General features: G+C 48.2%; 22 protein-coding genes across 22 annotated transcripts; 11 read left to right on the forward strand and 11 right to left on the reverse strand.

Moving 5' to 3' along the window:
• Positions 1-2652: 2652 nt before the first annotated feature.
• N7489_004894 (BTB/POZ domain-containing protein) lies at positions 2653-3398 on the forward strand (the record flags this gene model as incomplete). The annotated part of the gene is made up of 2 exons (XM_056710646.1): positions 2653-2814; positions 2871-3398. The coding sequence occupies 2 exons, from the start codon at positions 2653-2655 to the stop codon at positions 3396-3398; spliced, it is 690 nt and encodes a 229-aa protein (XP_056569067.1).
• A 1790-nt stretch (positions 3399-5188) lies between these two features.
• On the reverse strand, positions 5189-11224 carry N7489_004895 (uncharacterized protein; the record flags this gene model as incomplete). The annotated part of the gene is made up of 6 exons (XM_056710647.1): positions 5189-5311; positions 5393-6568; positions 6685-6793; positions 7124-8253; positions 8301-9138; positions 9189-11224. The coding sequence occupies 6 exons, from the start codon at positions 11222-11224 to the stop codon at positions 5189-5191; spliced, it is 5412 nt and encodes a 1803-aa protein (XP_056569068.1).
• Positions 11225-12398: 1174 nt separating this feature from the next.
• On the reverse strand, positions 12399-12675 carry N7489_004896 (Aminoglycoside phosphotransferase; the record flags this gene model as incomplete). Its single annotated transcript, XM_056710648.1, has 2 exons — positions 12399-12449; positions 12523-12675. 2 exons carry the CDS (start codon positions 12673-12675, stop codon positions 12399-12401), a joined length of 204 nt encoding a protein of 67 aa, XP_056569069.1.
• A 1721-nt stretch (positions 12676-14396) lies between these two features.
• Positions 14397-14689, reverse strand: N7489_004897 (uncharacterized protein; the record flags this gene model as incomplete). Its single annotated transcript, XM_056710649.1, has 2 exons — positions 14397-14604; positions 14652-14689. 2 exons carry the CDS (start codon positions 14687-14689, stop codon positions 14397-14399), a joined length of 246 nt encoding a protein of 81 aa, XP_056569070.1.
• Positions 14690-15114: 425 nt separating this feature from the next.
• N7489_004898 (uncharacterized protein) lies at positions 15115-16100 on the reverse strand (the record flags this gene model as incomplete). The annotated part of the gene is made up of 3 exons (XM_056710650.1): positions 15115-15698; positions 15784-15952; positions 16002-16100. The coding sequence occupies 3 exons, from the start codon at positions 16098-16100 to the stop codon at positions 15115-15117; spliced, it is 852 nt and encodes a 283-aa protein (XP_056569071.1).
• Positions 16101-17670: 1570 nt separating this feature from the next.
• On the forward strand, positions 17671-17970 carry N7489_004899 (uncharacterized protein; the record flags this gene model as incomplete). Its single annotated transcript, XM_056710651.1, has 2 exons — positions 17671-17701; positions 17786-17970. The coding sequence occupies 2 exons, from the start codon at positions 17671-17673 to the stop codon at positions 17968-17970; spliced, it is 216 nt and encodes a 71-aa protein (XP_056569072.1).
• Positions 17971-19258: 1288 nt separating this feature from the next.
• N7489_004900 (uncharacterized protein) lies at positions 19259-20176 on the reverse strand (the record flags this gene model as incomplete). Its single annotated transcript, XM_056710652.1, has 1 exon — positions 19259-20176. One exon carries the CDS (start codon positions 20174-20176, stop codon positions 19259-19261), a length of 918 nt encoding a protein of 305 aa, XP_056569073.1.
• Positions 20177-23524: 3348 nt separating this feature from the next.
• Positions 23525-23761, forward strand: N7489_004901 (uncharacterized protein; the record flags this gene model as incomplete). Its single annotated transcript, XM_056710653.1, has 1 exon — positions 23525-23761. The coding sequence occupies one exon, from the start codon at positions 23525-23527 to the stop codon at positions 23759-23761; it is 237 nt and encodes a 78-aa protein (XP_056569074.1).
• A 3320-nt stretch (positions 23762-27081) lies between these two features.
• On the reverse strand, positions 27082-28934 carry N7489_004902 (uncharacterized protein; the record flags this gene model as incomplete). The annotated part of the gene is given in 4 exon segments (XM_056710654.1): positions 27082-27434; positions 27445-27754; positions 27811-28501; positions 28555-28934. Coding segments are annotated over 4 exon segments (1734 nt in total), but the record flags the coding sequence as incomplete, so codon positions are not given.
• A 14029-nt stretch (positions 28935-42963) lies between these two features.
• On the forward strand, positions 42964-44104 carry N7489_004903 (uncharacterized protein; the record flags this gene model as incomplete). Its single annotated transcript, XM_056710655.1, has 2 exons — positions 42964-43736; positions 43789-44104. The coding sequence occupies 2 exons, from the start codon at positions 42964-42966 to the stop codon at positions 44102-44104; spliced, it is 1089 nt and encodes a 362-aa protein (XP_056569076.1).
• Positions 44105-50926: 6822 nt separating this feature from the next.
• Positions 50927-51637, forward strand: N7489_004904 (uncharacterized protein; the record flags this gene model as incomplete). Its single annotated transcript, XM_056710656.1, has 1 exon — positions 50927-51637. The coding sequence occupies one exon, from the start codon at positions 50927-50929 to the stop codon at positions 51635-51637; it is 711 nt and encodes a 236-aa protein (XP_056569077.1).
• An 11769-nt stretch (positions 51638-63406) lies between these two features.
• On the reverse strand, positions 63407-65599 carry N7489_004905 (uncharacterized protein; the record flags this gene model as incomplete). Its single annotated transcript, XM_056710657.1, has 8 exons — positions 63407-63555; positions 63595-63890; positions 63943-63977; positions 64037-64047; positions 64115-64183; positions 64234-64447; positions 64859-65368; positions 65426-65599. The coding sequence occupies 8 exons, from the start codon at positions 65597-65599 to the stop codon at positions 63407-63409; spliced, it is 1458 nt and encodes a 485-aa protein (XP_056569078.1).
• A 9690-nt stretch (positions 65600-75289) lies between these two features.
• On the reverse strand, positions 75290-76608 carry pyr8 (acetyltransferase pyr8; the record flags this gene model as incomplete). The annotated part of the gene is given in 4 exon segments (XM_056710658.1): positions 75290-75809; positions 75879-75996; positions 76007-76059; positions 76085-76608. Coding segments are annotated over 4 exon segments (1215 nt in total), but the record flags the coding sequence as incomplete, so codon positions are not given.
• A 2483-nt stretch (positions 76609-79091) lies between these two features.
• On the forward strand, positions 79092-80769 carry N7489_004907 (uncharacterized protein; the record flags this gene model as incomplete). The annotated part of the gene is made up of 4 exons (XM_056710659.1): positions 79092-79251; positions 79281-79403; positions 79437-80080; positions 80350-80769. The coding sequence occupies 4 exons, from the start codon at positions 79092-79094 to the stop codon at positions 80767-80769; spliced, it is 1347 nt and encodes a 448-aa protein (XP_056569080.1).
• A 31-nt stretch (positions 80770-80800) lies between these two features.
• Positions 80801-81675, forward strand: N7489_004908 (uncharacterized protein; the record flags this gene model as incomplete). Its single annotated transcript, XM_056710660.1, has 2 exons — positions 80801-80849; positions 80879-81675. The coding sequence occupies 2 exons, from the start codon at positions 80801-80803 to the stop codon at positions 81673-81675; spliced, it is 846 nt and encodes a 281-aa protein (XP_056569081.1).
• Positions 81676-90131: 8456 nt separating this feature from the next.
• N7489_004909 (uncharacterized protein) lies at positions 90132-90853 on the forward strand (the record flags this gene model as incomplete). The annotated part of the gene is made up of 3 exons (XM_056710661.1): positions 90132-90343; positions 90410-90552; positions 90612-90853. 3 exons carry the CDS (start codon positions 90132-90134, stop codon positions 90851-90853), a joined length of 597 nt encoding a protein of 198 aa, XP_056569082.1.
• A 3356-nt stretch (positions 90854-94209) lies between these two features.
• On the forward strand, positions 94210-95592 carry N7489_004910 (heat shock factor family protein; the record flags this gene model as incomplete). The annotated part of the gene is made up of 3 exons (XM_056710662.1): positions 94210-94735; positions 94797-95193; positions 95253-95592. 3 exons carry the CDS (start codon positions 94210-94212, stop codon positions 95590-95592), a joined length of 1263 nt encoding a protein of 420 aa, XP_056569083.1.
• Positions 95593-96861: 1269 nt separating this feature from the next.
• On the reverse strand, positions 96862-99096 carry N7489_004911 (uncharacterized protein; the record flags this gene model as incomplete). Its single annotated transcript, XM_056710663.1, has 1 exon — positions 96862-99096. One exon carries the CDS (start codon positions 99094-99096, stop codon positions 96862-96864), a length of 2235 nt encoding a protein of 744 aa, XP_056569084.1.
• Positions 99097-102263: 3167 nt separating this feature from the next.
• N7489_004912 (exonuclease/endonuclease/phosphatase family protein) lies at positions 102264-104307 on the reverse strand (the record flags this gene model as incomplete). The annotated part of the gene is made up of 2 exons (XM_056710664.1): positions 102264-102410; positions 102913-104307. The coding sequence occupies 2 exons, from the start codon at positions 104305-104307 to the stop codon at positions 102264-102266; spliced, it is 1542 nt and encodes a 513-aa protein (XP_056569085.1).
• Positions 104308-104339: 32 nt separating this feature from the next.
• N7489_004913 (uncharacterized protein) lies at positions 104340-107535 on the reverse strand (the record flags this gene model as incomplete). Its single annotated transcript, XM_056710665.1, has 3 exons — positions 104340-104571; positions 104644-107030; positions 107098-107535. The coding sequence occupies 3 exons, from the start codon at positions 107533-107535 to the stop codon at positions 104340-104342; spliced, it is 3057 nt and encodes a 1018-aa protein (XP_056569086.1).
• Positions 107536-108427: 892 nt separating this feature from the next.
• N7489_004914 (uncharacterized protein) lies at positions 108428-109051 on the forward strand (the record flags this gene model as incomplete). Its single annotated transcript, XM_056710666.1, has 1 exon — positions 108428-109051. The coding sequence occupies one exon, from the start codon at positions 108428-108430 to the stop codon at positions 109049-109051; it is 624 nt and encodes a 207-aa protein (XP_056569087.1).
• A 1178-nt stretch (positions 109052-110229) lies between these two features.
• N7489_004915 (ankyrin repeat domain-containing protein) lies at positions 110230-110859 on the forward strand (the record flags this gene model as incomplete). Its single annotated transcript, XM_056710667.1, has 1 exon — positions 110230-110859. The coding sequence occupies one exon, from the start codon at positions 110230-110232 to the stop codon at positions 110857-110859; it is 630 nt and encodes a 209-aa protein (XP_056569088.1).
• Between the last annotated feature and the right edge of the window lie 7714 nt (positions 110860-118573).

The raw sequence follows: 118573 nt of genomic DNA on the forward strand, positions 1-118573 counted from the left end.
CCGTTGAGGTAAGTGATTTATCGCGCCTTCTGCTGCACTATATCCAGTTATTTGTGCAATACTTTGCGCTCCACAACACGAACACCATTGCTGATATTCATGCCATTGTAGATAGGAGCAGCCCATCGCCACCCGTGAAACATACTTGTGAGGAGTCCTTTTATCCCGGGTCGGAGATAAGACCTAGGTCACTACGACGCGTGCTCTATCGCGTCTTCCGCCTTCGACCTCACCGCCTTCCACACCATGATGGTGGGGTGGGGTGTTCGCCGTCCGTATCGCGAGGACTTATCTCATTACGACTGTACAATTTCTTGTCACAGGTGGGTTCGTCACGCGCCTTTGGGGCTCAGAAGTTGCCCGGTGCATCCAGCGCGGCTTCTTCGAAGTGACAGCCGGAGAGTGCGACGAACTGGATACAACATCATATCAACATGGCGTGGGTGGAGACTGCATTGCTGAAGACAATTGTAAGTGATCTCGTCGGTAAGATACGACCACGAAGCTAATTGATCGTCTCGTCCCAAGCAAAAATTCTGCGATCTTTATGAACTAGTAAGTCATAACCACTCGTCCTGGTGGTTCAAGCCTTGCTGACTCGGATCGTACAATAGGGGGTACCGTCATGTTCCCGTGACTCGAGTCGAAGCGCGCAAGTGCATTGTCTGCTCGGGCTCCCCGATACCGATGCGATCCCATGCTCTACCATCCCGACATGACCATTGGTGGCATCGATGATGAGCCAATGTAAAGTTCTGATCGCCTTTACCTTCGCCCTTCTCTCTCGGTCGACTCTGTACCTCAGGTCATGTGCTGATGCGTCTACGCCATACATACCCCAAATTCCAATGGCTTATACCACCGTGTATTATATTCGAACACCATGAATGAATAGCCCCCGTGAATTGGACTAGTGGCGTCCAATGGGTGACCCCACGTTGTTCTCGGATGGCATCTGGCGTATTTTAAAGCCGAATATTTCCCACAGGCGCCGGGAAATAGCGATGTTTCGTCTTGCTTAATGGCAGAGGAGCCCTACCTTCGCCGTTGGCCATGTTGTTAGTCCAAGTCCGCGTGCAAGGAGAAGGCGAGGCAAAACTCCCTTCGTTTCTGACCTACAGGCTAATTTCGGTACCAGCTACGAACCGAGAAGACAAGGCCGTTTATACCGAGACACAGCTGAGCCAACTAAAGAGCCAAAAATACCGTCCGATACTGTCCCACCTCGTACTCCGTATTGCTCAGGCGTTCGACATATACGAACGAGCGGAAATGAACCAAGCGGAAATATACGGAGCTGCATCAAGTCGGAGTCAGAAATGTCTCCTTGGAACAGGTGCTTGGTGTATTTGGATCCCAAGCACACATTTCTCTATCAAAGCCCAGCAACTATCCAGAAAGTCGTATACGCTTTGGATGTCACTGAAACTGCAGGTCACCAAGTTGGCCGCGTGTCTCTGTCTATTGATGTCGTTTTCTAACCTATTGCGCGCAAGCAGCTCCTGCCAGGGACTCGTCAGTCTCCTTACACCCATGCATCGATTATCCTTTCAGCATCAAGTATACTTTTGTCAAACTCACCGCAGCTTGGACGACATTTGGGATATCATTGTTCAAGCAGATACCTTCTAAAGATGAGTTTTATTATGTAACAACACTACCCAGAGCATCCTGCTGCGTTCTCTCGGCGGCAGAGCAAGCTTGACCGCATGAACCCGGGTACTACGCCCCAGAAAGCAACGACCGGCGGTTCGGACGCAGTACTGGATACTGATACATGGCGTTATGAATTGTAGTTACCAACGGGGGGATTACTTACAACGTTACGGTGACTCCCGAATGTAGGAGCCGATCGGATATTCTTGGTTGGTTTCTCCCTCTGCGACTCCGACGGGTAGTGTGGCCGGTGAAAGTGGTGGTCGTGTATCCGAGGAGAGCCAGGAAACTGTTCATCCCAGCATCAAGGATACCATGTTCTACATTTAAGTAAGATATCTCCAACCATTGGGTGGGTGGTTGGCATATCTTGGCTTTTTTGAGAACTTGGTATTTCTCGGGCGCTTGGGATGTCTGATTCCTACTTTGTTGCAACTGGGTGCGCCCTGCTTGGTCTGCGATTGGGTATGGGTCTGATTCTTCTTGACGTTTTCGGTTTTCCTTTTTCCTTGATCTTGCGGCCTTGGATGCCGCTATTCTTGCGACCGCTTTGTTGCCACCCACTGGAAGGGCCAGGGCCGAGGTTTTGGATCTGGTGTTCTGAACCTCGAACTTCAAAGTATTCTTAACTTCACGAGTAGGCCCTCGACCACAGGATAGCGGGGAGCTTGTGGCTCTCCGGAAGGCTGATTGGACACGGGTATTTGGCGGTTTTGGAACTGCGACCCCTCGAGCCTTCCAGCTTCCTCTGTTATGTGCATCGAAAGGCCAGAGCGAGCGGAACAGTAAGGCAAAGCGGAACGGCCCCTAAAGGAAGCACACCTAGCATCATCTGGCCACGACACGCCGGAATTTCCACTTACGTTACACTGGTGTCGTGGTGTTGACGTCATATACCTTCGAGGAATACGAATAGCTGGGCAATTATAAAGCCATCGGATGATCGATACCCTGTACGTTGTCTTACTCATCTTATTTTATTTACTTTCATTTAATATGGGGTTTCCAGATCTTCAACCGCTCTTGCAAAGCCTCCTGGAATCAGGTAGGTACTCCGACCTAACGATATCATGCGAAGGCCGTAAGTTCGCAGTACACCGCGCCATAGTCTGTTGCCAGTCATCATTTTTCGATGCTGCAGTCAAAGGAGGATTCAAGGTAAATTAGTGTCCGTCTAAGCCAAGGCTGGTGGCCATGACTAACACTGTCGCAAGGAGGCTGCTTCATCGCAAATCGACCTACCTGATGATGAGTTAGCAACCATTCAACGAGTTGTTACTTTCCTTTATATTCGAGATTATGATGACACGGGCATTCCAGACATTGAGGACAAAAAGTCTGTTTCAGTCGAAGATGAAGATTCCCACGCAGTTTTGTGGAACAACCTCGGAGTTTTTATGGCAGCCGACAAATTTGACATTGCGCCACTAAAACAGCTTGCAAGAAATCGTCTCATCAACTGGATTGACGAAAATGCCCAGAGACTTCCATTTGTTGTGCCAGAGATCTGGGTAACTCTTCCACCTATCGAGACTGAGCTTCGGGATGCCATAATCAAGGCAATTTCATGCCACGCCCAAGAATTCCTGAACAATGATGAGAGTATCGCAATTCTGACGGATTTACCGGCAATTGCTATTGCGGTTCTTAAAAAAAAGTTGATGAGAATGTTCTTCTCGAACTTCAACTGCAGAGGATGCGAGTGCAAGGGAGGAGGTGTTGATACTGATACCGCGATATAGTGCGTACTACAGTGTTAAATTCGTTTGTTTCCATACAGAGTACGATGATATCATACTCCGCCTCATTCCTTAATACGTAAACTGAAGTATCGTGGTTACATTCTGGTTAGTCTAGCTCTGCACTTTGTCCTCATGGCCAGGAAACCCAACTACTTCTACAAACTTTAGATAGCATGCTTTTATTCCAAATTAACACTTCTCCATTTTGCGAAATATTCATCCTGCCAGAACAAATTGAACGATAACCTTGTAGATTCAATATCTGCTGTTTTTATGTACATCGAAAGAACCTTTCGATGTTTGCAGGCATGTTTATTGCCTATAATCACCCCTGATTTGTGTGAATCTATCTCATCTTCTAATTAAAATATCTGAATGATGAAAATGGCCATCTTGATGAATATAAGTCCACACTAGTAAAGCAATAGTATGAGTCAAGTTCAAGGAAGCTCGAAGCTAGCTAAATCCAAAGTTCAATACAATACACGAGCTTGCCCACCTGGTGTTGGATGTTGTTAGGAAACAGGATTACTGACAAGGTATGTTTGGAGAAGTCTAATACCTCGAGATTTGGTCAATCGACTCCCCGGATCAATGCGCTGTGATTCCTCGAAATATCAAAGATATTGTTCAATATGACAGCTATAGGAAGCTACCCGCACATGACATACGGTGAGGGAAGCCGACCGAGCTCTTAGATCTTTCTATTAGTTGGGTCCAACAAGATTTGGTTCAAGTAGCCATGTTGGGAAACGTTGGGTAGTCAAGCGTCTTAAGTAACCATTCATCTTATTGCGCATGACCCCGATACCGTTGAGGCCATTTAGTAACTACCGTTGATCATTCGGGTAGGGGGCGATCCTAGTGCCAGCATGATTTTAAAGGCCAAGGTATAAGTGAAATGTGCGACAACATAAATATTACGGCAACCCCCTTTGTGAGCCCTGCTTTCTGCTCAAATACATGAGCCCTGTCCTCAGAAAGACCGCCAAAAACGATCTATTCTTGGGAATTAGCCAGTTTTGCCAGTGCGTACGGTAAGAAGCCCCCACCACGCAAACCCGGAGAACCACAAGTTCCCCACTATCGTGTGGCCGAGGGTCTACTTGGGGTTAAAGGATACTTTCAAGTTCGCGGTTTAGAACAAGCTCATTCAAAACCACTGTCCTGGTCTTCCAGTAGTCTTGCTACCTGAGGCTTCACGAATTCTCATCTTCTATAATTCCCATCCTTGTTCAGTTCCACGTGCGTAATTATTTATACACACGGTTATGGAGCCAGACCCATAAAACGATAGTCTTGCTGTTATCCGAGTGTGGCTGAGAATGTTTTCCAAAAGGCTGGGACAGACTATGAATCAATTGATCGATCGATTGGCATGTGGTTTCATAGATCCCAGTCTACTTCCAGAAACGCAGCATCTATTCCCAGTAACGCAGCATCTATTTGTGAGGGTCTCACGTATCCGTAGATGAGGACAGCGTATTCAGATGAGTAGTCAATATTAACGAAAGCTATAGTCGACTCTAGATACAAGACGTAGCGCGAGGAAGCAACAGGAACAGGCTTCCTCGCGTTCAGGGGAACCCATATGCGCCATGTGGGTCCCGCAGATCATTTCTCCAAACATCCTGTATACTTCATGTATATCCCTGACAGCTAGGATAAGGTACAGACGCTTGATAAACTGTCTAAAAACATTTGAGTTTAGATTCGTGTGCAGTACCATCAGGGAAAGAAAAGAAAACATGTATTTTCCTACCATAATCGAAACACAATATGGTTCCCATCTACTCCATTTCCCGCGCTCGAGATACACCCGCAACGGCCGTGTGGTTTTGACCTCCAATAGGTGCTCCGCACTCTGGGCATCTAGCTTGCTCCATCGGCATACCACACTCTCCAATAGCAAACTAGAAAATATTGTTAGCTAAGTTGTCCCATTAAGGTAACTTGGGACAGTGGACAGATCGAGACTAGGGAAATTTACTCACCGGATGTCCGTTCACGCAATTGTACCAGTGCCCAGAGTGAGTCGCTATTCCTCTTCGCCCACTGACCATGGCCGTCTTGATTGATTCCAATTCTTCTAAAGTCACTGTCTCATATCGCGGCCCTTCGTAGAGACGGGTCATTTCCTGGACCTGTTCTTGGAGCTCGGGGCAGTTCCCCAGTCCGTCGCATAGTTTTAACGCAGTGGTGAGGAGATCGCGGATGGTTTCAGTGCGATTTTCGGGCTTTCCAGAATTGGCGCCAGCTTCTTTGGGATTCAGATCCGATGTTGCTTTTGCTGGATGAGTGCGGCGATACCACGCGTCCAGCTGGGCGATTTTCGCAAATGAGATGGTTGCCGTGATGACGATGCGGTAGAGACTTCGTTCATGCGCCTGAGTTATCAAGTCTCGGTAATTTTCCAACACCCGAGTCAACATTGGTGATACTTTGGTAACACCTGGCCGTGCTTCTGGAGGATCTTTTCTTGACTCCGCAACTTTAAACAAATGGCTAATTGCAATTTCTTGGGATTTCATCTGAATTAGCCTTGCGCCGAGAGTAATTTGACTATCAGGTTCCTGGATTGCTAGATTCGTTGCCTCCATTCTGGCTGATAAGGAGGCAATTTCGTCCTGTTCCAGTTTCTGGCTGGTGGTAATCGCATCCATGAGCCGTTTCATCGGTTGGTTCTCGACCTGCATGGTTTTGCTAAGTTTCAAGGCCTCTATATCAAGTGCTTTGAGCTTTGCAGCGGCGTTCCCAGGGAGCAGAAACGCCCCCTTGGAGTTGAGCTTGTGTTCAATATCATTCAGACGCGATTCAAGGTTTGCGAGGTCTATGCGACCTTTGGCAAGGAACCGCTTGTAAGTCTCGTCCATGACAGCACGATTGACAACACGATTGTAACGTTTCGTCACAAATTGGCGAATGGGCTGTTTACAGTCAGGGCACGAGGGTATGGCTGTGGCGAGAGAAGAAGAGAGATCGCGGAGGTCTTCGAACTTTCCATCTTTATCCCTTGTGTATACTTGATCCAGGCCAACCAATCCATCAACCGACTCACTTGTAAAGAAATGACCGCATCCAAGCACGATAATCGGAGTTTCATCGAGGTTGATTTCGGAATAGTCTTTCATTTCGATGAAGTCAACACGAGCATCACTCTTGTCGCCGCACTTTTGACACAGATTGTTTGGACAATCTTCCCCACAGAGGCTTGGACACTGGTGGCCGCATTCAAGATTTTTAGTGCATCGCTTATCGCAGGGAAGTCGATTGCATGGTGCCGCACAAGGCATTGAGCAGGAGCCTTGATGGGCGCAGGACCAGGTGCATTTCTCGATGCATGGTGCACATGCCTTTTCGCAAGTTGAGTCGCATGCTGAATGCGAGCATCGGACCTATGGCATGGTTAGTGTTTCTGTATAATGATGAGATAATGGGTGATTGTGAGTCTTACTTCGCACTTTGCCTCGCAGGAACCGCAGCTTTCCCCATCGTGGCATTCCTTGGGACACCTATGGTTGCAAACACCATGTGGACGGTCACATATTTTTGTGCACTTCGGATGCTTGGTTATTCTTCTTCCGTCAACAACTTCCTGGAGACAATTTCCACAGCAATCACTGCAGTTGTGGCCACAGCTGAGGATATCGGTGCATGGCTCAGGGCAACGGAAGATCGGGGACGTGACATCCTTAAAACAGCCAACCTTGATTTTATGGCCACACTTAGGAACAGTCTTTTCAACCTCAACATCGCACTTGATGAGCTCCAGGTTCAACATCTGATGGCAATAGAGGACCTTCTTGATATGACCACAAGGAAGCTCAACGTCTTGAATCTTCGTCAAGCAAAGGCCACAATCTTCACCACAAAGCTTAGGGCATTCATGGTGACAGGTTGATCGGATACGTGGGCAAGGCTTTCCGCACGCAAAGCCGTCGTGCATGACCGTCGAATGGCACTTGGCCTGGCATTGATGGCCACATGGCTCAAGTCGTCGGTCGCACGGGAGACTGCACCCACCCTCTGGACTCTTCCTTTCAAAGTCGTGAGGCTCAGAGCATAGAATAGGCGTATCTGGATGGCGAGGACAGCACAGAGCCAACTCCGTACCAACTGCATTCGCACGGGAGAGCTGAGAGTGGACATCGGCCCACATTTCCACATTGAGATATGTTTCGGCATTTCCGATGAGGTACATGCCATGTTGAGCCCGGCTGAGGAGCACGTTAATGCGGTTCTCGGTGCGCAGAAAGCCAACCTTGCGCTTTTTGTTGCTGCGAACTAGGGAGACCACTATCACTTTTGCCTCCTCGCCTTGGAAATTGTCGACTGTGGCAAGGCGGAGCGTCTGAAGCAATGTCTTTTTCTCAAGTGCCTTGCGACTATTTGACTCTGGATCCTCATCTTCCACTTTCTCAAACCCATCTGCAGCCAAGGTTTCTAGGTCTCGCTCGCTGAGGCAAATCTCGAAATCGTTGCTAAGCGATGTCCTGAGCTTCCGCAACTGCCCGGTATATGGGGTTAAGAGGGCAATATCCGTGCTCTTGTACTCTCCTTGCCGAACAAGATGCCGAACAAGAGCAGTAGCCATATCGACCTCCCACTGGTTGCTATGAGACTTGACACGGCTGCCGTCATCTCTCGAGTCTTCCTCGCATTGATGGTCCAGCCAGAAGAGGTTGTCCCTCATTCCAACAACATTGGGTAAAGCTGTGGTGCTTTCATGGTCCTCGAGTTTGGGATAGACCCTCCTGATAAGTTGCGAGATTTCGGGTCTCATTCTTCGCTGTACATTAAGCTGTGCAATAGGGGCAGGCTTGAGACCTGGCTCGCCGAGAGCGCGCCTCTCAAACTGGCTTCTGTCTAGCTGCCATGCCATTCCTGTGGATGATTCAAGACTGAGTGAAAATTTTGAATCTGGGGTCGCAGCTGTCGATGATCTCCAATCTGAATGAAGTGCTCAACACCTGGCATGAGGGCTGAGATGACGTGGGCTTCCATCACTTCTGCTGCTTCCTCGCATATAATGACCTTTGATCCTAAGCGGCGCAATGTCTTGATGTGGCGTGCAAGGGATGTTGTCGTGATTCCGATCACATCTGCTTGAATCAGGGCTCGGCGATTGACCTCATCATGGACTGCATTGATGTCGTTGCGAAGGCTCGTGGCGTGATCAATGGCCTCAAAAATCCGGGCAATTTCGCTTTCCCGCCACTGTTTGAACCACTCCATTGCAAGAATCTGGCGTTCCGGCTTTGTGAGAGTATGAATATCTTCCTGGGCAGCACGTGTCAAGCGTTCCAAGCGCACAACATCAACTTCATCCTCGTTCTGACCTCTCTGGATTCTCATCGATTTGACCCCAAGCCAATGAAGCAATTTGTCATCCGTGACAGTTGTGAACCCTTCCAGATCCGGTCGGTCAAGCTGCTCATGTATAGCAGGCCATTTTCTGCGCACGAAGTTCCCCATAGCGGCCCAAGATAGGCCCTTTTGAGACTGGTGTAGAGGTTTCATTGCATATCCAGCATCTTCCATGTGGGCTTCGAGTTCCCCGTAGGACTTGCCGAGGGTCTGCGACTCTACCTTCGTCTTCCCAAAGTCTTTACTGACAACGCGAAGGTTCTTGCCTTCAAGCTCGGGGGCCTGACTGCGGCCACCAATGCGTATCACTTTCTGGATGCCTACATCAAGAAGGTGCTTTAAGAATTGGTCCAAGGCATGGTTGGTATAACACCTATGGTTCCCGTAAGTAAGAATACCGGAAGGCATGAACTCACTACTCACATCACAATGATCGGTTTAAGGTTTGCATTTTTCTTAATTTCAAGCAGAGCTTGGACAACCTTAACACCTAAATAGGTCTTTCCGGTGCCTGGTGGGCCTTGAATTAGGGCATACTCTCGTGTGAGAGCTGCGATAAGTCCATGACACTGGCCATAATCTAGACCAGTCTGAGTTTGCAGTTTCAAGGTGTCAACGGACTCAGGGGTACTCGGATCCAATGCAACGTTGTCAGCGGTAGGGGTTGCGATCGAAGTCAGGGGAAAGATAAACCCTGGTTTACGCGCATATGCCGGTGGGGGGATATTGTGTCGATCTTCATCACTCTTGTAGTCTGGCAAGACCCACTTTCGGAATGCCAAATCCCCTTCGCGTTGGATTTGTTGCAGGTTTTCCAGGATAGGGACGAACGTGGCAGGGATCAAGCCATGGAATTCAACCAGAATGCCAGTGAGTCTCTCACTGTAAAGCTGGCCCAGGAACATCAGTTCATGTTGTAAACAAGCCGCAAGTTTGACCGTAATACTAGGTGAATGTCTGTCAGACACAAGACTGCTCTTGTTCTGGTGCGTTTGGTTTTTGGAAGCATTCTTCACGGTCACTTCGAGGAAGATAAGCTTTCTATGAGTTCCTTGGGACGTCAAAAAGCAGATGAGGCTTCCCTCATCAAGTCGACTAGAGTCTTCCCACCATTTGGATTGCTCTTTGGGGGTCCTTTTGCGGAGCTGTGGTGGAATAGAAAAGGATACAGTTGCTTCGAGCTCATTCCTATCATTGATAAATATGTGCTGAACTTGTGCCCCCGGGTAGAGATGTGCCGCGCTGTCCTTGCCTGATAGATAAGGACTTCGTGTTAAATCAGTCTGCTGCTGCAGACCCCTAAGAACATCTTTCGCTGAGCCAAAGATATCGTGGCGTAGCAGTCGGAACGTTGAATCAATATATCTTTGCAAAGGGTCGGCGAGAAAGTGCGGTTGTAGGAAATTGGTAGAGGGTAGATATTCTGGATTGATGTTGACAATCTCTCCAAGAGTAGGAAGAATCAGGATTTCGGATATATCTGCGAGGTCGTTGTCGTGTCTCCCGCCAGGTGTTTGCACATCCATTGGAAAAGACGACAGGACTGGCCTAGTCCTCTGGGGATCTCCCTCATGCACCCTGGGTGTAACAAGGTTGCGGCTTGCGCTAGTTACCAGGCTCTGCATGACTTCTATTCTGCTCTGAAGTCCGTCGAGGTCGGCTTTCGAGCATTCTTCCGTTATTTTAGAGGCCAGTTCGCGGGCTAGGTTGAGCAGTAAGGGGAGTTCATCGTGAAATCGAGCGCGTCGGACCCTTGACAAGAGCTGGTAAAGGGCATTTAACAGCAATTTCACCGTGTCTAGTGAAATAACCGAGGCAGATTCGCTGGTTTCTTCACCTCTGCCCATGAGGCTCTGGCAGACATCACTCAGATATCTGATCGCTCGATCTCCATTCGTGCCACCGAAGGATGTGTACAGAGTGCCAACATATGACTCGATAGAAAGACAGTCCAAGAGAGAATGATGGGTAATGACTTCGAGGAACGGCTCATCATAAGCTGGAATAATTCCCTCAGAATTGTGCGCCTCCGCAGTTGCCAGGATAAAATCATATCCATGAAGCTCGTCATTCACAAGATCTTTGGCGAGGAACTGATGATTCTCTCTACTGTCGCTTTCCAGAATTTCGAGAGCCCCGTTCCAGAATTGAAGGAGCTCCTCTTGTTTCATCAGAGAATACACAGATCTTGATATCCCGTTTCTCAGGAACCTCTTCCAGTCGAAGTATTGATTCCGAGCGTCCAGATCATGGGTTGTGGGATGGTATGCAGCCGGGTTTGACCTGAAGTCGGAAGCCTTATTCACATCGTGCGAGAATCTGCACCTCTCACCGTAGTGGCACGTGCCACGTTGAAAGTGCACACAGAATGTTTCCGACTGATTGCGCTTTCTGAAGCAGTTGGGTCCTCCTCGGTTGCTCGTATTGCCCCGAGATCGCCAATTTCCGCGGTGAGTCATCGTGAAAGTAGACAGCTGTAGAATTTGTAGCTCTCGTGATCCTTAAAGCAGTAAAAGTATTTCTAACGCGGAAGGTTGTACGGATGGATGGGTGGATGTGATTGTCCGGAGAAGGGAAAGATAATTTTGGATACGCCAGGCAGGTATCCTCTTTGATAAGAGGGACGTAAGTAAGACTGCCTTGTGCTTTTGTAAATCTGACATCTTCTAACGTCTTGCAGGACAACTCATACCTGCATAACCCCTCTTTTCAACATCTCCTTAGGTGAGGGGGGGAGAGGGAGGATCCAATATTTGCCTTTTATCTCCGCTCGCTTTTTTGGTTCAAATGTGAAGGAGGGTTGGATGGACATAGATAAATTCGGTCCTCCTTCCAATCCTCAAAGTACAGTCACCGTAGCAAGACGAGTATTTTAATTGCATCACTCGGTCCTTCCGTCCTCCAATAAAAGCCGTTTGCTTCGAAGGATAACTTGCGTTATGATCTCGCTGTGAGGATGGTGCATAACGAAGCTAGTAGTCAGCGAAAACTTTCCCCAAATAGAGAGAATAGGCTTACCTATCTCGTTGTCAGTCTGTCTGCGTAACACGCTACTGTATACTCTAGGCTTTGGGGGGTTGGACATCATGCAGTCATTATCCAACGGACCTTATCGACAAGTAAAGACGTACCTGCTCTATCCCTTGCCAGGAAAAGGCTTGCTTGCTTAATGCTGATGGTCCCTGATTGAGCCATCAGGTCTCAATACACATCGGCCATTACGGGGATGATTGGCTCTTAAATGTTGCATAAGATGCCTAGTGGAGGCGGGCGACGTCTTACTATCCAGAACCGCGAACTCCAAACCGCGAACTCCAAACCGCGAACTCCAAACCGCGAACTCCAAACCGCGAACTCCAAACCGCGAACTCCAAACCGCGAACTCCAAACCGCGAACTCCAAACCGTGAAACTTCAAATCGCGGACACTCCCACCCTTGCTTAACTCTCTAGGTTAGCCGGCGATCCAATCCTGCAGTTGGCAGCGCTATGGACGTTTAGCTAGCGACTCTCCCACGAACCCCACTTTCAGGCCATTTTTGGAACGAGTCAGCGGGGTCGCCTTCCATTCCGGCTCGCCTGATCTCCAGGGTAAAGGGCAAGACCGCGGGGCCACCAATGACGCAGTGACGCCTCAACGGTCCAGACTCCGCATCCAGCCGATGATTGGTTTACATGAAGATGACTAGACGTGCTGTTGTGACGTAACTAACCGTAATGGGCTGAGCTTACCATACCAATACCACGCCCTATCTCACCCCCAGACCTGTCCGAGTTCGATGCGTTGTGAGAAGGGTTACCAGAGCCTCATCTGTGAGGGAATTAAGATCCTTTCCATCCAGTGGCAAGAATCCATCATCCTCACGACTTTGTGGCTTGACGTGGGGATGTCGGTAGGTGGTATTCAACATATTACGAGTAAAGATACAAGGTGGTCTTGTCCCAGGGCGGGCTCTGTCAGAAGAAAGCAAGCCTGCTTGGGGCGCTTCTCCAAGGTGGAGCGAGGAGTAGCCAGGAACCAATCACACATTGGCTCCTCTGATCCGTTGTTACTCCCCCACTTTCTTTTTTAAACGGTACTTCGTGCGTTTTTTCCCAGCTCGCTGCCAATCGCTCCTTGAAGTAATTGTATCCATTTTATGGTGTCCCTCCACCATGCCGTTGTTTATCACAGTACGACTAAGAGAATTACCAGTTACAGTAACCACATTGCCGCTGTGCTCATGGGAATTGGAGGTACACTGGCCTTGGGAATGGTGTTGGTTGTTATTTATGATTTTCGACTGAGCTGGACCAATGTCAAGCTGCTGCGCGCAGAGCGGGATCATCTGGAGTGTCTGCGGCGATCGGGGCCTACACAACACAAGAGATTTTCACGCATAAGAATAACATATATGAATGACAAAACATATGCTGAACTGGGGCTTCGATCCTCTCGGGTCATCGGAATTTACTTGGAAGGGATCCTAGGCGCTCATGAGATACCCCTCTTAGGACATGCGTAGACTTATGTGGCCTGAAATAAGAGCGTACTACAGATGAGACGTATGGCACCCCGAGAGAAATCTAATAGGAGTTGTACTGGGATGAGAGACTGCTTTTGTCACTATGATAGAGCTATGTAGAGTATCCTGAAAGTGGTAACATAAAAGGACGCTGACAACAGACTATTTTCAGATAGCTCATTTCAAGAGTGAGGGTTACTTGGAAGGCCGAGAATAAGAGACCTCTCAAAAGCGGTCTCTACTCATGGGAGAATCCTCTTGAGAGGAAATCAGTCACAGTACGTCCCACCGAAGAGCCCCGGCGACATAGAAAGGAAAACGTCATATGAGCTGCTTCTTGGTACTATTTCTCTCCTAGTCCAATCGTTCTAGGCTTAATCCAGTCTTGGGATAGTCTAGAGCGACCGGGAAATGCGCACGACGGTTCTCAGCCAGAGACCACGCTGTGCCAGTGAGGGCTGGTGTCATTGGCTTATCAGCTGAAGAGTGGGTCCCCCGCAGTGGCCTTCAATTCGGTGGTAGGCGATGAATAATGCACTTGAGATCTAGATCAAAATACCTGTGACCCATATGATGCAAAGAGGAATCGCGGTTGCCCAGAGTCTTCCAGAGTCGCGATTCTGAACCGCCAACAGGGTGTCCGACCAATGGACACACAGTAATTACCTCGGACCGCTAAATCCAATCGGTGGTTCCGTACCCTAACAAAGCTCCTTTCCCGTGTGCTTCTCGTTGCTATATACAAGTTTCAACTCCACTCTTGGCGGTGCATTGAGGTATATTCCCAGAAAATATTCTTTCCGTGAAGACCATCGGGTTCTTCCAGCAATTTTCATTTGCCTTTCTCTAGCATAACACTCCTCGTCCTTGAACGGCCGATTTGCCCAGAGCTCCCCATTCCTCCTGGGATACTACAGTGAGTGACAGGATCTACTACACGAACGCGGTAAGGCAGGACTAATTGATTCATCTTCTATTTGCAGATAACTGAAAGGAGTTCGACCAAGCAAAATCAAACGCATAAATAGCGCAGGCCCAATCCTGGTTGAACTCCAACTCTCCAAGCCAAAATCAGACTTGATATTCATCTGAACAAAACGGCGCAATCTTCGACCTGTCCATCCATGTTAATCTACGATCTCTGTCGTTGAATTGTGAATTCCGATCATTGTTCGAACATCATCGGGGGAGGGACGCGCTGGCAGCTGATTATGGGTCAGAAAATAGCTGACAGCATGTTCTAAGTTGCTACAGAGACTGATAACATCAGGCCGAGTTACGGAAACATGGAACATCAAAGCCTTCACCTGCATCTCGGTGAACTGGCCATTTTCTCTGTATGATATTAGCCAGGGAATTTCGAACTTTATAGAAGCACGTACATTATCCTTCCACAGTCTTGGCCAACAAGCAACGTCATACTTAGATTTTGTCACACCGACCATTTTTTACCAACTTGCTTGTATCGAAAGATAGCATCGCGAACATGTGACTTTCTGGGAACAGGAAGGCGTCGGTCTCCAGGATTTGTAATGGCTGCCTCGATGCAGTTAAGAACATGGGTAGTGAACTTTCTCGGTCCGAGATTGAGACGCCTATTCTTTTCCTCATTACAGATGGTCTCATAGAGCATGCTGACTTGGACTTTTGCGAGTCGAATCCTCATATAGTTTTCTGCGTTTGGGTTGCCCTTCTCCTTGATACGTTGGCAGATTCCGGCGATCCTGTGTCTCGCAGAAGAGCCTGGTGAGACGCCAAAGCCCACGAAACTCCACAATCGTTCAGTTTGCCAGTGATTTACTTGACTTTCCAAGTGGGCCAAGTCCTGGGGGAAAAGACGGTCACCTAGTTCCATGGCTCGTTGAAGTTGTTTGGACTCAAATCCGGAAACATTAGTATCATGTTTTGAGCATGGTGCATGGGTATGACTCCAGGGGCCTGGACATGTTGCAAGGCTTCAAGCGAAAGAGAAGGATTAGCGTACTGATTTTCCTCGGTCGGATTGTCAACCATATGTGGACTTAAAGATTGCTCAGCAGTTTGGGAGATAAAGACCGCTGACTCTGCCAGTGGTGGTCCCATGCCAATGCCATCCACATTTTCGGACGTATTATGTAGGGTGGAGCCCTCTAAGCCAGATGTCGGTGGCAGTGTATAATCGAATGAGGACTGGGTTGGGTACAAATGTGCGGGTATTGGCACATCTAACAACTGGGAGGGATCGAGATCCGCCGGAGTGGAGAAATCAGAGCCCAAGGTATTGGTTCCTACAACTGGACTGGGAACGGACTGGGGGGTTGGATACGAGTATGTTTCCAGAGGCTGTGGTTTTGGCGGATTAATCTCCGAGTTCGAAGGTACGGGCGAGATACCGAGATCGTGGGTGAACTCACTGAACTCAATCCAGGAAGTGGGTTCGGTCGAGGGATCTATAGAGATCAAGTCAGTACATGCGGTGTTGACTAAATTGCGTAGCAAATCAAAGCAGAGGTTGAAATGGAACAGGCTATGCACCGTCATTTTCTCTAACCTGCGAGTCTAATAAGACTTGATTTCCGGGCATGTCGAGACAAGGCATGGTTGGCATCAACGATGGTATACCCGCTTTGGCGGCCACATCCTGCCTCTCGGCCTCTGGAAGAGATTGAAGGACTAAGAGGTTATATCGAACCAAAGCAGCGAACTGACAATAATCAGCAATCTATTAATGATATCCGAGCTCTGGTACTTACTCCTTCGGACCTTGCAAATTGCTGATAGCCCGATAAATTCTCATTTGAGGATGAGTCGTTGGGATCTGTCAATATCGAACAATATGGCTCAGATGTCATTGCTGCATGAAGCCTTCCTCCTGGGACATGTTGTAATTCCCTTATTAGCGCAGACCAAACAATAAAGAGGCAAGGAAAAACGAGTGTGGGGAGGGGAGGCAAGTGTACAAAAAGGATGGGACGCCCAGGTGCGCAGCACCTGAGCAGGGAAAGATAAAGCTGGGGGCGAACGTCGGGGACAAAGGAGACGGAAGAGGGCACTGGGGGGAGCGACCAATTTAAGGCCAAGGTGGGGACAAGGCGCGCGCGCCTGAAGGAAGGGAGGGGGAAATTCTAAATAGAAGGTTCTAGTCTCCAAGCAGCGACCGCGAGAGGCTGGTGGTCGCAGAGTCGGCGGTTTTGAATCGCGAAGTTGGACATCCAATAGGCTTTCCCCACGCACCTCCACTACCGCAACAAGTCAACTCATACATAAACTTCGAGGAAGATAAAATAATTTCTCTGGACGCTTCATCACCATTTGTGGCACGACCACTCTCACACTGGCAGTCTCTAACCGTAAAGAAAGGCTTCTCGAGAAAGGAGAAAACGGTGCTACGTCAGTGTGGAGACGATTTGGACGATTTCAGATCCACAAGGCCCTGATCTATTTTTAGCTCGGTCAAGGTTCCCATAAAAGCCAGACCAAAGGCCTTCAGCTTGAAAGAGTATATTTGCCTAAAGTAGCATAGCCAAAGTGTGCTGCAAGCAAAAAAAGTATGCCCATATCATTCACTTACTATTTTTAGGCGCATACCAAGCAGGCTCGCTTCTTCTGATAGAACCCGTCCTGGGATAGACCACGGTTTTTCCCTCCTCAAAGCTTTCCCTCCTCAAAGCTTTCCCTCCTCAAAGCTTTCCCTCCTCAAAGCTATCCTAAGCAGGCTTGCTTCTTCTGATAGAACCGGTCCTGGGGCGGACCACGGGTTTTCCCTCCTCAAAGCTATCCCAAGCAGGCTTGCTTCTTCTGATAAGAGTCGTTCGGTTTTAACCCGGAGATAGGGCAGTGCTTGGCGTCCGCTTAACGCCCACGAGCTTCCTATTTAGAGTGATATGTCATTTGAAAGTTGTGCCGGAAGTTTATTTATATCTTGTGTCTCATCAAAGGCTCGAAGGCTCAAATGCGTTTATGTTCGTAGTCACTATTGTATTGGGCTCTTTTGTGCATTCTGCGGACCGCCTCTAGGAAGCTGCCCTGCTATGTAACAGTTTCTACATAGACTGCCCTGCTATGTAGCAGTTTCTATAAAGGCCTCCCTCCTATGTAGCAGTTTCTACATTGACTTTCCGAAATGTTTCTCCGGGGGATGTCATCTCCGGAGGCGCTAGAATTGTGCACGCAGGGTTGAAAGGCGGAGAAATTGTCGTAACCTACGGCAAGCCTGCCCTTGTAAAGTCCGCCAACTTGGCGACTCAGGTTCGTATACAACTTCCATGTACCGGGAAGGATCTAATCTCTAGTGCTTAAATATGCCAGGCAGCCAGCTGGGGTGCTCAGAACCCTATTCTAGCCACCTGCGCGGTCGTCGGCACTACTGGTGCTGTTGTTCTCGCTGCCCCTGGCCTCGCAACAGCCCCAATTATATCGAGTATGGGATTCACAGCAGGCGGCATCCAGGCGGGTATGTGCAACCTTGCAGGAGAAATAAAATGAGTCCTGTTTCCCGCGCCCCGAAGCTCGAATGACCCTTCTTTACGAAGTATAGGTTCTGCAGCCGCTGCCGCTCATGGTTGGATCGGAAATATTGCAGCTGGGAGCGCGATGTCCGTAGGGCAGAGTGCTGGTGCAGGAGGGAGTGGCCTTGTAATTGTCAACGGGGCTGCACAGTTGGGGGGTGCTGCGATGACTGTGGGAAGTGCTAGCGTAGCGTGGGTCAAAGCTAAACTATGAGCACACCATATATTGGGGATTTTACTATAATTGGAAATGGCCTCCGGGGCTCTTTTTTTGTGACCACAGTCTTCTTGGTCTCCCTGCGATTGCTACAAGAGGACCGCAACGCTCGAATCTGTTACGGCTGCATCCAAGTGGTTCTTAGCTTAGCCGTCGACTTTTTTGCAGGCTCTATCGCTAGCAGCGCTCACCGATCTCGATCTGCCTTTGGGCTTTTTGACAGGTTCCCATACTGTGCAGTCATGTACTATGGAGCTGTTGGTGAAGCCACGTTTGGATCTGTACTGATTATCATGACACTGGTACATATTTTTGCGGCGGGATGATAATATTTGAAGAATGACAAAATGAGGCGTGGAAGCCCGGAAAGGTAGTAGATGTGGCGGAGGGTGCTCACTACTTTGTTGCGAACGGATAACTGCATCTGTTGACATGGTTATTCTGCCAATGGAACACAAAAGCCGCTTCTAGAAATCGAATAGCCTCAGGAAAACCGACATTGCTTCTGTGTAAGCGTGTAACGTATTATAGATACCCCGCTGCTTCTCAAGCCTTGAAGAGTGTTACCCACGCAGAATATCTACATCTAGCTCCCTATGTGGCTTAAGTCGTCTCTGGCATAATTCCTTCAGCTGCATCGGATTTGTACAATGGACTGTGTCCCCTGATCGCCCACGCGGGACCAGCATGCTGCACCACCCTAGGACTATCCATCTGAAAGTTGGTATATTCCTTAGAGATGTGACCTATCAGTCAAATAACCATACAAGCTCCTCTATACCTTTAGACGGAGTCCAGGTCGGGGAATCAGACAACCTACTCGTAAACCATGTCTTTTTCACCAGGGATCTCTCCAATTGGTCACTAGGTCCTCCGTTCGCAGAAAGCTATTTGTGGCTGGTAGATATGACATGATAACAACCGATAGGGGTGATCTAACTGTTGGAGTATTGTTCTTTAATCTACATAAATTATTTGTCCGAATATCTGGGCCACCCTGGCCTCGGTCTCCTTGGTATGCCATATGATATTGCGATTATCAAACGATTTGAATAGCTTTGAACATGGTAAGCATTGCTTGTATTGACTCTGCTCATCTCAATATTACATATGTCAAATCTGTTCATAGAAGACCAGGTGGAGGGTTACAGGACTGTGGTAAGGTATTTGTAGGCTTGTAGCTCAAAAACGTCCTAGAGGAAACAAATTTCAACTGCATTCAAACCTATCTGTTGCCCCGTCCTTGGCAACAGGGGAGCGCCATCGTACGTCTCGGATGCCAGGATCAGTCTTTGCCAGCGTGGTCTAGTGGCCATCCTTCGGAAGTTAGCTGCCCACAGAATTCAGGGTTATAGACGGATGCTGTCTTATCCAGGGTAGCCACATAGCGATTGCGGCCCTTACGTTTCCCGTGCGTTGTATAGTGTGCTTTAAGGTTGTCCCGACGCAAGAAGCTGCGCTGACACCCAGGTACCCAGCAGATATGAGGCCTCTCCCCTGAATGGCTTGCCATGTGACGATTAAGGGTCTTTCGAAGTTTAAAATGACTCTTGCATCCCTGGACACCGCATTTGAACTGCCGTCGAGGGACGTTGGTCTCGGAACCCCCGAGGCTCAAATTGGACGGATCCTGTGAGCCATGTAGAAGATTGACAGGCTGCCCGAAGGCCTGGCAGGGTCTCGCAACAGTATTCTGGCTGTCGTGGCGCAGTGCCTCAAGCGGCCATAGGTAGGAAGAATTGATATTCGCTTGGTTTGGGAAAAGGCAAGTTTCAAAGAAACTCGGCGCATAGCCAAAATACTCAGGAGATGGCCCTAGCAGGAAGTGGTTGGATGGCACTGACGTAGGCAGATATCCGAGCCAACAGATTACAGGTCCTGATCCGCAATAGATGGAACCTGGATCAATCGAGCAACCTGTTTGTCCATGACAATGACCATCCCAACTGCCTTCGTGCTTTTGCACCGAGCGAGGCGACGCCTGAGAAATATCTTGGCCCCCACGGTTTTGATGAAATTCCATGCCAGGCCACTCGGCAGGGCCAGGAGCACCGTTGGCTTTTAGTTCGCCGCTTTCATGGAAGAGCATTTGTATGCCATTTGTGAATGCCAGATCATTATCAACACATATTTGCGAGGATGGTGGTGTGATTTGTTGTTCCGTCTGTGGATTCCCATCCATAAACAACTTATTTACGGACATCTTTTGCAGACAGCCGAAGGAAGTAACAAGCGGTAAAGTCCGACACAGCACTATAGATGTGTTGTCCGTGTGCCACGCCTAATTAGTCTGGGTGCAAGCATGGGATGCCGGGTAGAAGTATCCAAGGAGTTATGATCAGCTAGGCAATAATCGACTTGGTGGTAGCAAACTTTGACCTTTGGAATTCCCACAGAATCACGCTTTAATCTCAGAGGGCGAAAAGTGTGGACGACTTAAATGTCCCCCACCCCACGGACAACGTTGAATAACGGAACCTTGCTATATTCTGCGTTAGATTACACCTTGGATAGTTTCATTACAATGCTAGGGAGTTGATAGACGAAAAGCCCGTTGGGTAAACAATGATCAAACGCCTGCGAGATTTACTTCAACATGGCGTTATCGTTGACCGCAATCTCAAACAAGGCGTGATGAACGCCAGGGGCTTAACATTAATACGGACTCTCAACAACCGTTAATGACCCTTCCTTCAACTCCTGCATACCAAGGCTGGCTACCCAAGGATGGCGATTCAATACAACAATTATCACCAAAATAGAGATAGTGATGTCCAACAGCTCCGCTGGCTACTGAATATTGCTCGGCTAGCTAGTGATATTGATCTTTAGATCATTTTATGATCCAATATACGGACTGCCACGAAATTCAAACACGATGACAATATTGTAAGTCGGTGTACTATTTATAGTATCACTTATAGACTATATTAGACTATAGTATCGGTAAGACAGGTAAAGCTAGAACGCCGAGACCGAAACCAGCCGTACCAGTAATCGTCCGAGAATTGGGTGAGAGCGACTCGCCGTGCTGAAAGGCAATCTTCTAGGCGAAAGGCATACCTAACCATAACCAAGTCCACTGGATTATCTCTCTTCATCTGGCCAACATGCTCCTTGCAGCGTCAACTAGATGCTGGTCGCATAGAAGTTGCGAGTGATCATTACATGGCCATGTACGTGGAACTCCCACTGTGCAACGCAATAAGTACTGGCAAGTTTGCCACTTAATGAGCATACCAATTATTGTAATAACCATACGATGTCCGATCTGGTGCGCTCATTGACTCATGAGCGAAACATGAGGCCGCCACTACAAAGAAGCTGCCGCAGACTCTGGCTCGTTTGATAGCTTCCGTCTCTTTATTTGGGCGCGTTGTCGGTCAAAATAAGAAAGTAAAATTATTCCGACAATGCAGTAGAGCTCCTTAACAGGCTCTACCGAGATTGCTGTTGTGATCGGGATATACTCCTGCGCAACCACTGCTTGTTGACCTGCAGGCGAGGTTATGGGTACCATTATTTACCAATACACAGCTCCTAGAATTCTTTTTGGGGTTTCCAGGATCAGTGTATCAGTTCCCAGCACAATATTTGTGGATGGAATATATGCACGAGCTGGTTTTGATACGTCGAGAGGCAGAATGGATATAATTGTCGAGAACTTGCCGGCCCGCGAGCTGTGGTTTCTGCCAACAGGTCCTTCTTGGCGCTCCACAAGGCTCCATTCAGCTGATCCTGTTGCCTGTATTTCTTTCGTCGCCGCTGTTAGGCATGTGTGCTTTTATCTACCGGCAATCGGGTTCGAGCAAAGACATATCTATAATCTAGAATGAAGCATGCGGCGGATAACATATCTAGGTGCATTGATATCTAGCACTTGCAGATATGAAACGGTTGTGTAGTGCTCCGAGGGATTTAAAGATCAGAATTTAACTCATTTTGTTGCTAAGCTTGCTCCAAAGCTCCACATCTCGGCTAGGCTCTCTATTGCTAGTCCGAATGCCGCGTGACTAGTCACGTGTGGTCACGTGGAACTGGCCGTCGCTTGGTTGATTTCCCATCTCCGTCACATCTCCGCTATAAACTGTGATCACCTACGCTGAATAGAATCTGCTCATGCGGGTTGGCGAAGAAGTGTAGAGGCAGAAGGGTCTCGTGATACTGTAAATGAGCCCCTGCTAGTCTGGCCGAGCGACGGGGGCCGTTCTGCACACTCTGCTCGACAGACATCCCTTGGGATCCCACTAACCGCGCGCGCGACTCACTCTGGTGAGAGTCGTTTGGTGTTGGATTCCTGATAATGGCAAGCTCTCTATCAGGAAACGATTCGCTTCCGAGTGGACAGAATGGGACTAGAAATGGCTTGCGAAATAAAATCAATAGTGATGCGACTAATTGCTGTTGTGATATGAGGCTGGTGCAGATCAGGAAGCAAGCCGCTTCATCGGAATTAGCTCCGAAATGTCTATACAGACAACCAAGTTGATTGTAAATCAACTTGGCTCCGTGTTGTATATATAACCTCATCTTTCCCTCTAGAATAAAACACAATTTCATACCTCTGAACTACAACAATTGCGTCTAAGTATATATTTGACAACAAAAGATGCTGAACCTACAAAACCACTCACAATATAATGCCTACCAGTCGCATCAGTAAGTTTATAATAAACACGACATATTAGTTATACTATATAATAGGATTCACCTTTATTATGTTCAATTATCTGCTATACTAGTGGTTATTGGGGGTAGGTGACAAGTGATAGATTTCCAAAAGTTGAACCCTATTCAGGAAACTTACATAATCTGAGGGTGGCATGGACCGACGGCAAGGTCTAGACGTTGACCACCTTTTTCACCGCCCGACCATTCACCATCAACACTCACCATCAACACTCACCATCAACACTCACCATCAACACTCACCATCAACACTCACCATCAACACTCACCATCAACACTCACCATCAACACTCACCATCAAAACTCACCATCAACACTCACATCAGCACACATCAACACTCATATTGTTGAAATATCCCGGTTGCTGAGATAATAATGAGGCTGGGATCACGTGCATACATATATACCTATTCACCATCCTACTTGTATCTTAGACAACATGCAACAATAACACACAATCAACTCCCATTCATAATATGAACACTGAGGCATCACTTATCAATCAACAATGGTGAGTGTTGATGGTGAGTGTTGATGGTGAGCGTTGATGGTGAGTGTTGATGTGAGTGTTGATGCTAGAGCACGATGTCACCGTAACGCCATTCGGAGGCTCCATCCATTCGTGACCGACTTTAGCTTTCGACAGTTCCCACACCTAGCTTCTTCTCTAATTATTGACTAGCTTCCCAATGACAAGCTAGCGAGCTTCAATCTTAATTTCCTACTGTGCATACACCCTAGGTTTTTTTTTTCTCGCAAACTTGAGCCGTTCCTGCTCAATCTCCTGCTCCTTGCGAACTTTAATCAACGAAAACGCTCTTGTCAGTCGTTTTTCTTTTTTCAACCCAACAACCTCTTCCAAATGACACCACCGGACAAGTCGTCTACTGAGAGCCGCATGCACACCCTGCTTGCGGACTTCAAAAATCAACTGAGGCTTCCGACAGAGCCAGAGTCTCTGTGGAGCCCACAGTCTCGTCTCAGAAGATACGTTGCTCGATACTCAAGAACCGTGAGCGTACTTCTCCCCGCCGAGATAGACTTGAGGATAGACCACTCAAAAGAGTGCGATTTGAGCCAGCTTCAGGAGGCCCGTTGAAGAAATCCGTGCCATTTTCGCCGGAAAAGTCCATAGCTAGCTGGTCAGTTTCCTTTATCGTTGCCGCCCCAACATCAGCACCCCTGTCCTCTTGCTAATTTATTACGCAGGCCGAGCCGGCGAAAAAGGTGTGTTACGTAGCAATCATGAAGGCTCACTTCGAACGCGACAGCTTGTTAGCGGTAGGACTGATACGTACAAACAATAGGTCACTTCGCGGAAAAGTTAAGCCAGACGAACGGCAAGGTCGTCGCAACGGAGGAAATCCCCCTCAAAGTATGAAGAACAAAGATCATATTGAGGCCCTCGGAACAGAAGTCAAGAGCCTCAAAATGGAATTGGAATCGATGCGATCCTGCAGATTGGATGCTCGCAGCAGCGAACATGACAGATAGTTCGACCATGATCACAGAGATATCTGTAAGGTCCTACCCGAAGTGGATACGTCCAGTTACCGTCTTTCAATGCTGTTATTTCTCATGAATCTATAGTCTCTTGAACGGCCCAATCATTTGATTTGCTAGCCCAATTCATCAAGTTCAATATATTGCTGCCGTGCCGAATACCCAACGGCAGCAGGGTCGACTTGAGTACTCACGAGAGCATGATGTGGGTTGCAGTCAACAGGAGCGCCCTTCCTGTGCTAAGATACCCTCGAAAGTGATATTTCTTCGTTGAGACTTTGATACTCATGGCTCTGAGCATACGCTGGGATAGGATTGGGGCGTCATTTGTCACCAGCTGTAGTTGGCCGTGTGGTATATGAGACAATTGAGTGAAATGTATGTGTATTGCTGTCGCAATTGCCCACAGATGTGGAATTTTTTGTATAACCATCGGCTTCCGACAACTTCAGCGCTATTCATTTGACTCGTGAGGAGATAGAACAGCGGTTCAACTCCCTCGGTAGATTTGGTTGTTCAATCAATATTTCGGTAAATGAACATCATGACTAGGCGTGAGAGTCGAGCCAGTGCATTCTACTCCGAAAACGGCGCTCAGTAGAGTCTCGTTTCTTCCCCCAATCATCTTACCCCCGGCTTCCTGTCTGGTCTTTGTTCCGGGACACAGCAGAGGCGAGTAGCGCTTAATTACAAAATTTGCGTCGTAATCTATACCACTTAATTTGCCCAGACACACGAAAACTTATTTATCAAACTCCAGTCCGATTAATATTTCAGTTGCTCTCCCATCCAAGAGACCCATCGTCTTCTCAATTTTTCCAGGATGACAAGTCCAAGGCGTCAAAGTCGGCGCCAGCGACAAGGAAGATTCCATGTACAGGCGCCAAAGCTGCCGAAAGACCAAGCTTGGACAGCCAAGGATATCCCGCGCGGCGGCCAATCGTGTGATGTGCAACCGCATCCAATTGCATCGATGCAGTGGAACCAGAATGATATAACGAACAACAAACAAAGCCGGCCTGAGACTAGCACTGCTTCTTTTACAGTAAGTCAGTAGGTGACCGGAGACACTTCGACCAGGCTAGCTCAGCCTGTGAATAAGCGATAAGAACTCTCGATCAGTTCCTCCGGTTTGACAGTTGCTACTAACGCGCTGCCCTCAGATTGGTAAAATAATTGATTGAATATTACCGGGGAAAGACCAATACCATCTTCAGTAAGTCCAAGCTACGAAATGTAGGAGCGCGCCGACTAATCTACGGGCTCGAACAACAGTCCTACACGGTCTATACTCACTTCTCGGAGTTCCAATGACAAGCATCCCTTCCGCGCATAAAATCTTATTCTCCAAGACATACAGCGACATCTCGAACTCGATGCATTTCGATTCGTTCACAAATGGCTCTTGGAGGAGTCTCTCATGGTTGGGTGGACATGCCCAGAGTAACTAGAGCTAAACAGGCTTTTCAGATTCTTGGTGGTACATCGGGACAAGATACGGTGTAGCTCTTGTCGTCAAGCCGCTACTACCATACGAAAGTGGCAAAGATTGTTTTCCGGCATCCGCCACGCTGCTGTCCACCGTCTTTCACAGGATCGTGAATCTCTCCTCCGCATGACCCGCGTCGCCATTGAATTCTCTCTCTGTATCGGTGGACTTTCGAGCGCACAAAAGCTTCGGCGTCTATTGAAGTTCCTGGAAGATAGACCCCCAAAGTCAGAGCGCCGTCGAACACAGTCAAGACGAAACTTCAAGCACCAAGCTTCTTTGCCAAGACTGCGGCTCGAAGGTCTGTACCGGCAAACAGAGCGTACAATTTAGCAGTATTTCATCGGCTGGAGCCCTACATTGCGAGGTTGAAGGAACGGTGGCCAACTAATATGATATACTAATTCTGGTACATATTACTATGATAAAGGCTGTGATAGCAATGAAGTCTCAGCGTGAAAATTTGGTGATGCCGAGGGGGTGGAGGCATCATTTGTCGCCTTTGAGGGTGACAACGAGGCTGGTTTGGGGGTGTCGGATCAAAAATGTTTCGTTCGCGAGTGGCGGAGACAGATATAGGCTGGCAGACTGGCTATCGTGATCTTCATGAGAGAAAGTCGTGTGGGTCGGGGTAAAGCAGTGTCCAGTATTTGAATCTGACGTATCATGAATTTGGATCAAGAATGTGTGATGAAGTTGATATAAATAGATGGTGGACAGTGGATCTTGTCGACGATGGATGAATCGGTAAGGTCTCGTACGTAGCAATGGATTATCACCAAACAGCTGTCCTTTCTAAGTACATCCGTCCGCCTGTTACATACATACTCAGTCTCAGGGGCTTGCTTCTTAGTAAGTTCCTCTTCTGTAGATGCTCTCCGAAACGGGCTCTAGTGGTAATCAACCACTGACAGCTGAGCTTACCGATAGTTCCTGTTATGGGGTCTAGCCTGATTCAACACTTTTCCCCCTTGTAGGCCAAACGAAGGGTTGGGTGGGCCGAGTCAAGACACAAAGAAACTAAGTGAACATCAAAGTGAATAAGGCTAGTGAAATCTTCGGGAAGCGACAGAGGCTCAGGTGAATGGACTCGCGCTCCGCCTGCATGGCTACCGGGACACTGTGGTACATTAATACAGGAACCGACGCAGCAAATTGGCTAACTAGGTACGCCGCATGCGTAGGCAGAACACAGCCCCTTTTGCCTTGTACTCATGAGGGAAACAGGCAGTGGTCTGAAACAAGATTGTTACCCAGTGTAAGCAAGCACGGATTTCCGCCATCAAAGGTAGTCATCCGCAAAGAGTTGACAACACACTGCCGGCCACCTATATGTGAAGGTTATACATTATCGTACAAACTAATCGTACAAACAAAAGTCAAAAGAAAGTCGTTGCGGATGTCGGGTCCGATGCAGGGAAAACCACTTAGACCGCGGCTTGGCTCCGTTCCCTCGAGCTCAAGTCACGTTTCATTTCCCCGTTGGTAGCATAGCCGCCGTGCCAAAGAGCCTGTTTGACAGTGATGGAGCTGGGGAGATTCTTGAGATCAGGCCTGAGGCATTTCATTCTTGCGGCACGCCACCGACGCGCGTGTCGTCCTACCCGGGCCTTGCGGGGTTTAACTAGCTTCGTGTCGCTAGAATATTCATCGGAAATGACTTCCGGCTCGGCCCCCGCGTCTTTGGACTTTCTTGCATTATTGATGGTTCTTTGCACTGAGGTTACGGGAGTGCGTATAAGCGGTGGCCCGACGGGTAGCGATGGGGGAGCGGAATGCACTCCACTAACATGATAAGGTCCTAACGGCGGTGGGGGGAGGCACTCTGTGCCCAGCGAATCTCTTTTCTGCCATGAAGACCCGGCGAAGTTGATTGCGCTGTTCAGTATATTTTTCGAAGTTCGCTGCAATGATCGGCCCCAGAATGCTCTTGCTCGGGCCTCGGACGAGTGCGAGGTGTTCCATACGATTCTTCAGGGTGGTATGCGCCCTAGCGAAGGTGCCAAGAATCAGGTCGATCGCCCTTGCACCGCCAGAGATATCGTTGTCCGCATTGTTTGGATCTTCAATAGTGAGACGATCGGGGTTCCCAAATGATTTCTGTTGTGGTACATGAGTCAGCTAGTGCACAATTGTACCGTTTCAACCCATCCCACCTTGCTGAAATATCCCGGAGGATCCAAACATATTGCTACCTGGTTGTATTGAAACTTATTTCCGTAGAAATTGAAGAACTCCATGAGAATGCTGCCAGCGTTGAGCTGCATATGTCCCTTGGGCAGATGCTGGAGTAGACTTGTGACCAAGCAAGTGACGGAGAAGCCTCCCAGTCCACCAGTCCGGACTTCATTGAGGCCACGGATCAGCAAAAACTGCTTGACAACTAACAGAATAGCGGGCATTATGGGGAACTGCTCTTTCCATGTTTGGAACGTCTCGTTGGCGAACAACCCACTGTTGTTGTCAAAGGACAGATCAACACGCAGCCCAGTCACTCGGTCCACGAACTTCAGGATCGGTACCCGAGCATGGGCAACGCACTCGATCGAATCAGGAACAGCAATATTGGTACTTTCCAGGAAGTCCGAAACTGCATAAATTTTTCCTTTCCTCTCACCAAATGAACACATTCCTGTGCGTCTGAATTTGTCGGACAGTAGCACCAGATCAATATCCGCGATAGGCAGATAGATACCAGAGGCGAAAGAGCCAAAGGTATGGATTTCAATGCCACCATATCGAGGTTGGAATGCAGTACTCAATCGTTCGACGAGATCTCTGCGGACAATGTTCTCAAATTCCTGTGGTTTGGCCCAGTCATAAAAGCTGAGAATTTCGCGATCTAATCTACTGCGGGTTTAGAAAAGAATAGCGATCAGAAGGACAGGGGAAATACTGACTGAAATTCTATTTGCAAGGAAGACGGAGTAGACTCAAGCCAAGGCGTACCCGTCTGTTGAGACGGTGGTCTCCACTCCTTGATAATTGAACCGTCGCAGTTGTACTTGCTTGCAGGCTTCTTGGTCTTCTTAATATGGCGTTTGATCGCACCCCTCCGGATTCGTTTTCGACTCGGATCGGCAGAATACACATTTTCCTCGCTTGTTGGCCCTTTGGCGGTCTTCTCGGGAGCGTTGCTCTGATGCTCTGATTCTGGATTCATGCCGAGGGAAATGAAATCTAAGTTCTCCCCAAGTTCACCTGTCTCATCTGCCTTCGCCGTATCGTCAAGACTTGCTTTGCGAATCAGCTTGACAACATCGAGCCTTTGATTCGTTTGTCTGCTTGGTAGGAGTATCGCAGAGTAAGGGTCCGGGTTGGACCAGCAAGAGCGCTCCCTGGAAGATCACAAAACCCACTTAATTCTTGTCAGCTCGAGGTAATATCTTTGGTTCCAATTTTCAAATGGATTCGGTTAGGTGGGTGGTCGAAGGCAGAGTGATTCGTAGAGTAGAATCTGAGGCACATGATTTATCTTCGAACCACTCCCTAGTCATGTTTGACGAGAAGCAAAGGTTTTCCGAGTCAGCCCAAGACTGGCAGATTCAAGTCATGAGGACAATCTTTTTTCACACAGACCATGGAATCGCGAGTGGGACCGTCGATCAGCAGCCGAATCCGAATCAATTCTCAATTGAGTTTCGAAAAACCATGGAAAGGCTCTCGGTGAGAGAATGCGGTTGTTAGAAGGATCCAAGCTTGAACTTAATCGAAAGCTTATCTATAGGCTTCTGCTCCACTTGCTTGTTGGATTCGCGTGATTGAATCTGTCCCAGAGTCCGAGAATTCAGAGGGAGAATCGGGTACTCTCTCCAAGATCTCACGCAGGCGAAGTATAGTATATTGTAGAAGGAAACAACATTATTCGTAAATATTCTCGGTCGCTAGAGTAATGGTCAAGATGCACTGGGTGCTTGAAATAAACTTTGTGGGTTGGCCGGGACCAGTCGGTTTCTCGGCCCCTAATGCACAAAGTGGAGACTTTGTTTAGATCTACGATCTTGTCCTTACACAATTGACATTGATTTCAAAAACTATCTGCTAGAATTGGCAGACTGGCCATCGAGTTGGAGCAGATAGGGAGAGGATGGGTCGGGCTCAAAGAGAGTACACTTTTTGCGAGGAAGGTGCAGGACAGAAGGAATAGCTTCTAGAACGTTCCATAGGCCAGATAGAGAAAGTAGCAGCTTCCCACTCGACGGAGGACCAATCACTCTCTTGCGAGGGCAACTGAACCGCGGATCAGATCTCTGTTGCCAAAACTCTGTGTGATATTCCAATTACTCTCCTGCCCCAGCTATACCTCCTAAGTAACAAAGACCGCTGTTCCATCGGGCCCTAACGGCCGTCAGGTTTGGGTTTGTGGATCGTGTCTGGACCCTTGCAGATCCTTCCGGTTTCTTCTGCGGGCCACAAATAGAACCTCCGTGATCTACTGTCCCGTGGGTCGTCCCTGGGATCTGCGTCGCGGAACCGTACCTGCGTCTGTCTAAATTCAGGCGCGGTGTTTGATTGGTCCGTTGGGTGCTATTTGTGTCCAGGGCCTCGTCAATGTGACAGTAGCGTTGCAATCTCGCGAGGAATCTCGCGAGGTGGGTGGCGATCACGAGGACCTAGCTCGTGAGTCATGGTAGCTGAAATAACCCACTTTATTTTCCTGGAAAACTGGACTCGGGTTTATTCTAGGTTTCCAACAAGGTCTAGAATTTGATTATCTACCAAAGGAAAACAACCGATACCCTGGATTTGGGAGTATGTGCATAGTGTCTGTACCGACAGTTAGCAGAAGTATTAGGGGAGGCAACATCAGTTGGTTGCGAGCAACAAAGAATAAGTACCGTTCGAGTAGCGCGAAACTAGAAATAAGCAGAGGATTGTAGTGGGATCAGTGGGAGGCACGTCCTATGGCCAACAGCCGGTACAATCGAATGTCACTGTCTGTCACAGTCTCCAACCCATTATTGCGGCATCTATTGAAGCACTTCAACCTTCATGAAAGAAACGGTGAACGTGGCTAGAACGGGCAGATGGAGAGTGCCACCGCGTTGAGCGATTTAATTGCAATTTCAATGATATGTAGAAATCAGATTTTTGCGGCATTACTTTCTGCTCAACAGGTGATGATAATGGTTCACCACGCTCAACGTACGATTTTGAGAGGAATGAGTCCAGGCTAGACTTGACTCTGTAGGCCACAAAGTCTCCAGATATCAGTTTATCAGTTCAACGTCGTTGCGATCGCTTCAACGCCTACCAACGAAGTAATTTTTCTCGCTACCAACTGCGCAACCGGTTCCTTGGTAGAGACGTAGCCGAAAAAATATAAAAGGAGCCCGATTCCCAGCCCAAAAAGAATCAGGACTTCGGTCCTCACACTCCGTTGTGTCATGGTGTCCCTCTCTTGCCTGCGGGCTTGAGAGTCTCCGTGGCCACGGCTGTCGCTGCCACGAGCCCAGTGATGTAAGACTTGCGCTCCCTCGCTGCCACGAGCCCCGCGAGTGTAAAAAGGTGCTTCGCAGGATAGGTCTGCGTGAACAACAATCCTCGCAGGGGGGCGCTGCGTTACCAAGTGAACTCCGCAGGGGGACGCTGTGATGACAAGTGAGACCCGCAGGAGACCGCTGCGTTAACAAGTTCTCTGCAGGAGACCGCTGCATTACCAAGTTCTCCGCAGCCTAGGCTCTGCGTTATCAACTGTGTCTCGCAGGACAGGCTCTGCGTCAACAACTGTGTCTCGCAGGACAGGCTCTGCGTCAACAACTGTGTCTCGCAGGATAGGCTCTGCGTTATCAACTGTGTCTCGCAGGATAGGTCTGCGTCAACAACAATCCTCGCAGGGGGGCGCTGCGTTACCAAGTGAACTCCGCAGGGGGACGCTGTGATGACAAGTGAGACCCGCAGGAGACCGCTGCGTTAACAAGTTCTCTGCAGGAGACCGCTGCATTACCAAGTTCTCCGCAGCCTAGGCTCTGCGTCAACAACTGTGTCTCGCAGGACAGGCTCTGCGTCAACAACTGTGTCTCGCAGGACAGGCTCTGCGTCAACAACTGTGTCTCGCAGGACAGGCTCTGCGTTATCAACTGTGTCTCGCAGGACAGGCTCTGCGTCAACAACTGTGTCTCGCAGGACAGGCTCTGCGTCAACAACTGTGTCTCGCAGGATAGGCTCTGCGTTATCAACTGTGTCTCGCAGGATAGGTCTGCGTCAACAACAATCCTCGCAGGGGGGCGCTGCGTTACCAAGTGAACTCCGCAGGGGGACGCTGTGATGACAAGTGAGACCCGCAGGAGACCGCTGCGTTAACAAGTTCTCTGCAGGAGACCGCTGCATTACCAAGTTCTCCGCAGCCTAGGTCCTGCGTCAACAAAGCGCCTCGCAGGGACATCTGCGACAACAAGAGTCTCCGCAGGGACATCTGCGACAACAAGAGTCTCCGCAGGGACATCTGCGACAACAAGAGTCTCCGCAGGGACATCTGCGACACCAAGAGTCTCCGCAGGGACATCTGCGACAACAAGAGTCTCCGCAGGGACATCTGCGACAACAAGAGTCTCCGCAGGGACATCTGCGACACCAAGAGTCTCCGCAGGGACATCTGCGACAACAAGAGTCTCCGCAGGGACATCTGCGACACCAAGAGTCTCCGCAGGGACATCTGCGACAACAAGAGTCTCCGCAGGGACATCTGCGACACCAAGAGTCTCCGCAGGGACATCTGCGACACCAAGAGTCTCCGCAGGGACATCTGCGACAACAAGCCACTCTAGCCCGTGCAGGCACCTCTTCGTGGTGCTAGGGACCAGTATTCGAGTGTTCCATGAGTATTCGGAGAAGCCAAGGCCTGCGCAACATCTTTATCGTCTGTTCATTGTTTGGATGAGTCGTTATTGGATACATAGGAGCCCTTATCAGAAATCTTTGCCAATTTAATGAACCAGAATCATAAAATAACGACTGAACCGTCTTCATTATCAAAGCACGTATTTCCCATCCTTTCCCTTAGTAGCTTGTGATCCAATAGCTTCCTCGCTACAATAGAAATTGGCATCTTTCATTCAGATTAGGCAAACAGAGATGAGTGTTGTCTTGAAATGCTTGTGGTGTTGAACCGCTGGTGTTGATGTGAGTGTTGGTGAGCGTGGTGGTGAGCGTGGTGGTGAGCGTGGTGGTGAGCGTGTTGATGAGCGTGTTGATGAGCGTGGTGGTGAGCGTGGTGGTGGGCGTGTTGGTGAGCGTGTTGGTGAGCGTGTTGATGTGACTGTTGATGTGTGTTGATGAGCGTGGTGGTGAGTGGTCGGGGCGGTGAAAAAGGTGGTCAACGTCTAGACCTGCCATCGGTCCATGCCACCCTCGGATTATGTAAGTTTCCTGAATAGGGGGTTCCACTTTTGGAAATCTATCACTTGTAACCTACCCCCAATAACCACTAGTATAGCAGATAATTGATCATAATAAAGCCAAATCCTAGTGTGTAGTATATCTAATATGTCGTGTTTATAATAAATTTACTAATGGGTTGGTAGGCATTATATTGTGAGTGGTTCTGTAGGTTCAGCATGTTTTGTTGTCACATATATATTTACGCGCATCACAATTTCTATGCATTTCGGATCACACTTTCAATTTCACTTAGACTCGATAGTCCATTGCTTTTACTAGGTTTGGTTATAGCTGAACACATCCATTGTATACCTTTCTACTCAAATAACCTGAATAGCACTATGGGACATATGCGTGCGTGGCTAAACATTATAAAATTATAAAATTTCATGTGACTAAAGTGCTTATTAGTAAACGACACATGGGCCCATTAAATGACACGGGGCTACGGTTAACCGCCCGCCCATAGGCAGGGGTGAAATAACTCAGTGCGAATCCACGGGCCTCATGGCCCGTGGCGAGGTCTATCAATGTCTCACCGACGTAGTACGGAGGTTTTCATGCCATCTCACCCACATGGATAAATGTATCAACCACTATAGATTCTATCTCGTAAGCGAAAATTCTAGTCCCACTCTGATCACTCGGTGAAGTTGGCATACAGCCTCAATCCGATAGGGATAGTAGACCCACTGGTTCGACTATGGCCAAGCAATATGCCCAATACTCACGTGTAGAAGCATGTGATGAGGTGCCAAACGATTGACTTGAGTAAAACCAGCCATGCGGTAGGCTTTGTGCCCTGCGAAGTCAAAGTCATCACTTCAGGCGGCGATTGAGGCACTCGACCTTACCCCAATTCAGCTCTTATATCATAGAGAGCGCAAGAATCAAAGTAATTTTACCGCAGAGACAACCATGTTGCTGAGAGACTGGACAAGAAAGCAATCAAGAATACCCGGTTGGCTCCTACTATGCCTCGGCAAGGACGGATCATATTTCAACCAATCCCGGATCGAAGTGACGGCAATTGCTTTTTGGGAAGTGGTGTCCCAAGTTAATGCAATCAACCATGTTCTGCTGATAAGGGAACACGGTTGAAACCCGATTGAAACCCGATTGGGTTCCAGTAGTGCCGTCTGAAACGAATTTCCGTTGGGTGATATCCCCGCAGGAGTGCTAGTTCGCTCGTAGTCGTAGTAGACAATCCGGCCATGCTTCCAAAAGCAACCATCACATGAGCGTTGATTGACGGTGGAAAGTTTGCTCCAGGATCTAGGGGCTAGTCCAAGAGGTCTTATAAACATTCTGATTCGATATTGTTTCGGACACCAAAGACTTTACAGTGGCTGCCTGGCCGAACAGTAACATGCCCACGTGTCCTCCGCAGCGCGGTGGGCTCGACGAATATATGATTTATTCTCAAAAAAACCGTCGAAATAGGGGGGCGTAGGGAATCCGGATTTCCTGACAAGTGCGTGATATGTTAGCAGACGATATGAACGGATAAAGGATACGCGCGGTCGACTTGACTAACCTGAAGCTGCAGTGACATCCAGGTTAAATGGTCTTTGCAGGTAGTGCTTCGGCTTGGATAGGAAATGGGTGCATAAGAACCTACTGGGCACACCACAGCATTTTTGACAGCCCTCATGATGCAGCTTCCTGTATGCCCGAGGTGATTCTTGGGTAGTGAGCTCTCATTGGCTTGCCTGTGCCCCGGTTACCCTCTCGGTTTGTACCTGAGATGAGCAATGTCAGATTGTAGGCGAAGAATGAGAAGACTTTGCGTCTCCTTCCCCTTGTAGGTGGACCTGTGCTAACAGCCTGATTGTCTGCGGAGGTACGCTCGTCGGCCAGGAAGCAGGGCAGAACTTCAGCATTCCTGTGCTTTTTTTTCCAGGCCTGGGAAGCCACCAAATGTCATCCGAAGGCAACGAGGATCACGCATTCGATACCAGCAGACTACGCCACTTGAAGATATTTGAAAGGTTGCATGCTTAGCCACAGGTATGATTCGGGTAGTGGTATAGGCTGATCGGAGTTCAGGAGTTGTATCATGTAGACAAATCGAAGAATGACCCGATATGCAGAATCAATAGGGAGAAAGAGGCCGAGGTGCGCGATACGAACCTTCTGTGACTCATCGTCGATAGTATTCATGTGGAAGGGACAGAGAGCATGCAATCGTGTTTGTATAGGGGAGCTCGAGCGAACAAGAGATTTGTTCGCGTGGCATTCGACTGGAGTGACAGAAATGAGGGTGTTCTCCTGTTGTACGATCCGAGTCAGCAAGGATTGACCTAGTTGGACGAATTGCCGTAGCGTACCAGTTCATGGAAATTCCAAAATGCGCTTGAGACGGGACAATCAGTTTGCGCAATGATTATATCGGCTTCACAACTAGATCACTTACAACTCTCTGCAATGCAGTCACCAGCCATGCCACGTCGCATTCAAGCTCATCGCAATCTGCACTCGCTTCAAAAAAGCTGTGCTGAAGTGCACAAGGCAATTTGTTGGGACAGTAAACGCGTGTTACGAACCCATCCGCGATAAACATTGCACTTCCATGGCGGATGAACGCGTCGCGATGCCAGAGGTTCAGGACCACAATAGTGCGAAGGCGGTGGGGACGAGGGCGGAAGACGCGATGGAGCACGCTCGTCGGCCGCCACCTAGGTCTTATCCTCGATCTGGCGGAATATGCCACTCGCCACAGTATATTTCACCGTCGATGATGGGGTGCTCCTATAATAGCGTGAAGGTGTCAGTGGTGTCGTGATTTTGGGCACAAGGCTTGGTATATTCAATCGGACCGGCGCAGCTGAAGACGCGATAACTCACTATCAGGAAGGACGGACGCCTCAAGCTTCGATGCGACTAAAGCTTGCACTTGAATTTCCGCACCCTGTTGTTGACTCGCTATCTTGGTTTGCGATCTTCCACCTAGGACATGCTGCATTGTTCGAAGCGACGGGGCTAGGAATAGTGTGTAAGCCATGGCTTTGCGTGGAGCACTGACGGCAGTGCAGGGTTATCAGGGCCACTCTGGTGAGCTCCCAAAGGTTCACTGTCAATTATTAGCCAGTAGACCAGCGTGGAATTCCCATAACTTATATTTTCTGATGGTCAAGACCAGGGATGAAGAGTGGCCCTTGCTCTGGTGCATTGTGCTTGAACGTCGACGGATCTGGCTGTCCCGCGCCTTTCGGGTCAGTGCAGTTTCAAGGATCCGTGGGCCCATATACCTACAGTGTGAGCAGTTGCACTTCAAATCTGTGGTCAACCAGAGCCGCGACAGTAGACCAGCTCGCTATAGCAGAGACGTCTTCGCATAGACGCCTTGGCTAGCTAATCCAGATCTCGTATCTCCGATCGGCTGGCGTAAATGGGAGTGAATCTGCTTGGAACCACGTCTCTTACAATACAGGATTCGTTTGATTTGCCGGTCCACGATGTGTACTATAAATGTCAGCACGGTATAAATTCCAGTACTCGATCAAAGGGGGAACTTATCGAGTGCGCCAGACACAAGCCTGCTCGACTTTGCAGAATCAAGTGGATAAATAGTAGAGCAATTGCAGGGGTAGAGGACGTATTTATAGGCTTCTCGGCTTCTGTCACTCACCGACCTGGTTGGAAGTGTTGAAGGACACATTTCTTAATTGAGCCCTGTTGAAACCCACGTCTTCTTTTACCGCAACTATTTGCAGCGACATTCTTGATGCCTTTAGATGCCTAGCGAGAGAGGCGAGTAAGAGTGGTGCTGAGAGAAAGGGACGCTGAGTCGGTCAAGCAACGTTGGCTAACTGTTGAATCCTTCACGTCCCTCTTAAATGAGGCTTGGTGGGAGATATTCAATCCGCAATGACAGGAACGTATTCGCATATTTCTTGTCCTAGTCACCTCATATGTCATATGTTGGCGACTCAACGTTGGATCGCCGGAAACTCCTACAATTCCATCCCTAGGAATCATGGACCTTTGTTTCTGGCCTCGCTTGAGTGTTGTGTTGGTTTGTGTTGAGCTGTGGGTCTGTCCGCCTAGACTGCAGAAAGCGAGGTCACACACAGTAGGATGTGCGGTTGCTCAACCCATCAACCCGTTGAAGCTTGGCCAAACGTTGTCAACACTCAATTTTCGAAGTTGTGAACAACCCTCGAAGATACATTTCTTTTCTTTTCTTTTCTTTTTCGTTTCTTTCCGAACTTATTTTTTGGTGACTCTAAGGTCTATAATGCTGTTTGCCGAGTTTCTGAGGCTTCCAACGAGAGTGGAAGAGGCGTCTAGTTGAGGTATCTCTCACGTCAATGGGCGTTCATATCTGGCCCTCAACATCGTCAGGCTGGATCAGTTTTCCCGGCCAACCCGTTGACATTCCTCTCAAATTTACTACCCAGCGCCCGTTGAAAATAAAAGCAAATTCTATTCAGAAGCTGACTTGACTGCGTTGATTGACTATGTGGTGACCGTAAAACCCAGTCCATAGCCACCTGTGTCTGCATAGTCTATAAGAGATACCAAGGCTTGTCGGAAACAGTACTATCCGGATCCTTGACTTTCTCCTGTGGACAAAATGGACTCCTCAAACAGCTCGCCAGACCAGGAAAAGCAAGGAGAACAGCAGCCCAATAAATTGCCGATCCTTAATGAAAAGGACCATAATCTAGAACTTTCAGATCATGTCCCTCCTTTGGTAAGTGAAACCCTTCGGCTTCGAATCCTTTGGCTGACCATCGTAGCCCTCCCCTTCGCAACACGAAGAAGTAACAAGACATACTTTGGCGACGGAGCCATTTCAACCCATCTTGAAGGTGCTAGCAGACCTCGAACGTGATGATCCCAAGTTTGCCTTTCTAGCAACCCGACTTGTTGGTCTCTATCGACGTCTATGGGGGTCGTGTGTGTCCAAGCATATCGATGACCAGAAGCTAGAGCAGAGCAATCAGAACTTGAAGGAGGCTGGCACATACCTGGGAAAAGAGAGGGACGGACTTCAGCTTCACCACGACAAGCAGCTAGCTCGACTGCGATTTTTTGGACAGGCATTGGAATCATCTCGCGAACGACTGATCAGCCTACTCGATGACTGGAACTACCCCTACAGTCCCAATTTGGCCGGGTTGACGGATGTCGCAAGAGAAGAGTAAGGAATTGCCTATTTCGGGTTCCCCTGTCCTATATTGACAACATAGAAATACTACAAGCGGCGATGTAGTGCAAGGGGAATTACACCGCATGCAAAGCAGGTTATATATCCCCGAGACCTTTAACAAGAAGGGCACCAAATAGTCATTATTCATTATCGTGGTCTTTACTGAAATGAGTATACGAACAACCCCGCTTGATTCAGATCAATCTCACACGTAATTACTCGATATATTATGTACGAAAAACCGTGGGTCCAGGGATAGCGTCGGGGGAAGCCTAGTCAACAGAGAATGTCGAGGGACTCGAATATGGTAGAGATTCCGTACGAGGCCAAAGGGACAGTCGGAAGCTAGTGCCGGTTGCACGGACAGCATGCCAGGTGATTGTGTCTAGTAGCCGTCTGCGTATCCGATAGAGATTCCCCATGGCCGTTTCAACCCGTGGCAGGAAGAACAGATCCTCTCCTACAGTCTCACCAGATATCCGGTCAAATCGCACAAACCGAAATTCTATCCAGTGCACCTCTTTAGGGAAAAGGAGCGCTGACATGTGGAGGAAAATGTCGTTAGCCCGAGTAGAGTTGGTCAGAGGATCTGGACCTGTCCACTTGAACCCGGACAGACTGCCGAGATTGGGATAGAAAATGCATTCGATCAAGGAAGGCTCTTGACTTTCGTATTCTGCAGGGTCGTCTTTGCCAAAAGAATCCTGCCACAGATCATTGGGATCAGTAGCGAGACAGGGAGGCGGTGTCGGTATGCCAGAAGATTCATACAAGATAGCGTGAAGGTCGAGATCCAAATCGTGGTCTACTAACATTAGTGCAAGATATTATCAAGGCAACGGGAACAGACCATTGTTGTTCAGTTCGTTCATTTCTGTTATAAGACGAAAATACCCAAGTGTATAAAGATTTAACGTGGGCTGGGAGGGATGGAAAGCTGGAGACTGAGCAGTTTTTATTCCTCTCTTATTACACAGAATGAGGACAAACTAGGGGAATTTATAACCACATGCTAAGTTATCGAATGCGTTGAATGTATCAACAGCGTGCACCGTTGGCCCCCGTCACCAACCCAACGAAAGTTCACTAGCAGTATAGGCCTTATCTATCCTTAGGGACAGCACAAATAGATAGCGAAAAACCAAATGTCATTCATCCTGCCCGTAAACGCTCTACCACATGAAGTCTTTGTCAAGGCTCAGGCTCATCGACAGAGTAGGCTTGAAGATCGCTCGCTTCTAAGGCTGAAACAACGCCATTACAAAGAGCCTGAACCGCTCGTTTGCGTCCCCACAATACTGAAGCTTGCACATTGCAGAGCTGTAGAAGGAAATCGCTATCGCTTGCTAGCAAGTTATTTGACGCTTGAAGCTGTCGCTGCTCCTCCTCGAGTGTATTTTCTGGGACGATTTGACGACGTAGCATTCCCATGGGCAAAAGTACAATTCGAGCAATTTGAGGGCTGGTGTAGCGAGGGAGTCATTGAGGTTTAATACTTTCATGAACTCCGCCGTAAGGGTACCGCGTGTTCTCACTGGGATCTATTCAGTATTAGTGGGGGTTTTCATTCTCTGCCGTGGGGGAATATGACCAACCTTGGGTTCGATGGTTGTGCCGTTTGTGACTTGCTGTGGTTGGTTTTCCAACTTGGGTTTATCTTCTGGAGCGTGAGATACTCGGCACTGTCTCTTGGCCGGCCGATCAACGGGGGAAGGCGAAGTGGGATGGTCCATTTTGGTCATCAAGATGAATTGGATCAGAAATTATGCTCGAGGGGCATTTATAGCTGACAATTCACGTGAGGCTGCTGTTATTTCTACCAGTGCTTCCTCACCTAGGGTCGACCGCAATTTTGAAGCCAGCGAACAGTTAGCTCAACCGCTGACGCTCGATCTCACCACCTGCTGAGAGCAAACTGCTCAGGAATAAGCGGGATTAAATCGCATCTACAGCATTGACACAAACTAATGCAAAGACTGTCTCATAATGGTAGTCTGCAAGTGTACTTCCGATGCGTGGATGCTATAAATTACTTGCAAATCATCGAAGCTTTGCCGTGACTGCAAACCATTCGAAGTGCGGAAGTGCAGATAATTTGATTCCCAATTGTTGTAGTTCAGAGGTATTGTTTGTTTTTTTTTTTATTATTTCAGAGGGATACGTGAGCCTATATATACAACAATGAGCCAAGTTGATTTCCAATCAACTTGGTCGTCTGTATAGACACTTCGGAGCTAATTCCGACGGAGCGGCTTGGTTCCTGATCTGCACCAGCCTCATATCACAACACCAATGGTGATGTCAACAGGCGCTGGGAACAGCCATCTCGTATCACATCACCAGAGCTACCTGAAGTAGATGTCGCTAGCCCTTACAAACGATCAAATATTCTCCTCGGAGACCGTTTCAACAACTTTTTAGTAGTGTTGTCGTCGCAAATTCTGCTTCGAATGGCCTTGTGGATGCAATAGTCCTTCGCTAGATCCAGGGATCTCCTCAAACTGAAGTGTGTCAGTCTGGGATTGGCCACAAGTGCATCAACAATCGAGAAATGTCCACCCCTGACCGCCAACATCAATGGATCCTCGAACCATTGATTCCTCAGGTTGTCATCAATTCGGCCATGGCGTAGTATTTCCCGGACCATCTCCAGGTCACCGCCACGGGCAGCAATGCAGAGAGCAGTGTCATGGGTTGCGACCGTGCTTTCATTAACATTCAGACGTGCGCCTTGCTGTACTAAGAGCCTTACCACATCGAGATGACCATGTGAAACCGCTCGACAAATGGGCGGATCTATTAAACCCCTTCCATTGATCTCCACGCCCCCCATACTCAGTAAACAAGCAACTGTCTTCACGTGTCCGTGATATGCAGCAACGGAAATTGGAGAGTGGCCTGCAACGCAGAGATTCAGAGCAATCCCTGGCACTGCAAGCAGCCGTCGTAAAAGTATAGTATCCAATCTCGTTGCGGCATGGTGTAAAGATGTAGACGGGGCCTCAAGTTCCCCACGGCCTCCAACGAAATTAACGTCGATGTCTTTCTCCGCCAAGAGCCTTTCGGTTATCTCGTCGCATGACGAGTAAGTAGACAGCCAAAGTGGCGTATTGCCATCTTTGTCTTTGCAGTTCACGTTGGCAAGGGGGTGGCCCAGGATCAAATCGACCACTTCCAGGCGTCTGCTTTGAACGGCGAGATGGAGCGGCGTATAGCCTTTCCGATCCTGAATGTCCAAGTTCAGACCTTCTTGTCTAAGACGCCACTTGACAGCATCTATCGACCCATGCAACACTGCCTCATGAAGAGGTAGCTCGGAATCCTGAGCATTTCGGGCACCTAAACAAACTTCACAGTCGGGGCCATTGATAAACATTATTTTCATGACGGGTCTATTGATTCGACATGCCCAAGACCACGCCGACTGGCCTGAATCATCTTCCAAGTTAGGGTCGCTGCCACTTAAAAGTAGCAGTTGCACGAATCCTATTCTTCCTGCGAAGACTGCTAGGTGAAGCGCCGTTCGCCCGTGTTTGTGTTTAATGTCCGCACTGGCGGCGCGGTGCTCTAGCGCGCTCTTGACAATGGAGGAACTCCCGTAGTGGATAGCATATGACAGGGCGCTGTCGCGCGCTTGATTTTGGATGTTGATATCTAGATCTCGATGACTGAGCAGCAGTTCCCACACAGCAGCGGAAGAGTATTTCAACGCCCGCATCAAAGGAGTTTTGCCTCGGTAAAATGCATTGATGTTGGCGTTGTGCTGGAGCAAAGCATCCGCAAGGCCAACGTTGTCGTATTTGACGGCCAAGTGCAACAGATTGCTGTTCTGAAATCTGATGTTGTATTTCCAGGTGCTGGGCTGCAGTCCAAAATCAAGGTCTTTGCATGATTTGGCGAGGGCGAATAATGCACTGCCATCCAAATGCGACACGATCCACAGCAAAAGCTCGTTGGGCAGGTCTCTGATGTTTGGCTGTAATTTGTTAGCTCATCCGCAACTTCAGTAAGAAAGAATTGGAACTGACCATAGTGGAACAGCAGATTAGAACTAGGAATCAAATAAATTGTAGATGAGGGTGAGGTGTGGGGTGTGAAAGTTGGACGTGGAGAGGTCCTTATATACTTGCCTCAGCTAAATTCCGCGGTCACCTAGGGTGTAGCCCGTCACCGCTGAGAGGTGCCTAGCAATCACGCGGCAGCGTCAAATTCTTGACAACAATGTTTAGGCGGGTGAAAGAATCCTTGGACTCTAGCTCCTGGGAACACCAAAGCTGTTCCTGGTAGTTGTCGATGGCCCTAGGAACCGAATCTAGTCTCTACATGCCCACACCTCGGATCTAGCGCCATAGGCGTCGAAGCAAATAACAATCTAACACGCACTTCAAAACTTCCATAGGCAACCCAGAATTAACCTAGCATTTGTCGACTTTGCTGCGTCCCGCCGCAGCCAACCTGTTCGCCAATGCATGGTCACCGCAGTCTACAGCTACAAGTGCAGCTGATTTGAGCAGCAGTGATGTGGAATGATATCCCTTCTCGCAGGCCACTGATCGGCCTATACCGGCGCATACTGCATCGAAATGCATTCTTCGACGTACTGTTTCGAGGAAGGCGTTGCATGCCAGCAGCCACGCAGCCACGCAGCCATGTAGGTAAGGAGGCTACGGCGATGGCATATAAAGCTGACGAGGGAACACTGCGGAGATTGCCCAACATCAACTCCCATCCAAAGTATTTTCTGCCTTTAAAGACAATCTCAATGACTACCATGCCTTGGAACCCATTTGCTGTCTGTGGGATCCCTCACGGTGGTCCTGTGTCCTGTTGCGGGGTGACGAAGAAAGGCCAGCCGTGCAAAAACTCTGTCAAATTTCAAGACACCAAGATCGGCCATGAAAGGTTGACCACTCTCGCCAGAGAGCCGTTTGACTTGTCAACTTTGCAGTCAAAGCTATGTGATATTGCTAGAGTCTTCCTCTGCGCGAGATGGCACCGTCAACGGCAGGCCGACCAAGTTGGCCAGCGGTGGTATGAAGCAGCCATCCGCAACCAGGCGCGAGTGCCGCATGGCTCTAGAGTTGCCGCTCCATCCATTGCGCATCCGGGCCAGCGTCAGATGTCGTCAGTGCCCAGGAGTCGCCCTGCATCAGGCAACACCGACGGGTCACCTCACGGGCTCAGACAAGACCCACCGGTGCGGCTGTCAACCAACCCCGAGCCAGTGCAACCATTCAATCCATTTGTGACTTCCACAATACTGCGGACAAACAGTGTTCCATGGCATGTTTCGCTGGCTCAACCAGCGATCCTGACATCGGTCGCTAACGTCTGGGCTGGCGTCCAAAGCTTGACGCTCAAGGATCTCACCCTGAGCGACGAGTTCGACGACATACACTGTGTATTTTGTCTGGCCGAGGATGATGACCTTGCAAATGAGAGTGTGATCTTGCGCTGTCAGTGCAAGGCGCTTTCCCACCTGGCCTGCGCGGAAGAGTGGCTGGAAAAACGAAGTACGGGTTTTGGGACGTCATGCTGTGTATGGTAAGTAGGGCTGGTTCCAGTTATGCAATACCCAAAATGCTGATTAATACAGTCGAAATGAAGGGCCTTTAGACGCCTTGGTTCGCCCAATACGAGTCCAATCGTCGGATGCTGAGACACGTCATATCCACACGGCAAGTGAATCATCTGCCGAGAGAGAACTTGCCACTATCAGGAATTCATCACCGAATGACCCGAGTCGGAGTCAGCTGCGACAGCGCTCAGTGGGACCCCAAGGGAGATCAGTCGAGCGGAGTGTGGAGAATGGCCCCCGTCGCTCGGCTAGGCTAGGAGCTCATCTACCACGAGGCCCTTCTACGTCTGCACCACCCCGCCGGTCAGCACGACTAAACTCCACTCGAAGGTGATCTTAGTTTACAGCGGAGGTGTGACGGGAATGAGAAATTAGCGAAGCGACTGTCAATCACGCGTGAAGACACGTGACCAGACGCACCGCATTCGGCCCAGCAACATAGAGCATAGCCGTGGTATGGAGTTTTAGAGCAAGTTTAGAAATGATGCAAATAAAGTTCTGGATGTTCAAACTCGCAGAGCACCAAAACTAAAACCACGCGACCTTTTCATCTTTGCAAGTACTAGATGCCAATGCACCCCCAAGAACTGTTGGCAGTTTCGCTTAATTTTAGATATTTTTTAGATCGAAACCATATTCATACCTAACGGTGGTGGCCAAAGAACTGTAGACATGGATTCATGGATTTATCTCAGTGGTGCGTGTCACGTCAAGACGGAGATTGTTGACAGAAGAAAACACATCTCGGGTCGGCGAGGGACTCTGGCAATCTCCTATGCTGGTTAGGTTGACTCTGCGAATCAATATCTCGAACCTGGAAAACTCAAAGCATTTCTAGGAGCTGTCTATCCCCTTGTCAGGGATATACATGAAGCATACAGGATGTTTGGAGAAATGATCTGCGGGACCCACATGGTGCATATGGGTTCCCCTGAACGCGAGGAAGCCTGTTCCTTTTGCTTCCTCGCACTACGTCTTGTATCTAGAGTCGACTATAGCTTTCTTTGATATTAACTATTTATCTACGTATACGTGAGATCCCCACAGCTTCATGTATATCCCTGAGGTCGTGGATGTTGTAGTTCAGAGGTATGAATTGTCTTATTATTTCAGAGGGATACATGAGCCTATATATACAACAATTAGCCAAGTTGATTCCAATCAACTTGGTCGTCTGTATAGACACTTCGGGGCTAATTCCGACAGTGCGGCTTGGTTCCTGATCTGCACCAGCCTCATATCACAACAGTGGAAAGCTCTCACAAGACACCCTCACCAGACCTGCGCACACCTGAGACATTCGACCACTCCCAGAAGGATAAGCCATAGCCCCAGGAACCGCACTTGAGGTTCCAGGGGTTGGTGAAGCTGCTAACAGGAACATGACTTTAATTCCTCGAAGTGGGGGTAAAAGGCCCCAGAAGCTACGTCGGGCTTCCTGGGGTCTATTTGACTCCTAGAAGCTGCTTATATGCTCCCAGAAACCGCACTAAAGGTTCCGGGAGCGAGAGAATTCCCAGGGTCAAGACGTGCGTTTTCGGGGCCGGCAGGGCTGTCAACAGGAACTTAGCTGGCTTTGTGAGAGTGGGAATGGAGAGTGTACAAGTTATGTACGATTTCCTGGGGCTATGTCATCTTTGGGCAGCTAGCACGTTTCTATGATTGGCTTTTGATGCCTACGTGCCAACCGAGGTTGATGGATATTTATGCAGAGCACATCGTCAGCCATCACCTGTGTTTTACATCAAGCCACTCAGAATACTGCTCCAAGGTATGAACATGCTTTGATTCCAATTAGAAAATTCAACACCTAAACCATCTCAGCAACTATGCAGTGAAGCCCTTTCCTTCTCATGACCCTCCGCGTCGCACCTCTCTGATTCTTCTTGGCTTCCACTCCCCTAAATCCTTGAAAATCATCATGAAAAATTGCTGCTGTTTTTATTCCTAATACTTGCTGCCTCTCCGTCACAGCCCTACCATAGTAGGCTGTTGGACCCGCCTCTTTGACTGTTTTGTAGCTCGGTCCGTGTTCTCTGCTAGTGCCCTCGTAAGCCGCATACGGCAAAACGCACGAGGGACATAATGATCACTAGAGATCCGAAAGCGGCCTGGCCAACGGATCCATAATACATAATCTTGTAATATGGAATGTGGCTCCTGTCAAAAAACTGGAAAGATGTTTGAAACCGTGGACGCGGCTGGCAACCCAGCCCCCTAATGAGAGAACGATCATGCTCACGACGATTTGAATGCACCCGTAGTAAAACCGAGCGGCGCAGTTCTCTTGTAGCCACTTTGGGTAGGCCACAAGAACAAACCCGAAGATGGAAAACAGGGCTGAGACCAGGGCCGCAATCACCATGCCGTCGACGACGTCGTCTATGAGGTTTGAAACGTTAGGTCCAAAATAGAGTCGCTCAGCGTCACGAGGTCGGATCTTGCACGGTCTCGCAGGACGACCGCAAAGTGTACAGTGGCCGAGCTGAGACTGGCAAGGGCTAGCCAAGTGACGGTAAGGGAAATAATGATGAGGCGCATTCGAATCATGGCGGTGGCAGTTGGAGAGATTTTGCGCCCGCAAGAACAGATTTATTGAGTGTAAAGAATTGAGGCAGGTGTCGCTCAAGGGAACAAAGTAAAGAGCCGGAGGTAGAAAGATGAAGCAGGTCATTATCCCCGGGTACTGTAAAGTTTATGTGCTACGTGATATTCACGTAAATGCTGCCTTAACAAAGGATGGCCCAGCAGATAGTGAGCCGTGCCAGGTGCCATTTTCATGCTTTGCTGCATCAGTGGTAATCCTTATAGGCGCCTCCTCGGTAAGACTGTTTCAAGTAGAAGCACTATTTCTATCCTTGAAAGCGTCGGCCACGGAAACCGCCTCCGGTACTTGGTAGTAAAGCAGCTCTAGGAATCACTTGTGTATTCCTAGGATTTACAGTCCTGTGAAACGGGCCAGTATATTATCATCTCCAGGGCGGGTGATGGATTGTGCATAAAATATTTCAAGCCATATAGAGTTTGCCTTTGTGTTTTTGCGATACCTCACCTTGCTCTACTCGAGGAACATATTCTTTGCTGTTGATCAACAAACTACCGAAAACTTCCACAGGAAGACAAATCCCACTATTTTTTGTCGTTACTGTTGAGCTTACTTTATTTTTTTGCCAGCTAGCTTAAGACCTGCTTCCAACAATAAGGCAACCCTTCCGGTTCGTTGAATCAAGGCAGCCGATCAAGAACCGATCTTGAACTGGAATTAAACCAAACCCCGCTAGTGAGTAGTTAACTAACATAACTCAAGTAGATATTTTCTATGGGCGTAAAACACACATGCTGTTGGTGTTCGGTGGATTCCATGTTCAACGTTGATGTAAACGTTGACATCAACTTTCTGACACCAATCATCACCCGTGCATTGCCAAAGGTGGCTATCTGAGAATACTCAGCAAATGCATCGAATGTATCAGCACGATATTACCAGACTATCGTGGACGAGGCCAAAGGCCCTGATGCTCCTGGAAGCACAAACAAGACTCCGCTAGTCGTCCTTTTACTGTGGCTTTTCGTGCGGCTGAATCATGATGCAATAACAGCCCCCGAGGTATAGGAAATGCATCTCCCTTCCGCATGTTTCTATCCATGACCAACTCCAGTCTGGCAGCCAGGTTGCTCCCGGGAATGCGCTTCCAATCAATTGGTGGTTCGGGCAGCACGTGGATACGGCAACTGGATTGAAACATCGTTGATTCGATGTCGCAGTGGTCTACGTACTGTGATTGAGGCAACCAATCAACGTTAGCAGTCCTCCTGGGAGCCGGCGCTGATAATGGTAGCCCACGAAAACTTGATAGTGGGTATATCTTATATGGTGGACATCAAACATTTAAAAGCTCATGATTGTCCCATAGTGGATGCTATTATACCCTTCCTTTGCTCCAATAACTTGCCAGTGCAGCATCATCACTAGAAAGACCAAGCAATTATCATGGATCACAAGGTTTCGCAGGTATCAAAGAGGTCCAATACCCCGGACACAGAAGAACACAATGGTCTTACATGGCAAACTGGTACCGTTACCTTAGATCCCTTTCTCGAGAAATTACTCGGCTAACAATATATCCCATGGAGGCAATGAATCGGCTGAAAACTTCCGTCGGGCCGTTGGTCAGTTTAGTCACAGGGATCGCGGCCACACAAGCCAGGTTTTACAGCTGTCTGTTGACCAGTCCACTAGCTCCATATCTACAGAGGTAGCCACATCCGTTGGTAGCTCGAGGGACTATATGATGCCCAAAAGCGCCATAAAGGCAGAATGTCAAGATCTACCCCCACTGAACGTGAGAAAGAGAGTAGCCGACTCCTCAACCTTCCCACGAAAGCAACGTCGACACCCATCCTCTGCCTCTCAAATACAAGGCGGCTCACAAGGGGCGTCTCAAGAAATATATCGAAAGAGACCCCGAACCCTCACAACAATTAGTAGAAAATTGGCTATCGATACAATTCAATATCTACAAACGCTATCCGACCGCATCTTGATCTCCGACACCATCTTCCCCAGGGAGTGGGCCACGATGCATCTCGCCACACAATTGCTACAGAGCAGGTACGAAGATATCGTTGCGAGGGAAGAGATAGAATCGGACACCGCGTCCGAGAGTACTTTCTCACCGAAACAGCCAGAAAGGAAGTGCTCGAAGTGTGCTGCTGCGGATGAGGAGGAGCTGTATGATTGAGAGGCTACTCGTTCTTATTACCTTGTTGGCTATCCTTTTAGAATAACTGGTATTTTCGAAATGAACGAGCAAATATAGTGTTTTGTAACTAAGAATCGGTATTTAAAAACATGCTAAACTTCAAGCCTATCAGTCGATGAAAAAGGAACCTTCGGGTGCGGAGAAGTGTCGAACGATTTCCTGAGGGTGAGTGGACCACTCGACAAGCAAAAATAAATATATAAGCCAGCTGCATCTTGATCCCCAATCAATGCAATATCGATTAAAGGGGTCAGAAAGTACATGTATGTACCAGAAAAATCAGGATTGGAAATAGGAAGCAATATCATTCTTCACAAGTCGAATTGCCTCAAATATCAAAACCAGTCAGTCTTTGGGATATTCTACCCGCTTTGCTCGTAGGGATGCAAATGTTTGTGCTGCATTGTCTAAAGAACTGGAACATTTTTGCCGTTCTGTTCTGTTAATCGGCTCATGACTGCTGGTCCTTACAACTCGGCCGTTGGTGGTCGTTCTGTATCCAAATGTCAACATATTAATTCAGATGAACCGGTATGGCACCGCTGGTAGACTATAGCATGCTCCAGTATTAGTAAGACAGGAGAACTAGAGCGTCGATACCCAAATCAGCCGTGCCAGTATTCGTCGGACAATGGTGAGAGGGCGACTCGCCGTGCTGAAAGGCGAGCTTCCAAGTCAACGGCATACCTAACCATGACCAAGCCCACCGAGCTCATTCCTTTAATCTAGCCAAGATGGTGGTTACAGTGTTGGCTAGACGCTTGTCGCTTACAAGATGTGAAAGATCATTTAATGACTATGTAAGTGGAGCTCCCTATGCGCAGCGCAAGAATGCGTGGCGAGTTTGACATTTCATGGGCCTACCAATTACTGGAATACGCATTCCATGCTTAGCCCTATGCGCTCATTGAAATGAGCATGTCATGGGCGAAATTCCCTAAATGAGGCCGTCGCTATAGTGAAGCTGTCGCGTACTCTGGCTTATTTGATAGCTTCCGGCTTTTTTTTGACACATTGTTCAGTCATAAGAAACGTGGAGTTTGTTCCTGGACAGCATTTCCTTACCAGGAGGCGCCTTTATGGGTAACAAGATCCCGACGAAGTTGAGTTAGGGGCCCGATATGCTGGGAAGTGCGGCCACGTGTCGATTCGTATGAAAGTCCTCAATTAGCTCAAGACTCATGTCCGTGACGGCTGAAAGATCCCCTCGTGACCATAACTTATTTATACAGGCCTTTCCCTCGGCTTTCATCGGCCTTCATGTTTGCACAGAACACATCGCTTTGAGGATTTTATTTGAGGCCGTTTAGGGCCCGAACCAACTGGAGTGTTGGGCGTCCATCCAGAAAGAATATGCGTCTCTTATTTCCTACTAAATAAATTCGTCTCTATAAACTCTTCGATTTTAAGTTCTATCCGAAATAAGAAAAAGAAATTTCGGTTTATAAGTGTGTATATTATACTTCGAACGCTCGCCTTTCTCTATTTTATAGTGTGTATTATATTTAACTATCCTTTTCCTCCTTAGTTATCTTTTCTCTTTTTTTTCGCTCTATATTTCGCCTTTTATCCATTATCGTATGTAGCCGGACGTCGAGTAAGCTCCGTCAGTAACGACGGACCCTAACTTATACAACTCGACTTCTAGTGTTCGTCGACCCCCGCACGCAAGCTATAGCAGCCAATCGGAAGACCGATAACATGCAAGGCCTTGCAACCTCTCTATACGTATGTTGGTTGATACCGGCTATTCCTCCCGATTCGGACCCCTTCTCGATGTCGGTAGGACCTACAAGCTCTAAGGCCATGGCCTATCCATGGATAGTCCCAGGTGGCTTACGAGCCACGGACTATGGGCAAGCTAGGCTCAGTATCCACCAACTAGCGAATTGGTTGGATCACTGGATGGCCGTGGACCTGCCATTCAGGTGAGGAAGGGGCTCTCAGTTTGCCAATCTTTTCAGCCCCTGCTGTATATACACCACTTTGGCACGCCCTCGTTCAACGATTGTTTGGTCACAGTTTTACTGCCGATTTTCCTCACGTTGGATATTACGTTGAACCCGCACGTTAATGGTGAATAAATACATATGTACTTTCCTCTCCCTACGATATCATTTAATTGCGGTCAGATCGGTTTCGTTCTACTTTAAAAAATTGGAGACGACGGCCAGCCACTTTATACTCTCGATAGACGTGGGAAGGAAGGGAGGGGGGGGAGGATTTGTAAACAGCACCAATTCTCTAGTGCGATGGGTAAAAATTGTGCATTAGACTGGGTGTGCATTAGACTGGGGAGGACCATCACCGGCGAGAGCGGTGAGGGCCCGACTACTAAGGGGTATAGCAATTCTCCTAAAGACCGCAACATGATTTGTCAACGCTACAAAAATATGACTGCCAATATCCCGGAGATCATCCTGCTCTGCCAGGACGCAGACTTTATCACCGCCTTAAAAACCGCGCAGCAAGAGCACTGGCCCGAATTACCATCAAAGCTCACGATCACCACCATCAACTCGCGCCTAAACCGCCTCGACCCCTCAGTAACCTTCGACCTGATCGTCTCACCCGCGAACTCATATGGCCGTCTCGATGGAGGCTTTGACGATGCCATCTCATTAGCCTTCAGCCCGCGTAATGACCACGAAGCTCTAATGCGCGCAGTGCAGCTGGAGCTATACGAGAAATGGCGAGGATTCGCGCCGCCAGGCACATGCACGCTTGTGCAGTTCCCTGTGTCGCTTTTGCATAATCCCCGGCGCTGTGCCTGGGTGGCTATCTGTCCAACTATGCGAGAGCCGATGAATGTCGTCTGGGCCCGAGAGGTTGTTTATGAGAGTGTCTGGAGTTTGTTATGTGAGGTCGAGGGGCATAATCGGGCTTCTGAAGAGAAAATTAATCGTCTCTTGATGGCGCCCCAGGCTGCTGGTATTGGGAAGGTTAGTAAGGAGCGTTGGTCGGCACAGATGGTGCTTGCAATGAAACATTTTGTGGATGCAGTCGAAAGGCCGGAGCGGTGGAGTCGAATGCAGTGGAATGAGATCATGAAGGATTGTGACGAAGTTGCAACGACATGGAAGACAAAGGAGCAGAATAGATAAACTCGTTCCCAATGCATGGTCCTCGTCGTCTTAGGTCTGTATGTAAGATTATTGCTAGCCTGAGGCTGTCATGTTACAGTTCCATCTCTCCTACCAGGCACATTCATGAGATGGAATTCGGTCGTGTTGATGACGCGCTGTGAGAACGATGGACACGCAGCCCAAAGCCACTAACAAAGCCACTCACTAGTATCCTATGTGTTGCGGGAAGATTAGGTTCTCTGTGGCCAACCAGGTAGAGAAGGAGCCGCAGTATAAAGTACCTAGGTATAAATGGGTCCCCAGAAGGGCTGTTTGCCGGGTTGAAATGATACTGCAGAGCCAGGCTTTGGGTTGCGTCCATTGTGGTGCTGACAAGTTGGTGGAAGCTCTCAAAACACTTGCAATAAAAATCGTTCTCAAGCCCCTGTTGTCTGTGTTACTGCATTCCTTCGGCCTTCATCTCGGAAACCGACATTTCGGGCAGTGTTTTGGATTTTCTCAGTCGTGGCCGGGTTGTTTCCAAGGCCATGGTAGATCCGCGAGCCATAGAGATTTGGTGGTCCAGTAAATTTATCTCAGGAAGAGATGGCTTGATTTGTAGGGTAGTTGGTATGGTAGTAATAGGGATAGCATCTTTGGCTGTGTCCGTGGATCGACTGTAGATGCTTGAAGTGTTGTCGCGAGAGTAACCGGGAGTTCGATGTTGGAAAGGGTTCATATCGATCATGGACTGTCCACGTCTCGGCTCTCTGAAACCGACGTACATAGGGAACGGGAGTTACTAGCGTTTTAAGAACAGAAAGTCCATTTCAAGGGCGAAACAGTCAATTTGTGCTCTAAGATAGTTTCTGAACGGCTTCCCTCACATTCTCACCACCGTTGACGAACCGCGCACTCTTAGCCGTAGACCAGCACCGGCATAGTGCCAAGCTAGTCTCTAGGAATTTCACCAATGTTCCCAGGCGCCAAGTGTATTGCCATACTAAGGGGTGGTATTATAGAGACGTCGTATGGTTCTTTGACAGCGAGCGAACTTTTGTCTTCGCCCCACCACCTACTCGCGCTTTCAGATTTCAACTAACGAGGGCGACCATAACACGTGTCCACGGGTTACAAGGTATAGACAGATCATATCCCGCAGTTCGAATTCAGACTCCTATCTAGGATAATCATATGATTCTAATTGTTGTTAATATTGCCAGAGTAAACCTAGTCTCCGTGCGTCTCGCATTTCATCGGGGTAACCCGTCGAGACCTAACTAGATTTTGTATTCTACTTATTAACTGCTTAAACGCCAAACTGAAACTTCACCCAGTTCATAACCGCCGCCTTTTCTGCCCCAAAGCAGGCTCCAGGAAGTGGACTACTCGCTTTGACCCACGATAGCAGTAACGAGATCTCTGCGGCGGCCATTCTTGATTTTGATGATCTGCGCGGCCGAACTGGGCGTAAGCCTTTTGCTCATCGAGGAATTCCTGCGCCGATTTGGGGAAACCACCAATCCTTTCGCGAAAGGTATCATTGGCAATTTCAATTGTGACCATTTCGTCAAGGCTGGTGACCCGAAAATCAACCCGCTTTCTGAAGTATCCACAAAACTGGCAAATGTCAACTAGATCTATGCTTCCTAAATCAAGATCCTGACCAGACTTAAATCTGGCGCCGGGGAACTCGACAAGCACCCGCTGCAGGATCTCGGCAGGATTTGGTCTTGAACAAAGAACAGATCCCCGACAATGAAATGAAACATTACCCTGGATGGGAGTTTCATCTAACTCAAAGAAAAACATGGCTGACGCGAGAATAGTCCTCACAAGCTCAGCTGGAACTGCAAAATCCATATTCGACATCGCTTCCAGCGAGCACACATCGTCTCATCCAGGGAGCGTCCCATCGATTGCCTGGTCTAGTCGGAAAATATCAGGCGTCGACAGATGGGGTAGGTAATTCAGAGCTTCCAAAAACCCTTGCTTTCCGTCCATAGATGGAGAGGACATCATGGCCCGGAACAGTCGGGGAAGAGGCCCCTCCCAGATTCGACCCAGTATGCCCGCCCGTTGGACGACTGGGGGTAGATGTGGAGAAGCCTGTTCCGACAGAGAGGAGAAGGTCGTGCCGTTTCGCCATGGGCCAGATGATGCCTGACTCTCGCAAAGCAATGGCTAGTGGATTGTTCGCACGGACGCCACCGTCTTGCAAGAGACAAAGGCCTGGCAACCTTTTTGGTTGGAAGTAGCTAGAACATGTCAGCGTCGATCGGCGTGTTAGAATGCCTCATGGTGCTTGGACTCACATGGGCGCTGCACCACTGCATATCGACCTGTCAAAAGCTAACTGTTAGCAAGATCGACTACCACTGTCCAAATCAACTGGCTGCAAACGGTCACTTACGCGTCAAGTAAGGAAGAGTTTTGTTGGTCGTTGTGTGGAGTAGAAACTCGTAGGCGGTATTGGTGGAACGTGGACTTGTTCCTCGGTAATTGGCTAGCACGCAGGCTTTACCATCAGATGTGCGGCTTGCTACAATGGCGATCCGGCAACCCGCAGGATTGGCGGTGCGACATCGAACATGCGACGAGATGGGTTAACGGCTGCTTTCAAAATCTTCGACAGACCTTCGGAATCGTAAAGGCCATCTGTGGTCAAGTTGAACGCCGAGGCAAACCACCGGATAAAGCGAGGAATTGGGGTTTCGGATGAATGACAAAAAATGTTTCGCGCCATGTGCGGGAACGCATCGAAGCATTGTGTGACCGAAGATTGATTGAGAAAAACGTCAATTGCCGTCAATCCGCCTAGAGGAGGTTTCTTAGTATACCAAGCACAATGAAAGACTCGGCCGCTCGTCGTACGTACCTACACTGGTTCCAATGCATAGGTCCGGCAAAGATGCGATCGGAATGCCGATGCGACTTTCTAAAGCCCGTAGAAGGCCCAGTTGGATCAAACCGCGCTCTCCACCACCATCTAAACTGAGAATCACCGGGGGCTTCGTCGGAGGCAGTTGGCGAACAGTGACGTCGGACCTCTCCTCGCAGATGGGACATTGAGCAATCTCGAAATGGTAATCCCCAAGACGACTTGGCTTTCCGAAGATCACGACACAAGTGTCACATATTGCATGCTTGCACGGGAGCATATGCTCCGGGGGTCGACTCAGACAGACCAAACAAGTAGTGGTGGAGCGAAGCCCACCCCACCGGCGATACAAGCGACACAACGTCTCTTTTCGAATGGCTGCCGAGGTCTTTACTGCGCTCAATTGCGCAAGTGGTGCACGAAGCGGGATGAAACGCCAGCAATATGGTATTTGAACTCATTGTCCCAGATGCTTAGACACCGCTTCTCATAAAGTGCGGCGAACACCACGGTAGGCGAGAATCTGGGCAAATTAGCTTCTTAATTGGGTCAAGGAGAGTATGAGTCAAGAAATATGGTCATACCATGCATTTGAGGGGGATAGGCGTCCATCAAGAAGGCCGAGGCTACAAGGTCATCAAAGTCCTCCTTTGAGTAGCCAATGGATGTTTGCGTAACCTCCCGAAGGCAATCTTCTATCGTTTCGTTCCTCACATAGTCCCTTCGGGCTCTTGCCAAAAGATCAAATGGTGGTGCACCTTGTACCCGAGTGCTCCAGAAAGCGCTCAGATGAGACGCCGAGAAGCGTCGACAATTGCACATTTGCTCGGCCTGGACTATACTGAGCTGCTTAACGACCAATGTTTTCAGTGGCTCAAAAACGACACTGTCTGAAAGCCCGCGACGTGGACGCAGGTCCAGAATGGTGACTGTCCCAACATCGGTCAGCTTCTGGAGCTGTGCGCATTCCTGTGCGAAGGCCTTTGTTGCATGCTGACTGTTGGTCAAGATGATGACTATCTGCGTGGGAGCGGGAACAACTTCGTTGCCAATTGTGAGCTGTCGACGTGGTCGCTGTAGTAAGTTTGTCGCGGCTTGGATTTCAGGGACGGAATCGAGGAATAAACACAGGATCTGGGTTCATGGCAAAACGAGTTGCCTCTTGACCTCTTGCTGTAGCCTTGCAGGGGTCAACGTCCCATCTGCACCCGCTAGTGAGAAGGTTTGATGCTTTGTCGTTGAATGCTTGAGCCACTTGGAATCGCCCAAGCTTTGTTCGAGGCATAGACCGCTTTCAGCAAACAATATAGGATTCTGTGTATGGGCGGTCTTGGTGCTGAGATGGAGACGGATCAAGCCTGCGGGGCCTTTCCGTGTGATGTTGTTGTAGGGGAACAGAGCCCGTAAGGCTTTCTTGCGGTTAGGTGCTTCGCAGGATAGGTCTGCGTCAACAACAATCCTCGCAGGATAGGTCTGCGTCATCAATATGCCTCGCAGGGGGGTGCTGCGAAAACAAGACTACCTCGCAGGGGGGCGCTGCGTTACCAAGTTCTCTGCAGGAGACCGCTGCATTACCAAGTTCTCCGCAGCCTAGGCCCTGCGTCAACAAAGCGCCTCGCAGGGACATCTGCGACAACAAGAGCCTCTAGCCCGTGCAGGCACCTCTTCGTGGTGCTAGGGACCAGTATTCGAGTGTTCCAAGAGTATTCGGAGAGGCAAAGACCTGCGCAACATCTTCATCGTCTGTTCATTGTTCCGAAGGGTCATCATTGGATACATATAAGGGGCCCTAGTTAGATCTTCGCCAATTCAACAGCCAAAATCATAAGCTAACGACTGAAGCGTCTTCATTATCAAAGGACGTATTTCCCATTCCTTTCCCTTGATAGCTTGCGATCCAATAGCTTCCACGCTACAATAGAAATTGACATCTTTCATCAACATGTAGGCAAACAGAGATGAGCGTTGTCTTGGAATGCTTGTAGTGTTGAACCGTTAGTGCTGATGGGAATGTTGATGTGAGTGTTGATGTGAGTGTTGATGTGAGTGTTGATGTGAGTGTTGATGTGAGTGTTGATGTGAGTGTTGATGTGAGTGTTGATGTGAGTGTTGATGGGAGTGCTGATGGGAGTGTTGATGGGAGTGTTGATGGGAGTGTTGATGTGAGTGTGGATGTGAGTGTTGATGAGTGTGGATGTGACTGGTGATGTGTGTTGATGTGACTGGTGATGTGTGTTGATGTGAGTGTGGATGTGACTGGTGATGTGTGTTGATGTGAGGTGATGGGCGTGGTGGTGAATGGTCGGGCGGTGGAGGTGCTCACCGTCTAGACCTTGCCATCGGTCCATGCCACCCTCAGATTATGTAAGTTTCCTGAATAGGGGGTTCAACTTCAACTTCTGGAAATTATCGGGTATTTACGTCTGTCACTGTCACCTACCGCCATAACCACTGGTATAGTAGGTAATCGATCCTAATAACGGTGTATCCTGTTATATAATTTATTAGTTATATTGCTTTTATTATAAATTTGTTGCTGAGACTAGTAGACAGTATAATGGAGTAGATTTGTAGACTCAACATATTTTGTGGTCACATATATATATATATATTTGCACATATTGTAGTCGCATCCCTATTTATATTTATTTCAGATCACACTCTCAAGCCTCATTCAGACCAGACTCAACAGTCCACCGCTTTGACAAGCCTGGTTCAATCCATCACGCCCGTTATGTATCCTTAGTATTGTGGGACCTGTACGTGGCTAAAACATTGTAAAGTAAATGAGTGCATGAAGGGCTTGTTAACAAGCGGCCCATGGGCCAACCAACGCCATGCCCGCCCATAGACAGGTGGAAGTAACTCATTGCGAATCCATGGGCCTCATGGGCCGTGTCGAGGTCGATCAATATCCCCAGACGTAGCACGGAGGTTTTCTGGTCATCTCATCCACATGATAGATGTATCAATTTGTATTGATTCTATCTCGCAAGCCATCTCTAGTGCCATTCTGATCACTCGGTGAATTTGCATACAGCCCTAATTCGATTGAGCTGGTCGAATGCAAACACCAGACTGCCCTCCGTTGGTTCAACTATGAATAGGCAATACATACTCTCAAGATCAGACCTACCAGGCGTAGAAGCATTTGATGAGGAGCCGCTCGAAATACCATTTGTTGGCTCAACTAAACATCGTGATGCGATAGACTCTGCCTTGCGTAGTCGAAGTCAGAGCTTCAGTCGGCGATTGCAAGTCACTCAAGCCTACTATACTGTAGGATGGCTATATCCTAGAACCATCGCGAGTGTGAAAGTGGATTCGCAACAAAGAAAACCAAGTTATCGAGGGTTTTCTTTGACCCAAGAATATCCAATCGGCTCCTACATTTGGGAGTCGCCGCAACATTGTAAGTAATCCCCCAGTTGGTAAGTACAATTTATATCGCCAGCCGTCTCCCATGTATCAATATCCACTACTGCGCCCATACCGCCGATCGTTGCTTTCTGGGGCGTAGTACCCGGGTCAATGCGATCAAGCATGCTCTGCTGCCGAGAGAACACAGTAGGATAGCTCTGGGTGGTGTTGTTACAGACTCAAACTCACCTTCACAAAGGATATGCCTGAACAGTGATATGCCAAATGTCGTCCAGGGCGCAGTGAGTTTGACAAATATATACTTAATGCTGAAAGGATAGCCGACGCATGGGTGGACAGAATCCGACGAGTCCCTGGTAGGAGCTGCTTGCGCGCGATAGGCCAGAAAACGACATCAATAGACAGAGACACGCGGCCGGTTGACTGACCTGCAGTTTCAGTGACATCCAAGACATATGCGACTTTCTGGATATTTCTCGGGGTTTGATAGAGAAATGGGTGCTTGGGATCCAATCTACCAAACACCTGTTCCAAATGAGACATTTCCGACACCGACTTGATAGCTTCGTATATTTCCCCTTGGTTCGTTTCCGCTCGTTCGTATATCTCGAACACCTGAGCAATGCGGAGTAGGATCAGATGGGACAGTATCGGACGGTATTTTTGGCTCTTTAGTTGGCTCGGCTGTGCCTCGGTATAAACGGCCTTGTCTTCTCGGTTCGTAGCTGGTACCGAAATTAGCCTGTAAGTCAGAAACGAAGGGAGTTTTGCCTCACCTCCTTGCACGCGGCTTTGGACTAACAACATGGCCAACAGCGAAGGTAGGCTCCCCTGCCATTAAGCAAGACGAGACATCGACATTTCTCGGTGCTTGTCGGATAATCAGGCTTGAAAAGACGCCAGATGCCATCCGATAACAACGTGGGGCCACCCATTGGACGCCAGTAATCCAATTCAGGAGGGCTATTCTTTCACGGTCTTCAAATGCTGAAAGACACACGGTGGCATAAGCCATTGGAATTTGGGAAATGTATCGCGTAGACGCATCAGCACATGAACTGAGGTACAGAGTCGACTGAGAGAGAAGGGCTAAGGTAGAGACGATCAGAACTTTACATTGGCTCATCATCGATGCCACCAATGGTCATGTCGGGCGATAGAGCATGGGATCGCATCGGTATCGGGGAGCCCGAGCAGACAATGCACTTGCGCGCTTCAAATTCGACTTGAGTGACGGGACCACGAGGGCGCCCCCCTATTGTACGATCCAAGTCAGCAAGGCTTACCACTTGGACGACTTGTTATGACTTATCAGTTCATAAAGATCGCAGAATTTTTGCTTGGAACGCGACGATAAATTAGCCTCGTGATAATATCATATTACTGACAAGATCACTTACAATTGCCTTCATCAATGCAGTCACCATTCATGCGTTGTTGACATGATGTTGTACCCAGATCGTCGCAATCTCCGGCTGTCGCTTCGGAGAAGCCACGCTGGACGCACCGGGCAACTTGTCAGAGCCAAAGGCACGTGACGGACCCATCTGTGATAATAAATTGTACAGTCGTGATGGGATAAGACCTCGCGATGCGGCGGACGGCCAGAGGTTCATACACTTCGCCGATCATGGTATGAAGGCGGTGAGACCGAGGACAGAAGACGCGGAGCACGCGTAGTCCGATTCGGTGATAGGACTCCGCACAAGGATGTTTCACCGGCGACGATGGGCTGCTCCTACCTACAATGGCATGAAGATCAGTAATGGCGTTCGTGTTGTGGTGCAGAAAATACTGCACATATAACTGGATATAGTGCAGCAGAAGGCACGATAAATCACTTACCTCAACGGGAAGAATTCACGTTTCAAGGTTCTATGCGGTGAAGCTCGCAATTGAATGTTCACACCCTGTTATTGGCCCGCTCTTTTGAGTTATATACTTTACCTAGGGTATGGTGTGTGGTATGAAGCGATGGGACAAGGTCTGGTGTATAGGCTATGGCTTTAGCAGTAACGGGCTGCCGTATCCTCGGGTCCACTCTGGTGCGATGTCGATGGTTCACTGTCATGCATTAGCTTGTGGATCGGGATGTTAGTCCATGACTTGCACGTTCTGTTGGCAAAGACTAGGAATGAAGAGACGACAAAGAGCTATGGTCCTGGCGCTCGTGCGATTGTCCTCGGTTCTAGATCGCCTCGACTTCAGGATCAGTAGAACTCCAGACATGTCAGGCTAAGATTCACATACCTGCGACGCGGATATTCGCGCTTTTGCCTTGGGAATACGCACGGAGGCTGTACAGTAGATCAGCTCAGTCGACTGTGGCAGAGAGACATCTTCGCATAGATGTTTGGACCAGCCAGCCTAAGTCTTGTCCCTTTGATCGGCTGACTGGTTGGCAAAGTGGATCTTCTGAGAACAATATCTTCCCACCGGCACTGTATGGCGTGCTGGTCCACGTCATACTCTTCTGTATAAATGTTAGTACAGTGCATGTTTCAGTACTGGGTCAAAGGGGGAGAACTTACCAAGTGCCTCAGACCCAAGGCCTACTCGACTTTGCGTAGTCAAGTGATAGAATCGTAGAGTAAGTTTCTGGGGCTAAAGGAAGTATTTATAGCCTTCTCGGCTCGTCCTGTCGCGTAAGTGCTCTGCTTTGTAGGAAGAGTTGAGGAATACCTCTCTTGTTTGAGGCCTTCTGAAACCCGAGTCTTCTTCTTACGCAATTATGTCCAGCGACACTCGCTTTTACCTTTAGATCCTCAGCGGGAGGGACTAGTAAGAGTGGTGCTGGGAAAAGGGATGCTTAGTCGGCTAAGAAACGTTGCCTGACTATTGAATCCACGGTCCTTTTAAACTGAGGCTTGTGGGAGATATTAAATCCGCAATGACAGAGCTCATATTTCGTGTTGTGATCAACCTCATCTGTGAGCGACTCAACGTTGAATCACCGAAAAGCGCCTACAATTTCATCCCTAGAAATCATAGAATTTTTACACTAGCCTCGCTTTAGTGTTGTGTTGGTTGTGTTGGGCTGCTGTGTGGGTCTCAGACGTCCGTCTAGACTGCAGAATGCGAGGTCATGGTAGAATGGTGCTCACCCGTCACCCCGTTGAAGCTTGGCTAAACGTTGTCAACACTCAAGTTTTGAAGTTGACAAGGATATATTTCTTTCTTTTCCGAACTTATTTTCGGTGATCGTAAGTTCTGAAATACTGTTCACTGAGTTTCTGAGGCTTTCAACGAAAGTGGCAGAGATGTCTGATTGAAATATATCTCTCCTCAATGAGCGTTTTTATCTGGCCCTTAAAATAGTGAGGCTTTATTAGTTTCTCCACCAACCCATTGATCACTGCCCCTTCTATCAGATTCACTGCTAACCACCTACTAAAACTAAAAACAAATTACCTCAAAAGCTGTCTGCGTTGATTGGCCAACCTAACTCGGTGATCGTAAAACCCAGTGCATAGTTACCTGCGTCTGCATATTCTATAAGAGACACTAAGCATGATGGAGTCAGTACTGCTCAGACCTTGACTTTCTCCTGCGGGCAAGATGGATTCCCCAAACAGCTCGCCAGGCCAGGAAAAACAAGGAGAACAGCAACCCAGTGAATTGCCAATCCTTAATGATAAGGACCGTAATCTGGAACCTTCTGATTATGTCCCTCCATTGGTAAGCGAAACCCTTCTGCTTCAAATGCTTTGGCTGACCATCGTAGACTTCCCCTTCGCAACACGAAGAACTAACAAGACATACTTTGGTGACCGAGCCATTTCAACCCATCTTGAAGGCGCTAGCAGACCGCGAACGCGACGATCCCAAGTTCGCCTTTCCAGCAGCTCGTCTTGGGCGGCTCTATCGACGAATATGGGGGTCGTGCGTTTCCAAGCACATCGATGTCCAGGAGCTAGACCAGAGCAATCAGGACTTGAAGGAGGCTGGTACGTACCTGAGAAAAGAGAGGGACGGTCTTCAGCTTCACCACGAGAAGCAGCTAGCTCGACTGCACTTTTTCGGAAAGGCATTGGAATCATCCCGGGAACGACTGATTAGCCTACTCGATGACTGGAACTACCCCTCCAGTCCCAATTTGACAGGGCTGACGGACGTTGCAAGAGAAGAGTAAGGAGCTGCCTATTCCGGGTTTCCCTGTCCTATATTGGCGACATAGAAATACTACAAGCGGCGAAGCAGTGCAGGGAAAATTACCGCCTGGACAACAGCTATGTCATTTCCGATAGTCTATAGTAACAACGCATAAAATACCCATTGGCCCATTACCAACGTTTTCACCGCAATGTGTCTGCGAATAACCCCGCTTGGCCAGGGTAAATCACCTGTAATCACCGGATATATTATGGACAAAGAATCGTGGGTCCAGGGATAGCGTCGGGGGCAGCGCAGCCAGCGGAGAATGTGTCGAGGAGCTCGAATATGGTAGAGATTCCGTACGAGGCGAAAGGGACAGTCGGAAGCTAGTGCCTGTTGCACGGACAGTATGCCAGGTGATTGTGTCTAGTAGCTGTCTGCGTATCAGATAGAGATTTCCCAGGGCCATTTCAACCCGCGGCAGGAAGAACAGATCCTCTCCTATAGTCTCACCAGATACCCGGTCAAATTGCACAAATAGGGTTGTGATATGAGGCTGGTGCAGATCAGGAAGCAAGCCGCACCACCGGAATTAGCTCCGAAATGTCTATACAGACAACTAGTTAAGTTGATTTACAATCAACTTGGCTCCGTGTTGTATATATAACCTCATCTTTCCCTTTAGAATAAAATAAAATTGATACCTCTGAACTACAACACAATAAAAAGTCGAGTACAAGATACAGAAGGGACAGGCGGTTCGAAATATTACATAGAGGCATAGGAAAGCAGGGAAGCATACATATAAGGGACAAACAGTGGTAGCGATAGGGGAAAAGAGCAGTATGGGTCAAGGGAAAGGAACAGCGGAACGATATACTAGGATAAACCTTGTAAAGCAGGTGGGAAGAGAGACCACAAGAGAGCGGGAAGGCAGCATGCGAGTCATACCAAAAAATAACGTTATATGGAAAACAATCAATGAGCGCGTGAACCCGCACGAAAGGTTGGCTGTGTGCTTCGCAGCGATCTTAGCAGCGTCAAGTTAGCGTCGTGGAGGCGCAGGGTTGCAAACCCTTCCACTTCGTTCCTTCGTTTCAGGGCAATCGTCCATGCATCCATACGGTAACTGAATCGAAAGCTACTGCACTCTGTTTATTTTTCGAGTCAAGAGAAGAGAGTATCTAGCAACATGATAAAGAGATGGGTTGTAGACATAAATTCTTCGGCATGAGCAAGTGAAGCCCGGAATCCATTTCCATGTACGTATACTAGCTAACTACAGCACAGTCATCATGTTGAGTCGCCTGAGCGATCACACCCACGGTGACAGCACCTGTTTGTTTTTATTTTTCCTTTTGGGCCAGGTGCACCAAACAGAAGCTCATGGGTCGGGTTTTTCAAGGTCTATCTGTACATGTCGCTAAAAATGTGAATCGCTTGGGGGTATCTTAAACGTAGCCAATCAGCATCCTCTCGATATTTACACGCCTCTCCTCCTCCAGCCGTATCTTTTCTTCTCCGATGCCCCGTGGTTCAGGAAACGGGTTGGCCTTAGCAAGAATAAAGGACAAACCACGATGTCTTCCTCCCAATGCAACTGCTATTAGCAATAGTTTGCTAAATATGTGCCACGCACCACAAAACGAATAGCTTTGGCCGGGATAACCAAAACTCACACCGACACAGCTGTATGCAGACACAGCTTCAAAGATAATCCTAAAGGTAGAAAAGGCCAAAGGTTCAGTTTTGAAGTGATCCGATTCAGTAATAGCAATGAGAAGAATGGCGAGGGAGAGCCACCAGACATCATGGCTGAATTGTGAGCGAAATTGTTGGTACACAAAACCAAGATGAGGAAAAGTTGAGAGGCTCGAGCGGTAGGATTCTTTTCGAGGCGGGTCTGTGAAGCAGTTCTTTGCGATGTTTGTGCTGCTGCTACATGTCAGAATCGAATTTCAAACAGTGATACTGGGGGCTGCTATACCTGATGGTGGCTGAGACGGGGAAAGCAGAAAGATACTAGAACCCGGCATGTTTAGCTACTCTTACAATTTCTGAGCAAAAAAGTGAGTTCCCACCATCATAAAGACTAAATCTCGCTTAGTAAATTGCCTAGTCAAAGCACGATTTTCATTTTTGAATAAAGAAGCACATACCGTATAGAATAAGCAATCCCTGTGGCAATCGATCAAATGCCACAACAGAGAAGCCGCCGCCACGCACAGCTCCATTCTGTGTCAGCTTTACTCCATGATGAATGACCAGAAAGAAATACCTAAAGCCTGGAAAAGTCCATCCAGGACCCGGAACTTGATCGGAAGAGAGCCAATCTCTTCGTTATGGACGGCAGAAACCTCAAAAGCACCCCACATGATGGCATTTAGGACAAATATCGTGCCCAGTACAAACCACGTATGCCAAGCAGGGTACAGGTAAGCGCAGACGTTTTGGGATTGTGTGAGGGCAAAATCGAAAGATCGTCGCCACAACTGCCAAGTGGGTTTATTTGGCAACATTTTTCTCAACGCCCAGATGAGGAATCTTAATAAGCAGGGAAAAAGTGTGTTTCCAGCAAGGATAAGAAAGCCGCAGGCAAGAAGTGGAAAGGCCCTGTAGGTCGTGTCAACGAAACCCTTGGCAAATAGTTTTCTGCATGGGACGAATCACGCACTCCTTCTGATAAGGGCCCATATTAGTATCAATGAGGGACATGCCATTGTTGCAAAGCGCAGATGTTGCAAGAAAAGCTCCTGCCCAAAAAGGGGAGGCTTCATCCTCCCGTGGAATGTCTGGCCGGACGAGCTTTGACCAGAGGCCGATGCCCACGACACCGAGAATGAGGAAGCCAATGTAATAGAATATGATAAGCACTGCCGTCAAAAAAGAGCCCTGTACTCTACCTCGCCTGGCTCTTCGCAGTTGATTGAGTCTCTGTAGGAGAGGTGATTGGCTGCTCGCTGCACCATGCCCTTTAGCCAGAAACTCAGGCTTGAGTTATGTGCCTTCCGATTGCCGACATCTTTCTTGTCAGCAATGATAGAAGTGACTTTCCGGTTTTGGTTGGGATGTCTCGGGTCTGTGACAACGATAAAGCCATAGCCGTTGTATGATCCTGCAGGCTCACTAGGAGATAAAACATCTGATTGAACTTCTCTCACTATAGCCTTGTCTATAACTTTGACAGACAGAGCACCCTCTTTGTCACATGCCATTTGTTTTTCCTCAGCTTGCAAGGTGGGTATTTCTGGCACTGTTTGCTTCTTTTCCTTCGACGAGTGATCTTTCAGAGCAGAACGGAACTTCCAGACACGAAACAGAGAGATGGTTGCGAAGATAGGAAAAGCATGTCCGAGTATAAGAAGGGAAAACAGGGTCCCCTGCTGTAAAGGGTTTAGCGTAGACAGGTCCATCTTGAAAGAAGTTAGCCGTCATATCCAGATGCCCACTATCGGTAGCGGAGGGCATACCACGCTCAGTCCAGTCCCCGTCATAGCGCTGAAACACATGAACAAAGCGTCAGAATAGCGGAGACCATGAATGTGAGACGAAGCCGTGTAGAATATGATACTGCCGATGGCAGATGTAAGAATAAAGTAGGCATAGTGTAGTGTGAGTGGACTGGATTCCAAGAGATCAGCCATGATCGGCAAACTGAAGTGGGAGTCGTCGTAAGCATTACCTGAGTTCTGGGCTGGGGTACCCCAAAGCATATAAGGATTATCGAATTGTACGGCCCAGCAGCCGAACATGGTTGCGCCCCATTGTTTATATTACGTGAAGCTCCCTTCCATAATAGAATGTAACCTTATTATTGACTCGTCATAACCAGGGCCTTAGCTACTTTCACCGGGCACCATTCATTTCTGGACCCCGGTGGAGCAAAAGAAAAAAAAAAAAAAAAAAAAAAGGAAAGGCAAGGCTTAGCAGGTTGTAAGGTACGGCACGCTGCATTCTGCGGATGCAAGGCTCCAATTTGTGGGACCGAGCTACTTGGGACTTCCCTAATTTCATTGGCTTTGGGCATTTCACCCTGAGAAAATGGCCAGGTTGCGGCCGTCGCAGGATTGGTGAAAACAAAACAAAAAGGATCAGGTAGTTGTCGCAGTACAGAAGGTTATTATGAGGAAGGTCGAGCTTTTAATAAATTCAATTGCCACATGAATGGAGTCGCCAGGACATCATCCACTCGTACTGTCACATGGCTGATCAAGGCGAATTTAATAATCTTATTAAAAGGATCTTAAAATCAGATAATTTAATTACGGGAGGAAAAGATATTCAGCGTTGGAGGTTGCATTTACACATGAATGTTAATGTGGTCCAGTCTCACAGTCTCACTCCTATCGCCATTAACTTCATTGAATAGTGCTGTGATATGAGACTGGTGCAGATGGAAGCAAGCCGCACCATCGGAATTAGCACCGAAATGTCTATACAGACAACCAAGTTGATTTACAATCAACTTGGCTCCGTGTTGTATATATAACCTCATATTTGCCTCTAGAATAAAATTAATTCATACCTCTGAACTACAACAAATAACTGCCACATGCCCAAGTGAGACTTCTCTCATGTCATAATACCCATCTTTATCAGACCAGAACATTGTTGCAAGCCAGCAATGCTGACTAACGTAATCGGAAAGCGAGTGGCCACTGTAAGCGAGTGGCCACCCTCCCCCCATGTATAGTTTTTAAATGCATTTATCTCAACCAAAACGCCATTAAATTAAATAAACTAAAATCATCATCTATCTGGGCATGTCTCTCTTCTATGGCCTGGCTTTCTACATATTCCACATGCTCGTCCGGCCTGGGGAGGCGGTTTTAAACCTTCCGAAACCTGCTCACGATAGTTGTTGATACGCGCAACTTGGGCCTCAAATGGCTCTGAACGTAGCTCACGAACCTCCTGAACTGAGAGATCCCCTTCGTGGACTATCGTCCTTGTAGATCGAGTTCGCTTTTGCTTTTTCTTCTCGTTTTCAGCGCGTAAATCGCTCACTTCTTTCTCTAGTAATGCGGCGGATTGCATTGTGATCTGGCAGGCTTTTAAAACCTGGTTGATAGCGGAATTAAGCGGGCTCGGGGGGCTTCTTGATCTTGTACGAAGCAATGCTTTGATAGAGGAAGCTTGCTTTTCCAATTGCATATAGTTCGAAGGCGTTTTTGGATCCCAATCACTACCCCGGCTGGGAGGGGGGGTAGGGGTAGCAAGCCGGATATTAAGCTTCGAAATCACTCTCTCCGGTGCAAAAGGTATTAAACCAGCAGATCGAAAGCTGTTTTTGATAGTCTCTGATTTAAAAGCTTCAATTCGTGCGAGAGGATATGCTTCGAGGAAATCAAGTTTATCGATATGATTGATTCCGTTCCGTATTTTCATTTCAACCATCCGGCCGTACGAGCGTTTTAGCACCGCAAAACAGCCGATATCGAGAGGCTGTAAAAGATGAGAGGAGTGCGGAGGCATACAGATTGGTATGATTTTATTTTCTTCACAGATTTCATCGAATCTCGGGGTTAAATGACTTCCGTGGCCGTCAAGTATTAAAAGCCGATACCCCCCCTTCGTACGTAAAGAAGTGGTAGGAATAAAGAGCTTTTCAAGCCAGCGAAGTCCAATTTCATCAGAGGTCTATCCATTAGGACTAACCTCAAATCGCCAGTCCTCCGGGAGGCCGTCGAACCAAGATTCAATAAAGACTTTGCCTTTAAAAATCACACACGGGGGGAGGGCCCAGCCAGCAGCATTCGTACACTCGATAACAGTCACCCATTCTCGATTTCCAGGCTGTAAAAGTGCTCGCCGACCGTAGTATTCACTCCTCGTTATCACCTTCGCCGTAGCGGTTAACCCCATCGCGAAACCAGTCTCGTCAAAGTTATAAACGTCATCGGGGTCAATCCCAAATTGAAGGATAGTTTTTTGAACAAGATTAAACCACTCTGTGATAATCTTCGGGTCTTCGCACTTCGCACGTTCGTAATTATAGCGTCTCGAGAACCGGGAGGAAAGGAGAGGGTGCCGGTTTACAAAATTGTAAACCCATTTATCGCTAACCGAAAGAACCGGGGTGGTTCCACGCTTTTCGAGGAGAAGATTCGCCATTTCTCGTACAGTAGAGGGCCGGGGTGCTGATCCGCGAGCATCCATAGATAGAATCCATTTTTCAAGAGATTCCTCCTCAATTTGTGTCAATTTATGTGAGTTGGCGCGAGAAATCGCGCGGTGTTATACACCACTAAGCCGGTGGCGGAGAGTTGTACGCGGGACTTTGTAAGTGCGAGTAGCGAGAGCAACAGATGTAATATCTCCATTTTTAAAAGCCTGGATAGCTAATAAGATCCTACCCTCTTGCTCTGTTGAATTTGCAGAGGATTGGGAGCGAATTGGTGGCATAGTGGGTGGTTGAATTAACTAAGTGCTAGTTCATGGACGCGTTTTTGGAGGTGGTGGCCACTCGCTTACAGTGGCCACTCGCTTTCCGATTACGTTAACTACATTGAGACAGCCTTGAATACAAGGTGTACACCTTTGGTAATGACAGTGCCTTTCTCATACAAAGAGGCCGAGGTGCGGTTGAAATCTCTTTGAGACTTAAGAACTGGCCAAGTCACTAAGACCTCCGTAGTGCTTCAGACCAACATTATCCAGATTAAGTCACTTCGGGCATTTCCTGGAAGATCGGGACAAAATTACCGGATAGAGTGTTATATCAGCACAACCGCTTGGCGCATTCCGTAAATACGCGGTGGCTAATATGAAGCTCGAAATAATTGTCATGTAGGAAATTGAGGAAATGTACCAGTTTGTTTACCAGTCCATCATATGGCCGTACATTAGTCAAGGGGCTACCCATTGAGCTATCAGAGCAGCGATCCCTTCCTGGCGGCATTGTGTCCAATTAAGTAATTCAAGACTAAGTTCTGAATGCTTCAAAAATTGGAATTGTTCCTTCACAATCTATACGACAAACGAAGTTGATTGTAAATTAACTTAGACCTCACATTGTACATATAAGCTCCTGAACCCCCTCGGAAATAAGCACAATCAATCATTCCCCTGAATTACATCAGGTTATGAGCCTGGAAGCAAAATCTCGGATGCCATCTCTATTCATCTGAGAATCGCCTCATCTATCTTGATTATATCTACACCCCGCTTTCGCAATCATCACCATGTCTGCTCTGGTCCATGACTCACCCGACCGAGCTGTCACGGCCATTGAGCCTCTGACGGGAAGCGATAGCTTCGCGACCTGGAAACGTCTCATGACTTCCTACCTGAAAGAGAGGCAGGTCTGGGATGTGGTGTCGGGCGACCTTCAGCATCCTGACTGCTTATTTAAGTACGCCAAACCTATTACGGCGGATATCCACCCCTTGGTGGAACCGCACCTTGTCGGGGTGGTGAGGCAGCGAGCCATTGAAGCGCGCCTCGAAGTAGAGGTCCAGGCGTTCGAGCGCCACCGTGAATGGTCGTGCCGCGAAGCCGAGGGCTACAACACGATCTTCCGGTACCTGGCCCCCCACATCAGCATTCGTGTCGCGGAACTGGAGACGTCTCGCGACCTCTGGAATGTGCTTGAAGAACGGTACCGGCGAATGGAACTCGCCACGTTCTGCGAGCTGTTTGCCCAGCTTCGCGAAACCACTGGCGAGCGCTGCGGCAGTGCGCGCGAATTCGTTGACCGTGTACGGTTGCTGGTACATCGATTGAATGCCATCGCGCCCGGGTCGATCGGCGATCGAGCACACATCGCGATCTTGCTGACGCAGATCGGACCAGAATATGTCCTGATTGTAGACGCCATTCAGAATGACAAGGATCCAGTGAATCCGACCACGATCGGAAACCGTTTGTCTAATGCCGAACAGACGGTCCGGAGAAAAGAGTCTCCAACGCCCTTGCATACAGCATCTGGCCCGTCCATCAATACGGTGCAGCAGACTGCCAAGAAATGCAACTATTGCAAGAAGCGCGGCCATGTGGTCGCGCAGTGCTGGAAGAAACAGCGAGAAGCACAGCCGTCCAGGGACCATGCCCTGAAGGCTGAACGGAGTGTTTCCGGCTCACCAAGAAATAATTTGCAAAATATACCATTAAGCCAGAGAGAAGATCGGCAGGGCCCGTCGACTTCCAAGAGACCGAGGATCAATATCGTGAGGGCGAGGTTGACGACCCTTTATACCCACGCACCGCAACCCCGGTGGATCCTGGACACGGCGGGTCGATCCAGTGGAAGCCGGAGGGATTGGTACGGTGAAGCTCGCGCTCCGGGGGAAGTTCAATCAGCCCCTGGTGTTGAAGAATGCGTACTTCGCGCCACGCGTCGGGATTAACCTGATCAGCGTGCCGAAGTTGTTGCGGGACCGTTAATCCATGGTGGCGCACGCGCAGAACGTCTTCGTGCAAAGCCGAGGACGGACCGTGGGGACCGCCTACCATGCGGAGGAGGATACGTTCATCCTGCGGTGCCATGTGAGCAAAATATCCCGAGAGCGAGTCCAACTGGCGAGGTGCCGGCGACTCGTGGCCATGACTCCCTGGAACCGCAGGCGGTGGCTATGGACGTGTTGTAGTTCAGAGGTATGAATTGATTGTTATCATTATATAGGGAAACATGAGCCTATATATACAACGAGAAGGTCAAGTTGATTTCCAATCAACTTGATTCTTCGTATAGATAACTCGGGATTAATTCCGATGGCGCGGCTTGATTCCTGATCTGCACCAGCCTCATATCACAACATTCCCCCTCAGGATCGCTTTGCTGGCAGGGCGATACTGGAAAAGCGCAGAGCAGTCAGGCCTCGGTAAAACCACTTAAAAAACCTTCGTGGGGAAATAGAGTGGAAAGAGCGCCTGCGCTGTCACGCACGTTGCCTTGGAGTCTCCGAGGCGTTGATTCCTAAGAGTCTACAAAACTTGGCAAAGGCTGTAGGCCCCAATGGCTTGGTGAGACCGTCTGCGGCTTGTTCCTCAGTCGGAACATATTGAAGCCCAATTTCGCCTGTACTCAGCACGGCTCGCTGATAGTGAAACTTCACATTAAAGTGCTTCGTCCGTTTATGGAATTCGGGATTGCGAGATAGCGCAATGGCGGACTGGTTGTCGGCCATGATGTTGGTGACCGGGGACCGATACAGTTGCGTTTCGGCCAGAAATGTGCGAAGCCACTGCAGATGCAGAATGGCATTGTACTGTCCAATGTACTCGGCATGGGTTGTAGATGTGGCTACTTCCCCCTGTCTCTTGGATGACCAGGAAACCGGCGCACCCGCAAGTTGGAATACGTAGCCGGACGTCGAGTAGGCTCCATCAGTGACGACAGAGCCGCCGAAGTCGGCATCCGTGTATCCAATCAATTGACCACTGCGGTATGTAATGCGATGGGATTGCGTAGATTTGACATAGCGAAGCAATCTCTGCAGGGCGACTGGTGGTGCGATTGTGGCTGAGACGTGCAGCGACTCAACGTGCCCAGCGCAAACGCGATATCCGGTCGCGTTCCGACCATCAGGTACATCAATGAACCGATGGCGGTTGCGAATCGTGCTTTTGCTTCCTCGTCTGGAGGTTCTTCGTCTGGACGGCGATTCAAGGCTTGCTTGGGATCCATCGGCGTATTCTTCGTCTGACAGGTTTCCATGCCAAAGTCGGAGAGAACCTTTTGAATATACTGGTGTTGGTGGATGGACACAGATCCATCGGCTTGGAAGTCAAACTGAATGCCCAGGAACGAACGTGGGATACCGAGATCATTCAGTTGGAACTCTGTTTCCAATGCTCGTTGCACTTGGGCTATCTCATGTGAGTCTGCTGCAGCAACGAGAAAGTCATCGACGTAGACACAGATCACGCAATTGGATTTGTAGAACACGCAGTTGTCCGATTGTGCCATGTTGAAGCCATGAGCGACTAGCACGCGGTGGACGCATTGGTACCAAATCCGCGGGGCCTGCTTGAGACCATACAAAGAGCAGCGAAGCCGGCATACATAGCCTGGCTCTTCGAAGCCTTCGGGCAACTCCATGTAGATGGACGAGTCTACGTCACCGTGTAAGAATGCAGTGACAGCATCGAATTGGTGGATCTTCCACCCGCGCAACACGGCGCTGGCGATGATGCAGCGGACCGAGTCCATTCGTGACACCGCAGCAAATGTTTCGTGATAGTCGATGCCATGCTTCTGCCGGTAGCCTTTGATGACCAGTCGCGCTTTGCGCATTCCGTTGGCTTTGGTCCTGAAGACCCATTTGCAGCCAATCACATGATTTCCGATGGGTACGTCCGTTCGCAGAACCTTTTCCCATGTCCCGTGCTCGAGAAGGAACGCATATTCTTTCTGGATAGCCGCCCACCATTCCAATTGGTTCGGGCCCGAAACGGCCTCGTGAAAAGTCGACGGATTGACTGTGCTCGCAGATGCAGCTCTTAGTGTGCCTGCGGTGTATACCTTCCCAAGTGATTCCAGCAGGCGCCGTGAGGATCTTCTTCTGCGGCCATAGATGGAATAGCCGAGACCCTGTGTGGACTCTGCTTCCTGTTTGATTGGATTGACCGGTGGAAGTGCTTCTTCCACACGCTGAGATGGCGTCATCGGTCGTTCAGCCGAGTCTGGAGGCGATGCAGGCGGCCCAGGTGATGCGCTAGATGGAGATGGCACCGGTAGTGGAAAAACACGTGATGGAGGAGCGTTGTCCGGGAGGTCGTTGCCTGTTTCCCCCTCGATGAGTGGCGCCACTGGGGTCCTCTCATCGAACTCGACATCACGGGAAAAGACGGTCTTTCCGGAATGGACCTCATACAGCTTGTACTCGTTCGGTTCACAATACCCTAGCAATCGGCACTCGGATGTTCATGTTTGCAATCACGCATCATGCCCCCAAAACGATCCCAAAAAGCTCAAAAATTAGGATCTAGTTTCTGTCGATCGCCACACACCTCGCAAGATTGTAACGCTACTATCACATTCTGCTGGTACCCTGGGTCGCAGGCAGAGAATGATTCCATGGATTCCGTAATTTATAACCATTAATTCGCTCCCGCAGGCTCAAAGGGGCAGCGGATCAACGAGATTTGGACTTGTAGCCCGAGAATAAACCAGAATGATCTGTTAGGGCCCGACACAGACCGCGTGAGACCAGCACAAGCTTCCGTACCGGCCTAAAAGAACGGGGTCGTCATCCTGGAGGTAGGACTATGTGCATCGTGTCTAGGCTTTGACAGAACCCACAAAACCCAGGACCCAACCCAACCCAACCCACAAATGGGCTGGGTCTTGGGCCCAATTTCATAACCCACAATGGGTCGTGGGTTGGGTTTCTCAGCCCACAAAACCCATTGGGGCCCCAATTGGGTCGGCAAACGATGCAAACATGAAAAATTCAAAATTACTAAAATTACACTATGTTTGGAGTATGAAATCATACCTAAATAAAGGTAAATCTAGCTTTTATTATAAGTTTTATACCAGAACTAGAGTTAAATATTAGTTTGTGTATTAAAGTCTTCGAAATAAGTAGATTTTAGGGTTGAGAATAAATTACGTGGTCTACACAAACAGTGGTGTTACTTCCCTGTCCGCGAATATATATCTTCCATAAACAAACTATATTTCTGCCCAACTTCCAAACAAAAGTTTATTTTTTATTTTTTATTAAACATATAAGTTTAATGAACCTTTCTTTCGCTATTTTCAATATTTAAATTATATCAAAACCATTAAAATGAGTGTATTGAAGATTACGAGTGCACTATTTTATGACTGCCGGGACCTGAAGACTATGCAAAGTTGGGTTTTTGAGTGGCCCCAATGGGGCCCCACGATGGGTCGTGGGTTGGGTCGTGGGTCGAAGGTCAGAACCCAGGACCCATATGGGTTGGGTCCTGGGTCGGGATCTTCGACCCATTCATGGGTTGTGTCAAAGACTAATTATGTGTGGCGGTGTTGAGAAATTGACGAACCGCTCATTTCTGTGGGCGTTTAGCCCGATTCAACGCGTTTGAGGTTTCATATTCGCAGGGGACATGAAACGGATGCCCTTTAAGAAATGATACTGTGGAAATTGGGTTGGGCTCCAACATGCTGAAATGTGTTGACCATTGCAACCAACGAATTCGTTAAACGTTGAGCAAATGGGATATCAACAGTTATAACGGGTAAATTTTGGTGGTATTGCTTTCAATCGTTTTATACGCATGTCAACCACGAAGGAAGTTCCCGGTGAACGATTTCACGTTTAGTAAAATCATTGAACAAAATTTTTGAATTAAACTATTACCGCTGGGCGAAACTAGCGGGCAGTTGGCCACTTTAGTAGTAAGTGAAGGATGGTGTTTAACAGTTTTTATTGGCCTTTCATTCTCTTGTACAATAATGGCACATTAACGATCCTAACATCTTCCGGATCCGCGGGCCGAAATGGTGCGTGCCGATCTTGGCGTGGCATATGATTTAATCCGTCCATTCCTGGGAACACAAGTATGGGGTAAGTCATACGTTTGGTCAGGTGGAGTCGATCATAAGGACCACCTTGATTAATGTTGAAAACAGACCGGGAATGGCGCCAGAAGTAAAAGTAAATGGTCATTCTCTGGTTGCACCGATAGCGAATTCTCCGAGTCCCAAGTGTCTCAGTTTCGAGTCGAACTTTTGGACCACATCCTCGGGTTTCGCTTGTTCGGGGTTTATTCTGGAAGCTCCTGTATCGGAAACCAAGGATAATCTCTTGGCAATGCTGTCAGCTTCAAGTCATGTGTTGGTAGCATTATTAAGGGTCTGCCGGCACTGGCTCCGATCATTCTTTACGCCATACATGCATCCAGACACGATCAATGAAAATAAGTGAAATTCTGGCTATCTACTCTGATCGGCGACTTGAGCGCGTGTGGGATTTCAGCGAGCTTGAGCAGATATTAGAGTTTCGGGATGTCCAAAATCATAGGTGACGATGCCGGCAAGCTGTGGTTACGGCATAGGGCATTCATTAGCTGCGACCACCACCGATTAGCTGACTGATCCTCACTATTGCGTTTCCATTTGTGAACTAAACGTGGATTGGTCCAAACTTTCCTTGATATTGTAATCCGGAGTATCTAATTGCGAGGCCATGTACTGTAAGACCCTAAGTAGAACCCTTCTTTTGCTTATACTCTTGTGCAAGGCCACCAGTCTTGGTCCAAACGGCCCAAAGCCTCCACTGCAGCAAGCTGGTTTGTTTTGCTCTAGGCCAGAGCTGGGGGAAGTATCCATCCTACGTATATAAAATTTGACAATGATTCATGACACCCCCGAATAACGCTTCTCCGAAACCTCAAATCTTCTAAATCTCCCCACCGATCGCAAAGTATAGGAATATACCATAAAGCACAAGGGTTGCCTGCACAGCAACTAGGCCAATCGCCTTGATAAAACTAAATGGCACTAACCAGTCCTTGTCCGGCCGTTGACGGGCAGCTGGGTATAGGTACCAGGGAGACGTCACACACATCCAGACACCTACCCAAAGGAAGCATATCAACCTCTGCCAGAAGGGGACTGGCTGGACTGGTTGTATATCGACCTTATCCTGTCCTGCCAGTCGGTGCCAGATTACCTCGACTCCATCCTCGATTATGATAGCAAGGGGAAAAGAGCAGAAGAACTTCACAGCGCCAGATTCTGATGGTGGAATCCCCTGGGTAGCATTACAGACCAGGTGAAATACACCAGACATGAAGAAAGTGAAGGAGATGTTGGCGTAGCGTTCCAATATTGAGGGACGGGGAAGCCGGAGGACATCTCTCGTGATATAGTTGCTCACCGAGGTAAACGGCCACCGCAAGGATTGATGCCAGAACTTGCTACGGTAACGTTAATGGATGAAAATGAGAAAGGTGTCTGAACCTTGCGAAGCGTGTGAGCCTACTTACCCCCAGAAGCCACGGACGCTATACGCTTCCGACATTCTACCGAAGGCCGGGCGACACGACTCTGGAGAAGCAATGCCGAAGATCACCGAAATCAGGAAATAAGCCCGGGAAAGGATGTCTAGACAGACACGGGTAGAAACAAGCCAGGAAACGATCCCAACAGAGATGCGCCCCACCCACACTGTTCGAATGTTGCGTCAAAATACCTGTACTCTAAGCCAGGGCCAAAGAGATGAGTCCTGTCCTCATGTGTAGTGTTTTTCATCCCCATCTCGATCAAGTCAATCAGAAGGTACTGCCATATGATAATAGCAATTTCGCGTAGGATATACCGCTTCCGGCTGAGAGTTTGCCCCGTACTATTTTGTTGGAGGTAGGCTGCATGGTAGGGTACATTCCTGGCCTCCCAGGTAGTGCCAACCCCTCGGAAGTTGAGAAAAAACGCCCAGGTACGAAAAAGACGAGAACGTAGGCATGCAGACTCTCGGTATAATTTTACCCCTATCAGGCCCGTATCGTCTAATTTTGTGACCAGGAGTAAGTTGAGACATTGCAGAGCAGCAACAGTTGCTTGACCCATTACCATGCCTCTGAGGTATTGACTGGTAGTCAGGGACGGCACTAGAAGGGAGAAATGATACAGAATGTAAAGAACACATGGTGCCCAGGCCCACCGAACAAACGATGATTTCCGAAGGATTATAATAAAGAGCGCAGACGGCAGGGTAAACGCTAGATAAACCGCCGAGCGTAGGTAATGTTAGACCACGATGGTTCTTGCGAAAGCATTTTTGGGGTTATCGTTGCTGTGACAAATATAACTCTCAGTAAGAGTGTTGGAAGAACATGAGCTATATATGGCCAACACAAACACTGAAGCATTGCGCGGTTGTACTTGCCGCTACGAACAGTCCATGTGATGCAAGGGATGTGGCTGCATGCCCGCCAAAGAATCTGGCCCCATGACCAAGCAGGGGATGTGGATACTTTCAAAGAGCCTACAGGCCTTTATTTGTTTGTCCTACTTCCGAACAACAGAATAATTGTGACTAAGCACTCACCTACACCCTTTCCCGGTGTAGGTAAGCCCACACCTATTAACAAACCCATACCTGTTAACAAAAAAATCAACATTTCAATTTTAAACCTATTTTTTACCACCAAAACCATGCCGAATTCCTCCGAAAAAGAAGAGATTCTTCTCTCAAATGCCCTCGAATCCTATAAATCAGGCCAATTTACTAGTATTCAGGCCGCAGCCTCTCACTTTGGCGTCTCAAAGTGGAAGCTTCGAAACCGAAAGGACGGTAGAACAAATGGAAAAGGCCGTGCAGCCACTAAAAAGGTCCTAAATTCCTCACAAGAGGCCTCTCTTATTTGCTGGATTGAGCACCTTAATTCAGTATATACACCGCCAACTGCTATCGATATTGAGGGTGCTGCGAATCGTCTTTTACAACATTGTGGTTCCGACCGGCAGGTTGGCAAAATGTACGGCTATCAATTCATTCAACGCCTACCACCCCATATTACTCTACGCACACAAAAACCAATGGAAAAAGCAAGGATTGAAGCTGAATTACACAGTGATTTAGTTCATTGGTACCAGGTTTTTGGCCAGTTTCTTAAAAAGAATAAAATCCAGGCCCATGAACTATACAACTGGGATGAGACTGGCTTTCAGCTTGGTATTGGAACTAAGGAAAATGTTGCTTCTACCCGTAAATATGAGACTATTTCGACCGGTGGAATAGGCCAGAATATTACCGGCATTGAATGCATCTCTGCCGATGGCTGGGTTATGCATCCATGGTTTTTAATGCGTGGTTCCGAACAAATGGAAGATTGGTTCGATGGCGATAATGATCCTACCAACTGTAGGGTTATTAAACCAACTGCTAAAGGCTGGACGGATGATAAAACTGCTATTCAATGGCTATTGGATTTCCATTATGCCACTAAAAAGCGAGTCGCTAAAGGCAGACCTAGGATTTTGGTTATGGATAATCATGGGTCTCATGGAACCCCGGAATTCGAACATATTTGCCAAAGCTTCAACATTATACCTTGGTGGTTTATACCAAAGTTAACACATCGATGCCAGCCTCTTGATGGCAAGCCATTCTCAGTTCTTAAACAAAAATTCCGAAAAAAGAACAATGAGATTGTACGATGGGGTGGAGATGTTGATGATAAACGACATTTTCTTCGAATGATCAAAACAGTTCGCAAAGACACCTTTAAAGCACAGACTATTAAATCATCATTTCGAGATACAGGTCTTTGGCCTTATGATTTACATATTGTTTGTGATCAAATTGATCCTGGCTGGGAAGATGAACCAGTCCTTGAGATATATGGTCATACGCCGTCACCAGACCGTGAATTTCCTAGTTCGGCAACGAATTCGCCGCCTAATTCAGATCAAAGATTCTCAAAGGTTGAGAATAAGGTTCAATTGATACTCGAGAACGATGAACCAGACCTTCCAAAGCTTCAAAAGCATATAGACCGTGCAATTCGTGGTGGTAAGCAGGCTATCCAAGACCTAGCACTTGCAAAACAAACGATAAAAAGGATGCAAAGCCACAAAATTCCTAAATTCCTATCAAAAAGTCTAAGCGGATGGTAAAAGGTGCTACGAAGAGTCCATTATCATCAATTGCAGGCAATTCGAAGGTGTATCGGCGATGTACGAAGGAATCTAAATTGGATATTCGGCATGAGGCTGGGAACGCAAGGATTCGAGACTACTGGCATCGCGCGAATCAGGCTCTCAAAGAAAAAGAAGAGGCATCAGGGGATAGAGATTATCTTGATGTTAATAGCGAGCTATTTAGATATGTAGATCCAGATGGTATGGTGGCTGAAAAATAGGTTTAAAATTGAAATGTTGATTTTTTTGTTAACAGGTATGGGTTTGTTAATAGGTGTGGGCTCACCTACACCGGGAAAGGGTGTAGGTGAGTGCTTAGTCACAATTAGTATCCTCTTCATATTCATTTGCTACCTCTTGCAGCCCCTATTATTTTCTACCAATGAAGGTCAAACCCCCTTGCTTAACCCATTGTGATCGCTGTTGAATGGGGAGTAATCGTGTCAAGCCCACCACCACCTACCCGGTGTTGGTGGGCCCCAGGAATTAGCCATTTCCCATGAATTAGCCATTTTTCATTTTTCAACAATTTACTATTCTTTTTACACCACCCCACAATGTCGGATCAAAAGGAAAATATTGAGACAAGAACCCAGCAGGCCATAGCTGCCTACAACCAGAGCGATAAACCCAATTTAGCTAAATTGGCGCGGGAATTTGCGATTCCGCGTAGTCGACTACGTAGTCGCGTCGCCGGACACCAGCCTCATACGACGCGTATTATACCAATAAGGCATTAAATCTAGTGCAAGAAAAAGCATTGATATCCTGGATCCAAACTCTACGGCATTTATATACTTTAAATACACCAGAGCTCATTGAGCGCTCTTGCAAACCAGCTTTTAGAAGATGCTGGTTCCGATCGGCAGGTTGGCCATAACTGGGTATACCGCTTTATCAAGCGCCTCCCCCAGACGTCCCATTCATCAGCCTAAAACCAGCCGAGAAAGCTAGATTTGAGAGCGAGAACTATGGCCAGTTAAAGCTCTGGTTTAATGAGCTTAAAAAGCTTATAGACCAATACGAATTTCTACCAAACGAGATCTTCAATTGGAATGAAACCGGCTACCAAATCGGCCAAGGAAAGCGCCAAAAGGCCATTGCTCCTACCGGTGCATATGCAAATCCTACCGGTGGTAAAAACGAATCGATCACGGGTATTGAATGTATCGCTGCCGATGGTTGGGTGATGCTACCTTGGTTCCTACCTAAGGGTAGTAACCAGATGGAAGAGTGGTATGAGAATATCACTATTCCAGACTTTCGAATCAAGCCTACGGAAAATGGCTGGATTAACGATGAGACTGCTTTCGAATGGCTTTGTTCGTTTCATGAAGCTTCAAAAACCCGGGTTCAAAAAGGCCGTCCGAGGCTGCTTCTTATGGATAATCATGGTTCTCATACAACCATTGTATTTATCTCCTTTTGTAAGGAGAAATTCATTATCCCTTTTTTCTTTTTACCCCATACAACGCACCTCTGCCAGCCGCCCGACGGTGAAGCTTTTCAATGCTTAAAACACTACTTCCGTACGGCGAATAACGAGGTTATGATATGGGGTGGAAGCGTTGCTAGAAAGCGGGATTTTTTCAGAATGATCCACGATATTCGTGATAAAGCTTTTACACAGAGAATAATCCGAGCCTCATTTAGATCTAGGGGTATTTACCCTTTGATCCAGAGGCTATTCTTACTCCTTTACGCCAAACTGAATCTGAAAGTGCTCCTCTTCGCATTTTTACCCCCTCGCCCCCACCAGATATCTCGAGCTCAGTCACCAATTCGCCGCCAGATACTATCGCTCGGGTTAATAAGCTTAATACTAAGGTTATTAAGGATCTGGAATATCAAAATCAGCAAGTGAAACGGCATATCCAGCGCAGTATGGACGCAAATTCATATTTGTCCCAACAGCTCGATTTGGTGAAGGCATCTTTAAAGAAGTCTCAATTCCACAAACAGGCTAAAGATCAGCCGAGAAATAGTAAATCGATTCTTGGAGCACAGAAATCAGTCCTCTCTCCTATATGCGCAAATAGGAAGATCGAGAAAAGGCAGGAGGACGATTCTAAAAAGCGGCAGCGCCAACAGGCAAAACATGCAAAGGAATTGGAAGTTGAAGCACAGGCCCAAAAAGCAAGGGATTTAGCTGAGGCTGAACATGAAGCAAGAATGGTAGCTAGATATGGTAGTGGTCCAAATTGGTATATGGATAGTCGTGGTAGTTATATGTAAATAGTGATTTGAATGCAGTTTTCTATGAAGAATGGCTAATTCATGGGAAATGGCTAATTCCTGGGGCCCACCAACACCGGGTAGGTGGTGGTGGGCTTGGCACGATTAGGGGGAATAAACCCAGAAGAGTTCGTCCAGGGGCCCGATACTGTGAAAGAATTCGTGGAGTCGCATAAATCCCCATTGACAAAAATGGGCGGAACAGTGATGCGGAGGGAACACAGGACGGACTGGAATGCGCCTGCATCCAACTGTGAAGTCCCCGAGGCAGAATGGGGTTACGCAGACGCGCTGACTGATGATATCGTCGGCTTTGCAGACGAGCATGGCTTTCAGGTCAAGTATCTTGACTACGATCATGCTGAACATCCCAGTCCTCTCGTTGCTGATGCGTATCACCGATGGAAGGAGCAACTGCGCCGTCCGACGGATTCGATCCTCGTTGAGAGTTTCGTTGTAATGGAGCCGTGGTTGGCAATTAGTTACAATCTGACGCCATTCTGGACGGTCTTCCCTATTAAACCGTCACTAGAACGGCTGCAAGAGTATCTGGAGAAGTGCCACAGGTCGGGGAAGGCGTTTAGTGACGGGTTCATGTTCTTATTTTGCTCTAGGGTTGATGCTGTCGGGCTTGCAGGGATGGACGAATGGAAGAGGCTGCTGGGCAGTCACTTTGCATTCCACGATACGGGAAAGAAGCTTGACAGGGACAAGAAACTGTTCCCGGGAACAGAGGAAGATGCGTTCCCAAAAGACTTTGGCTTTCCTGCGCGTTACCAGCCTGAATTAGCGAGGGCGGTTGGCGAAGAAGCGCAATATGTAATGCCGCCCAGCTTAGCGCTTAGTGAGTTTGAACGCTATATGGCGGAGAATAGTGGCGGCTATAGGGTGCATTATAAGGCTTAGTTTGAATGCGAGCATATGGCTACTTGGCTAGTTATAGCTATAGCTATATATTCTTATTATATACCCGGACAAGTTACGTGAGACTGATAATTGAACACGTAAGATACAACTCTGTCGCGGGAGAATTGTAAACGCCCGTTTGGAGTGACAGGTCCAGCGGCCTTGCAATAAACAAGTGAGTTCAGCGTCCTCACCGTCCCGCTCTGATTGCAGTGTTCGCCAGAGTGGATGGTGTAGGTTGAACCTCCATTGGTTCAACTATGACCAGGCAATACGCTCAAGATCAGACCTACCAGGTGTAGAAGCATGTGATGAGGTGCGGCTCGAACATACAATTCGTTGGCTTAATTAAACATCGTGATGCGATAGACTCTGTTCCTTGCTTAGTCAAAGTCATCGCTTCAGGCGGCGATTGCAAGTCACTCGAACCTACTCTACAATAGAATGCCTACATCCTAGAGCGATCGCGAGAAGGAAAGTAGCTTTGCCACAAAGACAACCAAGTTATTGAGAGCTTTGGACGAGCATGCAATCAAGAATACCCGATCGGCTCTTTCTACATATGGGAGCCGTCACGACCTTGTGAGTAATCCCCCGTCAGTAACTACGAGTTATATTTCCAGCCAATCTAGGTAGATCAATATCCACCACTTCGATCAAAGCGACGGCCGTTGCTTTTTGTGAGGCGTAGTACCCGAGTTCATGCGATCTACCATGCTCTGCTGCTGAGAGAACACGGTTGAAGCCCGATCGGGGCCTAGCAAAGGCCATCTGAAACTAGACCTGGTAAAGACATCTCCACCATCATCGTCTAGGACGAATTTCCGCGGGGTGATATCCTCGCGGGGGTGCTCTAGTTCGCTTGTAGTCGCAGCAGGCATGCGCCTAAACCATTCTCCCGAAAGCAAACATGACATGAGCGCTGATTAGCGGTAGAAAGTTCAGTGTAGGATGTAGCAGGCAGTCCAAGATGTCCCACAGCCGGACGGCTCTTGGTGGTGTTGTTACGGACATCAAACCCACCTTCATGGTGAATCTGTTCGAACAGTGATATGCCAGATGTCGTCCAGAGCGCGGTGAGTCTGACACATATATAATTGATGCTCAAAGAACAGTCGACGTAGGGGACGTAGAGAATCCGCCAATTTCCCTGTCAAGAGCTGCTTGCGCGCGATATGTTAGAAGACGATATCAATGGACAAAGGATACACGCGGTCAGCTTGACTAACTTGCAGCTGCAGTGACATCCAGGGTAAATGTGTCATATTGCTTGGGCTCGGATAGAAAAAAGCGTGCTTAGGAATCAAATATACCGACCATCTGACCAACAGGAAACATGGCAGTTGTGCGTTCGCCAGTCTATGCGCACTTGACCATGATTTCACCAGAGCCCTACGGCAAAGGTACTCTTAACAACTCGCCACTTGCCACAGATAGCAGTGACTTTCCTCGCAAATTACGCCCACACGCTTTCGAAGTTCCCAGCAAAGAAGTGACTTATCGGACTGGCCAAAACTACACGATGAAATTTCAGGGGGAGCGCAACCCACGGCGGTGGGTCCTGCCAGGTGAGCCTCACTAGTGATCGCGAACCTACAAAGAATTCGGAGTGGAAGGTCATCAATTCCTATGAAGGGGGTTGCGCTGCAAATGTACCAGGCAACATAGGTGGTGGCTCTGCCTCGGACAATTCTCTTCAACTCCAGTTCACGATCCCCGAGGGCATTGATTCCGGTAAATACACTTTGGCTTGGACTTGGTTCAACCTCGTGGCAATCGTGAGATGTATACGAACTGTGCACCCATCACCGTAGTTGATGGCCCATTGCTAAGCCCCCCCGAGAACGTGTGGAACCAGTCGCTTGCTTCTCCTGCTATGTTCGTCGCCAACATAAATGGTTGCATGACCAGAGAGGGAGTGGACATTCGTTTTCCTCGACCAGGTGGAATTGTTGAATACAATGGCGACGATGAGAATCGTGCGAGAGAGGACGAGCCAGCATGCATCGGAAATCCTACGTTTGGTCCATCTTCAGCCACTGATACAACCACTATAGCCGAAAGCGATGCCCGTCGTAATGATATTTACCCAGAGCCGCTCTGGGGCGGTTGTCAGGCTCCGTAAACTGATAGGGTTTACGGGCAAAGAGCTCCTGCAACGTTGAGGTATTCAGACCCTAGAGCTTTCCTATGGTTGAAACCGCGTTGAATAAATCCGACAGACGTAACGCGCATTTACTGTCTCAACAAATCGTCTTGTGCACCCCAGCGCGGCTTTTTAAGCGACAGCCGATTGCGATGAGCTTGAATGCGACGTGGCATGGCTGGTGACTGCATTGCAGAGAGTTGTAAGTGATCTAGTTGTGAAGCCGATATAATCATTGTGCAAACTGATCGTCACGTCTCAAGCGCACTTTGGGATTCCCATGAACAGGTACGCTACGACAACTCGTCCAAGATCAATCCTTGCTGACTCGGATCGTACAAAAGGAGAACACCCTCATTTCTGTCACTCGAGTCGAATGCCACGCGAACACATGTCTTGTCTGCTCGAGCTCCCCTATGCAAATACGATCGCATGCTCTCTGTCCCTTCCACATGACTACTATCGACGAGGAGTCACCAGAAGGTTCGTATTGCGTACCTCGGCCTCTTTCTCCCTATTGATTCTGTGTATCAGGTCATTGTCCGATTTGTCTACATGATACAACTGAACTCCGATCAGCCTATACCACTACCCGAATATTACCTGTGGCTAAGCATGCAACCTTTCAAATACCTTCAAGTGGCGTAGGCTGCTGGTATCGAATGCGTGGTCCTCGTTGTCTTCGGATGACATTTGGTGTCTTTCCAGGCCTGGAAATCCAAAAGACGCAGGAACGCTGATGTTCTGTCTTGCTTCCTGGCAGATGAGCGTACCTCCGCGGACAATCAGGCTGTTAGCACAAGTCCACCTGCAAGGAGAAGGAGACGCAAAGTCTTCTCATTCTTAGCCTACAATTTGACATTGGTCATCTCAGGTACAAACCGAGAGGGTAAGACCGGGGCACAGGCAAGCCAATGAGAGCTCACTACCCAATAATCGTCTCGGGCATACAGGAAGCTGCATCATGAGGGCTGTCAAATGTGTTGTGGTGTACCCGGTTTGTTCTTATGCACGCATTTTCTATTCAAGCCGAAGCACTATCTGCAAAGACCATTTACCCTGGATGTCACTGCAGCTGCAGGTTAGTCAAGTTGACCGTGTATCCTTTATCCGTTCATATCGTCTCCTAACATATCACGCACTTGTCAGGAAATCCGGATTCCCTACATCCCCTATTTCGACGGTTTTTTTGAGAATACATCATATATTCGTCGAGCCCACCGCGCCGCGGAGGACACGTGGGCATGTTACTGTTCGGCCAGGCAGCCACTGTAAAGTCTTTGGTGTCCGAAACAACATCGAACCAGAATGGTTTTGGGACCTCTTGGGCTAGCCCCTAGATCCCGGAGCAAAATTTCCATCGTCGATCAACGCTCATGTGATGGTTGCTTTTGGAAGGATGGCCGGAGTGTCTACTACGACTACGAGCGAACTAGCACTCCTGCGGCGATATCACCCAACGAAAATTCGTTCCAGATGGCACTGCTAGAACCCAATCGGGTTTCAATCGGGTTTCAACCGTGTTCTCTTATCAGCAGAACATGGTTGATTGCATTAACTTGGGACACCACTTCCCAAAAGGCAATTGCCGTCACTTCGATCCGGGATTGGTTGAAATATGATCCGTCGTTGCCGAGGCATAGTAGGAGCCAACCGGGTATTCTTGATTGCTTGCTTGTCCAAATCTCTCAGCAACATGGTTGTCTCTGCGGTAAAATTACTTCGATTCTTGCGCTCTCTGGGATATAAGAGCTGAAATAGGGTAAGGTCGAGTGACTCACAATCGCCGCCTGAAGTGATGACTTTGACTTCGCAAGGCACAAAGCCTACCGCATGGCTGATTTTACTCAAGCCAATCGTTCGGCACCTCATCACATGCTTCTACACGTGGGTCTTGGGCGTATTGCTTGGTCATAGTTGAACCAGTGGATCTACTATCCCTATCGGATTGAGGCTGTATGCCAACTTCACCGAGTGATCAGAATGGGACTAGAAATTTTCGCTTACGAAATATAATCTATAGTGATTGATACATTTATCCATGTGTATTGAGATGGCATGAAAATCTCCGTACTACGTCGGTGAGACATTGATAGACCTCGTCACGGGCCATGAGGCCCATGGATTCGCACTGAGTTATTTCCCCTCTGCCTATGGGCGGGCGGGCGGTTGACCATAGCCCCGTGTCATTTAATAGTGCTACGTATTCAGGTTATTTGAGTAAAAAGGTATACAATGGATGCGTTCAGCTATAACCAAACCTAGTAAAAGCAATGGACTATCGAGTCTAAGTGAAATTGAAAGTGTGATCCGAAATGCATAGAAATTGTGATGCATCTGCATTGCGTGTAAATATATATATGACTACAAAATATGCTGAACCTACAAAACCACTCACAATATAATGCCTACCAGTCGCACCAGTAAATTTATTATAAACACGACATATTAGTTATACGACATACTAGGATTCACCTTTATTATGACCAATTGTCTGCTATACTGGTGGTTATTGGGGGTAGGTGACAAGCGATAGATTTCCAAGAGTTGAACCCCCTATCAGGAAACTTTCATAATCTGAGGGTGGCATGGACCGATGGCAAGGTCTAGACGTTGACCACCTCCTTCACCGCCCGACCATTCACCACCACGCTCATTGTTGATTGATAAGTGATGCCTCAGTGTTCATATTATGGATGGGAGTTTATTGTGTGTTGTGTTGCATGTTATCTAAGATACAAGTAGGCTGGTGAACAGGTATATATGTGTGCACGTGATCCCAGCCTCATTATCATCTCAGTAACCGGGATATTTCAACACACATCAACACTCACATCAACACTCACATCAACACCAACAGTTAAACACCACAAACATTCCAAGACAACACTCATCTCTGTTTGCCTACATCTGAATGAAAGATGCCAATTTATATTGTAGCGAGGAAGCTATTAGATTGCAAGCTATCAAGCGAACGGAATGGGAAATACGTCCTTTGATAATGAAGACGCTTCAGTTGTTAGTTTATTATTTTGGCTATTGAATTGGCAGAGATCTCTGGCTAGGGCTCCTTCTATGTATCCAATGATGACCCTTCGGAACAATGAACAGACGATGAAGATGTTGCGCAGGTCTTTGCTTCTTCAAAGTGCAGAATGAATAGGGGATAAGCTTAGTAAGGTCGCTGAGAGCCTTACGATCATCAGACAGATGGGGTCCTGAATATTCCTCGGGCGCACTAGCAAAGTTGTGACCCTCTCTTGTTGACAGCCATAGTTTGCCAATCTTGGATTTTACGAAGGGATGTCCACCATAAGGCGGAGGAACTGTTGTCGATCCAACCTGTAGAACAAACAGGAAGAAAATTGAGCGAATCTCCGACCATTGTAAATACAGTTGGTCCAGTAATTCGAGTAATCCATTGATCATTATTGTTCCTTAAACAAATGCTGTTATCAGCACCAATCGGTTATCATTTTGCTTGTCCGGCGAATTCTCTGGCTTAATCTCGGAACTTTCTGTCTCCTCAAAATCAGCCAAATGGCTATATTGCAAGGCTTGCTGCCCATACTAATCTTGACCTCCTGAGGATCTCGGTTGCCCCAAGCGAAAGGGAGGGGGTTTTGATTACACAACGAGAAGTATTCCGAACAGATAGTCTTTGGACACTTCATCATGTTTATCCCTCGATTATCTTATGAGCTTTTCGTCCGGGTTCTGATCCTTGACTTGGTTACAGTATATTGTCCTTCAAGATTTTCTGGTCTTCACCCGCCGCAACGTATTTCTCCAGAGACCAACAAAGAAAGCCTCCATAAGCATCCGCGTAGTCCATATCGAGCTCAACCCGATCATACCCCTATCCCAATGCTTCTTAACTGCCCTCCCAAAGCGGGAACCTTCCAACTCTTGTGGACTAGCCCGTATTGATTCTATGCCATGCGGCCCATGCCGGATCCCATATAGTACAGGTCCCGAGTTATCAACCCACAGAGAGGGTTGTGTATCAGAAGATGTCCCCGATTGATGTACTAGCCGATGTCGGAGTCTGTTCGAAACTCCTTTCAACACTTTCCACGTGACGCCGTACTCAAGGAGCCCGATAATGCCTCCAGTGAAGGATATCAATTCTTCGAACGATATGTGAAATTGTTCTGTCGGCGTGCCAACTAGGTATATGCCCGCGGCATCAAATTGGATTCCGAACATCTAGCATAGCTTGTTAGAGTGTATAGCGAATGGGGAGATCCAATAGGACCTACTGTAGATTTTCTTTTGATATGGTTCAAACCTCTCCCCAAATTTAAGCATTCAGCCGCGCGGGTCGGGTAGCCTCTTGCTGAGAATTATAGTCTCGAGCATTGGCCCAAAGACACGCGAGGTAAAATTCAATGTCACGGCACTAAAAGCACTGGTAGCTCACAGACATTGTGGTGTGACTAAGAAAACAGTTTGATTAAAAGAATTCATACCAATAGATAAAAAGCGTAACTAAGGCTACATAACGCCCGTTATTACAGTTAATCCACACTCTTGGATCACACAGACGGCCAGGAACGACGATCTTAGTTCTAAGACACACCACCGGGTTTCAATATGCCAGATAAGATCAGCATTGGCAATATACGAAGAAAAAGAATTGCCGGGATTAGAGGGATCACCTTTGATGAGAAAGGTATCCACAGACACGGATCAATGTCGAACGGATGGATATTAAGGAAGAGCCCCGGTACTTGTTGGTTGGAGGATGCAACTGGACCCCTAGGTCGTATGTGATTCGGTTGATGGCCAGCATTGTAATCCACGCAGCTTAGGACATGCAGGAGCCTCTACACCTTGAGGCGATCAAAAGTGATGGTAAACTGGTTTCACCTTTGCCGTTTCCTTTGGCTACCTTCGAGGCGGAGAAAATCAAGCCAGGAAGATCTCATCTCGCACACCGGCTCGATTCGAACCAACGTCGGTTCTATTGGGGTCTTTCTCATCGACCCCAAAGGGCCGATCTAGTATCTCAGGAGACAACATGACTAATGGTTATCACACAGGAGCAAGAGCAGGAGACAAATACTGTTGTGCCGTCCCGTTCCTCTACCCAAAACGCTCCTGAAGAGAATATTACCGAAGGCGAAAGCGGTGGGCGCTGTCAAAGCAAGAACCAGATACGTAAAGCATTTAATGTTCAACCTTAAAAGTGTGGATAAGATGGAGAAGTGGAGCACCATGAGCGAAGCCGAGAGAGAAAAGAGATGCAGATTAGCCTTGGCAAATTATGATCATACAAGGAGAAGAGGCAGATCAAGGGTGGTATGGAGGTCGAGGAAGAACTTTGAGGCGAACGTTGGAGGAGCTGGAAATTAATTGCTGTGTTATAGATGTTATAGACTTAATCCTTTCTTCTTCTTCTTCCAATTTTTTACATGGCAAAGTTTCCTTTGAATAAATCTATGGTTTTCTTCGGTCTTGGGCATCAGAATGAGAAATTTGCCAGCGTTTTTGTGACACATTGAACAATGAAGTAAAGGACGGCTATTCCTTGATAGTCAGTCAAACTTTGATCTCCCTGATGTGCTATACCCAATCGGATAGACTTGTATCGAGCAACCACCATTATGTCGTGACAGCAGCAAAGATAGAAAAAGAGTTATGTATTGATTTATCTCTCGGACCAATAGAAACAGATCGGTTGTAAAATTGTCGTTTGATGATTAGGCTTTCGCTTCTCAAGCGCAGCCTGGAAGGCAGAGAGAATAACGTTCCATGGTCGCTGGATGCGGATAGCAGAAGTGCCATCCAGCCGGGGTCGGTCACGATCGTTCCAGTGGGTTAAAGATAATACGCTGATCCACGGAAAGCAACTAGTCAAGAGACAAGGTGTTAGTTATACTGATTACCCCGGTCTTTTACTGCTGAAACATGCGACCTTTCGACTATGCGTTCTGTTTATTATGTCCGACCAGATAGTCAGATTCGGACCATTGTTGTTTTAGAGAATCTTACCAATACGCTAGCTAAGCTTACCCTTATTTTTGCCAAATACCCCCGGCATCGCAATATTGCAGTATTTTCTATTATGTGACTCAAGTCTCGTAACTGTACCGCCACCATGGTACCTATTAGCTAATTAAATTCCCCGGACGGGCGCAACCCCGTATTTAACGTCATTTGCCTTGACGCATCGCAGGGTAACGAATATTTTTTCATCCTCACCTCTATCTTTAAATCGACAACCTCTCTGTATCACAATATTGCACGGCCATGATGTGTCTATTCTACCCATTGAATGATCATAGATATATTCGTCCCGACCTTGATGGTGCTAACAGGAATTGTTTTCGGGGCTTACAACTTCCTAGAGGTTGTGGTCATTGAACGCAGTCCTCGTCTAGCATTTAATTTCAAGCACTGGCACAGTCAACAGTTCACGCGGCTGTGGAAAACTTTTGGCCCTTTGGCTTTCAAGGCTCTCAGGCCCAGTGTATCTCCTCTGGCCGCAGTTGCGAACGGTGTTGTTTTGGACATCGGGTACGTAATCTAGATACTTCTTGCATGCAGAAACTCCTTACTTCTACAGTAAATGACTATGTATAGGCCCGGTGATGGTCAGAATCTGACCCACTATAAAAGTGAGAATATCATGAAGTTGTATCTTGTTGAGCCGTGCGTTGGATTACATATGAGGCTCGGGGAGAATGTAAAGAAAGCCGGCCTTGACGATGTTACTATTATAATCGGTCAGTTACTAGTTTATTTATCATTCTCTCTCAAGGCCCTTAACCCTGACATCATCTAGCATGTGGTGTTCAAAACGTTGAAGTTCTTTACGACTATGGCATCACCCCCGCCTCTATTGATACGATCACAACCTTCAGTGTACTCTGCTCTGTGCCCGCTCCAGAGGAGACTTATCGCTTCCTGTACTCCCTGCTTAAGCCTGGTGGACAATGGGTGCTCGTCGAGCATGTTCTCGCTGATATGAATTTCCCCTCGCTCGTTGGATCCAAGGCATGTTCGAAGTTGTTTGGCCGACGCTAATGGGAGGATGTAATATTAATCGGGACTCGGGGAAGTACGTGAGGGAGGCTGGGCCCTGGACGATGGTTGAACTGAGAAGGGAACAAAATGAGTTTGGTTGGGAGATGTTAGGGCACGCTGTAGGTAGGTTAGTGAAGCAGAGATGCTAGTAGAATGCAGTACCGTTGAAGCATATAGTCAACAGTGAAAGGAAGAGTATGCAGCCTGACAGCCAGGATGATGTTGCTGGACGCTGCCAAGCCTTCGGACAGCCTGTCAATCTTCTATATAGCTAGCAGGATTCGTCCAATCTGAACTTCGGAGGTTCCCAATCCAACATCCCTCGGTGGCAATTCAAAAGTGCGGCGTTCAGGGATGCAAATGCCATTTCAACCTTCGAAAGACCCTCAATCGTCACCTGACAAGCCATTCAGGGGAGATGCCTCATGTCTGGAGGGTACCTGGGTCTCAACGCAGCTTCTTGCGTCGGGACAACCTTAAAGCCCACTAAGCAACGCACGGGAAACGTAAGGGCCGCAATCGCTATGTGGCTACCCTGGATACGATATCATCTTCTATATCCTGAATTCTGTGGGCAGCTAACGCCCGAAGATGGCCGCTAGATTGCTCGTGGCGTCCGAGATGTACGATGGCGCTGGGGTGTCAACTTTCCTGTCATCAAGCACGTGAAGCAACGGGATTGGCTTTAGAAACAGTTGAAATTTGTTCTCTCTAGGACTGTTCTTTTATTTGTTACGGATTATAAATGCCTCGACCACAGCACTGTAACCCTCTACCCTATTTTCTACGAACCGATTCGATATGTGTAACATTTAGTTGAGCGTAGTCACTACGAAAAGGGTTCGCCAAGTTCTATTGACATTATTTGCTAGCCACAATGACATATTAGGTTATATGGAGACCGAGGCCAGAGTGGCCCAGGGACTGTGCCAAAGGATACGCGTAGGTCAAACGGCAATACCCCAATCACTGGCCGCCTACGATGATGTCAACAATGTTATTGTGCCGGCAGACCACCCACTATCGGACTTAATGGCCAGTTGGAGAGATCCCTTATGCAAAAAAATCATGGCTTACTAGTAGGTTGTCTGACTTTCCGGCTGAGTCCCCGTCTGACAGTATTTAGTCGAAGGCTTCATATTGCCAATTCACCGATAGGCCACATCCGAAGGGAACCTACTAGCTTTCGGATGGATAGACATTGGGCGATGTAGAAAGCCGGTGCTGCGCGTGCAACCACGGCATATAGTCCACACAAGCTGGATGTGCTTGAAGAAGATGTACTGGACGAAGTTTAAGCCACATAGGCAGTTCTGCTGCGTGGCAAATATTTGCCAGCGAATAGACACTGTGGTGTGGTGGCCCAGTCAGCGTCTGTCGGGCCGTTCGTGCATCAAATCACCCTATCACTTACGGAGTAAGCTCAGTATGGTACTGTCCAATTTATGTCCCGGCCCGGAGTTGTGGGCGGGGGTAGAATGTATAGATAAGCCCTGGTCGGGCAGTATATACATTGGATAATTGAGGTTGCACGTGTAGGGTCCCGGCTGCTGTGCCTGTCGCGCGCGCTCTGCAAAAGCACCAAGATAGACTAGTAAGATGTTATACCCGGCTACGGCTTTATTCTAAAGTCTATCACTTGCTTGATATCCTCACATCACCTGTCTAATGCCTTGCTGCACAGAAAGGGCTGCCGACTTTGATCAGAGCCATCTGATCAGGATCATGTGTCGGCTCCTAAGATCTGGTCCGAAACCTTTAGAAGATCTTGTCAGCGCTGGCAATGACTCTGCAGACACTCTACTGGTTGAGCGGATGGGTGCGTGGTTCATAGACACACTCGAAATCGGGCATAATGGTATGTGTGCTGCGGGCGGGGCTGGGACTGATCTCAGTGGAGAGAAAAGTGATGGTCTATTAACTGTTGTCGGTCTAGATTCGACTGCTCCAGACTGGTGTCTTTGCTTGGAGTTTTGGGCCTGCATGCGAGAGCTCTATCATACCCACAGCTGCCTTGAGCCTTTGGTGAAGCTCTCTATTCTCCGATCTGATCTGCTCATCGTGCCAGAGAATATCCTGGGAAGTAGAACGGCCTGGAGATCAAGAGCAAGATTGTGACAAACTCATCGAACCGGCCTGTTCGAGCGTTTCGACTCCGTGCGCTGACCCATCAATCATTTGCACGCCTCATCAACAATTGGTTGTGGGCGAGGTTAACGAAACTTCGTGATGATGTGTCGCTCAGCTATATGGTTCGCTCGGCTGGAGAGGTACGCCCCTTTTGCCGAGCCATAGTTGAGCACTATCTTCTAGGCCAGGCGCGGTGAGGCCTGTGATTTTCCATGTTGACGATGGCCGTGGTCGTCTGGCGCAGCTCGCCATGCCCCTTCAAATGGATAGCAATAGTAGATAAGAGCCTCGGGAAGTGTCTCTGGCTGAGCAGACCCTAAGTGGCCAAAGATGGGCAGAAACGGTAAAATTTGAGGTGGCTGGTGGCGACTCGCCGTGCATCCCCTATCACAGGTCCTTGCCTATGCGTATTAATATACTTTCTAGGTCTTCTATAACCGACGATCAAAGACGAGACAATAATAACAGCTTTGATCCATTTACTAATGGTGGCGGTACACATCTTGCGGTCAAGTCGGTATATGTAATAGACATTCTTTTTGTAAACAAGGGCATGAAAAAGCGTGATGACGCCGAGAGCGCAGTTTATGGAATAAACAACACGGCTGGAACGTATTATTGATACTCATAGCCAGAATGTACATCTATAGAATATTGCCTCTTGAATGGTTCGGGTTTGTTGGTGGTCTTCAACGGTTGCAAAAGGATGAAGCAGATAACTACTCACAATAATATTTTCCTGCCAGTACTGTCACCGTATAACCGACGTAGCAGTCTTTTCTTATTCTCATTTCAACTTCCTCGTCTTTCGCGACAATGGTGGCAGCAGAAAACGTTATTAGTAGGAGGTAGAATTCGGTATTCTAGAAACTGGCATTACTCATTCGATCATTCTTGCCCTAGAATATATCTTTGCAATGGGTAACCAATGGATACGTATTATGCGTACAAATAAGAATCTCAAAAGTGGATATGTGGTATGCAATAGGCGGACAAGGTTAGAAAGAAACCAAACTGAAAGTAAACAAATTGGCTAAAGAATGGTGGCTATAATAAAATGCTCAAAGTATGTAACTATATGTGGGACGTGAATCGAGTGGCTGTAACTAGTCAACAATTAGTAACACGGAGAAACTTTGACCCGCCTCGGCAAGGGCCTTACCGCCATTGATGTTCTGCTGTTCTGCCTCCTTGAATCCAGGGTATGCTCAAGCCTGTGCTCTGAAATGATGACCACTCCTTGCAACGAAGTGCCCGGCGATATAACATGCCAAACTATTGATAAAATAGTTAACAACTTTGTCTCTCAATATCATAATAAAAGTCTAAGACCTCTTAGGCTTGCCAATACCTCCGTTTCCGAATTTTCGACCGAATTGTCGAATCATTTGTCGGTGTTAAGTGAAGGTGGCAGTATTGCCTTTGGCCGCGGAGAGGATTTGACTAGCAACAGTATCAGCAAGAGCCTAGAGAGCCTTTTCTCGATTACAATACCGTCCGTGAGGGAAGGGCCACCGTTGACTTGGAACAGCGTTGTTCTGTTTGCAGGTCCCCAGTTCGAGGGCCCAGCGCAGCTTAGGGTCGGAACTTCTAGCGTCGAGCTATCAGAGATTGACCTCAAACTCTTACGCTCTGGTAGGCCTTGGCGGTTTCTCTTCCCTTGGCCAGATAAAGATGATTGCCACAAGGAACTTCAAACAAACGACACGGTATTGCAAGAGCTTGTTGATGCTCGGAGAGCGATAAGCGAAGGTGAGTTTCTGGAATTTTTGTCCCGTGGTGCTGTATAGAAAGCTAAAGCCGATCAATGTAGTCCTGGAACAAATTTCGCTTGTTGAGCAACATCTCCGGAATCATCAGGACTTAGTCTCTCAGCTTTCTAGAAACAAGGACCACGTCAACAACCGAGGAGGAGCTCTACCGCTGGATGGTGCTCAATATGCTCTTCCAAATCAAGGTGCTTTTGGTCCTGTTTCCTCGACAGAACGAGAAAGCTCCGGTTATCAAGATTCATCAAGCGCCTATACGACTGTCCAGCATGCTAGCAATGACCGGTCAGTTCATCCAGTCAATGGAGAGCTGAATGATTCAGCCCCACCAGAAGTTGCCATTGCGAGGAATGACTTGCAACGAGCTGGCTCATGCCCTGAGAGCGACGCAAGGCCAGCACTCAGGCTTCATGCATCCGACTTCATTCAAAATCTGAGCGAGTAAGTGAAGCATCCATTGGATCGTCAATACTGTTACCCTGTGTACTAATATATGAAAGAATCCTTGATGATCCGAAGAATGAGGCAGTAATGCGTTGGTCAGAAGATGGGCAATCTGTCTTCGTTGCCCCGGAAAGCAGATTTCCTACGCATATACTTGAAAGGTTGTCTACTAGAAGCCACCAATCTCTTGTTAGGCGGCTTTATTACTATGGATTTCGTAAAGCCGGTGGCGACTTCTATCATGAATCCTTTAGTCGCGGTCAGCCTAGCTCTATAGGACCGAAGCAGGAGATGAGCTATAGCCCTTCGCGTCCTTCGCCTCCTCACGACAATGCTTTTCAACGTGGGCCTCGGTACAAAGTGATCAAAAGAAAGCGCCCAAGAGAAAGTGTTTGAGAGATGTCGAAAAAGAAATCTCAAAATCAATGAACAAATGATCAAACCGCGCGTTGAGTCTTTTCTTAGGACAACAGCCACCAGGGCCATGTGGTTCGAACCGCTTACTTTGCGTGCTCCAAATCTTCGATCGGATATGAAATCATAGCTTTCTCTGCGAAAGGAACTGCTCTTGTTGCCGGTGTATAATAAATTGAATTGCTTAATATAATGCAACGTATGTACACACAAGCGCGACCTGTTTATCTTCCATTAGTCTGATAGAGTAGATGATGTTGCAGGAGGTTGACTCTTCCTTATATTTCCTATTTTCACTGCTCATTTCCTCCACCTATCTAACAACACAACGATGTTTGATGGCAATTTAAAATATTAGCAAATGGGTAGACAGCAACTAGTTGAGCGCACTATAGTAATTGCGTGGAACTAATAGGTCAGATGTGTAAGGTGGCTAGAGAAGTTCTGACAAGACATTATTGATCCCCTATCTTTCGGCAAACTATTTTGTGCATTCTGCTCGTAACAGTTCTGTGCGGGTTTGGACGGTGATAGTTTAGAGTAGTAATGCAATTGATAAAGACCGTAATATAACAAAGTTTTCAAAAGTGATTGATAACTGACTTTGTCTGATAATTCCTGATCAAGAAGAACACTTAATCTAAACTGTGTTCTTGTGTTTATATTTGCGGCTTTCTTGATTTCCGCATGGTCAGTGGCTCTTTCGCCCGATGTTTATAATTGATAAAGTAATATTAACTCGTTGCATCTTCATCGATGCACCGGTAACCGCCTTCTATGTGCGGTTTATATATTACCCCGCCGTTTTATTGATGATCCAAACCGGATCAGCGTGACCATCAAACCACCGAGGTCAATTATATCTAGCCTCCATCCGAGTGCTCCATGCATGTCTTATTGGTTCCATGAGCTAACCAGTGACACATACTATTTAATTTTGGGACAAGTATAAGACAAGCCCCGTCGTCAAGGAATACCGCTCCGCACGAATTCTCGAACTGTTCGAAGTTCGCGAATTTCGGCGAATCGAATCGAATTCGAACCTTGGTTTCGGGGCTTCGAATCTATGGCCGATTCAATTCGTCAAAATTCGCAAATTTCGAACAGGTTCGCGAATTAATATCTAGCCTTTTTAGGAAAAATCGTTTGTGGAACGGGTTTTCGTGATGCCTGGCCCCTACAAGAATACTTCTGCAAATAAGGTCTAGAATATCAAACACCTGTATGCCCAAAAAAACCATTACTGTGTAACTATGAAGACTTCCAACGTGCAGCATCTTTCAGCCTTAATAAGGTCCCAAGGGTCTTACCTTTCATGGAGAAACGTCGAATCCCCAGCACATCTCTCCCACCATTGAACAATCTCTCGATATCTACCTCTGCTGCTGGTATAGCAAGGTGATCTTGTGCTACCTTTGCCATACAACTATATTCAAGCATGTTGGCCTTCCACCAGTTTCGTATAAACTCGGACTGGCTCTGGCTTATATCGAAACCAGTGCTGATTGTCGGAGTATCGAAATACTTGTCGATGTCAGACTGAGCGACGTTATACTGTGTAGGCTGAAAGGCTTCCAGAAATCGATATTCGAAGCTCTTCCAATTGGTGCTTGGAGCGGTCGATACAGGCTGTTTTATGGTGGAATATGCTTTCTTCAGAAACTCCCGGATTCGGTCAATAATCTTCTCTCCATCCGATAGCGTTTTTAGCCACTTGGTCTTGATTCGAGGGTCCAGGACGCTTGCGATATAGTATATGTCGTTGTCTTTGACGCAGTCGTGGTACTTCTCCAGGAGTGAGATTCCATCGGAAACAGGAACAGTTATTACTGGCGAGACCTTCTGCCACTCGCCTCGTCGTTCCTTGATAGCGAGGAGTATAGAACGGAGCTCTCCAAACATACGCGCCGCCATATGAATTGAAGGGCTATCCCGAGAGACATACTCGGTATATTCGTTGAAGGGAGCTAGGATCTTCTTGATATCCGAGAGCTGTCTCCAGTCGTTGGGTGTGAGACGTAAGGCTTCGATATCTGGATCATCGTTGACTGTATCTTCGAGCTGACGGCGACACTCTTCGGCTCTCACAATCATAACAAAGGTAGAGTTCCATCGAGTATCAACATCGTAGTTGATAGCTTTTGTACAGCCAGGTCGATTATCCCACTTCTGTATCCGCTGAGGAGATCGCGCAATCCAAAGTACAAGTAGTCGAAGCTTTGCAATAGGCGAAGTAGGAGCGTTGACCGTCTTCCAGCTCCTCTTAGCAACATCATCAAGAAGATCACAGGCTTCTTTATGCGAACTAGCGCGTAGAGACCTCAATATGGTTTTCATAACCAAGTTCAAGATGTGAGCAAAGCAGCGGATTTGGGAGTTATGGGTAAATTTCATCGTCCCTTCTCGGATGATAGTCTCGGACAGGTACCCATCGTACCGCTGAGACAGCTTTTGGTAGAGATATCGGTGTAGGGTATCGTTATTCGATGCGTTGTCAGCTGTAATCGTCATAACTTTATCAGATATATGAAACCTCTCGAGAACCGTGGCAACGATATTAGCAAGGTTCCCTCCAGAGTGGCTGCCTTCAATTTCGACGAACTCAATACAAGCGCGATATTGCTGGAAGGCAGAGGACATCCAGTGAGCATTAATGGCTAGCATTGGCAATGAATTCTGACTTGTCCAACCATCCAAAGATAGCGCAATTGAGGATGCTGAAGACATTAAGATTCGAAGCTCACTGTCAAGAGCATCAAGCCGAAGACATAATCGACGCGACACAGTATCCGCACTTGGTACGGAGTCCTGAAATCCTGCAGACCTCAACATAGCCTTGAATGAAGGCTGTTCGACGCATGTAAAAGGTTGGCAGGTTGATACAATCCAATTCAAGGCAGCTTCTTCGAACGGGAGCTTCTTTTCCTTAGAAATCCATGAGCTTAACGGACCTTGGCACCCTGAATGGCCGTCCTGGAAGAGCTTGTGTGTTTGCTGCAGGTGCTGTTTCAACGCTGTGGTTGAAGATTGCAGTTTCGATGCAAATCGAAAGAATCGGCAGGTGGATGGCGACACAATACACAGGTGTTTAAGCTTGGACCGCTCCTTATTTCCTAATCTCCAAGTACCAGATTCAGGTGTAGTAAGGTAGTGTTTCCAAACCCAGCTCCGCTCTTTCGACCTAGTCTCATCTTTCTGCTTGATTTCAATCCTCTCTACCTCGCATTGGACCTGAGATATTGATTGCGAAGGACGTATATCCGTATCAAGATTCGATAAACTCATAGAGACATTGCTGGGAGCTGTAGGAGAGGTTGAAATCGGAGGAGTCGGCGACTTAACGGCGGACCGGATCGCCATCTTCTTTCGGGGAGGCGGAAGTGGTATATCCTCTGCAAGGAGGCCATATTTATTAAGCGCCGCATAATCGCGTTTATTCTTCCTAGTATTAGGACAGTCAAATGTTGTAGCAAGTGGAGAAGTCATCTGTAACGTTATATTAGTATGTTAAGCTTGTGTCTTGATCGATCGCTTACCCTCGGGCACCCTGAAGTGATGGTTTTTAGTAGCTTTTGAACCCGATTTGGATGTTGTTCTTGGTAAAAGCACGTATGCGCGAAGACACGTTCTTGTGGAGTCTCCGCTAACTCGATTAGACTATCTATCTATTCTTCATTAAATGCAATGTGCAGCTATTCATATTATGACCCTATATTAATATATTACGTGTATCTCAGTACGATCTATGGGGTAGTATAATTTGAGGCAAAACAGCCCATTTTTACGATTATCGATTTGTGGAGAAACCTTGTGAGTCGAATGATATATATTTGGATGAAGGTTTTGACCGAAATTTGCATCTATTGATAGTGCCCCACAGCTTCTTAATCTTAACCCCTGATTGTTCAATTTTGATATCAGACTGAATCTAGCCTACTTATCTCTGTATCCAACTATCAGTTAACCAATTATTAGACTACCTATATGAGGTGTTGGTTGCTGGCTATCCTACTGAACAACAGTGTGATTGACCGCCTTCCCAATGAAGCTTTAGAACAAAAAAGTTCGCGATCTTCGAATCGAATTCGAATCGGTCTTGAATCCGAATTCGTACGAATCGTTATTTTCAATATTAATTCGAATCGAATCGAATCGAATCTGCCAAAAGTTCGATTCGATTCGATTCGTGCGGAGCGGTAAGGGCGGAAGGGGTGTGTTTTGCTCGGGGTTGCCGCGTCTTTGGCCAACCGATCTGCTGCGTCGTTCCCTGGATCGTCGCAGTGTCCGGGTATCCATTGGAGACGAAGCGCGATTCCATTTGCTTGGACCTTTGCGGCCGCCTGGAGGATCGCGTGGATGATGCGTTGTCCCGACTTGTTTCCTGGGTTCTCGATCGCTTGAAGCGCTGTCTTGCTGTCGCAGAGGATCGTTGCCGTTGTTGTTCCATTATGTTCCGTGCTTGGCCACTGATGGCTGATCTTGAACACTGTACTGACAGCGTAGAAAATGCCTATCAGCTCTGCTACGTGAACCGACCACCGGTCCATCGGTCCTACTTGGATCTGTTTGGATTCGACAGCCTGTAGGTCCTTGTCGAGTGCTACAGTAGCGGCGCCTAGGTAGCCTTCACATCCCGAGTCATCAGAGTAGACCACGATGGTCGATGTGGACCCTACGGTCTCTGCCCGTTCTATTGCCGTCTCTCGGTATCCATTACAGTCGTAGTAGTAGTAGTAGTAGTATTCATTTACACTGGCCCCTCGCCGAAGCGATATGCAGTATACGACAACGATATATCCGAGTATGTACATTGAGGATGATCCACTTCTTGACATGAACTTAGAGCCTCGTCACGGCCTCTCGTGGCCCATTGCCGCTCCCATTGTTAGGCTGCCCTTATGGCGCACGACTGCGAAACCGCTGTGACGCCTCGGCGAAGTCCAAGACGGCCTGAACCGTCTTGGCTCTCGAGACGATGTCTGGTTTACCTTGCTCACCTTCGTTTGCGCCTCCCAGCAGGCTCGACACGCCATTCAGCGTATCCCCAGTTTTCCGTCTCAATTCTACCCTCAGCTCTCGGAGCCTCGGGCATTCCATGAGCACATGGGCGACTGTCTCCTGCACACCACATTCACATAGATCATCCTCGCGGAAGCCGAATTTCTTCGCGTAGGTGGATAGCCAGTTGTGACCCGTGCGTAGCTGCGTCAGCAGGTAGGCGCGATTCCTAGGTAGATTCCCGTAGAGCTTTCTCGTGTACCGCGCTGGTAGGCCACCGTCTATCTTTCGTAGGTGAGCACCTTTGGTGCTTGTTTTCCACTCTTGCTCCCACTGGGCATAAGTTTTGTTGCGGACAAACGCGTTCTCCCTCGATAGTAGCGGTCGGAAGGGGTGGGTTTTACCCGGTTGCGCGGCTTCTTTGGCGAGTCGATCTGCAGTGTCGTTCCCTCGGATTTCACAGTGCCCTGGCATCTATTGGAGGCGAAGTCTGATGTTCTCCCCTTGAACCTCGGTGGCTGCCTGGAGGATCGCATGGACGATGCGTTGTCCTGATTTATTCTTCACGTTCTGGATCGCCTGCAAGGCCGATTTGCTGTCGCATAAGATTGTTGCTATTACAGGAACCCTGTTTACGGCGCTCGAGCGTTGGTGGAACAGTTTGAACACCATGTTGACCGCATAAAAGATGCCAATGAGTTCCGCTGCGTGAACTGACCAACGGTCCATCGGCCCCACCTGGACCTGTTGAGATTCAATCACCTCGTCACTTTCGTTGAGTGTGACGATGGCCGCTCCGAGATGGCCCTCGCGCCCTGAGGCGTCTGAATAGACGATGAGGTCGGATGTGGCCCGTATGGTCTCAGCCCGTTCCCTTGCTGTCTCCCGGTCCGACTTGATTTCAATCTCCGCGAACGCCTCGGCACGCCATGGTGGTAGCGGTCTCGGGTCGATCGTTTCTAGTGTTGCTAGCCTAGACGGGTCCATGGTCTTGAGAGTTTCCGCGAGGGGGAACCTGTAGCGTGATCTCATATTGTCCCTGCGTCTTTGGGCTCGTTGTAGGGCACTCCAGATGGGGTGATCGCGAGGCAGAGTGTGTAGTCTTGCGATGGTGCGTTGCGCTCGGTGGCGGAGGCGGAGGTGGGTAGGAAGTATGTAGGCCTCCACCTCTAATGTTGTTGTCGCTACTGTCCTGAATGCCGAGAGAATTCGGATCAATGAGGCTCTCTGTGTCGTGTTCAGTTGTCCGAGGTGGGTCTTGTCCCGAAGCGGGTCATGCCAGACTGTTGATGCATAGTCCACGATAGGCGTGACGCATGCTTGGTAGAGCTGTCGCATTTGCTCTGGACGCAGGTGTCGTAGCCCACTTAAAGCGATAGTGACTTTGGTAGCACGTTTGATGGCCTGCTGAACGTGTTCCTTCCAGCGGAGTTCCTGATCAAACATCACCCCCAGCAGTTTTGCTGTAGGTGACGGCTTAACGTCGGCTCCATCAAAGGTAAGTTGCCCTTCCAGGTGCTCTCCCCTCTTTCTGGTGAGGTGAATAAGCTCGGTTTTCTCGGCGGCGAAGCTAGACCCGGTTCGCTGTGCCCACTTCTCGATACGAGGGATGTCTTCGGACTGCATGGTGGCTAGGTTTTCCTCGGCCGAGCGGCCTACTCGCCATCGGAAGTAGTCGTCGATAAATGCCGACGCGCCTCCGTGGGAGTCGACAGGTTGGTCGACCAGATCGGCGTTGAAGAATGCAAACAAGATAGGAGAGAGTGGAGACCCTTGGGCCAATCCTGCATGCGCGAGGGGCTCTGTCTCGGTACGGAAATCGTCAAATCCGATGTTCACGTGGCGGTCACTCATGAAACTTGAAATCCACTTCCGTACCACCATCGGAACCCCTCTCGCCTGCAAAGAGTAATGTAGGCTCACCCAGTTCACCCCGTTGAAGGCGCCCTTGAGATCGAACGAAATTAAAGTCACCACCTTGTGTTTGTACCACGCTTGGTCGATCGCGTTAGACAGCACCAACAAGGCTTGCTCGGTGGTTCGGCCTGGGCGTCCGCCGAATTGGCTGTTCGGCAGCAGGCCGTGCTTTTCTGCCAGATAGGACAGTCGTCGCGCTATAACTGCTTCGAGAAGTTTGCCGAGTGTGTTCAGCAGTGAGATTGGTCGATAGGCGCCGGGAAGCGAGTAGTCTGGCTTGCCTGGCTTCCGTAACACAATGATCTTCGCGCTGCGCCATTGTTTTGGATGGTGTCCTAAATCTACACATGCCGTGAAGATGCGGACAACAAAGGCCTTCAGGTGTACCCATAGTTTTTTCCAGACCAACATTGGTAGATCGTCCTCCCCTGGCGCTGTCGTCCCTTTCGCTGTCCTTAGTGATCGCTCAATCTCAAGTTCCGTGATTGGGTGCCATGGAAGCTCCGGCAGTGGTGAAGCTGGTGGGCTTGGCTCGGGTGTGTTCATTGCGGGGAAGAACGCATCGAGGAACGCCTTTGCTTTGTCTTCGTTCTGGATGATATCCTCAGAGCCAGCTCGCAAGCTTGGGGTGCAACCCCATGTTTCCCGAGGCTTCATGTAGGTCGCGGCTTTCCAGAGTTTTCCTTCGCCCGCCTCGTCTAGGAACTGTCTCCAGTGTGATGCTTTGGTTTTCTCGATGGTCCGGGTCCACGCTCGCCGCTTTTGTTGCATTGCCTTAAAGGCAGCCGCGGTGCTAGCATGGTCTCGTCCGAGCTCCGCGCAGCTCGTCTGCCACCTTCTGCGTAGTTGATTGACTTCAACCTGTTGCACCTTGAGATCCGGGGTAAACCACCTCTTGGAGTATGGCGTTGGGCGCATGTCGGGCGTGAATCGGTCGACCGCCTGGGTTGTCGCTGATGTGAGCTTCTCCACCACTCGGTCGAGTGTTGGCCGGGTCTTGATCTCCTTCCATGGGCTCATCTGTAGGGCTACTTCTTCGCCGGTTTTGGACCAGTCCGCCCTCTCGTACGCTTTCCTCGCTTTGGTTCTTAGCTTAGTCTGAGGCTGCAAATTCCATTCTGAGTAGGTGGCGCGGTGGTCAGATCCGTAGTTCTCGTGGTACAGATGACATTTGACAAGCAGTCCCGGGCTGTCTGTCACTGTCTGATCGATGGTTGAGTTTTGGCCTGGGTTGTTCAAGGCCCAGTAAGTTGCCGTGCCTCGGGGCAGGCAGCCTTGGAGGTTGTGAGTCTGGAAAAAGTCGATTAAGTCGCTCGCGTCTTCGATAAACCTGGGCGCGATGCGATTGCCGCCCCACATCGGATGGTGTCGGTTGAAGTCGCCAGAAACAATGATACTGGTCGACCGATGCTCGTTTTGTATGGCAGCTGCGATGGAGTTCTGAATCGCAGTGAGAGCTGGCAACGCCGATGCGTCATCGCCAGTGAAAAGTGGTACTGGCGGTATGTAGATAGAAAAGAGAAGTATTTGAGAATTAGCTGTCCAGATCTTGATGGCTGCGATATCTGGGTGGTCGCATGATATTTGACGGTGTGAGGAGGTGGAGATTCGTCTGTTGACGTAGATCAGGCTGCGAAACCGATCAGCATCGAGCTGTGCGGCAGGCCGATATAGTCGCCAGGCGCTGTGATTGACGTGTGTGCGGTACGTGGTTATGGAGGGCTCCTGGATCAGAAGAACATCCAGATCTTGGCTTTGAGGATCGTTGATCAGTGCCTCCATTCTTGGTCTCACCTCCGACGTTAGATGCACATTCAAGAGAAGCTCATTCTGGTGGCTTGCTGCAAGTCAGGAGGTTCATTGAAGATCTTCTCGTGGATCTCAGTGAGAATGCGAGCATCTGCGCGGAGGGTGGGAGATATGTTTTCGCTTTGGATGAGAAAGCTTATGGTGCGGACGAGGAGGCGCTTGAGTTGCTCTGGCTCCACGAGCTCCTTTAGACACGACATAAAAGTTGCAGATAGGACAAGCATATTGCCGAATTGCCTGTGAAGAAAACATGTAAGTTTTGCCTCTATGTTCGTGATTCTTTGAGACTAGGGTCAGGGGATCCCTTACGCATGGGCAGTCCCGAAGATGTTGGTAACGACCAATCGATGTCCTCCTATCCCGTCAAAAGCCTCCGTGCTCTTGATAGCCGAACTAATGCAGATATAGCATGCAGCTTTCAGCTTCTTCGGCAGCTCGTGTAATCGGACTTCAGGTGGCTGCCAGTGAGTGGAGATTGCGGCCGGAGTAGAGTCCATGTCACTAGACATATACGCCATGCTCGGAGCGCGAGCGGCGCTGTGCAGTATAGAGGGGGACAACTGTTGTGAGGTAGGCGATTCCATTAAGGTCTGACTAATTGGACTGACACGGGCACCTGTATGACCGTAGTGTAGTGCGTGGTAGAGAAGGGGGCGGTGGATAATATACCGGGCACCGTAGTACTTGGCACGCATGCGGGCAGCGTTAATTTCGTTTGCTGGGGGATCACTTTCGTCCCATTGCATGCTTTCAGGTAGACTTTCACGCCAGAGGTCGAGGTTCAGACTTAGAGCCTCTTGAACGGTGGATGACCATCGTGTCTGGCCTTGCTTTTCAACCTTGTATAAGTCTGTATGAACTCGATTCAAGACTTTGCGTAGATGGATTTGGGCTGAATAAAACAGCATCATCATCGTTTCGGGTGCGGTGAGATTGTTTGGCAGAGCTATTGTCCATTTTCCCTTCGGAATAGGTATCCGACCTTCGGAACGGGAGATGCCGCTCGCTGGAATATCCAGCTCTGCGAGAAGATCACTCTCCAGTTGCAGACAGGTCCAGTACGCAAAATCGTACAAGTCCTTCGTAGCTCCCTCATTGAGTTGCTCATACCGCTTGGTTCTCACAAGGATCTGGCAAGCCCTTGACGCCTGAGAAATCCAACTGTGGCTCTGGAAAGGGTGGGACAACTGGCCTGCATAAAGTCCAGCAAGCAAGCCGCACTGAACATGTTCTAGCTCATTTCCACCCTGCAGATGGCCCAGTATTGCGGTTGCATATCCATAGAGAGTCAAGCCAGGGATAGCCTGGTAGTTCCTTATGTTCCCTTGTTTATCCCGTGTATTTGTGACATCTCTCCTTGACAAACCTTCTATACCATTGTTGGATGAACTGTTTGGGAAAGCTTGGCCGACAGGCTGGGCTGGTACACTATAGAGAGGATTCGAAAGCGACGTCTGCACGGCCGGTGAGTCAGAGCTGGCGGGGGGAAGCACACCATTAGCATCCGTGACGTATGTCGTAATTGCAGGCGGCGGAGAAATGAATGGTGTCAGCGGAGCAGGAATATGCTGATTGAGGTAGTCAATCTTCTTGTCCATGATGGGCCCAGGGAGAGGGGCAGGAGCTTCACAAATGGCTCCGAGGGCCAGGCACAGCAGGATTAAGGCAGTGTCAATGTTTTTACCGACAAGTGGGCGTAGCAGGTTGGAGACAGTCTCCATTAACTCGCCACGCACACTCAGGTTTTCATTTGACTGCCTCTTTTTGGCTGGAGGCGGACCATCACGAGCCGGTCGAGCGTAGCTGGAAACAGAGCTTGGTGGTGAATTATTGACTCGACAATAGCTTTGGATAAAGCTATCGACCTTAATCCTAAGTTCACCTTCCACAAGGAATGGGTGGAGCTTGAACATGTGCTTGAAGTAACTATCATAGTAGCGCCTAGCAGTCGTAGCATCCAGATCCAAGTTTCCAAATTCGTCGATGTCAACATTGACGTGCTCTCCTGCACCTTTCACACCGGGTTGAGCACCTTTAGACTCGCAATCCATTGGTGATTGACTGTTATCGGCAGTGTATGAGATCTCGCCTTGGCCGTATATGCTGATGAGACCGCGCTCTTCTTCCAACCGCATGACATAGTCCTCATCATATCTTTCAGGATGTATCAGCCTCTTGATTGACGGCCACATTAATAGCTTATGAGCTGCAGTGGTGTGCTCTACCGGGATGGAGAGCTCTCCCTCGGCCTCCTTCTGGAGGAACCTGGGGTCCACGGCTCCAAACTGTTGGCCAAAATTCGAACCGTTTACATCCTGGGTCTGAGGCATCGCTGCTTTGAGAGGCGAGTCCTGCCTGATGACTGGTGGTGGTGGGAGGGCCGGATGTCCTTGCACAGTCGGAGGTGGATGTCTAAGCTCTTCAGCCAGGTTGAAACCCACTTGCTCTTGCATTTGATCTTGCCATTTTGCAAAATGCTCATCGATGCGGTTGGCTCGCTCCTCCATGCGACTCTCTATCTGGGAGAGCCGATCCAATACCAGCTGAGTAGTCTTCTCTTCTTTGTGCAACGGCATCTCTTCTTTGTGCAACGGCATCTCATTGTAGACACAGCCAAGGTTGTTTACTTTGCAGTGACTGCAACATGGTCGTCCCTCGTCACACTTTGCTTTTCGAGCTCGACATTGATCACATGCCTATATGGTTAGTGTGTTAGTGGGAAAATCTCCCGAAACAAGCCCTCCTTCTACTAGCTTAACATACCTGCGTAGCTCGATGTGCCTTCCTCTGAGGTGCTTTAAGCACCTCTCTTTGGTAAGAACTCTGACTGTACCCGACATGGGGCGTATCTTTCGCCATTTGGGTAACATAAATTGTGGAATCTGATACAGGAGGCAGACTTCTCGAAACGGGTATATGTTCAGCGTTGTTGGCCCGATTCAGGAGCGGGTAGCCCATGTGAGCGTGAAAACCAGGTGAGCCCTCGTACGGCGCGCCCTTCATTGACTGGTGGAAGTTTTGGTAAGGAACTGTGTCTTGCGCGGAATCTGTGGGCGGCGCATATATGGGTAGGCCATGACCATTCGATCGACCATACATGCTTTCTGATGGAAGCTCACGGTTATGCATAACGGGATATTCTGGTCGCTGCAGCGGACCCATGGGCGCATGGTGCCCTTCCGGGATAGACATATGATCCATTGCAACTGGAGAGCCCGGGTGTGCGGGGGGGTTTTGAAGTTGCCAGGCGCGGCAGTCTTGTTGTATTGTGCAACTAACCAGGGTCCTTGACACGGAGTAAATCTTATGCACCCAATTTACTGTTGAGAAATCATTTCTCTTCATAAATCGGGACTCCAACCAACGTGACACTTTTGGTTGGAATCAGCGAAGTTAGATATAGTCAACAGGAGGGGAGCAAATCAATGGCTGGTCGGTTGTGGATCTAATCTCAGAAGGAGCAAAGTATGAACCGTGAGATAGTGTGGACCCTCGTAAGGCCGCCGCATAAATATGGCAAGGGAAAAGGACGAGAAAATGGAGTGAAAAGAGAGCAGTGTACACAAGTATTTTGCTCAACATCAAATAAAGGTACAAGGCTATACTATACGGAGGGGAATATCGTGAGGTTTAAATCGAATCTCACAATTTATACTTCTTCCCTATATAGATATTACCTACATGCTCCTTAGCTTTGTGGTGACTGTCAGATACGTCGAATTTAAAATTTGAAAGTAAAAAAGCAAGTAAAGAAAAAACTTCGGTTTTTTTCTTTTCTTTTTTTTTTTTCGACGAATTAATTGGTAAGGGTCTGTGTAATCCAAAAACGTTATGTCTGATCGCCCTCGATCAAAACGAAAATGTCTAGGCATGACCCGAACATACCGTTCGTTATACATTTACCGAGAATGATACCAACAATTGTCCAATCAACTGATTGTAAACCGCCACCCTTAGCCCCAGCCCCCGTCAACTCGCTTTCCACCCTGTGGAACCCTTTCCATTCTATCGACCCCTTTCCACCCTGGCGACCCGCTTTCCATCCTGCACTCGCTTTCCACCCTGTCGACTTGCTTACTCTCCAGCTCGCTCTATGGCGGCAATGGAGGTTTTACTACCTGTCCATGGAAGCCATAAACGGTGGACAAGCGGTTACGAGGAGATTGATGATCTCACTTTACGCCGACTGCTAGTGGAGGTCAATTTCGCCTTAAGGTCTATCGAATTTGAACTCTCGGTGCGGGAGATTGAACCAAGCGCCAGGAGCACCACCACCACCAAGAGCACCTCGGAGAACACACTGGTCAAGCCGCCTTATCTTAAATCCCAAAAGGCAAAAGAGAGAATGACACGTCGTGAAGACAAACTAAGTGTGATTTATGGGAAAATTCAAAACACGGCTGATAAGATTAAGCGAAATGGGCTGTCTAATTTCGCCGTTGTTCCGGGATCCGAAAGAGCGCAGCTGTTGATCGAGGCGCTCCGTATTATAATCGAAACCAGTGTGAATGCTGCAATCCCAAGTCATGACAATTGGACATCGGATACGCATAGTGCCATGCTGTGGATGATAATTAAATGTGCCGGACCTGCTCACATGCTTTTAGTTCTGCATAGCTTATCTCCACGCCAGTTCCGAAAGCTTGGTGTTCATGCAGCTGCGAGATTGTTCAGCACATGGTACAAAATCGAAGCCAGCTATTTGTGCGCCCCTTGAAAAACAACCACGACCTTTCGGTTGGTAGGGCTCCTAATTTTTTTCCTCGGTAGATATACTAAATAAATATCGCAGATCTTAATCGGTGTCCAAATAAGCGAAAAAGAGCTGACTCCAACGTAAGTTGATTGCATGTGGATGAAAACCGCCCCACGCTCACATTAGTCGGTGCAAGTCCCATGTTGCAGTTGTTAAAATTGTCATTTGGGAAACTTCAGGGCAAATACGATGGCAAGCACGATAGTTGGCTCTTGGATGGTTTTAATTCCCTTGGCGCAAAAACCACTCAAGTGCAACAGCAGTGCCATATAATCCACCGTGATGAACGGCGACGAAACTTTCCCTCGAGTAACACAGAAGCTGAAGTGCACGAAACTACAACGGTAGAGGACGACGACGACGGCTTGGAAGAAAGAAGTAACCTGGGTTCGACCTGCTCACAAGAGTTAAATGATATTCATCATGCGTTCGAACCCAAGAAGAACGAGGTGGTTTCTGTAACATGTGATAGGTCCTCAGCCAGGCTGCAGTGCAATGCCCTCCAAATGAGCAACGAAAACCACCAACTCCACAGGTCGCATGACCAATCACAGATAAACACTTCATCGGTCTACAACTCGGGATCAATCATATCCCCACTCTTCGATTTCTCAGGAGGTAAGTATGCCCTGGTCACTTCGAACCCAGTGTATTTAACAAAGCTAGATTCGGCACCCACCTTCTGTACAGGGATCTCGCTCGAGGATACTTTTAACCGGAATTCTACATTGATACACGAGAGACCGTATGATTCTGAAATATTTGCCGTAGTACAAGATGGAGATGTTCCGGCAGCCATCTCTCTCCTGAGAAGCGGAAACGCATCGATTCATGATGTAGACCCCTACGGTCCTGGGCTCCTCTACGTGAGTCCCTTTCACGCTTTGCACTTAAATGCTTCAATTTGTTGATGATAAGAACAATTAGCATGCGTCTTACTACTGCTGGAAAGGCCATGGCGCCAGCAAGGCCATGCACATATGCTCCTGGTTGATGTCAATTGGGGTAAATACCCGGTGGACTGACGATATTGGAAAGCAGGTTTCATCTACCCGGCGAGTTTAGTATGAGCATTCTAACTCTGTGTTTGTAGTACACCGATGGAGTCAATGCTTGATTCTGCGTTTGTACACACCGCAATGCCAGGTGGTTCCGCGCTAGAATTTGGCAAATTTTGTGAGGATATTGGAGTCATGTTCAATATGACACTTAGCGAAATCGGGATGCAATACTTGAATACCCGGGGCTTTTCGGAGCTTCACCAGGTTCTGCTCCGTATAACCTACAAGGTGTCGCTGAGTGACTATCTTCGCTCACTGGGACGAGATACTCTCGATAATTTCATCAACTGCACTGATTCACGCGGCAGAACACCGCTCACTTGGGCAGTGGAATTTGGCTGGTCTGATGCAACGCAGATCCTGTTGGACTATGGTGCCGATCCCCACCGAGCCGCTACGACTAATCGAGGAAGCGTTACTCTACTGCACCTTGCCGTTGCTGGACCAAGGTCTCAATTTTTGAGAGCAGGTTTTCTAGAGGTCATTGACATTTTGCTTCAGATGGAAGTGGATGTCAATGCGAGGGACCATGAGGGATGGACGCCACTCCACATTGCCGCATCACGGGGGATATTCGATCTCCGAAATCTCTTCAGCCAGCCTGCATTGGACTGGAGCGTCCTTACCAACGATAACATGTCTGTGGATGCTTTGTCTCCAATCGAGCAATTTTCCAATGTTGCACTAGCTAGAATTTACCAGAGCTAGCATACTGAAACTTCCTTCAGGGCAGCTGTTCATGTACATTTTGAGGATATTGCAGCCCTTTTCCGACAACGTGTCTTCATCGTCTTCCACGGTACATCGGTATATTGGCCCCGCTCTATCTCCATCCAATTCGTAGAGACAACTTGATCTCCTTACCAAACATATATAGTGATGCTCAACTTCGGACTCAGGAGCAGGAGGCTCTGAAGAACCACCCAATGCGGCGTTGCGATAGATTGTATCCAGTTCTGCTGAATTCTGCAGGTAATGAGTGCGGTCGGCTGCTGTTTTTTTCACAAGACAGTCAATGAAGGAACCGGGCTCTACTCATTTTAGTTGATGTATATGCCACAAGGGGTGAAGCAGGATATCATACCAATTTCCTCGGTGCCTAAAGTGTTGCAAACGCAGTGCAATATGGCGTAAAGACCGCAGGCATTGTTGATAGTTTGTTTCAGCCAGAGAATGCTTTCCTTGGAAATGCCGTGTTCGATTTTTTGCTCTGCATATGCAGGACAGTCTGGCAGGATAAGGATCAAGGCTTCGACAGGATTTTGGATACCAAAACGAATGTTACCCAATTGATCTGGTTCCAGGGACCAGATATCAAATAAATTTGAAATATTTAGGAGCCCCCATATTGTGCATCAAACTCGTGAAAATCTGAGGATCCGATTCTAGCGGAATAAAGTGTTTTTCGTACTCCATCTCGACTCGCTGGAAATTGATTGTAGAAGACCAATCTTGATGAAATTTGTTGTCACTCTTGCCGTTGGGATGACGGCTAAGCGGAGATAAGTGAGGCGGGGTAAAGGATTGAGTGGCCCCACAAGTAAAACGCTTACTCCTAATCAACAACCGTAGTTCTGTACATCACGTGATAATGTGTTCAATTATGTTCTTTCTAAATTCAAAAGTGATTCCTGTGTGGACGAGGCCGTGCCTAGTCATATTGCTACTCATGTGAAGAAAAATTATCTTTATAAATACATCATTTCTGTTCCGTATCTTCTCTGACGACGTGTAACTAAAGTTGTGCATACGGTCAGCGGCAACACCGATCGATTTGGTTTATCATTGTCATGGTGTGGTAGTTCTATGAGTGCCACCAACCGTAGGATTTGGACTGCATGTTCTCAGCCAAAAGATTGAAACACCGTAACGAAGCCTTTGCAAATGCAATGCACCTCAACTGAGATATTCTTGTTCCAGGTGCGACGTCCTCATTCAGGTATCGCTGGAGATCAGGCAGGAAGAGAAGATGAAGCAGATAGATCCTGATAGATCCTGATAGATCCTGATCGATCCAAGATATCTGCATCCGTGAAGTTGTATGTGCCATTCACCGGTGCGAAGGCTTCGAATGAGATGTCTGCAGGGGTTGGAGCATCACCTGTCGCGCTGGGAACCATCAGGAGATCAATTGTTCCAAGTTCGGTAAGGTGAACGATTGGTTCAGCAACAGGTCAAGACCAGTAGTGGGGCTTCGACTGTCATCCTTATCGTCCTCGTTTTGGCCAGAGAATGTTTTGTGCATGGCTAATGATAGGAACGCATAAGACGACAACGCATCGTAAGGTTAGAAGGCTTTACAGTGAAGGAAGACGCGAGTACTGGCTTTTTGACTGGTTCATTCCTGCACGGATTGCTTGCGTGACTTCGACGACTCATTCTTCTTGTTTGAGGAAGCCCACACGAGCCTTGAAAGATCTGCTGGTCAACTGCCTGGAACACAACAATGACTCTTCGAGAGTCACCAATGGAGTTGGTCCACATGTTTGCCGCTCTTTCACCGCTCATTCTCTTGCATCCTTTTCAGTCTCGAGCATCAAGATAAGTCTTTGCTCTGTGGAATCCGGTGATTGGCTGGATAATTGGAGCTACGAATCCATGGCGCCTATTGCAAATTGTGGTGCCTGAATCATGTTCCTCTCGCTATTCGTCGGGAGCCTTTGGGCCAGACGGTGAAGTTTGGAACAGCCAATGTACATGATATGTATTGATGTTCTGAATAAGTTGGTGCGAAAAATATTCATAGTAGCCGCTATGTAGATCCCTGGTTTTTGTTTTTTCCTTTTTTTTGGGGGGTTGAAAACGCTCAGACCTTGAGCCGACGCACTTGGAGGTATGTACAAACAGTTGTCACTTCGTTTTTGATTCTTTCGCTAAAGTGCTTAAACCACGTTTGCCCGGCTTCATTTCTCTAGATCCAAAACTATTTCGGTTGCTTGCTGACTCGAAGCATATCGCTATGGCCACCTGTCAATCGTCATCTTATATTTATGCTCAGAGCTGTGAGTCTTCTGCTACGCTTATATTTAAACATACATGGCTCTCTATTACAGTCTCAGACCAGCTCGTGGTAGGAGCGATGTTCCCCGCAAATGTCACACTAAGGAAAAACATACGAGGCGCATTCGAATCATGGCGGCGGCTGTACTCGGAGAGATGTTGTGCCCGCAAGAACGGGTTTATTGAGTGTAAAGAATTGAGGCAGGTGCCGCTCAAGGGAACAAAGTAAAGAGCGGGAGGTAGAAAGATGAAGAAGGTCATTATCCCCGGTACTGTAAAACTTATAAGTGATCTTCATGCAAATCTGCCTTTCCAAAGAATGACCCAGCTGATACTGAGCTGCGCCACATGCGTTTTAATTGCCTGGTACCTTAGTGGCGGCCAAAATAGGCTTTGACTAGATAAAAATGTTTCAAGTTGAAGCACTATTCCTATGCGTAAGGCAGATGGCCCCTACAGAAATGCCTGATCTCTCAGTACGGGTCCCCGGAAATCATCCGTTTGTTCCTTGGATTTACTTTCTTGATACTATATTATTAACCTCCTTAATATCTGTCGTGATTGCGCATGACATCTTTCAAATTTGGACGAACATCGACGGAAGATTTCTGATACCGACGTAGTTCGCCTTGGTCTGTTTGCGATATATCACTCCGCTGTACCCGAGGAAACTGCGGTTTGCTGTTGATTGGAAATCTACCCAACAGTCCCCAGAAAGATGTAGTAACCTCTTTTATATCTCTTTTATTGAGCTTGTGTTTAACAGTCAGTGTAGGATGCGTCTCTAAGACATGGAAAACCCGTCGCTGTTAGGTGAACCAACGCGGCCGATTAGGAAACGAGCTTCGAGTGGGAAACTTAATCAAGTCCCAGTATTGGCAAAGAGACAACATGACTCAGATGGGTATCTTCTATAGGCGGAAAATTCACATGCTGCTGGTGTTCAACGGTGTTTTATATTCAACTTCGTGGACGTTGATTCAACTTTCTGACATCATTCACCACCCGTACATCGCCAAAGGTGCTGGAATGAGAACACTCAAAAAATACCATCATGTCGGCACAGTACCAGCGAATTATGACCACAGAACCTAAAGCCTCCAGGGCTCCTGGAAGCACAAAACAGACCCTCGGCCAGTCGGATCTTTATCGTGGCAGCGCGGCGCGGCTGAATCATCGCCCTCTAACAACCCCCAAGTCGTGAGAAATGGAACTCCCTTCCACACGTCCTATTCATGAGCAACAATGATTTGGCAGCCATGTTGCTCCTGGGAATATGCTTCGAATCAATTGGGTGCTCGAGAACCATGTGGATACGGCCACTGGATTAAAACATCCTTGATTCGATCGTGGGTGTACGTACCACTATTGTAGTCACATATTGACATCCATATTCCTCCTAGGAGTCGGCCCTGATAATAATAACCCGGAAGATATTGTCTGTAGATATGGTGGGCATGACCACTTCAGCCTCAAACATTTAAATGGTCATAATTGTCCCACGGTCGATGCTCTCTTGTCCTTCTTTTGTTCCAATAACTTGCCAGTACAACACCATCACCAGCGAAGCCAATCAATCATGGATCACAACCTATCACAGGTTCCAAAGAAGTCCAATACCCCAGACACAGAAGGTCACAATGGACGTAGAAGGTCACATACATGCCAAACTGGTATCGTTATTTTAGATCCCCTTCTCGAGGAATCCATCGGCGAACATACCTATTTCATGAAGGCAATGAATCGGCTGGAAACTTCCGTCGTGTCGATGGTCTATTCTTCCACGAGAATCGCGGCCCCACAAGCCAGGTTATACTACAGACTGATGACCAGTCCACTGGCTCTGTAGCTACAGAGGCAGTTGCTTCCGTCGCTACGTCTCTTGCTAGCGCAGGGGCCTCTACGTTGTCCCCAAGCGTCATAAAGACTGAAAGCCAAGACCTGCCCCCTCTGGACGCGAAAAAGAGAGCAGTCGAACCCTCAACCCTCCCACGAAAGCGACGCCGACATTCACACTCCACCTCTCAAATACCGGGCCGCTCACAACTGGTGCATCAAAAGAGTCTCCCAAGCAATATAAAAATTAGTAGAAAAATGGTCAACGATACAATTCAATACCTACAAACGCTATCCGACCGCATCTTGATCTGCGACACCATTTTCCCTAGGGAGTGGGCCACTATGCATCTCGCCACCCAATTGCTACAGAGCAGGTACGAAGAGATCATCATGAGGAAAGAGATGGAAACAGACGCTGTGTCCGATTTTGAGTCCCCACCAACACACCCAGAAGAGAGTTGCCAGAAGTGTGCTGCTGCAGACGAGGAGCGGCTGTATGACTGAGACGCACCTTGTTCCTATTACCTTGCCGGCTATATTTTGATAACGTAACTGGTCATTTGAAATTGAGGAGCAAATATAGTGTTATGCAACCATTAATCGATATTTGAGAACCTGTTGAGCTTCAAATCTATCAGTACATGACTAAGGGACTTTCAGGTCCGAAGGATTTGAACGAATTCCTGTGCGATGTTAGTACGCTCAGCAAGCAGAAAGAAATATGCAAAACCAGCTGCATCTTGATCTCCAGTCAATGCAATATATTAGAGAATTTAGGAAGCGTGTGCGAGACCAATCGGGGGTAGCAATGAGAAATAGCAATCCTAAGTCGAATTGCCTCGAATATCAAAGCCAGCCACTCTTTACATTATTCAACCCGCTTCCCTCGTGATGTTGCAATGTCTCTGTGCTCTACAAGTATTTTGTTATTCCGTTAATCAGCTCATGGCTGCTGGTCCTGATAACTCGGCAGTTTGGCAGTCATTTTGAGTCTAGATGTCAGCATATTAATTCAAGTGACCCATTATGGCATCACTTGTAGACTCCATTAGACTGTAGTATTGGTAATATAGGTAATGCTAGAACGCTGAAGCCCAAATCAGCTGTGCCAGTATTCGTCCGAGGATTGTGTGAGAGCGATTCGCCGTGCTGTAAAAGCGAACTTCCAAGCCAAAGGCACACCTAACCATAACCAATTCCACGGGATTCTCTCTCTTCATCTGGCCAACATGCTCGTTGCAGCGTTAACTAGATGCTGGTCGCATAGAAGTTGCGAGTGATCATTACATGGCCATGTAAGTGGAACTCTGTGCAACGCAATAATTACTGGCAAGTTGCCACTTCGTGAGCCTACCAATTATTGTAATAACCATACCATGTCTGATCCGGTGCGCTCGTTGACTCATGAGCGAAACATGAGGCCGCCATTACAAAGAAGCTGCCGCAGACTCTGGCTCGTTTGATAGCTTCCGTCTCTTTATTTTTGGCGCGTTGTCGGTCATAGGAAACCTAGAATTGTCCGTGGACAGTATTCCCTAGCGCTGTTAAGGGTAACAAGATCCTGAGGAAGTTGAGTTATGTTGAGCAGTGCGGTCATTTGTCAATTCGCATTGGGTTTTTAATTAGCTCGAGACTCAGGTTCATGATGGCTGACAGCTTATTGTCAGTTATAAAAGGATACACGTGCCGTTAACAGATTGTATATAATCACTGTGGCTGATCGGTCTCATCTTACGACAGTCAGTCGAAGCTGCCATCTCCTATCACAGCCGAGAGTCGAATCCTTAACACCGCGCGTACAAAACAAATGGAATTCCACTTTCTCTCTTAGTTCTTGCACATTTTGAACCCGAGAAAACACCGCCCTGTCATCATGTCATCCAACCTATTCAAAGACAACGTGATATGTGGCCTTGGCACTATCAAAGCTCAATCTCAGCTCCCCATTTCGATATCGGCCCCCACCACCCGCGAGGGTCATACGGCAGCCACCACGAATTTAACAGGACCTCACCGCCTCGGTAGATTGAAGGTTGTCACGGGGCCTCCCAAAAGCCTTTGCCTACCCCACTTGTATGGTCTGGAAAATATTGCATCCGTCCTGATTGTAAGACAGGAGTCACCATGGGATACCTATCGGAAAGTTATTACGTATGAGAATGCTGGCAAAGTTACAATTGCCACGCGCCGCACTCGCCCGTCTCGCGTGGTAGCCATCCGGACATACGGGAAAGAGAATGCTCGAAGATTGATATACAGATTCGGACGCCTAAGAACAGGAATGTTCTCTCCTTGCATGAATGCTACATGCACGAAGATCTCGCGTTCTTCTTAGTTGATGACTTGCCGCTGATGCTGGCGCATGTTGTCGCTTTTCCGTCTGTTTATCCTAGCGAGACAGAATTGGGATCCATTATATGCCAGGTTTGTCCCTCATGCCCTTCGATGAGCTGTTCTGACATTTTAGATCCTGGATGGTGCCTGCTACTTATCTTCATTTAGCCTTGCGCACCAAACACTGGCCTGTGGTGATATATTATTTGGCATTGACGGGCTCATCAAGATAGGTTTGTTAACCGCCGCATCCTTGCATTATCTGACTAACATTTCGCAGCAAGTTTGGACCTTTATATAGATTGCACGCCAAAGCAATCTGAAATAGTATATATTGCGGCTCTTCCGTCGATCATGATGCGGCTCATGCAGAAAAATGGCAAAGATCAAGGCGTTGTTGGTGTGAATGATCTGGAGCGATGGCCAATAGATTCTGCCGCTGTGGAGTTTTTGTCCGCTACCGAGACGGCAGAATCAATCAAGTCGCTGAAAAATGTGAGTCCTACTAGCAAGGTATCGTGTTTCGCTAATGTCCAGCCTGAATAGGTAGTACCATAGGACATATACGTGCGTGGCTAAACATTATAAAATTTCATGTGACTGAAGTGCGTATTAGTAAGCAACACATTGGCCCATTAAGCACGAGGCTACGGTCAACGGCCCGCCCGCCCATAGGCAGGGGTGAATAGGCAGGGGTGAAGTAACTCAGTGCGAATCCATGGGCCTCATGGCCCGTGGCGCGGACTATCAATGTCTCACGGACGTAGTACGGAGGTTTTCTTGGCATCTCACCCACATGACAAATGTATCAATCACTATCGTTTCTATTTCGCAAGCCATTTCTAGTCCCATTCTGATCACTCGGTGAAGTTGGCATACAGCCTCAATCCGATAGGGATATTAGATCCACTGGTTCAACCATGACCAAGCAATACGCCCAAGACCCACGTGTAGAAGCATGTGATGAGGTGCCGAACGATTGGATTGAGTAAAATTAGCCATGCGGTAGGCTTTGTGCCTTGCGAAGTCAAAGTCATCACTTCAGGCGGCGATTGTGAGTCACTCGACCTTACCCTATTTCAGCTCTTATATCCCAGAGAGCGCAAGAATCAAAGTAATTTTACCGCAGAGACAACCATGTTGCTGAGAGATTTGGACAAGCAAGCAATCAAGAATACCCGGTTGGCTCCTACTATGCCTCGGCAACGACGGATTATATTTCAACCGATCCCCCGGATCGAAGTGACGG

The sequence above is a fragment of the Penicillium chrysogenum genome, assembly GCF_028827035.1.
Source record: "Penicillium chrysogenum strain IBT 35668 chromosome Unknown utg000002l_segment0_segment0, whole genome shotgun sequence".
Classification (NCBI taxonomy): domain Eukaryota; kingdom Fungi; phylum Ascomycota; class Eurotiomycetes; order Eurotiales; family Aspergillaceae; genus Penicillium; species Penicillium chrysogenum.